Below are 144,179 nucleotides of genomic sequence, written 5' to 3'. Positions count from 1 at the left end.
CTGTAATTAACTGTTGGGGTTGAGACTTGCACAGAAGTCCTCAGAATGAAAAACTTGTCATTTCTTAGCTTTTTGAGTATTTGTTTGCATGAGGGTGTCGTGGTTAGTTGTTCCGCCTTACTCAAAGCAGCTTTGTGGAGTTTTACATGTTTTTGTTGTTTTCCTGGCTTCCTCCCACAGTCCAAAGACATGAAGGTTTGGGTTAGGAGAGTTGTGAATGTGAGAGTGAATGGCTGCTTGTCTTTGTGTGTTGGCACTGTGATTCACCGGCAGCAGGTCCAGGGTCCAGCCGCCTCCGCAGAACCTGAAAGGATGAACGGTACAGATGCAGTAGAGAATTGACATGCATCAATGGTTTCCTGCTGGACTCAAACTACCACATTTATTAATCTATGATACAAAACAACAAAAACCTTTCGGGGGTGATAAGATTTTTCCTTTTCTTTCGATGGGTCACCCTTGAGTGTAACTCTAATTGATTCCTCAGTCAGCAACTCTCCCTCCGTATACCGATGTTTAATATTCTTTAACCTCTGCGTGCCACGCCAACCTTCCTCTCAGCTGCTTCCCCCCCCCCGCTCCTCACTCACCGCCCCTCTTAAGTTTCTTTCAATTGAACCTTCCGGTCTGATAATTAACTTAACAAATTCCCCCCCCCCCCCCCCCCCCCGGTCTCGTTCCCCCGCTCAGCCAGTGCGAGGTATTGAATCAGTGCCAGGTGTTTGTTTTTCCTCTCTAAGTAAACATGGTTTGATGAGTTAAATTAGCTTTGCAGACGCCTCCTCCTTCAGAGAGAGGAGACGTGGCGTGGGAACGACAGTGTAACTCAAGGGCTCTGGTACACATAAATAAGTTAATAAATAAATAAACAGCGACGCACTGCTTGAGCACCACGGCTTCGGATTCGTTCTCGGAGTTCACGGCCAGGCTCTCAGCTTTGATTAGCTTTTTAATGTGGAAGATAACAAAGCCCACTTAGTTTTTTGGAGTCAACATGCTTCAGTGCCCTTTGTGACTTTCCTCATTCTGTGGCCTGTCTGGAGTTGTCTTTTCTTTTTTCTTCCTCAGGTAACGCTTAAATCCCTCAGGGTCTGGATGTAGCCAGTGGTCGGCAGCTAGCTTCCACTGTGACTCATTATCCTGCAGCAGTCCGGGCTCTCGTGTTCGTTGTAATTAATTATAGAATCCCTACATAAATATTGAGCGCGTAAGGAGCTCATACCATTTACTGTGCGCTTCTTATCTTCCGACTTACTGCTTCTTGTTTCTTTGTTTGAGCCTCACTCACGCCCAGAGGGAGTCGTTTCACACATAGCTGTGGCATAATATTAACACGATATTGCACACGAAAGCTTTTATTTCTTACAAACATCTAATACACATATGTAAGACACAAAAGGAAGTTGTGTCAGGAAAATATCAATAAAATATCAAACATCTCTGTCTCCTTCCCGTTCTTTTCAAAAAGATCTAAAAGTCTTTTTCACCTCTTTCCATTGTCTTTGTCTGACAGAAGGTTTCCCTGTTTTTGCCCCACACAGCAGCAGCAGTGATAGCAGGTATTCATCTGTGGTCTTGTAGCTGTCAGAGTGGATGAGGGAGAACATACTTTTGAGGTAGAAAACGTCCAGTTCATATCTGGACTATCGTTTTAATATTCCGAAATGAAATTTTAAAGATAAAAAGATGTTGCCTGACAAGTTGTGTCGAGGGAGTTTGGTAAAAGTTAAATGAAATTAGATCCAGAGAGAGAGAGAGAGAGAGAGAAAGAGAGGGTGCGGCGTGCCGGGCAGCAGTCCAAATTCACTTTATGTGTATTATATTAAAGGTTAAATGAATAAGTTCAACTTTTTGAATGATGAACTTTCTTGTAAAGAGTTAGGGAATGACAAGAGGGTCAATCCTGCTGTCTGTCGGCTAAATATGAAGCTACGAGCAGCCGCTGGGCAACTCCGGCTCCTCTTAAGGCTCCATTTCCCCAGTTGTGAAATCACTGTTCCAACTCTAGTGCATTTATGTGCTTTGGAGTCGGAAAGTGGCAAAAACACTGTAAAATAAAATGAGTTGAGTTTATGTGTTAAGAACATTTAGACAACACCTCGACCCCTTTCCAGTATTTGATTGACAATGCAGAGCAAAGAAAAAGGATCAGGTGCGACAGGCATATAAATCATTTAAAACATATCTACACTTTACTGGCTAAGAAGTCTTGTGTTTGAAGCTTGTCAGAGATGGACATGCAGTTTTCAAATGAAAAAACTAGACAATTTCACATTAAAAGCTACAATTTGAAGCTGATTGAAAAATGATGTTAGTTTGTTTAGAAGTGATGACGCCAGCAACTTGGCGACTCATATCCCAAAATCTTTGCCAACTCTAAGCCGACTTTCGGAGTTGTTGTTTTGACGAGATGGCATGAAGTCTTTTATTAATCTGAATGATGATCAGACTAATGTTGTGGTAGTTTATAGGTAATACTGAACATATCAAGACGACAGGTTAACATGAAGGAGTTTCAGTTCACATCAACCAATCAGGAGGAGAGATCTGCTCTGTGCCACAGAATTTGCTGAGCATTTACACAGTTTAATGGACAGACTTTGGAGTTGAACCCACTTCTCATCTCATTTCTGAGCATGAAAGCAATTACTCCTTCATTGTGTTGCACGGTCCTGTCGTTACAGCACTTCCTTCATTTCCACTCCTGTCTCACACATTATAACACTGTGTCATTGCTCTGTCTCTCCCTCTGTCAAATGTTATGATGTGTTGTGAACACTGATCCAGACACTGGAACTGCTATCAGAGACAAATTATTCACACCCCACGGCTGGAAAATATGCCCCTTTTCTCATAATGCAATGCATTGCTTCTCCAATGGATTATCCAGTGTCTGTTAGCTCCCCCTCCAGTGAAAATCAAGGATATTCCCATCATTTTTTCCACCAACACTGCAGTTAACAAATGCCAGTCTGAAAAAGAAAACGTATTCAGAATGCTAGGGTTTGTGATGTAATAAACTTAAACAAACAATCCTTTCAACTTGTGGGTGTTGCTTAGTGCACTAAGATAGTTGTGAGTGATGGGTGGGGCCATATCAGCATAATCATACATCCCATTCACAAATTAGGAAGGAAGCTGTAAAGTTACATTTAAGCTGTCTAAAGGTCCTGAGGGAAATATTTTTTATGAAAAAACTTTTAAATATGGATTATTAAAGAACAAAGATGAGGTTTAAATGCTGTAATGAGCTACTGGAAATAGAATGTAACCTCCAGCCGCTCTTGGTGACCCAGACCAAACTGTGAGTCGGCACCATCAGAGCAGGGAAAATAACCTCTATAAACAGATTGTGAATATACAGAGTGTACATAGAGAGGGACACGTTTTTATGAGCCAGAAGCCTTCTGGTTTCTGTTTGTAGTTTGGCCAATCATGGTTGAGCACTCTATGGCTGCCTGCAGGTACACGTGGAGTGAAAAAGAGGTGAAACACTGACAGAAATGCATCGGCTCTCTGCGTTTTATTTTATCTGCATTCATTTGCAGATAGCTGTCGATAAAGATTAGCCAAAATGTCTTCTCGTCCTAAAACACCAAAAAAAAGGTACAATTGTTTGTGTATTGTGTGGAGAAACCTTTGATCTAGTTGAACTGTAAGCAGTGAAAGGACAACAGAAGATTGAGTCTTGGTTTGGATATCTGCCATCTACACCAGAAACCCCAAACTATTGGCCCTTCCCTGCGGATGCATATGTTTTGTCAGACGAGAGAAAAATTGTCAGGAGTTATAAAAATGCATCTTGGTCTGTTTACCCAAAAGTTGCATTTTGTGATTATCTCGTGATTTGTAGATATTCCATCCTCATATTAAACTGCAAATTGTCGTAGATATTTTTTGGGGGGGAATTAATTGAACATGTGTGAGGCAGCCATTAAAACCCAATGTGTCCCTGGGCTCGCAGCACTGCGGCTGGGGAAAGGTTGGAGGAATGGAGGGATGAACGGCAGACGTTACTTGAACAGTTGGCTGCACTGACAGGGCAGCATTCATCAGGGCTTGATGGGAGACGGCAGGTTACCACATACGAGCCCCAAGGGGGGGGGGGGGCGGCTAATAGGCTACACTGAAACAAATTCAGATAGTACACCAATATTAACCCATCAGTGAAAAGTAGATTTTTTTCGACCACGGAGATAATTATGGACCATGTCTGCAATTTGCCTCAGTGGCTGTAGTGGGACCCATTACTCGATGTAGGACTCCTCCATCGCACATCATGCCTGTAAACTGTAAATTCCCTCTACAGTGGAAATGCACGAGGGCGGCTGAGAACCTGTGGCTGTGTGTGGTAGCGATGAGATGTGTAATTAGCCAATGCCGCTTGACAAACTGCTGCCGGTGCATGAGACAGGAGGGGTAGAGGGTAGAGAATCAGAGAGGAGAGAGGTTACTGTAGGCTATAAAATCCAAGGTTGATCCAGTTTTTTTATTTTTATGCAATCGTATTTCAGAGTTTTATCTCCATCTCAACACCAGACCCATACCTGAACTCCCCTCGATTTAGACACTTTCCATTCGGGTGTTCCAGAGTGGTTTGAGGACCGTCGCAGGATTCAGGACAAATGGTGAACAGGGAACCAGGCTAGAGTATGAATCAGCTGGTTGGTTTGCACCACCGAGCGTTCAGCTGGAAGAGGTGGAGGTTAACGTCACCGATCAACGTAATTAATTGCTCCAATTTAGTCATTAGGTGTTGAGTTGGAACCGAGAGCGGAGAAGTATTGACCGTGTCCCTTTTTCCAGCAGGAAATAAAACTAACAATGAATCAGATTTAATTACACTCACAAAAATCGGTTACGTTATTGTATAAAAGTCATATTCTTTCTGACTGTGGTATAAAGTGAGAGAGTGTGGGTGTGGATGGGTGGGGGTGTGGGTGGGCGGGCAATCATTGAGGGGATTTCTGAAAGGGCCCCCGGAGCGAGACCTTCACTGGGTCTACTGCTGCCAAGACACTCATCAGTTCTCCCACAGAGAGGGAGGGATGGCAGGGAAATGGATGTAGTGAGAGAAAAACGAAAGGCAGAGCGGTGAGAGAGAGAAATATGGCTGACAGAAATAATCAAGGTAAAAAAGAAAAAACTGTAAAAAATAGAACATCATTCGAACAAGATATAGTAGTAATATAATGTCAAACTTGAGGTTGATGTCACTTTTAATAACCTTGAGATGTCCAGTTTCCAATAAGTGTAATGCCTGCTGAAATATCAGAGGATGTCAAATAAAAATAAAAAATTTTATTCGAATAAGGAAAGCTTGTTCTCTCTCAAAAACATGTACACACATCTACATTTCAAGTGGTCGCTTTTCGTGATGTGATTAATGAGTATCACTGGCTGATATGTCATCGTATTGTTCACATGGATTGTAAGACAGACAATAGGTTTGACTTTCCATCTAATCTATAATCTAATTGACCTTTGATAATGTAGGTTTCCAATGAATGAAGCCTTTGCTTGAAGCTAACATCCACAGGGCCACTGGGTAAAGTGTATCTGTTAACTTCACACGAAAAAATAACTGGCAAATAAAAAGGATCCATTTCCAAATATGTCAAAACTACAATAGCACCCAGTAGAGCCCATAGCACATTGCACACAGTCAAATATCAGTCCCTTAAATGTGCCTGATTTCATCTTGATCGGTTAAATATTTAATGGGAAATTGGTAAAAAATATGCAACTTTCAAAGTTAAGGAAATGTTAAAACATCTGCTTCTGCAACCAAATTGAATTGGTTCTTTCTGGCCTATATCACTGCCTTCAACCAAGTTTTGCGGTAATGGTTCTGGCAGTTTTTGTGTATAACAGACAAACAGTTTATATAATGCTGCTAACTACAAGTTGTTTTACAAGGACCAGACTTATAATCTTCACAGGCAAAGTGTTTCAACCACGTCGGCATTATTTTTATCTTTCACAATGTTGGTGCGGCGTTCATTGCATAGATTGTAGTAAATTAGTGGAGGTATAATAGGGATATGAATGTTTTTGTAAAGGTCACATTTGTTATTATGGGAGATGGTAAAATAGTATGATCCTGCTGACTCCAGATCAGAAAAGTCCCATGTACTTCAATTTAGATGACAATAAAAAATAACCCATTTTGTCATTTAAGTACAAGAACTTGTTGAAAGAGGATGTAGCATTACGGACGAGCAGAGAAAAACTACAATTGGGGGGGAGGGAGTGAAGAGAAAAGCAAAAAAAAATACAGAACATATGAGAACGATGCTTCTGAAGATATTTAGATGAAGGAAAAGCCGGAGGGAGGGGACAAGGCAAGTTTAAACAAGCAATAAGTAGGACGTCATCCAGAGAAATTGTCTGCTCCTGGTTTTTTCGTCTAAAGATTTTGTGTACAACTGGGTCTTCATGTAACGGATGGTCCGAGGAGACTGCCCTGCATCGGGTCGGTGCGATAAAGAGGAGAAGGATGGTGTTGAGGATACCGGGTGCCTCCTCTTCCTAAATCATCCCCAACTTTGCAAATCTTTTTTTCCCTTACCCCTACTATTCTCAACTTAGCCTCGTCTTCCTCTGTGTTCTCCTCTTCTTCCTTCTGTCTTTATTTCACAACTCTTTGTCAAACCTGCCTCGTGCCCTGTGTTTTCCTCCCGTGTTCCAGTGCTGACTAATCACTGCACAGGCTGGAGGGGGTTACTCTGGTACACCAACGCAACTTCTCTCTGATATTCAAATGAGCCTTTGCATCCTTGTTTGTCATCACTTCAATGGCGTATTTGTGTTTGAATGTGTGTGTGTGTGCTCATGTGGCATCGAATCTCTTATTTGGAGTATCACCAGGTAAAGGCATTAACATCGATCGGGTGAGGAATTAGAAGCGGGGCTGATTAATTCCTGGAGAAAGGGGGATTAAAGCACACGTCCCTGCTCTACGCTCTTTGGTGTGGGACCCGAATTCACTTGCACTGTGGTTGAAGGTGGCTCCTCTGTGCTGCGGCTGTCATGAATAATCACCAGCCTTCAGGAAGATTCATGCTGCCGCGAGCCGCTTGGTTCAAAACACTTAGCCATCGCACATGACACTGAGGGCTGGATATATGACGGGCTAATAGCTCCGCACTCCAGCACCAATAATGGGGCAACAACAGAACTATTAAGCTCTTATTAACATGATTAGATCCACCACTTAACATAAATGGCAGCTGTATCACAACGGGTGAGTGTAATCCAAATTAGGATTGTTTTTCATTTGTTGTCGTTCTCTATAAACAGAATCTGAGGGCCCGGAGCTTCTGGTTTCCATTTCTAGTTTGACCAATAAACGTTTGAGAAGGAAAAACAACTCCGAGGCATTCTATTAAAATGCCTTCGTTGTCACGGTGTGGTCATGTGGACCTTAAGAAAAAAAAGCTCCCATGCGTTTCAGCATCTAGTCTACGTCAGTGATTAACATTTTGTGATTAACATTTTGAGCTAAACATCACAATCTGCTGGAGTTTTTAATGTGGCCACACCCAATATCTGAGTAGCAGTTTCCTATTGGCTGTCCTCTCCTTCTCAAACCTTTTCACATTTGAGCAGGCTTTAGCTGCCCACATGGTAAACAGTCCATGTGGGAGTAAAAGAGGCAGTAAGATGCATCGGCTAATTGCTTTTTAATTTCAGAACCAGATGACTATTAATAAAGATTAGCCAGAATGACGTCTTGCATCTGGTGTCCAGCGAATGGAAGATGGAGCCTTGGTCCAAATATATGTTTTCTATAGTGGAAACCCCAAAATATTGAGCGTTGACCTCTGAAGTTAATTAATTCAGGCTCTGAGTGGTGTTGTTTCTAAATGAGGACTTCTCTCAAGGACGTGTGTGTGTGTGTGTGTTTGATCATGTGGGGTGACATGTTATGGGAAAACACACCAACGCTGTTTGAATTATCATTACCATTTAAATAGCATTTCTAAGTGAACTCCTTCAGTGCTGCGGTGCTGAAATGATTCATCAACTCGCAAGTACAAAGTTAAAAGTCCCCCGTCTCTTCATCCTTTCTTTTGAGCAAGTGAAAGTATAATAAATGTGACCAGATTTACAGGCTGCTAACACTGTTCCTCACAGCAGCGCTGGTTAATTTACTTCCAATAAAGCAGCAGTAGAAACTAAATCACTTTATGACTTCATAATCAGGCTGGAGCACCTTCGTTTTTTTCGTGACTTTCCCACTGAAGGTGGATTCAGCGGAGAGGAATTAGCACTTAATGGTTGGCTTTAATTTTCCCCCGTCAAGGGTTCTAATCTGTTTCATTACATTAACTCAGGTGATAAGGCCACTTATCATTTTTTCAAATGCTCCAGTACCAACCCATGTAGCTCTTAACTTAATCTGAATGCTGAAGCTTTGGTAAAGTTTTAATGTTGTTAATCTATTTCTGTTTGTCTGACAATAACTTGGTCAAGTCTCACGTGTAAAAGAGATTTTTAATCTCATTGGAACTCACCTGAATAAGTGTAAACAGGGATATTTAGCAACAAAGACATATTTCTAGCAAGCCGTCTGCTGTGTACATGAAATACAACAGACATTATATATATCATCGAGGATTTTCACGTGTGCGCGTTGTAGGGGAAGCATCCGGGATCCGAGGACTGTCAATTACTGATAGGAACACGATAGAGCTGAGCTGATCAAAGGTTCGCCTCATGTAGTCTGGCCTCTTTGTTCCTGTCTCAAGGGATGGGGGAAGGGGGAAGGGTGGGTGTATTGATGCTCCGCTACATCTGGTTCACACATTGAGGGCTTCTCATCAATTCCTACACACACAAACACACCCATATATATATATATATAAATATACACACACACATTAGTCCACATCAGAAAACAAACACAAATTGAATGCACATGGCTTCACACAAACTTGAACGCACATCCATGAACACGTATGCACCGACTCACCCATCCGAACATGAGGAGGCCCAGTGGTTTGTCACATCACACATATCCGTCACAGCCGTGAGCACAACACGTACTGTAGGTGCACGGCAAGATTCAAACTGTGTCAAAGTGATATCACGCATTTCCCCTGTCGTGGCTCCCAGAGAGACCTGCCAGGTCAGGGAGATGATCACCATGCCTGAGATTGCTGCTGAGTTTTGCCACTAATTATTTCATGCCGCCATTTGAACTGTCTGTTGAAATCCAATTATCAGCCGGTCTGTGTAGCTTACACAAGCGGGGCAGGGACTAAAGGGAGGGGGGGGGGGACTGGGAGGGCTAAGAGGTAGATAACATGTCACAGGAAAACACACCGTCAGGCTGTGAGATATGATGGATTTCATTGAGTGAAAAGCATCGTGCAAAGATGTTTAGACACTATAGCAAAGTGGAATGCATCACGCACACAGGACCACATGGGCGTTACAGCCTTGAGTAGTGAGTCCCTGCTTGAACTCCTGATTGGCTGGACCCTTTGCCGCATATTTTGATTACCTCAGCCAAAGAGGTTATGTTTTCACTTATGTCTGTTTGTTTGTTGGTTGGTTTGCAAGACATTAACATAATATTTTCACCACACTCGGACAAGGGATGCGATTTGGGAAGAACCCATCAAATTCAGATATGGATCTGGATCAGGGGCCGGATACATCTTTTTTCAAAATAAAGATTCATAAAAACACTAGGCAACAGTTTCTGAGGCTTGAGTCTCCAGATAAAGAAAACTGTTAAACGTAGGTCTACAGCCAAGATTCAATTAGCTTAGCCTAGTATAAATAATGGAAAGAGGCGAAAATAGCCACCCTGGCTCAATCCAACACGGCAAGGTTCTATCCAAAAACAGAAGTGTAGAAAGTAAAGTTCCCAACAGTACCCTCCTTTTTTAAAACGCCGTTCTACGGATGAATTGATTTAGATATAATAAGATATTTTTTGATTTGTAAATCTGTTACGTAGATTTTGTCAACTTCAGGACAAGACAGGATAACTGTTGTTTAAAGTCTTTATGCTAAGCTGAAATAACCAAATACTGACTGTAGCTATAGGTTCACCTCACAAATACGAAAATAGATCTTTTCTTCGTATAATTTGCAACTCTCTGCCAAATAGTAAATAAAGATCTTCCCCAAAATGTCAAAGAGGAGCCAACCTAACTTATAATACGATGTCAAAGTGAAAGGACGCCTCTGGACATCTCTGTTGTCGATTAAGAACTGAAAAGATGACAGGATGTAATTTGAAGAGTGTCAACTTTGCAGCGGGGAGTAAAGCATATAGCTTTTTTTAAATTGATCCCTGTGGTAGCAAGCTGCATCATAATGACACTGCAGAAACAGCCTAAAGTCAAGCCTAACAATCAAGTGCACCTCGAATGAAACTGCGCCCCTCTGTGAGATCTCCATTTGTGTTGGCGGCACCTTCTTGATGTATGAGGGCGGCTCTGGCTCCATCTGTCTTAAAATGCAGGTAGCCCCCCTGCATTTTAAGACAGATGGAGCCAGAGCCGCCCTCAGATAAATCAGTAAATAAAACTTGGCCTATGGCAGGTCTCATCAAGTCTGATTCTTCTTAATGACTGTGGCTTACAATCGATCTGCCTAGAGGACCCCAGACTGTCTCCGTCTCAATCCTGGGAATCATGCTGGGACGGAATCCGGAACACCGCTCAGCAGGAAAGTCAGAAACAGCCGGGCAGCGCCATTAAACCCCCCCCCAGACCTGCTCACTCATATATCGTTCTTCCAATCCTCAATCTCTCAATCTTTTTTTAACCGAGGTGTGTTAACTCTCCCTGCAGTCGTTCCTCTCCTCTGCATCTCCAACGCCCCCCACCCCATCATCGTCTCACACCTTCCTCGCCCTTTTTATTTACACCTTAACAGCTCTCTCTCTCTGTTTGGCCATTTTTAACGGTAGAGCGGAAACATCTGCACACTTTCATGAGTCATTAGTCATTCTAGGAGTGATTATTTAATAAGTGGAGAGCCCTCTGATGCCGCCGCCGCCGTCAGCAGCCTTGTTTTATATTCACCCTCCCTTTTCTTTCCCCCCTAGCGTTTCTTTTCTTGGGGCTTTGAGCGTTTGATTTCTTCCTCTCTCATTCCCACACTTCGATTCCATTTCCCGGCACAGTTATCACAGCGCGGCGTCTTTCTCCTTCACACCGTGTCTTTTCTCACACTGTCTCAATCTTTTCCTCCCCTGTCAAAAGGTTTTCTCCGGCCGCTGCAGTTCCAATTCCAATTTCTGCTCAATTTATTCGCTGTACTGTGACGCTCCTCATCTTGTCTCTGTCTCTCATCACTAAAAGAAAAAGGAAAAGTCATTTATTTGGAATATTTCTGTGTCCGTTACTTTCCATGCCATTCACTATCTGGGAGATTTTGTCAGTGCTAAACTTTCGTCAATGTGCACACACTAATGTCGCTGCCAGTTTTCTCTCTTTTCAGTTGTGTGTCACTAAGACCAACTTTCTCTCTCCTCCACTTCAGGCACCACTAAGACATATTACCAACGCTTCACTCATTTTATTCCATGTATAGAAAAATCAAGCCAATATGGAACGTGCAGAAGAGATTATTGTAAAACTGAGGTGGATAATAAAAGTGCACTTTGTCAATATATTCACTTTGGATGATTTCTGTTTAGATATTGTAGTGAAACATCTTTTAATATCTATTTATCTTAAGTTCAATAAGCATCGCATTTCTTATTTACTTCAATCCTTTAGCGTTAAGAGATGTTTCATAAAGTACAAATTAGTTGAATACTCTTGCTATACTGTAATGACTGTTTTCATTCCGCAGTCACAGACACTACTCATTGTTTTTACACAAGTAGGAGTATTCCAACACACACGTTAATATAATTTAAGCCGACTGCAGTTCACCGTCTTCCCTTTACCGTGTTTGTCAAACGGAGAACATAACTGTTTAAACCAGATATGAGTTTTAAAAAATGGCAGCCATGAAATTCAGTGCAGACATTCATGGTCCCCCGATGATGGAGCCTATAGAGGGGTTTTCTTTGCCCACAGCAGAATGATAATAGCTGCACACAGCGCTGTGGTGAAAGGGCAGACTCCAGTCTGTCTGAGTCCTCACTGGGTCAGAGGCTTCCTCTCAGGTGCTCCGAGCTCCGGGCCAGACAGCCCGCCCCCACGAACATGATACACACACACCATCTGTCTGTCTGCACCCTGCTGATTTGGATGTGTGTGTGCACACAAAGTATCATCATTATCATTGTGTGTGCGTGTGTGCGTGTGTGCGTGTGTGTGACTGTGAGATGTAGACTGATTTAACTTTCCATCAAAGCAGCAGATTTCTCTCACCACTGGGCTTTAATGTGTACGTGTGTGTGGACGTCTGCACATTGAAGTCAGTGTGTTTGTTTATTAGATCATTTTAAGAGCATATAAATGGAATAGATGGAATTTTTTAACTTGAAAAGCTTAGATATTGGATTTGACTGTTGTAAGACATAAACACTGGAAAATGCCAATAAATTGGGTTTGGACATTTTCCAGTGTTTGCCTTTCCCAGATGGAGAACGCAGCAGGAGAGTGTCCGGGTCAGACACATTCACAACAATAGGAAAATGATCATTGAGGCGAGCGGTGGTGCCTGAGTAGAGCACACAGCATCAACACTGCCGTCGGCCCCGTCTGTCATGAATCATCCTGCATGTGCACAGGGATAAAACTATAATTGCATTTTGTATTTCTTCATAAAGAACATATCCGCACGATGCAGTGTGACTCCAAGACATAAACCATAGTATTTACTTACCACTCTGCACTCCACCGACGCAACTTCAAGGCTGCAGGTCAAGAGCCAAGCTCCAACTCTCTCATGACACTTCATCTGATAAAAACCTCTCTGTCAATTGACCACCACTGTATTTATTCTGATGGGGGGGATCTGGTGGAGAGTTGATAGTGCGAGTTCACTGACGGACTCCCAGCCCCTTGCCCCGGCATGATTCAGTGTCCCTGCTCCACTGACTTTGATTAACTGAGGAGTCTTTACAGCCTGCAGTCAACGGCAAGGATTTACTGAATCCCAGATGCCCCTGGATCCTGCAGAGATGGAGAAAGAGAGAGAGAGAGAGAGACATTCAGCAATGTGAGCGAAGGAGAGCAGAAATACAGTGCTGAGTGGAGTGACAGAGAAAACAATGTAGAGAAGTGAGGAAACGGGTGAGAGCGGAGTGGAGGAGAAGTACAATCCTGGCTGGCAGCCCAGTGAAATATGTCCAGCTCTCAGACCTGCCTCCATAAACTGATAAGATCCTTTCACCACAAACACATACGGATAAAGACAAATTATATAGTGTGTGTGTGTGTGTGTGTCGAAGGATGTGTGTCATACATCTGACATAATAATGAACCATGACATAAAAATAATACATGGGGATGAGTATATAATAATAGATTTAATTTAATGTCTTCATGCTTTATTGTGTGTTATATGACATATAAGCAGGCTTGACAGAGATGGTAGTGATACATGGGTGAGATAGCTTTGCCAATATTTAGTTCCAGTCTTTTGATCAGAGAACCTAGGAAATCAACTGATGACGAATACAATTTGAGATTTTAACAGAAAAAGGTTCACAAGCATTAACTGGTTTAAAATTTAAAAACCTCGGACTCTGGGAACTTCTAATGAGCATTTATTTTGATTATACAAGTAGGTATCATTGAAAACAGATAATTGTCCTTCATCCACACTCTCACAGTGAGGATGAGGAGACTCACAGTCTTTTGTCTTTCGCGTGACACTGTATTCACCGCTCTGCAGTTTTAAACTCCTGTGTACACGATGTCGGAACATTTTTCTTTCCCTGTGCACTCGTCTCAAGCCGCATTTAAATTCAAGGCGAAGACAAGCAGGCGGCCAAGGAGACCTTGATGTGCCCAGAACAAGTTTAACATTTGCCACCATATAAAGTGGCTTTGCAGCTCGGCAAATGAGAAGCCTCAGACGTTTGAAAATTTCCTGGCCGCCCTTCCTGCACGTAGAGAGCTTTGTGTCACCTCATTTTTCAAGAGAATCTCTCCCTCCGTCCCTCCCTCCTTTCTCTTCGGTACAGTATCTCACCCTTTCACAAGATCTTTTCTCTTCTTTTCTTCTCTATTTCTCACCCTCGCTCTTTTCCAGTTCACATGTACAAGATGACCTTGTCTTTTCCAGCCACAGAGAGCAAGACAAAAAGCATTTAACAAAACAAATGGGTGTTAGTCGATTCCAGCCTTCTCTTGACCGGGCTGCTTGCTGTTGTTGGCTGGTGGTCAGCTGCATTTTATCAATAAGGGAGGTGGTTTTCAGCTGTAAGTAATAGCTTTCTATATAGTTTTGGGCAGCCCTAAAGCTTATTCCTGCTCTGCACCATCACACTGCTCAGCAATGCCCTCTCTGCTTTGTGCGGTAGAGCCTGGTGTTGTGTGGTACTCAGCCTCTCTCCTTTGTCTTTTAAAAAAAATCATGTTTGTTTCCAATTGAAGAATCTTTGCAAAAAAAAAGGCAATAAATGAAAACATTGATTCCACCCCAAGCACTTAGTTAACGCACAGTGAGCGATGTGGGGGTTTATACGTGCACGCTGGGCAGTAAAACACTTAACTTTAATTGACGGCACTTTTCAGCTCCGTGGTGATAACGCCTGAACAAGCACGGCCTCATCCTCATGCTTTTATTCTCTCTCTCACGTCCTTCCTTTCATCCTTCTGTCGGTCTTTGCCCAACTTAACTGATTAACTGCACTCTTCATGTGAGCACGACGAGAGCGTATTAATCATAATCTGCATTTCTATAGCACCTTTCCACATAACAGTAACAGACAATTTGACATAATATTAAAGTACCGAGTTTCACAATTCTCTTTTTCTTTAGTTTTATTGTTAGATTCCATATATATCTTTGATTCTTTTAAGGTACCTTTCATTGTCTCATTTCCTGTTGCATTTTGACCATCACTTCCTGTTTCATTTGACTCTCATTCATTAACCCCTACTCACCATATATGGAATTGTATTTTGAATGTTCAAACTCAGTATTAATACTTTTAGGTAAAAGGCACATTTTAAGACCATGTTTAAATGTAGAAATATTAACAGCAGTTTGTACTGTGATGTGATATTACATATTCTACCATCACAACTCACAGATTTGGGTATTAGGGATGAAGGCTAAAAAATAGTTTTCCAATCAGTCTTTGAAAATGGCAGCAAACATAAACCTGTCTGTTTTATCCTCAACGCAATTCACATATGTTTTTGTCTTATTATTTTCCTTGTGTAAACTTCAGCGTTATCCTGATTTGCAGCTCGACTGTATATTTTGAATTCAAACCAGTCATTACAGTTTAAACACAGACTTTCCCTCCCACGTCCAAATGACTGTTAGATTTTCAAATTATAAGTGGCAGCCTTGCGTCTGCATTTGGGTCCTCATCTGATTCCAGAAGCAACATGAAGGGATGATTCATATCCTGCCTGTGAATATTTAAACCCTGAATCAGGCAAATCGGATTTTTTATCTTGTAATATTTCATTAGGATGTAATTATGGCATATTGACGAGTGGTTAATCTAAATAAGCTGAAGATGGTGTCTCTAATCTTATTGGTTAAGCAAATGTTTGAATATACTATAAGTTATCATCTTCTTACATACTAATATCAATCCCACTTCATCTTTAAATCATGTCTCTTTAGCCATAAGATGCAAAGATGCCTCAAAAAAGGCACAACGAAGAATTTCATTTTCTGATTCCATTGTGACTTACTTCTTCATGACGTCGCTTGTCATATGATATTATATCATCAGGAACAATCATCTTCTGTCTCTTGATTGTCTCTCAAGCTCTATTATTATGTCTTAGAAAATATGTGCTTTTGATGCTGACCTTTGAATTAAAGTAATTCATCTGCACATACCCTCCCAAGTAATACTCCCTCCAACCACCAAGACTGAGTTATTTTTCCCGCGCACAACCCTGCCTCCCCTCACACCAGCATGCAGGGTAATAAAATAGAGCCAAAAGCATCCAAGTGTGTGTTGAGTGAAGACGTATGCACAGATGCATGCACTAATGAGTTTCTATCATGTGCACGCACGCAGATGTGTGTCTGTGTGCGTGTCTCCAGACTCTCTCACGAGCATCTGTCATTCCTCATGTCATTCTCCACTCTACTCACACTCCACAAGTGCAAAGGAACATTTGCATTCCCATAGGTATTTTGTACACTGCACATTCAGTGTTCATAATATCGCAGACTTCATTATAATGCAAAACTCTCAGAAGGTCTCCTCCCTCATAACTGGCATCTTCCTCTGCCTCTCAGGCGGTATAAGGAAAATGTTATTGCCTGAGTGTGCACAGTGCATGTGTGTGCACGTGTGTGTGAATGCACGTGTGTGAGTCCTTGTGATGGAATGAAACTGTCTCTGGCGTGTGCTGTGTCTAAGCCCATATGGTGGGCTCTGAATCAGATGGCAATTCCTTCATTTTTGGGAGCCCAGCCACAGTCTCACACTGGTCTTCCAGCTCTCCTTCTCCTCCAAGCGTATACATACAACGACAGGCCCAGCAAAGCATCAGGGGAAATTTATGGCTGCGTACGATTTTGGTTCCCTTTCAACTCCCCCCTTCTCTCTTTTTTCCTTACTTCCTCTTCCTCTGAGCTACCCACCACCTCTTTCATCCCCTCACAACCTCTGTCTTTGCCATCTCACTCTTCCTCCGTGGTGATTGGGCTTATCAGTGTGTTATCAGTGACTCATCTGGATTGTCTTCCGCACAGTGTCTTCATTTCTGGCCCACAGCTTCTTTCCTTTTTTTTCTTTCCTGGCAGAAACCGAGGACTCCTGCTGTTCCACCTTGTTCAGGTTTTATCAGACGGAGTGTAGCCACCCACTCATACATTGTTTTCATCTAAGTGCTTTTATGCTGCACCTCCCAAGCAACGGCAAGAAACAGAAACCACAGTGAGGATGATGTATTCCATAAGACAGGTGCAAATGCAGAAACGGCCCCATTTGTGCAGAAAATACCGAAGCACTAAAGCCATTTATGTTTGACGCAGTGTGGCAGGTTTCTTACTAAAAACCTTGGTATTATCCTCCTGGTAGGAAAACAGTCTTTTGTCACCTGAAGGGTAGCCTCATTTTTCACTCGAAGGGACTTATCCATAGACCTTGATGGGACTAACTCCCTCTGCAAAACCTGCGCCATTGTGTGTATGCCTAAATGTGTGTGCGTGTGTGTGTGTGCGTGCGCTCATACATGCTGCATGCAGGAACAAGAGCCGTGTGTGGTGATGGAGTGACACACCGGCAGCCTGAGTGATTAATGAGCCCACTTAATAATGCATCCTGGTGAGGGGAAGAGTGACGGAACTATTTGAGAGGAGCAAGGGAAATAAAAGTAAAAGAGAGAAAAAGAACATAGAAATTGTGAGTTGTGGATACAGATGGTGGCAGACGTTGATTGGCAGCTAAATTTGTTCCAAAAAATATAAATGGGCAGAACAAGGTGGAAGGCGAGCGGAGACGACAGATGGGACCAGGCCTGACTTCTCCAAGACAGGCTGCAGGTCGTGCTTCTGAAGGGGTTACTGACAGGGACAGGAAACAAAGTGCAACAGCTTGGCTCTGGATCTTTCTCCGGTGTGTCTGTGTCTTTGTCTGCCTGTCTGTCTGAAAGCACCAAGCTGTCTGTCTCCGGCTCTGTGTGTCATAACTACAGTATAGGTGACAGGCTTGGTAGGGAACAGCTCGTCTGACATTTGGAGATCTGGCTGGATCTCTCCAGCTGGAATGAAACACAGCAGGAGAGCTCACATTTAGATCCCTCAGTTTGAGTTTGGAGAAGTTAGCACTTAAATGTTGAATGACAAATGACAGCCCACTAATCCGGCTCTCTGTAGTCACTGCTGCTACCTCTGTCAGTCTTCCTGTAATCGCCCCCACACGTGCATTTTATTCTGATAACAATGTTAAATGTACCACTTCATTTTTTTAATGGGTCTCAAGTTACTCATGACGGTAATTTAAATCTTCTTATTTCTAGCCAACCATCGTGGATTTTGTCGACTGACAGTACATCTGTCACTAGCCAATCTTATTTACAGCGTAGGATAAAATAACATTATTTTCATTATTTATGCTGCAACCGTGAGCTGTGTTTTAAATGTTTCTTTCTAATTAGACTTAATCCAGAATCCTCTTATATCTTAAATACATGTCTTTAATAAAAAATACTGACGCTACAGCAACAAAGCTCAGTCAAAAAGTCAGTATCTCCTCTCATAAGGAACAGCATGGTTTGAGGAGATTATGTCTTTACTGCTGAACAGATATTGTGGGGAGCCATTTACTATTCAAGCAGATTTGAATAAGGGGCTGATCAAGGAATTAGTTTTCATTTCATTTAACATTGCATTTTTTGAATTTTGGGGGATTTTTCAATTAAAAAAAAAAAAAATCTATAAACAGGTTGCAGATCCCGATAATGATCCAGATGTATCTGGCCTTAATACATCTTTATACCATATGGTGAGATAGTGGCCAATCCGGCTTGGCAGAGGTATTCGCTTTCCCAGGTCCCTTCATGTAAAGTAAAGAATTAGAGTCAAGAAAACATGAAATTAATGTAAGTAACTCCAAAATATGCGATGAAAGGCTCACAGGCTCCATATGGAAAAACTACTTTACTTTAATAATGAAAAGAAAAGAAAAAGCAGCATTAATGATAACCAATACGTTAAGAAAATGCACATAATCTTAAATTAGTTTGGCCGGAATTATGTGTAAAATCCCAATAAACTAAGTGAAGAGCGCAACAAAAGGAAAACATTCAAAGCTTGAGAGTCGTGCCTTGCTAAGTTATGATTGGACAATCACATTTTTCTAGGCGGAGCTCAACGGAAATTGATTTATAATCAACTTAATCAGAACTTTTTAATATAACACTATAATGAAAAATTCCAACCTACATCTTCCATCACCGTCCAAACTGTGGCTATGGCTGTGTGTGGGCGATGGGGTGAGCTGAGTCTACAATACGTGGGAGTATAATGTCAGGTCTGAATCAAGTGAGCAAGTTGCCTGTCCCCTACCTGCACACACACACACACACCTACATTTATGAAACTATGATTCTTCTAATACCAGGAGTCCTACAGTGGAGATACAGAAGATGGATAACGAGGCATCACAAAGGGAAAGAAGGGCACGGATCTGGCCACGCAGAGGTCAGAGCCTCTGCCGTGTGCTCGAGAAGAGGAACAGACAAAAGAGGAAGAAAAGGTTATTCAGATGTTGCACTTTGAAACCATCGTGAATGTATGAGCTTCGGATAGGGCCTCAATGTAACATCAATAGATAGCAGAGTAAGTGCTCTTAGAGGGAGGTGTAGAAATAATAGATAGAGTATATACTGGTATAGTCACAGTAAACATAGCCCTGACCCTGCGAGCACACATGAGGAGCTGCTACTTATGAACTAAAGATTTGAAGAAAAAAAAAAGAGAGGGTATGAAACTGTTGGCTCAGTATTTCATTTAAAGAAGAATCACCTGCGTTTCCATTGTGGTTGGGCTTTAAACTGCATAATGAAAACGCCTAAGCAGCAGCCCAGGTAGACTTAATGTATCCGTGCACAGTTTAATTGCAGATTTATGAAAGCTGCAATACAACAAACACAAACTGTCCTTTAGCTTCATTTTTAATAACCCAGACTTCACTCTCCAGTGTAATGTCAGGTCTGTTGTGTATCTCCCATCTAATTAGAGCTGGCCCTGTGAATGGGATGGTGTGAATCATTAGTCAGAGGTCCAGCTCTGTTGTTAAATATGCGTGTTTATTCCCCTTTGTCACCAACAACAAAGCAGCACATGAAAGAAGCTTCAGGGTTTCAACGAATTCAGTATCACTGTAAAATGAGAAAAATATCCCAAATAAAGACTTTGGATAAAAGTATACAAAACATCTGAAAAACAACACAGAGGAGACGATACCCCAGGCTTCGAGGTTATTGAATGTGTTTTCTTGTTTCCTTTATTTAAGAAAGCCAGACTTTTCTGTAAACTCAAGCATACAGTGAAAATCAACTCATTAAGGTTCTTGGGTCATATCATCATTAATCTCCACAAAAAGCATTCAGCATTTTGGGGGCTAGTTTGACCAAACCCTTGTGAGAAGGCTTTGGCTGTCTTCAGTCTATGTGGAGACCAAATTCATTGTTTATCAGCTTATCTATCTGCATTCATATGGTGATGTTGATATAAATTATAATAATGTTTAAAGTCTCTAGATGTGGAACAAATCTCATACTCCATTCTCACATCTCAACGTGCTGGTCAGACTGCGAACAGCAGATTGAAGCCTCAAGCCCCAAAACATTTGCCTTTACCCCCGGAGATTATTTGTCATCATATAATGACTGATGGGCTCCAAAGTTGTCTTGAATAATGTCAAAGTAACGTTAGAGTTAAATTACATTTAGCTCCTTATAATGCGGCATTCAAATGCTTGTTAAATGGCACAGCATTTATTTTGTAAACTAACCTATACTAGTTTATTTTTCCTACCTTAATAGGACTAAACGATTTGTTTAGTTATATGATTTGTATCTGTCACATATACTGTGAATGCACAACAAACTCCTACACCCACTTTTAAATCAGCTTCAGCTTCAGCTGTGGCTCAGCAGAGCTGTTTGGTACAAGGTCAGTGTTTTTGTCCTTGGCTGCATCCACTGAGATTGACTCAGAGTGACCAGCGCTGCTGTAACTGACACTGGCTATCTGTTTCCAGCATCACCGCTACCAGCCGCCAAATCCGCCTCCTCCTCCTCCTCCTCATCCTCCTCCTCCCCCAAACTGCTCTCCTGTCCTCAGGCCCCGCTCGGCCCGCCGTGTCTCCGGAGATGTCACATTCATTATTTACACTCAGGGTTTCTTGGGCCCCACGGCTCTGGCTGACTTACCTCATTTGGTCTCTATCCCTTGGCTCTTGTGACACACACATATTACAGTAGCAAATAGTCAAATTCACAAACATAAATGCACAGATTTATTTACATGAACATAAACACGCACGCACACAAGTGCAAGGAAATTAATTCAGCCTTGTTCGCCTCTGTTTCCATTTCTTGTTTCCTTTCTCGCTCTAGGCATGTTGTAGCTACACAGATCAAACTGAAAGGTTCTTTTATGACCTATACTGCAGAAAACTGCTGTGTAGGTCATAAATCCCGCCTCTTCCATGTTGGAGGATGGGACACGGACCAAACTAAAAATTGCATTTCATATACATTTTTCTCAAGGTTTCTGTCATTTAAGTAGTTCTTATAACATTAATGTATAATCAAGTTAACATTTTTCCAGTAAGTTTGTTTTTAATTACTTATTTGATGCTACAAAAACAGGGCGAAAAGTTATGATTTAAGGCAGAAACTTACTCACGATTGGTTGATTGCATGATTCTGTGGGACCTGGCTACCTCCCCTGAACACTACTGTGCAGACTCTGGTTCCAAATGTGCAAGATGGCAGCGTTCGTCTATGTGGTATTTTAGCTTTATTTCTGGATTGTATGAGGAAGTGGAGAGAGGTCGTCCATCTTTATGGACAGTCTGGCGGGACAGGCAGGAATCAGGACATTTGGACACCAATGCAAAGTTTTACTATCTATTATTAACTCTGGTCTTGCTTTTAGGCATTGCTGTTTCTTCTTCATGTAGTATTTTTCTGCAACTAAGCACTTGAATGGTCAGTTCATATGTGTTTTAAAGTTTGTTAGTATGAACGGAAAGCAGTTCTGATACAGAGCTAAAATGCTTGTCTGGATGGAGATTTTCTTTTTTTAAAAACACTTTTTTTTAATGAAAACCAGTGTGAGTGAAGCCTCAGTGTTCAGCACAATGGGCTCCATGGTAACATAGATTTCAACCCAGTTTTTCTGGAGCTCTTCAGTATAATGTGAGCATCATGTGTCTCTATAATACACTGGAAATCTACCATTTCAACACAGCCTGTCTTTTTTTCCCTCTGCCTTTTCCTTAGTGTAGGTTTAGCTACCCTGTAAACCTGATTAGTGATACACTTTTGAAGACAATAGTTAAACAAAGCCCTTTAAATTTCATTCTCTCTGAAGTATTGTGAAATGAAAAGAAAACACATTTCTACCTTATACTTACCAAAGAACAAACATGACGGCTCTTGAAAACCCTTAATCACAGTCAGAGCTTCATCGCATCCACATTATGAAACTGTAAAGTGAAGAGTGAACTGACAACCCTGTAACCTGAGGCCCTGTCGAGGGAAAAAGGAGGAAAACAAAATCCCATTAAAAGGAATTCCTATGAGTGACTTATCCAAGACTACAGTGTGCGTTAGAAACCCCTCCCAAAGCGAATGTGTTGATTCCAGTTTCCTTTGTGACTCACACTCTCTCCCTCTCTGTTTGTCTGTGTCCAGGTGCAGCAGGATGCAGGGTGTACTGCCTGGGTGTGGACTGCAGCCCCTGCTGGCCCTCCTTCTGCTTCAGACTGCAGTCTGTGGTGAGTACTCATTAGACCGGAGGCTGTCCCCATCACCTGAGCCTCAGTGTGCTGTACAGAACTTCACATGATTCTACCAAACATTTCCAGCCAGTAACCTCTGGTCTCTCGCGCAAGTGTTCTGCCACACAAATCATCCGCCGCTTTCGGACCTGCACTGAACTCGATTATCTGGAGGGCCTGTATGTGAGAAAGCTGGGATTTTCTCCTGCCAGCCCCCTGGTACAACCTTTGGATAGTGTTTGAATGAGCCCATGAGAACAGAAGGAGATTGTGCGGAGAGTGCACCGCGAGCAAGTGGGAACGTAAATTACATTTCTTAAGAGTACAAATAAGACGATAAAGAGAGCTTTCACAATAAGAGCCGAAACACATGAAACATTCATTCATTACATCTCACACGCATCGGCTGCAAGTTCAGTTCCTACCCAGCTCTTAACAGCATCTTCCCAAAAATGCCCTAAACATCTGAAAATCAACTTGTGAAAATCTGTATTTGAATTCTAAATTGTACTTTTGCAACTTGGGCACCCAGCATCATGCAACTTTAATACGCGAGGCACCTTGGATCAAAATACCATAGATTATGGCCCCTGTTACATAAGACTTACATAGCAACCTTGATGCACACAACGAGACAAATGATGCTTTCACTGCGATTCCTCTGGGATGAATGTCTGCAGCGCAGGGGGAGGACACAGGGACTGGATGAGAGGCAGAGTGATGTGTGAGAAAGGTAATCAAGCATGTCCCTCCAATCAAAGATGAGTAAATCCCACATCAACTCGAGGAAGCCAAACAGCAAGCAATCAGTGTGTTCTGTAGGCTGAGCGCTTCAAGTGAGAAGCATTGAGAAACTTTAACTGCCACATTTGTTCAGATAATTTAATTCACAGGTAGCTGTTTGTATGGTCTGTATCTTAAAGTCAACAAATTGAATATTTTGTTACTTTTTTATACGTGTAGGATGAGGAAAAAAGGAATACATTCTCACATTACAGGACCAGGAGCTGGTGCTTTTGCATAAAAAGGGCTTTTAAATGATTAATAACCCAATACCTGCTGATTAATTGTCTGACGATCAACTTATGGAATCCTTGCAAATCTAGTAACATCAAATATTCATGAATAACAATCAATTTAAAATCTGTCCTGCATGTGTTCAGTTGACACCAATGTGTGGGTGTCGTTGGGTCTTCATCGTTGACTGTGGCTTGGTAACAGTTGATTCAACTGTCTGTTACATTGGAAAATAAACCAGTGAGGAAATCTGAGAAAAGTTCAGTGTTTGTTTTTCTCATCTTGGTTTTTCAAACTGGTTAACAATGAGAAAGACAACTGATTCACACAAACAGAGAATTATCAGTACAGTAGAACAACACTGTTCTAACCTTGGCAGAAAAAATATGTCTTCATGCTGGTGCTTTTCATTCATAGAGAGAAGTGTGTTGGGAAAATGCTCATGAAACTTTTAGACATGTATTTTTTAACTACTTCAACCACCCATCCATCCATAATCTATAGCGTTTATCCTTTGAGGGCTGGAGCCAATCCCAGCCAGCATTGGACAGCTCGCCAGCATATCACAGGTCCAACATACAGACAGTTTAGAGTCTCCAATGAACTTTACTTCATTCTGCATGTCTGTGATCTGTGTGAGGAAGAAAACCCACGTAGACAAAGGGAGGACATGCAAACTCCACAGAGAGATGCTCGGACCATTTTACCACCGTGCTACCTACTAACTAAATCAGTATAACCAAATTATAGAAAACAGATGAGCATGTATCGGACAGCAAAATAATGACTCACCTGATCTCTACGCAGGAATGGTCAGAATTTGTGATTCGTGGCCGTTCTCTGTTGTACCAGTTGCCTCACATGTTAGACCTGGTCACACTGATGTAACAGAGTCAGTACCCCGAACTACTGCACTTGCAGGAATATGGAAGACACAATTTTGAAGCTCACATTCATGCAGTCAGACCTTTTGAAATGGAAGCTCATTAAAATGAGCCTTGATTCGGCTGAAAAGCTGAAGTTTAGGATCTTAATCCTCCTATTATGTGTCATTGAATTGTCCAAACTCCGGAGAGAGACTTGACATTTAGAATCTTTCTATATATCCATTTTACTGACTTCTTTTAAACCCTCTCTTTAACTGAGAAGGTCATTGTGGAAGAAGCACATGACGGGGTATACAGGAGAGAATGTCTCGACTTCTTACAGTTACTCACACAGAGACTTGTGTGCAACTCTCACTATCAGTACTTCTGGTTGCTCCACAGTCTCCTCTGCCAATCCATACCACGGAGCTCTGCAGTGAAGAGAACACAAGGATTCACATCCCCCAGTCCGTCTTTGCCTTCCTTATTCCCTCCTTTGTTCCTCCTTCCTGGGTATCTGCATGTGTTTGTGTGTACGAGTAGGACAAACTGCACGCCTCCTCGTTGCTCCTGTTGGCCTCCCCACGGTCTGCTCCTCTCTGTGCTGTATTGTTTCTGGCTTCTATTGCGGCAAAAGTTTTTCTTTTTTTTGCAATCGACGGACCTGGCACCGGGGTCTCTCTGTGACTCAAGGCCTCACATTCACAGTCAGAGATGATGAAAACACAGCCAACTCCTCTGTCTCTCTCTGCGTGGGTACATGTTTGTGAGGAAACCCTCAGGTTACATCTGCCAGGTAGTTTAGGCAGCCAATTTGCAGAGCAGCAGAAGCGTAACACACACTCACATATACACGCAAACGCACAAACACTCGGCATCTCCTAGGAGCCTGACTTCACACATACATGTGCCTGTCAAGAATGTGTGTGTAATGCAAATACTCCCTGCTCCTCTGCTCCGGTGGAGTTTAGTTAACGTCTCCTGTACTCGCTTTCTTCCTCAACCTTCCTGCACATTGTACTTTCTGTTTCTGGCTGAGCGACCCTGGGAATAGTCAATGGGAGGTAGAGGAGTAGAGGAAGGCTTGGCGCTGAGGCTTACCCCATGACACTTTGCTTGACAGCCCAGAGATTGGAAAGCGGGTGGCCGTGAGGGGGAGCACGACAGATTAGGGGCGAGCCTTTTGCACGGATGCGTTTGGGTTGCCGATCACGTGATACTCCTGCACGTTTGGTAAATGCTCTTCTGTAAGTAGCTATGAATTTAAGATGTTGCATGTTACACAAGATGTTTGTGTCATTATGCTTCAGAAGGTGCAGAATTAGTCACAGCAGCAGCAGGGAGCTCCTGACAGGGCCTGGTTGGGAGTCGGCTCAGACAGGGAGAGAGCTGCAGTGACCAGGAGAAAAGAGGAGGAGGAGGAGAGAGGAGGATGTCCCGATCGGAGACAGGTTTGAGGGATGATTAGAGTTTACAGTAAATGATTGGAGAATTGGGGAAAATGGGAAATGAGAAGATGGGAAACAGAGGAGGAACAAGGAGGGGGTGAAAGAGGCAAAGTCACTTAAGCACCTGAAAAGAAGCACTTAAAAAAGAGGGATCCCAGAGGCTGCAATAATAATCGTCTTCTTCACAGACATTCGTGCTCTGCAGGTAAATTTTCTACTCACCCTTTCTCCTCCTTCAGGCAAATTTCATCCCTCATTTACGTAAAAGTAAAAAAAAAAAAAAAATCAAATCTTTTTGAGTCAATCACCAGTCAATCACATGTCACCTGTAATCACACAATGCCCACCCCCTCATATCCAGCAGAAAATGAACGGGGGCAAACTTTTGTGTTGCCGAGGGCCTCATTCAGCAGGTCCTCACTGTAATTATCAAGCCAACATCAAGCGACTTGTCGAGGCGGTGCGATTGCATCCCGAGTTAATGGAAAGGACATAATTAGATGCAAATTCACCCTGGGCAGCACAAATTGATTTAACTCGTATGCAAAAAAAAAAAGATATGGGAGTTAGAAATGCATCAGAAAATGTGCACATATCCCTGGGCTTCATGAATGGGCTTCATAAACCCACAGAGTGAATGTAGAGAGTTTGAGTCCCTGGTGGGATCTGAGACCAGTCAGAGGCCCCCCAAAAAATTTGAATAAAACCCCACAGGGACACTTACTGTCCAGATGTGGTAAAATTTGTGCAAATGATACGATTGCAACCATTTTACTTTGCTTTCTGTCTGAACACAGTTTCCATATTTGAGTATATATATTATATCCCATGGCTCCAAATGTTATTCTTGTCCAATGCAAGCTTTGTGGAAAACGATTACTGTTAGCATTTGGACAAACAAGGTCCACGTCTGCTTTGTGGTAACAAAAACTAACTGGGATCAACTCTTTCTGATGAATTGTTTTTTCTCGGGTGGTATTTTGCAGAAGGCCTGTTCACTATCTGGGTTGAGAAACAAGCCACTTGGTTTCAGATAACATTGATTCACTTATATTTAGGGACGATTTTTACCAGTAGTCCATGAACATGACAAATAACTTAAAGGGCAATTTGGGGATTTTTGTGTGTAAATTAATAGTATTTACACAATCTTTTGGAATTGGTATAGTTCATCTGCTGCTGAACAATAGCCACAGTCCGGTCTCAAGTTGTTATTCTGAGTCTTTGCTAAGAGTCCAAACAACATTACACATGTCTTGCTCAATGAGAAGTCTTATACCCTCAAATCTCGTCAGACTTTGGTTGTTACAGGAAGGGGAAATGTGAGTGATTATATATAGAACAATATCCAATTAAGAGCGTATATTCACAGCATTGCTTTTTGTCTTCACAGTTTTGTCTTTGCAGTCAAAATGATCTGGGGATGTTTTTTCACTAACTTGCACTGTTAAAGTGAGAATAAGCAGCGGATGTGATAAAGTAGGTGGAGGGGAAGTAACACTGGATTGATGGGGAACATAGAGGGGGAGATGAGTAAGAGAGGAGACAGTGAGTGAGATGAGGGTAAGAAAAGACAGGAGGGTATGGAAAGAAGAAATATAGCACAGAAGAAAACATCAGGTGGCTGAGAGGAGGCAGAGAATAGTAAAGGAAGCAAGGTGAGGGAGTAAGGAGGAGGCGGGTGGGAGTTGGAGGGGATGGTTTTGGGGGGAAGATCGCAAACCAGACAATGTCAGCATGGAAACATCATTTCAATACCCTGCATGATGTTCGTCTGGCAGACCTGCTGTGTTTAGACAGGCAACATGAACACCCACCCACCCACACACACACACACACACAAGCAAACATACACAAACAGTTGCACAAAGTTACACAAACAATGCAGATATACACACTCCTTACTGAAGTTTGCTCTCTCTGTGTGTGTGCGACTGTGTGTGTGTGTGTGTGACTGTGTGTGTGTGTACACTTCCTGTAGGGGAAAGGTTTCTGCACTGCAGTGAAACACAGACCAGTGATCAAACACAGTAGAAAGAAGCAGGACCCCCCCCCCCCAGCCTCATTCAATTTACATTATACACTACGCAGCCTCAGATCTGTTCTTTGAAGAGGCCACCAAAGCATTGTAGTGTGTGTGTGTGTGTGTGTTTGCGTGCGTGTGTGTACTTTTATCTTTCTGAGGACCTATCAGACTATTTCCCCCTCACTTTTTGGCCAATCCTCACTTTCTGACTCCCTCAAAGGGTTGTTTGGTAATGCATTCAGTGAGCGTCCTCACAAATATAGAAGTACAAGTGTGTGTGTGTGTGTGTGTGTGCGTGTGTGTGTGTGTGTGTGTGTGTGTGTGTGTGTGTGTGTGTGTGTGTGTGTGTGTACGCGCATGCTTGCATACAGGCGTATGTTTTTCTGCAATGCTTAAAAGTACTTCCCGTACTCCATCCATGGTGCCTCTGTTGCCATGGTTATCAATTGAGCATCTTTCCGCCTAAACGATAGCGTATCAGTGTTTTAGAGCCACCGCTCTGTTCATGTTATTATCTCCCCGTCCCTTGTTTTCTCTGTGTGTCTCTGCACGTCGAGCAAGGTCTGTTTAAAAGGATGCAATTCCTCACATCCTAAAAAACTAAACAATAAAAACAGTGAACAGTTTTGTCAGACCCTCCACTCGCACAAAAAAACAAACCCACACTTACCGCAGATGCTCCTGAAATGTTTTATTTATATAGAGAGATACAAAATTATTCACCTTCCTCCTACTCGTTCTAAAGTTTTGCTTAATTCTTGTTTGTATGTATTTTTTTTATATACCCTATGTTTTATAGCAATTTAACAGGCGGTTCGTTATATTGATTTGATTTGTAATATTTACTTTTAATGATGAAATGAGATGGACTTACTTAGATAGAGTATCTAATTGTATATTCATGGTTCCTGGAGTTCAGTGGTGGAATCTAACTGAATTTATTTACGTACTGTACTGGAGAATTTCCATTTTATGCTCCTTCCTTCTTCAACCCTAAATATCCACTGCATGAGTCTGTGGGCTGTTTTTACTTGGTACCTTTCAGGCCTAGATTTTACACACAAAATATGATACATTACTATCAAAAAACACTATACAAAATGGTTAAGAAGAAAGAGTGGGGGAAAGAAAAAGGGAGGTGAAGAAGGAATGATGTTCTTGATTGTGTTCGTATTGCGGTGAAAATGCTATTACCGCCCACCCTGTGTCTGTGTGCAGCCCCGTGCCGGCCACATAACGGCTCTCCGACTGTGTTTAATAATTCGAGAGCACCTCTAAGGCGAAGACAGATGGGCAAACCGGGATGATCACGTAGACGCCGCACGGTGACCCAGCAGCAAGAAAATAAGAAAATCCCAGCTCTACCTGAAAGCTGCTGGAAGTTCAGCATCCAGGTGGAGCTGGAGCGACGCGCCTGCCCTTTCTTAACGCTGCACACTGACAGAGACACGACACACAACAAGGGTCAATACAAGAGCCGCCTGTTACCATTAAACAAACTCCTCCACACTGACTCGTCTTTACAATCCCATGTTTTCATGTGGAGGGATTTCAACTTTGCCCATTTTCACCACTTTCCTACATTTTGTTGACATTCAGCTCCAGTATTTTCTTTCCTTTTTATAACCCAACATCCACTTGAGCCTTGTTTGCAAAAGGACAACAAAAAGCAATATGAAACACAAATAGATATCCAAACAAACGGCAGTCTTGTTGGGGTTACGCTTGTGATAACATTCCATCTAAATGCAGATTTGAGGTAGCGATGGAATTGGGGGGGGGCCTCACTAGTTTACATTTATCCCCATGATGGAGGAGAGTAATGTTTGGTTTCTGCTTTTTTTTTGTATTTTAACCTGGTCTCACAAATCTAAATCTTATCTCAAGGAAGAATCCATGTGATTTCAGGAAATTGACTTGTGAAAATGACTGCACCAGCTGGCAAACACAGATAAACATTTGTCCAAATAAAGTGGACTGAAAGAGTGAAAGTGGGGGAGGGTGGGAATGCGATTGTGAAGGTTGGTTGGCTTCAATTGTTGCGCCGTCTTGCTGTTGGGCAACATTAGTAACGAAATGTTACCTTAATGGTGCTCGCCCGGGTGGAACTTGGCCGGAAACTGGCAAGCAGATTAAACATTATTGATGCCTCCAAGCTGAAGAAGACTTTTGCCTGTTTCTGTTCCATGCAAGGTCTCTGCAAGGTGTTGGAGAAATTGCCGTTTCTCTTCTTGGTCTGTGTGGAGAGGGAAGGGCACATGTGTGACGGTGTGGTAAGCAAAGATGAGTGCCACATCCTCCAGGGGGATAAGGCAAAGAGAGTGACAGCAGGGAGAGCTGGGAGTGGAGTCGGATCGCCTCCTTCTAAAAGATGTGTTGAAGTGTGTGTGTGTGTGTGTGAGTGTGAGAGCCTGTATGTGTTGCCACGTCAGTCTTAACACACACCTCCCGAAACACAGCAATGCATCACCACTTTTTCCATCATCTCCTCTTGACTCCTTTTCCACGTCGCATCACTCCAATTCCCCCTGTAACACGTCTCCACCTTTTTCACTTCCATTTGTGTTTTCCCTCGCTGGCCTCCTCCCGCCGCACTCACTCCTGCACTGTGTTCTGCCGGAGTCAATTGTGCCTGTTCATCTTTTCCATTCCCTGTTTGGCCCTCATGTCAGTGTAAGAAAAAAAGTACACTGCTGCTTCTTTCAGGTATTTAATAGTGAATAGGTTTTTATGTACTCCTACTCCCATCACAGAGAATATTGCAACACTGGCCTTGAGCACAAACTGTGTTCAAAGAGACTGTTTGTGTTCAGCAATGTGTTGTAACTCACACAGTGCAATTTTAATCTGCAGTTAGTGTGGGATGTTAAATATTTTTCATTTGAAAAAAAAAAAATCGAGTCTAGAACATTCAAATAAAGAAAATGCTCATCCAACATTATAAATAAGAAGATATTAGTATGATAAAATATGCGTTGGCCTATTTGTTTAAATGTTAAACAACACCACTCTCATGTCTAAGCTAAGCTTAGCATAACGACGGAAAGGAGTACAACAGCTAGTCTCCAACAGCTAACTCTGTTATACATATACTAAATCTGCACTTCTAAAGTCAAAACATATCTTGTTGGTTTATATGTGTCAAATAGTATGAAAATGACAAAAATGTAAAAATGAGGGGCTCAAACATGGACTGTATATAAAGATGGACTAAGTGTCACCACTTCCTCCCAATGTCCAGAATTGAAGCTAGAATCTCGGATACGATTGCTGCAGACTTTCCTATTTGGAGCTTCAGTCAGTGCAGAAGTGAGTAGGAGATGAAGCTGCAGTATCAAGGTCCCAGCGATACATGCGCCCAATCAATCGCGAGTCAGTCTCAGCTGTCAATCGATGACGTTTCACTCTGTTTTTGCAGCATCAAATAACTAAGTGAAAACAATCTGAGTGGAGAAGGAGCACTTGAACATAAGTCAGTGTGATAAAACTGACCTATAATGATAGAGACCTTTAGCTGAGCTCCACTGGATCTACAGAAATGAATTGTCTCACCTAGTTCAGCAAATGTGTATTTCAAAAAGTTTAAAGAAGCTTAACTATGATTTACACATCATACAGTATGTTGGTTAGTAATTGCTTGCAGGTGAACTTTTCCCAGGCCTAATATTTCAAACTAGCTGGTAAATGGGTCATATTTTCTTTATTTATTGAGAAAATAGGTGTAATTCCCCCAATAAAGATTCCTGAATGTATTTTTTTCTTATAGTAATATCATCCTTCAGAAACTGTCTTAATCTTAGCTCTTCGTGACCCAAAGTGCTTTACTTATTTATTCCTCACCTCTCCTTTCTTCTCCTCTTACCCCCCAGCCTTTGAAAGACTGTTGTATTTCACGGGTCATCTCACTCCACAGGCTTAACTCTAAATAAGAGGCCAATTCAAAGCACAGGCCCTGTTTGATACAAGCATGTGGAGCGACACAGATCAGTAGCTCAGAGACATTGTCTAAGACGCTGACAGTGGGAGAAGCAGAGAAGTGGGTATTTATCTGCCTTTATGTGTCCTAGGGGAAGATTTTATGAGAGGGTTGATGCTAAGGTGTCAGGGAGGAGACACTCAACCTTTTAGCTTGAGCATAACGTCTGGAGGAATGAGCCATGACAGGCATTTGCTATTTGTATGTGTTCAAAGGCACATTCACTATCGTGTGTGTGCGTGCGTGCGTGCGTGCGTGCGTGTGTCGAAGGATGTGGGTCGTACATCTGACATAATAATGAACCGTGACATAAAAATAATACATAGGGATGAGTATATAGTAATAGATACAATTTAATGTCTTCATGCTTTATTGTGTGTTATATGACATATAAGCAGGCTTGACAGCGACGGTAGTGATACATGGGAGAGATAGCTTTGCCAATATTTAGTTCCAGTCTTTTGATCAGAGAACCTAGGAAATCAACTGATGACGAATACAATTTTAGATTTTAACGGAAAAAGGTTCACAAGCATTAACTGGTTAAAAATTTAAAAACCTTGGACTCTGGGAACTTCTAATGAGCATTAATTTTGATTATACAAGTAGGTATCATTGAAAACAGATATTTGTCCTTCATCCACACCCTCTCAGTGGGGATGAGTAGACTCACAGTCTTTTGTCTTCGTGGGACACTGTATGTGTGTGTGTGTGTGTGTGTGTGTGTGTGTGTGTGTGTGTGTGTGTGTGTGTGTGTGTGTGTGTGTGTGTGTGTGTGTGTGTGTGTGTGTGTGTGTGTGTGTGTGTGTGTGTGTGTGTGTGTGTGTGTGTGTGTGTGTGTGTGTGTGTGTGTGTGGACAATGTAATTGCAGTCAAAGGCAAGTCATCCAAAGTTGAATCATGAAGCGGCTCAGAGAAAAATCAAATCCTGAAAATAAAACGTCAAACAAACATTCATTGTATCTTTGTACAAAAGCTAAACATGAAACAAAAATTAGACTGTTGTATTTGAGAGGAAAATCTGAGTTGAAATGCTCATTTGAAAGCTGGCAGGCTGTCGTACTGCGGGAGCAGAGGCAGGAAAAGAGAATAGCAGGAGATGGAGGCAGGGATTCCGGAGCAGAGAGGCGGACAAAGAGGTTGAGTGACGCTCGCAGCATTGCGCCTTTGACCGCTGGAAAGACATTGTTCCACCAATCTGCCATTTAATTACAGACAGGAGGAGCCACGGCTGTAGCACGTAGCGCTGTACCAAGCATCCAATCAAACAGGCGTGCAAGCAGGACCACACACACTGTGTGCACTGTACACTGACACTAATGAAAAGAAATCAATTGTCTCATTTTCTCCACCCTACTGTCTGTCCCGCCCACCGAGTTGTTTTTTTCTGATCCTTCATCTTACTCACTTTGTTCTCTTTCATGCTTCGCTTATTTTTACAGCTTAACATTAGGTTACCTATTGTAAAACGTTGGCATGGATAAAAAGAGGCAAGCTGCCTGCGAATGTACTGATGTTGGACTTTGGGGCCGATGAGACTTAGTGTCTTATGTTAGCAGTTTCCTCAGGAACAATTCTGTAAGAAATGAAACAGAGATAATAGATGAGGTGTAACGCTTATGTCTTGTTACCACATGCGAGTGAACCGGAAGTGTATTAATGAGGATGGCAACCTCCATGATCTATGATGTGTTGCGAAACTCCTCCCCTCCATGTACGGTTAAAAAATTAACTTTGGTAGGGGGGGTTATGAGGCGTATGAAATGGAATTGCGGCACGAAACTGTGGAAAAGAGGCGTTAAACCTCACACTCCGTGCACACTGGATAACCATATTCAGATTAAAATGTACTATACAGATGCTAGCAGCACAAAGATGTTGACCTCTATTACGATTGTGATGGAGTGGGATTCACATTCCAATGTAAATGAAGCACCTCTGTCTTTTCAGCCAAGGTGACAGAGGATTACAGGAGGATATTAAGGTATGACTACCGGTGTAAACTGAGTTGGGCAGATAACGAGCTGCTCTGAATGCACCACATCCTCCGATGACTATAACCTTTCCCTGTCAGCAGTTGCATTAATGAAAGGGATTTTTGTATCTCTGTGGTTCTGGTGCAGGTGTTACAAGGCTGCAAGGAGGTGGTTGGTATTGATCCAATAATGTATATCACGGTGATGTATGGTGTCTGAAAAAACTTGCCTGCCTCCCACTTTTTAGGAAGAGAAGTAATGGTCCTCTGGATCGATAAGCAATAATCAGAGAGGCACAATGAGCCTCTGTTCTTTCCCTTGTTCTTCACAATCAGAAAGAGCTGATGGAACAAAAGAACCTGGAAGGAAAGCACATGTTATCTTCTACAAGAAGCAATAACCATCTCTTCACCGTAATGAGAAATAATGTTGTGTAGCTTCATTTACAAGACGGCATTGATTATCTTCTCTCCTCTGCTCTCCTCAGGCGTGACCAGTGCCGATACTCTGGTGAATATGCGCAAAGTGACCCATCAGACCATAAGCGAGGAGCTCTCCAAAACCGTTCTCCTCCCCTGCCTCTTCACCCTCCGCCCCAGCACATCCCATGAACCGCCCAGGATCAAGTGGACCAAGGTCTGGGGCCAAAGGGGCTCTGACGGCCTGCAGAAGGAACAGTCCGTCCTGGTGGCCAAGGACAATGTGGTCAAGGTTCGACTAACGATGAGAGCGAAGTGTCTGGCCTCAGTGGTGATTTAGTTGTTTACCTCATTCGTTCTCATCATTCCTCTTTCCCTTCTTCCCCCGCCTGTCCTCTCTCAGGTGAAGAAGGCCTTCCAAGGTCGTGTAACGTTGCCTGGTTACAACATCAATCGCTACAATGCCAGTCTTGCTCTGACTGGGCTGCGTTCCAGTGACTCTGGGTTGTATCGCTGTGAGGTCGTGGTGGGCATCAATGATGAGCAGGACACAGTTCCCCTGGAGGTCACAGGTGATTAACACACACTCTTTAACCCTAAGACAGCCATTTTGATTTTAACTCACACTTGGGTTGGGAAATTTCATGCTCGAGCATACCTTCACTCAACAGTGTACTGTATTAACAAAGGAAATTTGATGATTATGATAAGGTCCCAGGAGTTGCTGTTTAGTTCAATTAGGCAATTTGATAGCTATTAAATCTAATGTCTCATTAATTGATTGAGATAACACTAGACCAAATAACCCTGTACACAAGTAATTCAAGATTTTATTCAGTATTTAAATTCAGCATCAAATAATTCGGTGCTTTGGCTAAAACTTCACTCAGAGGAAAATGGTGAATTTGCATATAAACCAACAGAACTTTTACTATGTATCAGAAATGTACCATTCAAATTCAAACAAAATTTGTAATGTTGCTAATGTTTTAAAAATAGTTTTAAAATGTCTTTTTGTTAAATGGGCACATTTAAAAACAAGTGTTGACCAAGGTGCTTAATAAAGCAAAGATTAAGATTGTTCCAACCTTTAGTTTGAAGTTAAGCCCTTGCCATAGCTATATTTTCTTTTAATGTGGTTCGATAGATTCCAAATATTAGTACATCCATATTTATTGTTAGCTCCATAGCTTTGAGCACACATCAATTGTATTTTGAAAACTGTTCCTTGTTCAAGCACATTGAATTCCTCGAAAATGCAAGACAATAGAAAAACTGAGATGACAGGGCACTTCACAGGCCCAGTGCCCCCCCGACCCCTAATAGATATAATATAATTTTTAAGTAAAAGTACTAGACAAACAGTGTGATAATGTAGTGTTCAGGGGGCACAGTGCAAAGTATGAATGTTTTTACTGTGCAAAAAATTATAACTTTAATCCAGTTCAGTGATCCTAGGCCTTGCAGAGCTAGATGGATTGACAAGTCAGATGGGAATGACCTCCTGTACTGCTCCACTGTGGTTGAATGCGTTTGTGACTGAAGTTGCTGTCTAGCTTGTCAGATGTTTTGTATTCATTGTTTGAAGTTTTTCCGCCATTGCCACTTCCTCCAAAGTGCTTAATTTTCACCCCACAAGGATCCAGACGTTTTATTCAGTTTGTTTAGTCTGTGTGCGTCCTGAGGTTTGATGCCTGATCCCCAGCACACCACAGCATAGAAGATGGTGCTTGTTTAGGAATGTTGATAGTGGACACTCATACTCATAAAGCATTACTATAATATAGAGAGGGAGGATAAGAGGGCAAGCAGAAAGTACTCTGGTAATCATGATTATAGTCATAGTGATTAACCAGTACTCAACATCATTTATCTCATTATAGACGTTATGCATGTTTTTACCTGAACATGCTTTTGTCTGAGACCATCAACACTCCACTCTACGGTTGTTAAAGCTCCCTCGTTGCTCTCAAGGTCCGCCAGTATGAATAATAATGACCCCGGTTTCCATGTCAGACTTAATACAGCCATTACAGCCAGGGCTGTTGACTCTCCGTGCAGACTGTGTGAAGATGAGGCAACTAGAACACATTACACATCATTGACCCAGTGCCACTCAGGTGCTGTTCATGCACTGGCAGCATAATGAAACCAATAAGCTAGGAACCCAGCAGTTTGTGCTATTGACAAATAGTGTTACTCCGAGAGCTCTGTATTGCTCTCAGTGGCTTAGCTAAATAGACAACCCATTTAGTGAATTATCCGTATCCAGAACACTCGTTTCTCACCACACCACCAGAAGGCACTTCACAGTAGTGTAACAATAATTACTCTGTCAGAGTATTTTAGCTGCAGAGCTTTCATCAGATTCTTTCCAGGTCACTCACTACTTTTAATAATAAGCTATTATCATAATGACCACAGGGAATCAGACAATGCATTAGCCACTGTACATGATGCTGCTGCTCGCCACAAATCCATGCTAATGCGAATAGCAGCTGGACAAGCCCAGTAGCACTAGACACATCACGCTACAATGACTACAGAGTCTGCAATCCAAATAAGCACATCCATTCAACTGCCTGCACACGACTCGTATATAGAAGCATGTGCATGTGTGTATGTGTTGGCATGAGCCTCTATGTCTGTATAGTTTCCATATTTCAGACAGAATGCTTTCTGGTTGTCTCAGGCGGGCGGAGCACTGTAACCCCTCTCCATCAAAACACTTTACATTTAGTACGCAAGACCCCTGTCACCACGCTTGGGAGAACCCGTGTCCTCCCCCTTTTGGCCAATCGATTAACACACTAGGAAAACCACTCCTTCAGAGGGAAACCAATTACAAAGCCGGCGACGGGTAGCCATTTCCAGGGCTTAGTCTTAATTGGCAGTCACGCTACATGGCAGACCGCGGCCGTCTTCACACTAATTCTACTCAGTGCTCAACGTATTAATTAGCAGGTATTGATACTGCTCGGCTATATCAATATCATATTAATCCAAACTGCTCTCCTCATAAACCTACTTGAGTGTCTAAGCCTCGGCAAGATGGCCTCTCCTCTTTTAATTTCTCTGTCTTGCCATCTCTGTGTTTGTCCGTCGTCCTCTTGGCACATATTGACCGGGTAATTGGCTGCATCTCACCAATCACAACACAGTTCCATTGATTGTGTGTGTCAGCCATTGTCTGAGGTGAGGACAATAGATAGTACATCAGTACTGGGCATGGGGAAAAGCTACTGGAATTATTTGTGCAACCTCTGGGATGAAGCAGACTTTTAGCATGGGTCTGTATAGTTTATACACTCTAAGTTGGATCACAGGCCTCCAGATCAGCCTCAGTGTTGCCTGATGTAGGCTTTAAGTTTCTGGGGGGATGGAAATTCAAATACCTGAGCACAGGCGCAAACCAATCAATTCAGGTTAATCCAGACATGAGGCTGAGGCCGCTGGAGAATCGGGTCATGTGTTCCTCTGATGGTGGATTTTATTTCCCATGTACTTCCCTGTAGCATTGAATATGATTGTTGTGTGTCCCAAGCATCAAACTGTAATTGTTGTTGTGAATACGATCGCGCAAGCACCATTGGTTAAGCCCACTATGAAGCGCCAACACGACCCACATGTGTGAGTCTTGTGTATGGAATGTAAGCAGGGCAATAAGTGAGGCTGTGTCTCCATTATTCACCTACCGGCACCTCCAAGACCACAGCTTGATGTGATACACAAAGGAGATATGGTGCTGGTTGGCAGATTTAGAAACTTTGGATAGAGGCTCACAAGCAGTTTCCCTTTTTCAGTATAAGCATCATTTCCAAGAGGCAAGGGACATTGACTGCCACAATGAGGGCATCCCACAGTCACCAGTGGTGCCTTCCTCTCCCTGGAGACTGTGTGAGGAGGCAGAGGGTAAAAATAGTTTCATGAAGAACTGAGTGTAAGACCCACCTGTGGAATGGGACCATACTAAGAGGAAGCCAATTTGTCTCACTGGTGTATGAATTAGCCAGCTTCCTATAGAATCTCTGTTTGAACAAGATCCCAGAGCCACAAAGGAAAAAGGATAGAAACCGAGAAATTAGGTAGGAAGAGAGGGAAGATAGCATTTTCTGCTCCACATGTAGGATAAGACTGAGATGATGGACTGGTTGGATGCACTGCTGTTGGAAACCGCTGTGTGAGTGTGTCACACAAACACACAAGGCCCGCCTTGCTTTTCGTGGCCATAGCCCGAAGAGCCGATGGTCAAATTGCACCACCTCACACGAATCTCTGTCACTCTCAGAGACAGCCGGACAAAGATAAAGGTGTCGTGTATGTAGCCAGACGCCCGCTGGCTTCTATGTCACTGATTGCTGCAGGGCGAGGTGAGGATGGACACTTCTAAAGCGATTCCAATCCCATTTAAGTGGAATATATGCTCCTTTCACAGCTCGGGAATCAGTGTCTCATTCTTTTCCCAGCTTTTTATTCTCAGTTTTTCTGGGCTACCTTTTTTTTCAACCACAATTGTTTGCCTTCCTATCGACTTCTCACCTTCTCTCTCTGTCACTGTGGTTCAGCACATACAATTCTTTGAATGCAGTGCAGCTCTCTCTGTTTGTGTCTGCTTTCATCGTCTTTCCATCACGGAGGCAGGCCGAGTGCAGCAGGATGACACCGTGTGTGTGTGTGTGTGTGTGTACTCTTAAAGCAGTGAAATAAACATCACCACTGTCTGTCACATGCTGTATCCAAGGGTAACATGTCTTTCTTCCGACGATAAGCCGACCAGCTCTCGGATGCAAATGAGATCGGCAGTGCATGGGTTCCTGAGGCTGAATGTTTTTGTCTCCTCTTACACAGATGAAACAATATGATGAGGACGTCTAGAGGGCTTTTGTGTACGTGTCTGGGAGCGTGTACATATTCATGTTATAATGGCTCAAGGTTGCAGTTCATAAATATGTCTGTAACCCAAAGGTCGCAGGTCATAAATTTATGCAAGTGTTTTTTGGAGCCCCCATCCTGTTTGTTATCACGTATTATTATCTGTTTCCTCAAGGTGTGGTGTTTCACTACCGGGCCCCTCACGACCGCTACGCTCTGACCTTCACCGACGCCAAGAGGGTGTGCGTGGAGAACTCGGCGGTCATCGCAACACCAGGCCAGCTGCAGGCTACCTTCGCGGACGGCTACGACAACTGTGATGCTGGCTGGCTGTCAGACCAGACTGTCCGGTGAGGCTCGTACATCTGGGTATACACATGCTGCATGTGGTTAAAAAAGCCAAAGGTTAAAGGGGTTGTTCACTTATTGCTCATTATCTACTCACCACTATGCCGATGGAGGTTGGCTGATAGTGTTTAGAGTCATACTCTAAACACTGTCAGTAATCCTCACAATCATAGTAAAGGCTGATACTTAAAGAATAGTGTGTATGCAGGAGAAAATACAATGATGAAGACTTATAAGCCTCCTGGTCACAGTTGGCATGGAAACAAATAATGCAGATTCTGCTTGAGCACTTCTTTAAATGATAAGAGTACATCCTGTAAAATACACTGTACTAGAGAAAGTCATGCATCATCCAGCATTTTATATATGAAAATACCTTTTTTCACGTTTAAAATGTTCAGACAAGGCTGTATGTTAACTCTGTCTGTTTTGTGTGTGTGTGTGTGTTTGTGTGTGTGTTCTGACTCGTTTGTCTGGGGTTTGAATTAGCACTTAATTTTCCTTTATTAGAGTTTTAACGTCGCTGTCTGATGCGAAGAGAAAACAGGAGACTTGTTCGGTAGCAGTTGTGGGATTTGGTTTTAGATGATTGGACTCTGCTGAGACAAGGACACGGTTTTTACCCGCACAACAGATTACAAATACCATTTAAAATAGCAATGCCTCTTCCATTCATCCCACAAGCAAGCACAAAAAACCTCATATTACAGTCCAGACACACACAGACAAGGGGCCAATACACACAAATACAAATACACACACACTCTTTAAAAAAACTGGCACGGCAGATTTTTTCGAAGCATGATCGACGTATATCGAACTGCACAGTCCAGTGGGAGATGCTTTCTTCTGTCGAACAGGAATCACGAGACAAGAACAATAGTCAAGGAAAGTCATGGCTAGACTATTGTCTGCACAAAAAGCATTCTATTGACGTTCCCCTTACTTGACAACCATTTCTGGTAATTGTCAGTCCTGGAGAGAAACTGTGTGCTCACAGCTCACGTTTGTTTCTGTGTCACATTTTAATCATTTTCAAATTGATCAAAAAGTGTAATAGAAAGTAAATGCTCCCTCCTTCTAAAAAAATGTCTAAAGACCTAACGTATGTGGACCTTTGGCAGCATGAAAGTCAGTTTGATCTTTTGGGAGATTTTAGAAGCAGAGACTGTGCCACATAATTGCTTGTTTGCACAACGGAAACACCGTAAACTACATCTGCCCTCTCTCCGCTGCCTGTGCTTCTGGGTCCACATTTTAATTTCAAATCGCTGTTGCTCCAGAAGCAGACCGACTGCTGTCTTCCCGACGGTGTCTCACAACCTTCTCGAGGGATATAGCTGCCCTCCCTCGTTTTCTTTCTCTCGTTCTGTCTGGCCCTCCTGTTGTTTTCACTCGGGAGGATTTCTAATTGGTCCAGAACCAGGAGGCTCTGAAGGAAAGTGTCCAATTAATACGGAGGGTGACGATACAGACATCAGCCGATGCTCCATCTGAAATAAAGAGGTTGAACCCAGACTGGGGTTCTCTTGCTGCGCTCCGTGGGTTTAAGACTCTGTGCAGGAATGTGTGTCTTCTGCATGTATATTTGACTCTGTGTTGGTGCATTTGTGAGTGTGTGTATGTGTGTGTTTTTTCCAAGCACTCCATAAATCCCTGTATACCCAGCGTAATCTTTTAATCAGCTTCTTTGCCGGTGCCCAGGTGCTGCTGGAATCAATGTTCTAGAGCAATAATTGCACAGTCGGAGCCTGAATATAGTGAAACCGCTGTTTTGTCAGCCCCACGCTGCCAAGCCGCTGACGAAATTCATGATTCTCTCTAAAGCATTACTGTTAGTGCTAGAGCATCTAACATGTTCCAAAATGCTCCTGGAGCAGTAGGGTATTTATTCTGTTGAAACTCATGATGAGGGCAGAATAATTAAAATAAGAAACTGTACTTATTGAAGTGTTGTTGTGACATGTGTACCTGACTGTGGCCTTTGTGTCGTGCTCACGAGGGAGATTTATGTGTTCATTTTATTCTTTCAGGGAAATGTATTTGGATAATCTCTGGGAGGAAGAAAGGCTTAAATTCATAGTATTCAGAGGAGGCGATGATAAAAGTGTAGTTCAGTTTTCATCTTATTCTGTATGCGTGTGAACACAGACTCATCCCCTGGGAGCCAAGTTTGTCTGTGGCTGCCTCTTTCAAGGACAGGCTATATTAATCTCCCTCTCCCTCCTTTTCTCTCTCGCTTTTCTCCGCAGGTATCCCATCCAGTCGCCTCGGCCAGGCTGCTATGGCGACCGCGAGGACTCACCTGGAGTCCGTAACTACGGCAATAGGGCCCCCGATGAGCTGTTTGATGTTTACTGCTTTGCTGAGCAGCTTCAAGGTAGGAGTCAGGAGCCCGAACCAGAAACTTGGGTTTAGTCATAATGCATGGGCACACTAAGCATCCGTGCAGCGCAGGAACGCTGAGACTGGGACTTAATACTGTGTTAGCGCTGAAAAGAAGAGGGCAGAGTGAGAGGAAGGGTCAGGGAGTCAATACTGAGTCCAGCTGACGTGTTGCTTCCTCAAACCTTTCGATTTTCAGTGCTACAGGCAGATGTGGCAAAGACTTAGAGCAGGTGGATACAATGTCTGTATGTGGATGGAACATCTTGAGAGCCGCTCATCTTATTGGCTTGACACATGACTTGTGCAATGTTAAGAGACCAGGGAAGTGCAGTGTGAATTCAGTGTGAATTGGACACGTGGTACATTCAATAATGAGGGTGGGGCCCTGTGCCTTGTTTACAGTCTCGGGACCAAGTTGAACGTGTCTTCTTCTACGTCCTCAGACAAGCTACAGGAACAGATGTTTTCACTTCTCGTTATGAGTAACAAGCACTATCAGATAACCTACAAGTACAGCTCCACTCAAATGCTGGACTCCATAAACACGGGTGTCATGTTAAAGCAAGCGACTAATATGCTTATTAGGACTTTGTTGCCCAAAAACAAACTTACCCAACTTACCCAAAGGGAAAGTGAACCTTTTCCTAGGGAAGCCAAGTGTCCTTGAGTTTTTCTGAGTTTTTCTGAAAGTTGACGCATCTGTGTATTTTCCTATGAACCACAGTGTGTTCACTAGCCACAACAAATGTAGACACAGCAAGACTGTCCTGTGAAGCTTTTGATTTCATATGCTGAAGCAGTGCACATGGGGCTGTATCATCTACCTGACACAAACAGTTTGAGATGCTGTGCCTTTTCTAGCCAAGAATACAAAAGCAAACATGTGAGGAGTGGTTTAAACAGTGTTTTTTTTTAATATTCGGCTCTAATATAAGCTTTAAACCTCAGCAAGTCCTGCTGAATAACTTTCTAGTTACTTCACACACCTTTTTTTCCATTGTAAATGACAAAGCCTGACATATATATTATGACCGTTTACCTGGAACATCTAGCGTCTGCTTTTTAGCAAAATGCAATGTACAGAATGGCCATCAAACATATATTTAAGGCCTTCTTACATGTTCCTCAACTAAACTGAAACTATCAACTAGTCAACTGAAGATGGAGTTTTTCAACCAACTCATGGTATAAGCCTCAATTACCTGACTAACAGCAGCACGGGAAAACTGATAGTAGCAGAAATGAGAAGCCTGCTATATAAAAACACCCCACTGTTTCAATAATAATCTCCCGCCGCTGTCCCTTGACAGACATAGCACCAGTAATTAAGGGGTTAATTGAAAAAGTGCTGCAGTGAACAGCCAATATGAAAACCCACTTCACCAAATCCAAATTACTTTGAACCCTGGTGGAAGACGAGCTTCAAACCTCCTGCTATGTAAGGGAAATTAAAATCACCATGTTATCTATTTTTGCATATCTAGTCTAGTTCACCGTTCAGTTCAAGATGGAGCTGGAACGTATATTTGATTCACTTATTAGTAAATCCGCTGGAAATGAATCGGTATAGCCTTAATATCTTGCAATGTTTGTCATACAAAACCAAAGAAAAACATTTTTCTGACATGATATTTTTTATGAATGGTCATTTGAACACTTTACTGGTTGTAAACATGCCTGTGTTCACCCGTTTATTTAAAGTTCAGTAAGGTGTTAAGCTGGACCCCAAACTGGAGAATCAGTTGTTGTTGCTGTTGTTGTGAACGTGCAACTGTTGTAGATATTGAACGTATAACGTGTCCAAATCGCACAAAATTTCGACACCGCACTTCCTTGGACTCTTAACAATACACCTGCCAAGTGTGAAGCTGATAAGATGAACAGTTCTCAAGTTGTGTGTTCCACCGAGCGGAATTATTAGAAAGATTGATGAGAGTGTGTATGGTAGATGAATCATTAGTTGGACAGTTCAGAGAGGTTCAAGATAAATGTCATCAACAGCTGGCGGTTGGCTTTTGCTACAATGCTGTTGTTATTAGACGTTGATAAAGCAGTCAAATGTAGTCCTCTGTTCATGTGACGCTCTCTTCTCACGCAAACACCACACTCTTGTCATTGTCGTGGTGTGTTTACGACTTCTCTCCAGTACACGTCCCTTGTTTCCCTTCCATAAACCACTCCTCCATCCCAGCATTCACCTGCAGCCTCGTAGTTTAAATCCCCACGGGGAGGAAACGCTCATCATCACAGTGAGTCCCTGCTGTGCTGAGCTCGGCGTTTCTTCGTGGGGGGTGACGAGACCAGAGCCCGGATATCAACACTACACGTATTCTACTTATTATCATGCCCGTGTGAAATTTGTTCCCCTTCTGCATATTCAAAACCCAATCAGAGACGCAGCAGGGTTGGAACAGCTCGATGGGGGGAATTTGTCCAGACCACTTGTTATTAAGTGAAACCACCACAACTGTCATTAAGTGAAACAGTTGTAAAAAAATGTTATAGCTTATTGTAAATTACCACCTCCAGACTTTGTAAACAGTCACCTATATTATCATTGAGTCAAATTAACAAACTGATTGAAACACGCAGGAGATAATCATCTGCAATCAAACAGAATTTACATCTTGAAAGTCTTTCTGCAGCCGTTCCAATCAATATTTCAAGCATCTTCTAGCTATAGACTCACTCTTCACACAATCCCATTCCGCTTCTTTCTCCTTTCATTGTATTCCCGTCTTCACCCCTGACCTTTCACCTCTCCATCTCTGCTCCATAAATCAGTAATAGCTCCTTTTACTCTCGAGCATAAAGCTCCGGGATCCTCACATCAGACTCACTCCTCTGTTCAGCACTCCTCATTCACACTGTCCACTCCGCCAGCTCATATTTATTTCATCACTCACTGAGTCACTAGTGGATCATCTGACCGTATCATTTTATTTGTGCTCTGCAGACACACTCGTCCTCCCGAGCTCCCTCTCTCTATTTTGCATCACCATGTCAGGCACATCACTGCTACCTTTCTTCTTCTGCTTCACTCACTTCTCTGCACTTTCTCCCTGATTGCAACTGCTTTGAACTGAAAGAATTGCCTTCATATAAAGTCTCTACTTTGAATTACTCATGATTTTCATTATTATTTTAGGTAAAAATAAAATGTATTCTGATGCATAGCAAGTCAAACTTTTCTTTCATCCCTCTGCTTCAAGTCTCTTCCTTGTATTGCTTTGACAAATGATGAAGGAGATGGCTGGAACGGTTTAGCATTTAAAGTGAAAGAAAATGTTGTCAGACTCATCTGCGCTCACAATAAAAAAGAAATGTAACCTAAAGTACCGATCTCACTTTGTACAGCACAGAGCACAACAATAGCTAAAGGTGATCTCAGTCTGATAGCTAAAATCTCTCCCGGCAATCAACCCTTAGCTGACCTCCTCCCTCTCTCCCCCTCACTTCTCCCTCTACCTTCTCCTCCCAGGCGAGGTCTTCCACTCCACGGTACCTGAGAGGCTGAGCCTGGCCACGGCCTCCACCCACTGCCACTCCCTGGGGGCCCAGCTGGCCACTGTCGGGCAGCTCTACCTCGCCTGGCAGGCTGGTGTGGACCAGTGTGACCCCGGCTGGCTGGCGGACGGCAGTGTCCGCTACCCCATCAACGTCCCACGGAAGAACTGCGGCGGGGACGAGCCGGGGGTGCGGACCGTCTACAATAACCCAAACCGCACCGGTTTCCCCGAAACCACAGCGCTGTTCGACGCCTACTGCTACCGAGGTGATAAACTTGTGTTTGGTAGTTGCCATTGCAACAGTACGGGCTCAGAGGGGGTCTGGTAACTTGTTTCTATTCCGGGTTTTTAATTAGTAGAAGATGTTTATGTCACACATGAAGTAGTTGAGAAGAGGCTGTGTGACATTTGCATTACACTCTTGTGTATTTGAGGACTTTGGATGTTGTGCGTAGGGAAGAGAGAGAGAAGGAGATGACAGGAAAGAAAGATGATTAGTTAATCTGGGGTTTGAAGTGACAAGTCTGCAGAGGATTTGCTTGAGACATAGCTTGTATCTGACCCTTTAATATTTTATCTTCACACCACAACATATATAACTCTCCATATTTAACCACATTTTTGCATTTATAAAGTATTTTTATTTTTTTCCGGCTTTTTTAATAGTAGCAGATCACATATATTAGAAAATTAAATTTTTCTGATAGATGGGGAAAAAAAGGAAAGCATGACAATTTCATCCCTCACAATGACAGCTTATAACATTTTCATTGAAGCAAGACAATTGCATAACCCAATAATTTTAAGAAAACAAGGACAGCATGAGAGCGGAGCAGCAGTGTAGCTGTCAAAACAAAGTGCTGATAGATGACACTCATCGCCAATTTACATTATTATCTAAAATAAATGATGATGATGGTTCAAAGTAGATACAATTTTGTAACATGTTTTATTCAGTATGAGAAATTTGGTCTGTGTAAAGATTGTCAATGCAATCTGCTAATATGACATGAACAACATAAATCCATTTAGTGAAAGAATCAGAGCCACATGTGATAAAACTGTCAATTCAAAAACTGTGGAGCAGCTCTGATATTAATGTTCTGTTGGATGGCAATAACAAGCTGTACTGTCATATGAGCAGAGAAAAAGAGCGAGGTCAAGTGCTACATTTTGCAGCAGCACATAAAGCAGAGCAAGTGACAAACGGCACAAACGTTGGTTTTAGTGAAATGTTGCTCTTGTGTGTTGCAGCACGTCAGCCTGCAGGGATCCAGACTGCAGAGGTTCAGGCTTTGCACCAGACCGTCAACGAGGCTGCACAGGCCACCTCCTCAGTCAATGAAGCCCAGCACACTTCCCCTTTCCCCAAGACTTCCACCTGGACCGGCCTGGTCAACCTGGACAAAGCGGGAGTGGGCTCTATCGCCGGGATCGACAACTCCTCTGAGATCTCTGAGGAGCATGTCGTCATCCACTTGAGGCCTGAGGTGGAATGGAAAGACAGACAGGATGTTACAGGAAGCAGCCAGGAGAATGATCCTCAGATTAGCACAAACACCTTGGGCCTTTCTGACCTTGAGAGCACAGAGAGTCATGGAGTCTCTGCCCACGAAGAAGAAGACGGCGGCTTTTTGGGATCTGACAACCCAAGATTATCCTCCACAGCCTCTTCAACTCCACAGTCTCAAACCACTAACAGTGTGCTGGCCAAGTTTGTGAACACTCTTATGAGACCCTTAAGGCACTGGGCTGGACGTGGGGAGGGTGAGAAGATGGAGAAGGGACTTTCAGTGCCTGAGGAAAACGTAGGAGAGAACCAGACGCAGGGTGAAGCATCCAGCCGAAACCTCAGTGTGCCCAACGCCGTCAGAAACAAGGGCAAGGTGGACAACGCCATCACAGAGCAGAGAGGCAGGTTCTTTCCCTTCAGGGCTCCTGTCAGTCGACAGTCGAGTACAGCAGAAGGTCTGTCAGAGCAGGAGAGAGAGGTGATGCCATTGTTTCGATTAGTGCCTGCAGTCAAAAAGGCAGGGCATACCCAGACCAGCACCCAGGCAGGAGAACGAGCTTCCAGCACGTCTGCAGATGCCCCCCTGTCCACTGCTCATGGTAAGAGCCCAACACAAAGAAAATGCAAAACAAAGAAAAAGAAACTAGGCTGAATTGAAACGGTTTTATTCCAAATTGAGTCGTGGTGCATTAAAATGTTGTTGGTAAATGTAGGATCTTCTTATGTTGTGCTTTTTAAAAGGTCTCTGCCTCTCCATTCCTCTGTCTCTTGGTTTCCTCGGAGTAAACTATAATATATTCCTCCACAGGGAAATTTGAAGTATCTCTGTAAATAAAATTAAACAGTAATTGCAAACTAAAAAAAGGGCATAGCACGTACAGTAGTGCACAATGCAGTAGCGGAGGTTTGATTTGAATAAGTTTTAATTTTATTAAGGTTAGCTCACATACAGTATGTGTTAAGAGAAAAGAAAACCTGCATCACACAGGTTATTTTTAGGTGTCAATGATGTGCTGGGTTTAGCTGTTGAGTAATGAATAAATTAAACTGATGAGAAAAACAATGCAACTCCACCAGATATAGAAGGCGGTTAAAAAACCTACTTGAGTGAAAATCAAGGTTTTAGTCTTGTTAACGTGTCCTTTTGCGTTTTATATGACACATATCATATCATAAATGAACTAAGCTGAAACACCATGGCGGAGTACTTCCAGCCTGGAGCTGCAGTGTTTTAATGACGAACTCGAAAAACCAATTCAGACAGGCAGTACATTTCCCTTTAATATAAAGAACCAACTCGTGAGGGGGCACTTTCTGTATTATTTCGCTAGTGCATTTCTCTAATGCACCTTGTTTCGTAATAGCATTACGTGGATTATCAGTTGTAGCCATATGCTGTATATAAATATGGACGAAGTATCCAGGATACGAACGCTGCCATCTTGCTCATTTGGAGCCAGAGCCTGCTTATTAGCAATTAGGGGATAAAGCCGTGCTAGTGAGGTACCGCTGATTCATTCAGGCGGCCAATCAGTCTCAGCTGTCAATCATGATTTATCACCCTAATATCACATAATATCACCTATTGCAACGAGTAACTAATTAAAACGAAAATTGCTAGAAATAATCTTTGAGAAAAAAATATTTGATACGTAAGAGTTCAGTTTGTACCATGTCCCTTCTGCTGAAGACGGAGGCAGGGCTTCTGACTTTTACTACGTGTACGTGCACATTGCATGTGTATGTGTTGAAGAGCCTTTACACCCTGTCAGACGGGTAACCTCTAGCAAAAACAGAAGAGGGGGATTCGTGCCGTGTACCGCCAGCAAGGTTAGAAAAGGTTAGCTCATGTCTTATTGAAAACACCCTGGCTCCATAACCCAAAATCACTTCCTCTAGTTCATTAGTTCAGGGATAAAGATGGAGTAAAGATTAAAGGAACGACTCGTCGCTGAAGGATCCTGGACCAATAACCACTGGAGCAAGATCCATTTATAACACGTTACAGCTCAGGAAGGAAATACACGGACAGAAACCAAAAAGAATGTCTATCACGCCCTTGGGTGGAAAAGGCAGTTTTCTTTTAATAGCCACCACAAATAACACATCCTTGGCATCAGAGAAAATGGGAGGATACAAAGTAAGACTAACGCTCTCCCACAGACAGCCAGAAGAATTCAATAAAGGTGTTCAGCTTTTTTCACCTATAGCAATTGCAGGCTGTATTTATATAAATACTCACTGCTGTTGTACCTGAAATCCAATGTCTGCCCCTCAGGTATTAATGAAAATCCAAGCTTTACTCAGTATGTATTATTCACAACCGTATCCAATTAACGTGGAGGTTGGGTTGCTCTGCCATTCCCCCTCGCCTCCATCTTTGTCTATGCCAATTACGGCCTGGCTCTCTGAAGGTAGGCGGTAATGATCACTACAGCGAGGATGAGCGGCACAAGAGGGGGATGAGTCGCATGAGGAAGAGGGAAGAAAGGGGGAGATGGCGAAAGGTGCAGAGGAGGAGATGATGCTGTATTTAATGTTGCCTCGGTGGAAAGCTGCCCAACTGATTTTTCTCTTCTTAAACCAGCATCATTGAGGTGAATTAACTGTTATACACATTTCATTGTAAATGATAACTTTAATGCTCAACTCTCAGTAAATTATTGGGCCTAGTTGCCTCCTTGACTGGATTTTAAATATTAATATCAAACTATTAAAAAAATGGAAAACAGTCTCTGAACTAAGTTTAGTTTTTGGCGAAGTGGGTAAAAGTAATTGTCTTGCGCACTCCACTCTTTTTTCTTTGTATTATTATTATTATTATTATTATTTTTTTTTATATTTTCTCTCTGAAAGCAGGGAAGCTAAACCTCTCCCATGTGCCTGCTGTCATAAGCACCCAAAATGACAAGCACTGAACCGGTAAAGACATTGATTTATAGATTTTATTTTAATGGTCCACTGGCTTCCCCCCCAGCCCACCCATAAGGCGACCCCCTCTCAGTGCGCTCTGGATGGCCAGTCCGGCTATGATTCAAAACAATCACTCAAAATCAGCAGGGGGAGGAGGCAGAACAGACAACATTAATTTCTTCACCAACTTTGATAGTAACCAAGAAGGTGCTGGATCCAGACTGTAAATAAAGATGGATGACATGTCTCCTCGTCCTCCTACTATCCAGACATGAAGACAAAACATCTTACATCAACAAATGCTGCCATCTTGCATATTCTGAGTCACAGTCTGCACAGTAGCAATCAGGATTGAGGTATTGAGGTTCCACTGATACGTGACCAATTGCAAGTCAGTCTTAGCTGTCAATCAAGACGTTTCATTAACAGACATCAGTGTGATAAGAACTGAACTACTGAAAATGACAGAAACCATCATTTATCAACCATCATCGGGTTTGTCCATGTTATGTTTACTAACATGGAGATGGCAGGGTTTATGAACTATGGTGGTGAAGACCCGTTGGCTTCTCTTTGAGGGAGCTGGCGTGTCGTCCATTTTTATAAACAGCCAATCCCTCTTCAGGATCTGCTTAATATTAATCCCTGAATATAACATAGTCATGGCAATGGGGACACACCCCCTTATTAGGAGAGAATTTACTATATTTATTTTATATGGCAAATTGCGACTTTAAATGAGTATAACAATAACAAACTATCCAAAAAAAATCGAATCAACTTGAGACTGTGTGTGTGTGTGTGTGCTGACTCTAGATGCTCCTGACATGATTCACGTGGCCATGCAATAACGTCTGCTCAGTAGTTTTTTTTTTATTGGATGCCAAATCTACAGATGGGCAGAGGTGGCATTGTCTCTCTCACTCTTTCTGTCTCTCTCGTTGTCGGCCTCTGCTCCCGCAATCTAATAAAATGACTGTGTGACTGGAGGGATTCTCTGGGCTCGTTTACTCCAGTAAAGTGGAGTCAACACAGCAGAACCACTCACAGCGGAGGCACAAAATGACTCTCTGAATGGGCTTTATTATGAGTTTGTTTGTGTTGGTCTGCGGTTCTTCCACCAAGCCTTCACCCAAACAGATTTACAGCAGTGGAGATGAACTTTCACCGCACTCTGAGCAGCACCATGAAATCAGCCAAGCCGATGCCTAATTGTCTCATTTTATTTATTACATGGGTCATTACATAGAGGATCAAACCAGAATAATGTGTTTAATTACTCTCACTTTCATCCGCATGTGTGTGGTAAAAGTATGTAATTAGCTATTTGGATTATTAATAGCACAATTACACTGGGCTACATGGCTCTTATGGAAATGAACCTCAGGCTCACAAACCTCACTTAGGCATGAGGCAACAGAATAACTAATGAATAATTTACATTGATTTTAATATTTGATGCATGGACATATTTGTATATGTTCTGCCTCTCGGGGTAATTTGTTGTGCTGCGTTGTGATGCTGTGCTTTTAAGACATGTTAACTGAACTGAGGAAAGCCAAACCATGCTGAGCGATGACGGGGGTTGCGATGCTAGCCGGCCTCTCAGTAACGCCGCTGTTCTGAAGAAAAAAAAACACAACAGCCCTGAGTCACACATGCAGACGCGATGAATTATTGATGGTGTGGACAGAGTCTGGTTTAGCGTAAGCTGATAACCACTTCATCTAAATAAACATGTCTAGCTGGAACCCGCTGCGGTGCGAGTCATTCGCTGATCACGTTGAAAGTCTTCCCGTGTTTTTCCACGTGGCTTCTCCCACCACAGGCAGGCGCATCCAGCCGGCTATTTTGGGTAAAAGAATCCACACGGAAAGAATGAGAAAACAGGGACAGAGAAGTGTGAAATTACTTTGAATGCATCTCTCCATCCGTTTGGTGTGTTTGTTCATCGGCCCCTCTCTATTTGTCTACAAACTCCAGCAACCTCAGTCAGCACACTGAGCTGAGCCACTGGTGAGGAACGAAGCTCACTCTATCCAACTTACTGTAAATAAGAGTTCACAGCTACTTTCAGTTCTCTACAAACAAACAAGCAAGAAAGTTATGCTGAACTCCCAGTTACAGTCTTTAAACTACATTTTGACATATTTCGAAAATCTCCCCATACATTCAACATCATACAGTACAGGCTGATGAGAAATTGTTTGTTTGAATACATAAAAACGTGTGGGAAATTACAACCCTTTATTAATTGAACTGTACATTCCCTGTAACTCAGTTTCCCATATATTTTAGTGAGCGAATGCAAGAATGAGTAAAAAATTGCATGACCACTGCTAGAAATATTAAATTTAAGAGCTGCCTTGGAAAACCAAAGACTGACAAAGTTATATTGTTGAGGTCAAGAACTGTTTTTGTTTGATCTGGGCTCATCAACGTGAAACAGATCTCTCTATATGTGAAAAGATAAGTGGTTGTGGTGTTTCATGTATTCCTACATTTTTTAAGAAATCTTGGATGGATCAGATTTTGGCCTCGTCAATGTTAGACGATTCAGTGTTAAGACCCACAGCAGCAACTGAAAACTTTGTTTTACAGAAGCATGGCAGTTATTACAATTTTGGTCATTTAACATGAATTCTTTCTATATTTGTGTTTTAATTACTGGTTTGAAATGAACAGACCGCAATCTTAAGCCAGTTTTGGGGTTAATTGTTTTGTGTCGGCAGGCAACTGGCAGCCAAATCTAAACAGTTCTCACCCACACAGTGCTGATGGAACAGATTAACTGAGTTTGAGTGTTATTTCTTTACTAGAAAAATACCTAAAGGTGTTTTTTACCAACTCTGATTGTTGCCGATTTAAACATGAAGTTGCAGAGAAGAAAAACATATTTGTCATTAAGTGATCTGGGTCTTTAAACCCTGTTGTGTTTTCGTTTGTTTGACTTTTGTATTGTTACTAATGAATGAATAGTTATGGTTGTATTTATATATGTCTATGTATGAAAACTAATGAATGGGTGTGTACAATCATGTATATGATATATATATCTGTTTGTTTCGATGTAAATGCTGCTCATAGTCAGAAGTTAACTGTGAGTATGAATGTTAATAACTCAAACTCACATTCTTTACAAGTGGGGACACAGTCCCAAAGGATGTGGACTAAATTTCTACACACTGTCTGCTCTCGGTTGATTAATTTCATTATACTAAACAGAAACTGGTTTGCTGTGTGCACAGAAAAAAAGAGAAACCAAAACATATTACAGACATAGCCCACACGTGACTAAAACCCATATCAGTGAATAAACACCACACCTTGCTCATCCTGGTAAATGCAGCCGACTCTAGTCCAGGATGAAGATACCGTTTCATGTTCCCATAATACCTCTGAAACTCTACTCCCTATGTGTGTGCCATTTGGCTCATGTAAACCAGGCTCAATTTTTTAATTGCTTTTTCCAAATCCATAAAATTAAATCCTCCTTCTCCCCCGATAATCGAATCCTATCTTCTGTCTCTTTGTTCCCTGTAGGATCCACTGCATCAAGACCCAATGAGGGATCACCTCCCAGTGGACATGTCAACATATCCGTCCCTCAGGGACCCCGAGGAGCTCCAGCTTTTGCACCAGACCCCAGCAGGCACTTTCAGTGGGTCATTGAGTCCATGCGTGTCTCTAAAGCAGGACCCCGTGGAAATGTGGCCTACGCGGGTAAACCACTAACCTGGGGGCCCATGGAAGCCAAAGCAGGGCCCCTTGAGGTTATGACCCTTCCCACGTCCTTTCGACAAGACAACCAAGAAAATTATTCAGGAGAGGGAAGGGATAAGGACGTAGAGGAAGCCACACCCCCATCAGCTGGTCAAACAGTGTCAGAGGAGGAGAGGGAGATGGAGGGGAGCGGAGAAGGAAGCAGGTTTCCTGGTGGGTTTGGAGTGAAAGTCAACAATATGAGCAGCGGTGGTGGCAGACCGAGCCTTGAAACAGAGTCCTCGCTCAGCCAGAGTGAGCTTGTGACTGTGTCTGAGCTCACCACCTTGTCCCAGTGGCAGCCAGTGGATCAGCCCACTACCTCCCCTCATTCTCAGAAGGCAAACACAGCAGAGGAGGCCATAGGGGGGGTGTTCTACGTCCGCCGGCCCACTAAAAACCTCTCCTCAGCCTCCTCACACAGAGGGAAAGATACGTCAAACTCAGGATTTGCTCCTGTTTTTAGGATGAATAGCAAAGACACTAACAGAGAGGAGGAGACTTACACAGCCGAGGCCTTGATGGAGGTGCTGACGACCTCTGCAGTGACCATACCGGAGCTTCTGATGACCATACGCACTCAAAGGACAGATGCTACAACAACAGACAATCCCTCTCACAGCTCCCCAACAGATGAGCCATCTATTTCCATTTCATGGGTTCTGGAGGACAAAACAAGTACACCCAACATTCAGGATGATCGAGCCACTCCAGCCCCTAGTATGGGATCTCAAACGACTACAGGAGTCCTTCAGTTGGCTACTCTTGCGGCCGACTCCAAAGCTGGCGCCACAGAAATGGAGTCCAGGTCTGCAGTGTCTGATTCTTTCATCGTGGGCAGTCGGTGGACACCTTTCAAAGGAGTGGGCCAAAAATCCGAGGAACACAAGGCCAAGGAGACGACAGACAAGAAAGACAGAAGCAACCCCTTCGGCATCCTCATACCCAACTGGGCCTTTGGTCTCATCCCTTCAGGTACGTGAGCTCCCCGGTGTGCCAGATGAATGAACCTCACTGTCATCATTATCGGCATGATTATGAGCAATTATCTAATCAGCAGCGATTTATTGAATTATGTATGCAGTTCAGTGACATACCCTCCACCTGAGTTCACAGCCTGTGTTCAGTTATACTTTAAATCCACCTCTATACTTACTCGCCCTGTCTCCTGTTGTTCCGTTCTACATCTCCCCTCTCGCTCTGCCTCTCTGACAGACGTCATGCATTCTTAATCCAGGCCTGTTCCTTCTTTGCTGCACTCGCATCCCCTCTCTCTCTCTCCATCCCTTCCTCCCATGATGGTGTGGAAGCAGCTCCACGCAGTGAGCCAGAGCACTGAGGTGAGACCAACTAGGTCTCAGTGAAGTAATTAGTGGGTCACAGCGAGTGCAATTAGGTGAACCGGGGAAGAGCCAGAGATCCTGGTCCGCAACAAATCAATGTAGGCACAAACTACGAGATTGGAGCTCGTAATTGACTGCGGCCTCTTCTCTGCTCTCATTTTCTACTTTGGCCATGTTCAGCTCAACTCTCATTTCTCTCTCACTCTATCCCTGAACTTGTTGTATGTAATAAATATCAGTGTCTGTGCCGTTTGTCCTAGATTGCTTGCATTGATTTTCTTTTGATAGTTAATTTACTTTCTACCGTGGGAGAACTTCACAAAGTGAAATAACATAACAAAAGCTGTAAACCCAGGGCCACATGTCACTTACTCATCTAAATTTGTGATCTTAACAACCAAAATATGTTTGCTTCCTGTTAAATTTGCCTCTCTTTGGAGACAGCAATGTTTATTATTTTATGTTTTTTCTACACTAACACTCATCCTCAGCCCAGCGTTTCTGCTATTTCCTTGGGTTTTGAAAATACATATTTAAAAGGTATGACTCAGATCGTAAGTCATCCTGCTCAGTTAAGTGGATTTCCAAAACTTTTCTTCATATGGAGAAAGTAGGAACTCAGTAGTTGCATTTATGTAAAGCCTTTCATGCGACAAGTAATCGTGATAGCAACCTGTTTTAAGAACCTCCGTTTGTCTGCATGTGAATCACATATCTCCAGATCCACTCATCTTGTCTGCTTCACACTTGGAATATGTATCGTTAAGGTTCCACGGAAGTGTAGTTTTGAATATGGTGCAATTTGGACACGTGATAAACTTTGTATAAACAGCATGAGCAGCGGGGTTCTGTGTACTGAGTCGAGCTTCACCAAACAGGAGAACAGCTCTTTGTGCAGTAGACGTGGTGTCGATGCCAATTCAGGGTCGTGTGGACTGAGCCCTGCAGCTGGTGTGGACTTGCTGCAGCAAGTTTCAGAGAGCTGCAACCAGCATCACCACAGGCCAAATAAACATCCCAGACATATTTAGAACACGCACTGCATTAGTCTGTCTATACAGTTAAAGAAAACATTAATACAGTAACTTGATTCATGTGAAAAGAAATAGAAAAAAACTTTTTATTATAGTGTACAGATTGATATTTTTCATAAACTGTTAAGGTCCTTCCAGTTGAATAGTCTTACTATGCATTTACCTGCTTGCTCACTGAGCGTGCATCAGAGACCTTCTCCTGGGAACATTCACCACTGGACTACATTCTTTGTTTTGTCAATCAGAAGCACTCTCCACCAGCAGTGACCATTTTCCATGTAGTGCATCGTTCTCTGAGGTACCTTCTGCAGGACATTGAGGTTTTAATTGAAAACACAGCAGCAAACCAATAACAGTGCAAAGCCTCCATACAAGTCCATTGTGTTTGCTTGAGATGGTTCGGGATGTTTTACATTTTCTAAATGCCTTCTTCAAACCCTCAGCCAGACATTTCAGTCAGTGAACATGTAAGACCGTGAGATTGATATCTATAAAAAAGGAACATTTTGTAATTACAGCTCAAGCACACACGTTTTCATCATATAAGAACACTCAAAGAAAACAGGACAAGAGCACTCTTTTTCATCAGTATTTCTGATCCGCTGACATTTGAATGGAGTGAGTGGGCCGTGCTCTGGTTGAGTCATTAGAGGGATAAGACCCCTCCCTATGTGTGACCTTTTGTAGTTGTCAGTTATAGTACAGGGAAAATTACAGCAATGGGTTGTCTGCCCGTTACAGCCGAGAGATAGAGACAGAGAGGAGGGAAAGGGCAGGAGGATGGACAGGAGAGGAAGAACAGGGGGAGGGGGCTAGAGGAAGAGAGGTGAGAGTGTCCTCCAAAAAGTGTGGGTAGGAGTACATAAACCTCTTTAATCGATGATCAGAGACTTCACTAACACAGTCCTATGGGCCTCCAGAGAGCACATCGTCCCTCCTCGTCTTTTTTTTCTTCTTCCTCCTTTCCTTCCCCTTTCTTGCCTTTCATTTTATGTCTTGTCCTCTCCTCTCCTCCTTTCCTTACGTTCCTTTAATCTGGACCGTCTCAGCGTCCCTGCGTATTATTTGCCCATATATCAGAGTGATTAGACACTGTTTTTTGCCTCATCCAGATTTTCAAATTCATCAGTCACTCTGGCCTCCAGCTAAAAACCCACACAGATGGGTGGACGTTCGCACACACACATCAAAAGTGAATACATGCAAAGAAACATCAGCACAGAAATCTCAGTCAGAAGTAAACCTTGATAATCCATCCCACATGTTGAATCACATACTCACACAGAATATGTCTTAATCCTCCAGCTATGAATATTGAGAGAAAGTAAACACATTTCATTCTATTTCTTTATTTTTTTTACCCATATCGGCATTTGCACATTGAATAATCCTAGCGACATTATTTTTTAAAGTTTGAGACGGCTTTTTTTGGAGCACTGGCAGGCAAACCGATTAAGATTAAGATACATTTATTTGTCCCAAACACATGCACAGACATGCACAAGCACACTCATGCAAGGAGGGAAATTTAACCTCTGCTTTTAACCCATCTGGTGCAGGACACACAGAGCAGTGGGCAGCCATGTACGGCGCCCGGGGAGCAGATGTAAGGGGAGTAAGGTGCCTTGCTCAGGGGCACTAGACAGGGTAGGGAGAATCCTCTTGGATTTTTGGACACATCAATCCAGGTTCGTCTTTTTGTTGTTTCTCTGTGGAGTCGAACCAGAGACGAACCAGAGACCTTTTCTGCCCATAGTCCAAGTTTCTGCCACTAGTCCACCGCCTCTCCTTTTTTTTTTTTTTTAAACCGAGTCGGGGGGGATACAGCTATGCCTGCTGTCTGTCCCACCTCTAAATGACCAGTGTCCGTCTGATACTCTGGCAAACAGGCTGCGGGATAACTCTGAGTTATAACCACCTCGGCTCAAGCCTCATCTGTGACTCAAGATGGATCAGACCTCTGGCGACATCAATAACACTGCAACCAGCCCTCAACCAAATGAGACTGTTAGATTTGGAGGGGAAGAGACAGTAGGTGGAAGTGTGTGTGTGTGTGTGTGTGTGCGTGTGTGTGTGTGTGTGTGCAGGGTGGCGGGTGAGGAGATAAATGGACCCAGGCCTACACTGGGGTGGCGTATCATCAGTGTGGGTCTGTGGCTAGATTCAGTTTGTCTGCCGGCTGTCAGAGTCCTTGGACGGGTTGTCTGGAGCAGTGAGGGGGCACATCCTCAACGCTGCATATAGAAGACCATTGATTTTCCTGCCTCTCCCTCCGTGTGTCTACCGTCATTTCTTCCCTCCTCTATCCCTCTTTCTCTCTCGTCTACTTGCTTTTTTCCCCCCATCTCCCTCACTCCCTCGCCATCTCCCCAACTTTATGTCTTTTATTACTCCTCTGGTCACTGTTATGAGACTCCGTGGGACAATGTTTTCATAGCCTCTTGAACTCCAATGTGGAACAACACAAGGCAGTCAATTGCCGTCTTAGCGCATCCGTCCCCTGTAGGGTCCTCAGCCTCAGCAGGATCCTTGTCCCCTCCCTTTAATTCCTAATCTGTCCCCCTCCTATCTGCTTCTCATCTCCAACTTTCCATTCTTTCTTTCTTTTTATGGTGTAATTCGACCATTTTTCCATATCAAACCCTGCTGCTGAATCTAATCCTGTGCTATTGGCTGCTGCTTATTAAATGAATGGGATTTGTTAGAGAAAAGCCTTGAGGGACGCTGGGCTCCATCGCTGTGTGGGTTGAAGCTGTGTTACACATCTCTCTGTGCTGACTGAGCAGAGGCTCCTTGTATCCTATTAACCAGGGAAATAACGAAGCAGCCGGTGTGGTGAAAATTAGCCGAAGTAGAAGGTGGTGAGAAATCCAGTCCCTCCAGGATGTTGAGCTCGAAACAGTTAATGAAAACTCAACCGATCCTCCTGACCTTCGGTGTGATCTTGCAACTTTGCCCAATTACCACAACTTTTCTTCACACATCTGACCAATCCCTGCAGTTCCTCACATGTGTCACTGATCATAGCAACAGCCAATTCAAAACCTTGAGCCGTACATCACGAAAACCACTGTCCTTTGTCTGGTTGTTAACATGCAGACGAGTGTGTGTAACACAAACTCATAGAGATCAGATTACTCCTAAAGACACAACACACACATCCCCTTTTGTCCCGTTGAAAGTAGGTGTTAATTTTTTTATACTGCGTACAATGCTGTCGTGCAACTAAACAAAAGTGGTTGACAAACTATACTGCAAAACACATCGCACTGACAATATACTGACTTCATTATATAACAAATCAGGATGATACAATATGATTAATCCGGAATTATAGCGAGTGCTGACAAAAGACCTTCTGAGTTAAATATGTATGGTCAGTGGAAACATTACTAAGTTACAAGTGATGGAGGCAGGCTTGTTTGTGTATATGTGTGTGTGTGTGTGTGTGTGTGAGTGTGTGTGTGTGTGTGCATGCGTGTGCGTGTGTGCGTGTGCTTGTGTGTACGTGCTTGTGTTTCTTCAGGATGTCTGAAGCCCTGAACCGTTACAGCTAAATAACTTTCCACAAGGATTGGTTTATAGTAACTCAAGGTCCCTGCAGCTTTTAAGGAATTATACAAAAACCGAAAAACACAACATTCACAATTATCACTTGCTCCGAGGATTTCATTGCATTCCCTAATAACATCCTAACTTGCATCGTAATTCCTTTTAAAAGGTTGCTGTGAGATCACACACACACAGTGACACTTCATAAACACTAAGATTCGTAATAAGCATTAGTTTCAAAGGTAGCAAACAGAAACTAATATATAACTAAAACAAAGCATTATAAAAACAGTAGAAAATAATAATGATGAAGAGACTAAGATACAACACTAAGGAGAGCACAGAAAGTCAAAATAAAATTGTGTATTGTGAATTTCATCTCACAGCATTTTTCGGGCATCAGGAGATTTTCTTACATATGATTGTGAGCTCAGCAGCTCATGATACATGTCGGTCGATAGAAAAAAGTTGAGAACTGACATTGGAAAGGTCATTGAACATTAGCGCGAGGGCTGATATGAAAGGTAAATACTTGGTACTTAGCTCTAATAAAATATCTGTTCAGTGGCATTTTGGGGATGGAAAAGTATCGATTTACGCTCGTAAAAGTCATTGAAACAAACAGCAACGTTTGTAAAGTTAATGCGGCATCGAAATGTGAGTTTAGTGTTGTGCAGTGAGCCTGAACCAACATGTGAAAAGCTGTCTTAAACAGGTATTTTTTATGGCATCATAAAAATGCTTTATGATCTTTGCTGTCACAACAAAACCTGGTGATTATTCAGCCTCAGGAGCCCATCACAGGCAGCTGTATTTTATTTTCCAGATCCTATGACCCATAGCTCCCATTATGGCAGATGAATGACTGAGTCTCCTGACTGTTTCTGGCAGCAGATCTGCAGCAGGATAAAAAAAAAAAAAGTTTTGTTTTTGTGTTCATAAATATTTTCTCTTCTTACTCTCGTCCTCATAAAGATCAGTGGATGTTCTGTTAATTTTAGTAGCCCAGTGGACACTTTGCTGTGGTTTTCAGTTTCCCTGGGCACAACATATGCTTTTTAATTATCCCTTTGTTTTATCACTTCACTGCCTTAAGCTCACATATATCCATAAAGCATTGATGTGAGAGATCATTTTATTTCTTATATTTAACTTTAATAAAACTACTTTTGATTTGAACGATAATCAGTGCCATTCCCTTGTCCACTAAATGTATTGAGCATTTATTCCTCGGGGCTTTTGGACACGACACAGTCAAACAGACACACTTGACGAGGAATAGAAGTTGTAAAAGTGAAACATTTAGCCACATGGTAGATGGATACATCAACTGCTTGTTGGAGCATTCAGCCGCCCTCATCTCCTCTCATTTTATTGTAGTCGTTTTCATTTAGCTGCCTCTGAAAAGTAGATAAGAGGAGACCTCTGTTGAGCCATATGTCACCCCATTAAAAACACAGTCAGTGATTCCCACAGCGTTCTTGTTTTTTTGTTTTTTCTATTTCTTCCCAGATGCATCCCTATCTGTGACTTTTTATTGTCAAGTACAGCCTTAGGGCCCCCGGGGCTGCATAAAGTTTCATAGAGCAGCGAACAGCATCACCTCTGTGTGCCACCGGTGGGGAGATGACGGGAGGGATGGAACCAGCGTGGCAGGGAGCTGTCACAGGGAATATAATCCTCTGTGTGGAGTCTTTGTGCGGCGGTTTCAGAGCGGAAGAGACCAACCAGGATGGGTTGTTTGTGTAACTGTTCCAGCATTCAGCATTCCTGCTTTATCAGAATAAACGCCAGGGAACCCAATTCCTTTTGCTGAAAGAACATTTAACTTTTCTATCTGTGTGACCTATTGGAGGACGAAGATGTAAGAGGAACTCAGTAAACAGCCGTGCTGCCTTTCAGATCCGTTAACTTTTATCACCCCTTAAATAAGATTAATCGGGATGTAGATTTATTGGGATGTGAAACTGCTCAGCAGACAGTAAAAAGAGGGGCTCTATTATGCCTGTAGCACATCCAACAGAGAAAAGATGTTACTCTTGCATTTTCATTCTCCATTTGCAGTCAGTCAGACACTCATACATCTGTCAGCGACTCCGCCAGGCACACATGCGGCCACGCGCTGATGAAAATGGAGCCGCCTGCCATCAAGGTTAACAGCGAAATGCACGATTTCAAATTGAGGTACTTTCAAGCTACACAGGAGTGGCAGCCGAGAGGATGAGTGCGCCCAGCTGTTTTTTGTTTTTTTCCTCCGAGCAGCCAGATTGCCTGTCTGGCTCTCACCGGCAGATCGGAGCGACGGCAGCGGCGTTTGGCTCCCGGCGTCAGTTGCAAAGCGTCACGCAGCAGCCAGCCCACAGCGGGTGGAAGGGGTTGAGGAGGTCTCTTCATGTAGGTCATGTCAGACACACCCATCTGTCCCAGCAGGGGGGGGAGGTATTCATAGTCGGGGAGAAGTCTCAAGAGGAGGAGGGTTTATAAATGGGTACAGGTGGTGATTATGTAGGTGTAAATTACAGAGTCTGATGAGATTTTTCAAAGAGAAAGGGTTTCTTTGCACATTGTGATGATTGCATGAAGGTATGTTGGGCAACTGGCCTCTTCACAGACGGCCTCCTGGCAGGGGCAGTGTTCGGTCTGTGATGGTTTTCTGTGAGCGGGTGACGGAGAACCCAGCAGCAGCTTATATCTCACGCTGAAGGGTTTATTGCAAGCTTGATGTACGTCAGAGACCCGGGATGAAACAATATCAACGTTAAGAGTGAAACATGAGCAACTGTCACCCCTGAAGTCTCCTTTCCTGCCCACCTTGCATCCCCCATTCCAGCGACACGTCCAGGAAAGGATTGAGTTACTGTCACTTTCTATAGCTGCTGAAAACAGCTATAGAAAGAGACTGAGAGCCTCTGGATTATCTGCAGACTTTTTCCTCCTGGGCCCCTAGTATAAAATCCACAGAAATCCGTGACAACATAAAAGACTTAGATGAAAATGTCCAGAGAGTTTGTGGTGATAAGAGCCGACGACGGGGGTCTGTGTGTTGTCAAGAAAATTATGTGATCGCAGCAATCGAGTTAATACGTCACTTCCTGCCTCACCTGAATAATAAGAAACCTCCGGCTGTTTTGTGCATGTGTGAAAAGCAAACTGCAGGTAAAGTCTGGACCCAATTCTCTGGAGTTTATCTGCACGTCATGTCTGAAAACGGCTTAAGTAAATGTAAGTGTTTGCCCCCACATACCTACATCATGTTGTGTCCCTATGTCTTGCTTCTGCTCTAATTTAAAGAAGAGCCTCTCTCTCTCTGGGATATTGGAACTAAATTCCCTGAGCCTGGACCTTACAGTTTTACAGCTAGGGTTCCCTTTATCAATAACCTGGCCTTGGGTATTGCTAGGAGAGAGGAGTATGTGTAGATTGAGACGGACACTGTGCTCTCAATAGTTAACAAATAGCTGATGTGCACACACGGTCGGGCAAAGGAATGTGTGTGTCTGTGTGTGTGTGTGTGTATGTGTGTGTGTGTGTCCCTCTATTTCTTTCTGATTTGGAGCATATTTATATTGTGATAATTTAGCAACTCCCCGCACAACACGTTAGAAGGCATGAGCAGGGTCGGTGAAGGCTTATCCAAGCACACTTGTTGTTTTTCTGAATATTGGCTCAGAGGTTGGAGATTGATCACCATGGTCTCGGCCGCATTATTGCCCTCATCCCTTTTAAGCAGCTGTGCCAATCACAGTGGGACATGATGCAAACCGCTGAATGGAGACAAGAGCAAAGCAGCTTCTCCGAGCAGGGAAATAGTGTCTGTGAGCTGCAGCATGGAACAACAACAAACATCCAGCACTGCAAAATGATCTGCCTCTGTTAGCTGGATTTATATTAGTGTAGATAAAAGTCTGGTTAGCTTGTTTTCCATATTGATGAATGGTATTATGGTGAAACACAGGGATCCAACATTAGCTATTCTGTAAAGTTTGTCAAGTCATCATCAGATTTGATCCAAAACTATGATCCACTGTCGTAATGACAGTGTATTATACTGAAGAATTGCATTTAAATTGCTTTTCTCCTTGTGTGCTTTTCTCTTTGTAATTTATTCAACTTTTGAATCATTTTAATATTAATATAATTATTTTCTTGTTACCCACAGAAACTTTATGAACAAAAAAACAATTATGAAGAAGTTTTGCAACAGAGTCTAGAGTTAAAACGCGAATAATCAAGGTTTCCACAGGGTCTTAAAAAGTATTACAGTCTTAAATTCTTAAAGATGTACAAATATTACGTTGTAGGTCTTGAAAATGTTTAGATACATCTTAACTATTCTAACGATAATTTAACGCTACTTCAGTCACGCTTCTAAATGAGGTTTGCTGTGGTTTGATTTTGGAGGCATGGATAGTTTGTCATGTCTCTGTGGGTTTTACATCTTTGTCAAGAACACAGATATTAGCAGGCTGTAATGAAACTACAAACAAGACCAACGTGCAGCTGATAACTGAGTCTACAAACATCCCTGTCAGAATTTATCTCAGTACATTCTGCCTGGTTGCTGGTAAGAATATAAACCTACTGTCTGTGCCTGTAGTTTGTGAGATAACATGACATTTCAAAGGTTACCCTCTGCTCTACTTCAATTTACCTTCAATTATAGGAAAGTGTTAGTAATTCTAGGACTCTGATATTCCTTCATATCTGTTGTACTTAATATCTTTCATTGCATTCCTAATGGTCTAAGAAAAAAAAAAGTCTCCCATTTCTTTTTTTGACACCCTGATAAACTCCATTGGTTCATTAAGCAATTTGACATTTTCAAGCAGAAACTGTAGAGGCCTCTCCTTTTGCCTTCTGGTGGATTTATTGTATCAAAGTATTCAATTATAAGTAGACTGTGATATGAAGTCAGGATCATTCAGGCTGGCTCGAGGCTTTACTTTAAAAACTGAGTAAACCAAAGACTCAATTGTAGCTTGACTGCCAACACCCCCGCTTCCGCAACTCAATTTGCATTGAGCTCCTTTATGTTGCAACTAACATCCTGCAGTCCCTGCATACTTGCTGCACAGAACACAAACAGACCATAATTGTTCATCTGTGCTATTTGTAAATCATTTTGTGAAATGTATAAGTCCAAATAGTCAAACAATAGTTTAAACCATTTGTTCAACATCTGTCATTTAATTAGATGGCAGTATAACAATACATGCATGATTGCGCTTGATGTGTAACACCGCATGTTCTTTGCAGTAATCATGAAAGTTACAGTATGAATAATTCATAACCCATCACTGACACTGGCGGTTACACGCTTCTCTTTTTCCTCCTCTCGGATGACTGTGTCTAAAATATTGTTTGGGTAATTATCAAAAAAAAAGTAAAATGCGGTTGATGCAATATTCTCATTTCACAAAGCACTGAAAACTGGTGCAAAGACACACTGAAGAGAAGAGAGGAAAAACACTCACAGTGGATAGAATGTGTTTGTGATGATAAGCCAGGATGGATTATTTTCCTGCTTCTCTGACAGCTCAGATAATGAAATTTATTTAGGACGAATGGAGACGCCACAAGTGCCGCTCTTGTAACAATAGACGCTCGATTTCTTCGTCAGTCTCGCCATGCTGGCCCACTGAATTGGGTTGTGTTGAATTGCTGGCGTGTTGCTCCTCCCTGGTCCTCGCCAGGCTGATTCAGTGTGACGCCGGGTCCACGAGGTGCTCACTAAGAGCACATCAGCTGCTTTCTGCTGTCTCAGGCCTATGGCTCTGTGGCTAATTGCAAGTGTCATGCTTTTTCCAAGTTTGTGTAAGTTTGTGGGTGTGCGCGCACGTGCATGTCTGTTTGTATTTGCTTGTGCCGAGAGGAGGAACACACTTTACGCAGTTGAAAAGAGGTGAAGTTGAAAATTGGAAGTTTCAATTTACAATGGCGGGGACTATGCATGGAAATAGAATCCGAGACGCTGTGCTAAAATTGTCTACGTGAATGTTTTACAATTGTATTTTCGTACGTTGTTATTGCAAAAGTCTATTCTAATTTAGTCAGGCTTCTTTTTTTTCCTGCATATCCTCCATCTCTTACTTACACCAGATTAACACCAGGGGTGGAGTCATTAAAATGTTTAGAACAGAATTAAAGGCCAATGCTTATGTACTCAACACAATTATCACACTGACCTCTTCAATGCAATGACTGCTTCACTTTGTTGAGGCGTCTGATGTCAGATGGTAGTGATGATGCAGCTGGTTCGTCAGGTTTGTGTCGGACAGTTTCCAGGGTCTTAGCCAGACTATTAAAAAGAACAAGGCAGATGTCATTACAGGCTCTTTGTTTATGCTGGAACGTGCAAAGTGGGACCTTGTTACAGTTGCGCTTGCCGGAGCTTTAATTACACTTCAAATGGTTCACGTCAGCTGTAAGAATTAATTGGTACCATGGAGGCTAAATCACACAGCCACATATGACCGTATTATCACTGACTTCTACGAGAGGTTTTTTTTCCTCATCTCCATGAGTGGTTTTTCCTTTGTTTGTAAAACTGTGTGAAAATATTTCTCAGACGAGACACCTCTCAATCACACCCTCTGCGTTTGCTGAATTTCACGGTGCAATCAACAGTTGCCATTACATTGTTGAGCATTCTGGATTGTGCATGTGGCTTCTCATGATGTGTGACACGGTGACATACAGCTAAACCAACTTGGATCAAGATTACAACAAAGTAATCTCTTATCAGGACCGTGTTAAACTCAGTTGGGAGATTTGTTAATTTAGTAGTTCGCCTTCAAACTGTCAAAGAGCTGTAACCTAACTCATCTCTTACCTCATTACGTTTCGCGTTGTAATGAAGCTCTAGAGTGTTTGTTTTTCATCACTGCCTCTCCACAAACTAGGAATACCACTCACACCAAGGACCAACCTAATGGGCTTGTTAGTCATTATTTTATATTATATTTCTTTTATCACAGGAGAAGTTATTGCTGTTATGAGATACTTATTTTGTATTTGTGAGTTGCTTTTTTCATGTCTGTGTTTGAATGATCTTGTGCGCTGATTAAAACTGCTTTATAGGCCGTATATGGCCCATGATTTACAACATAAAGATTGGACTGGGAATAGATAATATTCCTATTTAAATAAATAAATACTTGGAACGGTTTTGTGTTCTGGCAAGGTCGTCGTTGGCATTTGAGAAATCCAGTGTTAATTGCAACTTAAACCGTCTATAAAATGTTTTATGCTTTTATCGGATTACATGTGAAACTGTAAGACATTACAGAATACAGTCTACATCCATCAAGTCTTGTTTTCACCCTTGGACACACACACACACACAGTTGCGTATATACTGCCAGATTGAGCAGACAGACAAAAATAGCTGCCCCCTCCCCTGCAGTGTTCATCAATCCTAGTTTTTCCGAGGTTGCTCTCCTCAAACTCACTCCAGTAATCACATCTCTCCACCTGCTTCATCTACAACCTTCCCTCCAAGACATGAGCACAGTCCCTAAGGGATGCAGGGAGGTGTCTGCAGCCTCTCCACTGGGCAAACTGTGCCCTCGGCTGGTAGAGCTGCCGCCCCAACCAAGCAAGGCCTCAACCCACAGTGGCCTGGGTTCGATTCCGACCCGCTACCATTTATGCATGTCTTCCCCCACTCTCTCTCCTTCCCTCCTTTCACAAGCTTACTACTGTTCTATCCATTAAAGGTGATTAAAAGCCCCAAAAATGTATTAAAAAGCTTGAGCACTGACTTTCTGCCACTTAGGGAAGAGCCAGTGGCTGAACATTTGCTCTGATCCCCCTTTTCTGAAGAGTTCAATTAAAATGTTATTTATTATTCTGTACAACAACTGACTTTATACTGTATGTGACTCCGTTGATTAATAGTGTTGTGGTTGTCTGGCCTTTTTACAACCACATGTCCAGATTCATTTGATCACTTATTGTTTTGCATCACAATTTTCACAGTGTTGTATCAGCTTCATTTTCCTCCATCAGCAGGTAAATTAAACCTCTGTCCGTCTACATTCCTCCTCTTTTCTTCCTCCACCTTCTTGGCCTCCTTATCCGCCCTCATGTAGCTCACCTCTGTAAATCGATCACTGTGAAGTAATCTGAGACTATATTAGGGTCTGCAGCTCTGCTGTGCTAGAGAAGAATATTAGAGCAGAAATGGGTTTTTCTATTTCCCCTTGGTCTGTAATCATTGCACACACACACACACACGCACACACACACACACACACACACACACACACACACACACACACACACACACACAAACACACACACACACACAAGCACACTCACATGCACAGACGTTGTGCCGCTATCCTTTCTAAGACTTTGCATCAAATTCAATTCCTTCTGGACAGCCTAACCACAACAAGTCACATTTTTCCCGAACTTTAACCAGGGCCTCAGAAATAACATTTGGCCTCATTAGGACCTCATTATATAGTTATGTGTGTATGTATGATTGTATATTAGCTATCTAATGAGAGCAAACATTCCAAAACATAATCCTTAAAAGACAGATCTGCTACTTTACACAAAGAAAAAACACAGAGAACTAGTAAAATATTTATTTGTGCGCTCTACTGATTGACATTCTATTTTGGGCATTTATTTCTCTCCTTTGTTGGATTTGGCTGCAGCAAGGCTTTCAGATTTCAGTGCAAATGTATCAGAGAGTGGCCAAACATCTCATGTACTTTGTTCTATTTAATAGCGACTTTGAGTTTTATGCAAAAAAAGTCTTCATTTGCTTTTGCTCCCGATGCAGGCGCTGTGTCGTTGAACCTGATTTAGGTGACACTGTCAGGGCCACTTTCACTGATCCATAATGTATGTTTTCTCTTGCTCCACATCAACACTGAATGCATCAAACATGCGTTCACTGCAGCCATCGTGCCAGTGACAATATGAATATTTCACCTTATACAGACTCCTACAGGCATTAGAGAGATGACGATGACTGTATTTCAGCCGTTTAGGGAACCCATCCAGATGGCTCTTACTGTTCCGTGTGCCTCGGTACCTTTCAGGGATGTACTGTAGCATTAAATTTTAACGGGACAGCTCTTGCCGGGCCCAGGTGATGGCTTATCACGCCCAGAGAGAAGGAACACTTGAACAGGCTGAGGCATGATCTGTCTCAGCAAAGCTATTACAAGGTTCAGTGAGTCTAAGCACAGCCACACAGCGGGTGATAAGCAGGTGTATCTACAGTCAATGCATGTGCGTGCGTGTGCAGCCCTCCTGAATGTGGGTGTGTGTCGCACGTGTGTTTGTGCAGTTTCTCTCAGCACAATTTTTTCTGCAGGCTCGCACTCGGATGAATTTGCGAACCACTCAGCTACAGACTTCAAAACATTTCCCACTATCGCAATCCTCTTTCATGGTCCTTTCTAAATCCAGGCTGTATGCGGGCGTTGACATTGGGGAGTAGATTTCCCAAATATGCCACAACGCCATCATAATCTCTCTCCTCACAGGCGTAGAAAAAAATGTAAGATGACCTCACAGAGCAAGGAAATGTCACACACAAGAACATATTTCAAGATATTCTGCCCCGGCGCTGAGAAGAAGTCGCAGCATCTGTTACGAAGACTTAAACTTATCTACTTTCCGAGTGTGAATTACTGTCACAACACAAACCTCAGCCCTGCGATCTGAGCCCGTGCAAGCTTTAAATTTATTTCTGCCTCTCTCCGTGTTGTGTTTATGTTTCTACACAGATTGTTTCCCTCCTCTCTTTTCAGAGTCGCGCTTCCTCTTCTTCCCTCTATCTTCCAAACAGAAAAAGGAAGACACACAGTTGAGATGGAAGAGGCAACCTATTTTAGGACCGGCGTGTAATTAATCATAAGCTAGCAGCGAGCATTAGGAGAGGAGGAAATGTATGATAGCTCCCTGTGTGACTTTCTGTCCCAACCTTCCTGACATTTCCTCTCCCGTTCTCAGTGCATCTCCTGCTCTTGTACTTGTGCTTCTAAATTTTAATTTGTATCCTGTCCTTTCTTCTTCCCCAAGGACCAAGGGTTTTTCCTCCATTAGTCAGTTTTTTTATTCTGTTCTCATGTACACAAACTGATACGCACAAATGAGCTGCTTTCACACATACACTGAACTCCGGATATTGTCCTGAAATTATCTGAAGGAAGTGAACGTAAGAATACAAATATCAGAGTGATTTACAGGAGGAAACTCTGGATGATGTCTGAAGGAACCCATGTCCCCAGGGATTGGTCACTTTGATGATGTTTCCAACAAGCAACAGACACAACTGCTTGAAAACAAAAAGACTACAAACATCTCAGAAGTGAAAAATCGCTATTCTAGTCTCTAGTCTCAAAACGCTTTACAGTACAGGTTATTGCCATTCACCCATTCACACTCGCATTCATTATATGGGCAGAACTTTTCTATGAGGGGCAATTCAGAGATCAGTATCTTGCCCAAGGACACTTTGGCATGCAGATGGGGAAGAGTGGGATCGAACCGCCCCAAGAAGATGTCAGCTCAGAAAGAAAATGAGATTCGAGAGCTCTTGGTGATAAGGACTGACGGCGTTGTTGATGTGCTGTAAACAGATATATGTGACTTCCGCAGGGGAAGTTAAAATGTACACCCTGCCCTCTGAATGCTGCACTCTCCCTCGATTGAGCACTTTGGAGATTTTGCTGTTGTTGTGAAAAACATCCATAGATAATATATCCTTGCACATCTCATTTTCAGTTATCTGTGAAAGGCTGATTGATGCAGAACATTTTCCTGTACTGAGATGTTGCTGTGGTCACAGAATCTATAACCGCTTAGTCTCCCCTGTTGTACATATGATGTTTCTGCTAAGTGTGCAGGATGCAGACAGATGGTGAAGAGCACAGTCTCATTTGGGTGTAATAAGTCGTTTCTAATTGTCTGCAGATTGGATCAATCGATGTCCTATTCTGCTGCAGCTCAGTGCTTTGTCTGTATTACTGCAGACAGTGCAGCCAACATTCATCAGTGCTGGTGGATGGTATCTGAGGAAAAGTCCTCTTTATCTCATTATAAGGGCAATTTTGCCAGAAATGGTTGATTATGTCAGAATAACTGGACCGATAGGAATTCACTTTTCCGGTCTTCAAGGCATTTAACACATGCCTGCCCACACACACAAATAAACACAGATGTCACTCGCTGGCTTTTTCTCCAGTTATCCAATCAATTGGTAATAACATCTAAAACCTGCGGATGTTATTGTTTACTTTTTAAGCTGTCACTTTTCATGATGACAAAGAAATGTTGAAATGCTCAGCGGTATTGCTGACATTAACAGAAGCTGAGCTGCAGTTTTGCTGTCAGTGCCGTGATTGACTCTGACAGTCATCATCACGTCACCTTTTGGCTCTGGAAGTGCTCTTCACTGAGGCTACTTAATGACCCAGTCCTCAGCTGTCAGTTACACTGTGTGCATCGCTGCCTTTTCCACTGCAGCAGATACATGTCCACCTGAGACCCAGTGTGAGACGTTTGTGTGGCTCTGATATAAAACCATGAGCACATGCAGAGATACTCAGACGTCAGACAGGCAGTTTCATACTCTGGTCAGATGACGTAAAATGGTCGAAAATGTCCATTTGGAGAAAGGGATTGTTGTTCTGTTGTTGTATTTTTATACACATCGACTTCCCCTGGATTTCTACGGACATTATACGAGGAATGTATGTTTCTATGAAGAGCGTCTCACTCAGATATTAGAGTTCACTCCTCTGGAGAATATTCGGAAGGACTGCAGAGTTTAGTGCATATCTGAGAGCAGCTTGAGACATTTTGGCTCCATATTCTGGATGGTGGGAGGAAGTTGATAACCGTTGAATCTTGATTTACAGTCTATGGTCATGACAGAGAGCCAGCATGGACAATGCTAACCCCATGGAGGTAGCTCCCTTAAATGGATAAGTCATAATGTCACAACACCTGGCATCTACCTCTTTGACCTGCCAAAATGTCTGATGCAAAAAAGGTGCATTGGATGGTCATTATTATTAGAATCATGTTTTCTTTCCCTGTTATTTTCCTTAAGAGTCTTTTTCTGTGTTGTTTTGCTTAATCATGCGTCTAAAACAGGACAGCTCTGCTTTGGGTATTTGGTTTAATTTCTGCCTCGGGTTACTGTGTACACCAATTCTTTTTCCTTCAAATCTTCATGCGATTTCCAAGCTGCTTTGCATGCAGCATTTTTGAAAACCTTTTATGGGGATAATACAAATCCCCTGTGTGTTTTGCCTTAGGTTTTTTAAAACAACCAGTTTCAAGGGCAAACACCCTTGCCATTGAAACTGCCATAAAGTATCAATGCTACTAAACCAGGACACACATTACTGTGCATTAACTAGTTTCCAAGCACTATTCTCTTATATTCATAATTTTCAGCTTTTCAAACAGTTGCTGGGTTCCCTTCACCTCAAACGAGATGTGGAGCTGTAATAACACAGTCTTTATTTTATACCTTTCTGGCAAAACTATTTTACCCAATAAAATTAGTACAATAGAACTGAAAGACCTACCTTTTAGTTAAACTTGTTCAGCCGTATTTTTACACATATCTTCAGTATATCAGATCAAAAACTGTGATACTGTCTCAAACTCAATACTATTTCATAAAACATGACCTTGATCTTTTAACAAAGACACTGTATTTGAGAAAATGACCATTGGAATTGAAGGTACTTTGAGCATTTGTATACAAAAGTGATACACAAGCCACTTTGAAAAGGTTATTCTACAAAAAATGTGACACTTAGATTTGTTACTCTAAGTAAGTGTAGTCCAAGTTTTCTGATAATCTCTCTCGCCACCTATATTCCCTCAGGAAAACACACTGTTGATGACGTGTTTTTATCCACCCACACTCAATGTGACAAGTACAACACATATCCAATGTTTTGACAATGTGGCAACAGCAAAACCATTGTTTGTATGCGCTAACATTTTGCAGCCAGTAATTATGATAAACATGGCAGTCAAATCACGTTGGATATGTTTTATAGTGTTGGAAACAGATTCAAATCATGATCATAATTTAAAACACTCAGGATTCTTTGAACTGAAGCTTCACTACAAGCTACTCAGAAAACAAAGCTCAACACAACATGGCTACCTGTGGACTGAGGTCAACACAGTGGAGCACAAAATGTAAGTCTGTTCTCTTCCCTCAAATAGAGGGAGTCTATACTTTCCTCCCATGGCTGGGGTTAAGACTTGGGTTAAGTTATAGTTGTAGTGATGCTCTGATACCTGGCAGGGGTCAGTGTGAGGTTCACATCACAGAAAATAGCCGGTTGAGGTTAGTGATTTATTTTTACTTAGTTTTAAGTGAGAGGGAACACAAATTGATGTGCTTGTGGATATTTGGTTTCATTAAAAAAAAAAAGCCTGCTTCTAGAAAGATGTACATTTTTTACTACCTGAATGCAACAGACAAACATATTTAATCAAACAGCTTATTCTGGACCTTCTGACTTGACCAGAAGAGGTGGTCTCGTTCCAGTTGTTTTCAGCCTGAAAAACACTTTGGAACTTTCATTCTGACTTTCAGACCATTCACAGGAAGTTGAGACAGCATTTAACATTACAAGGGGAAAAAGAAGCAGAAGCCTAACTGGCCAATAGGAAAATAACTGCTCAGTTTCACAGGATTGTTAGAAGTCTTCACATGAGACGATACGATGTTTGAATGACATTCTCCGTCAAACAGAATGAGTACTACTTGCCTAACTGTCAACAGCGGCCCACACAGGTGATGACAACAAGTATGTGTGTATATTCTTTAGTGCACTCCTAGTTTTACAATATGACACTAAAACTGACCAGAACAAATCTTCACAGTGTAACAAAGACACAAACCTTTGTTTGGACCATGGTGTAGACCTGCAGGTGTGAAAACGCCCTTACTTATCAGCTGACATTCACCTCTGATGGATGGATGGATCCTTTGCTTCCCCCCTTACTTTCCTCCATTTGTTCTCCTCCATTACCTGACATTAGCAAACCCAACCAGGCGCTCAGTTTGACCATATTCAGTGTGCAGTTTTTATTTTACATGTCATGCGCTGCTCAGCACTCTCGGATTTTATCTCCATCAGTATATCATTAACCTTTAAGCAATATATGTTTTCATATCACGTACAGTATTTTCTCCCCCTCTCCGCTGTTGAGTCAAGGAATGAGCTTGTCTCTAATGGTTTTTCTCATTCAACAAATCCCTCTTACGTATTTTCCAAGGCAGCCCTTCCATCATCTCCCCTGCCCAGTGTATCAACAGCAGCGACGGGAGTCTATCACCCTGCTTCTCAGGAAATTGAACACACGCTCACATTATATCTCACCAGCATGCAATGATTCAGACCAGCATCCAGAAATACAAACACACACACACACACACAGGCTTGCACACGAACATAAACCCTCACACACACATAAAATGACAGTATTCCCAGACTTTCAGAGGAGCTGCACTCTGTGTTCTGCACAGCATCTCTGCACTCATACATGATTAAGTGAGTCTGGTTGTTATTATGGGGACGATGCAGAGTATAAGATGGCCTGACAGATTCTGTCAGGGCCTGCAATCCCATCAGTAGTTGATAATCAAAAGACACTTAATCTCGCCAGTCCTTCATGGCACAGAAAAAAAGGGAATCCTGATGCCCGCCTTGCGCTCTTACCATCCTTGTCATGTTCTCCTCCCACTGCTCCATCTAAAAATATAAGAGCAATAATTACGACTTAATCTTCTTAATATCCACAATTCATCCGCCAAAACATATCCCAGGGACAGGCGTGGAGATATAGCACAGCAACGGAAAATCTGTTTATCTGCGACGCACTTATGTACCATCAAATTACCAGTATGACTGGGTGATGATGATAAGGAAATGTATAGGGACCTTGTGCTCATGTGTGGGACCTGGGATGAGAGGCAGGAGAACAGCAGGAGGGGGTCGACTCTGCACGTTGTCCTTTTCCAGGCGAGCAGCAGACATGATAAACAGTGGCAACAACAGCCAATATGTCACCTTGCAGAAAGTCATAGAGGCAGGGACGAGTCTGCCCACTTTTTTCCTTCTCTCATCTCTGTCAGATGGCAGCAAGAGGGTGGGCTGGGTAAGGATAACGACACGGTTATAATGCCGACTCATGGCCTTATAACTTTCGTAATGCTCCTTCTGTGTAGTAAATAACTCACAATCCCTCTCTCTATTTTTCAGAGGAGAATAACCCGTGCCAGACCAACCCCTGTCTCCACGGAGGGAGCTGCCTGCAGGAAGGCGACGGCTATAGCTGCTACTGCCCTCAGGGCTTCTCTGGGGAGAGCTGCGAGATCGGTGAGTCACTGCCAGGTCAGGTCTGAGCCAGGGAAGCTGCCGAGGTCAGCGGCTGCACATGCAGGCTGTGTCACTGTGTCATAAGGGAAAGAGAGTGCCTATGCTAAATTACATTTAGCTTTTGTACACTTCTGTGCAGTGGATTCAGGAGGAGAACACCAGTGAGTTTTTTTAGTTGGAGTCTGGATCCAATCACAGAAGTCAAGAGCAGCTTCCCTGTCAGATCCAGTTGTGTTTGGATCCAGCTGCCTGACTGAAAGTGATCTGGAAATATCCATATGCTGCAAGTCACTCAGTTTTGACAGAGGCTGTTCAATATAAGCTGTATGCTCAACTGTGTGTGTGTATATGTGTGTTTTTTCACCTTCTGCCCCAAGAGTAGTTGGCATCTCTTCCTTCCGTGTGATGGGAGAATGTGGCTGTCAGAAAATGGTACTGTCCCAGGTGTGTGTGTGCGTGCGTGCGTGTTTATGTATGTGTGTGTGTGTGTGTGAGAGAGAGTGCAAGAGACACAGACAGACACTTAAGGACACATGGGCCCCAGCGGAGCGGGGGGCTCAGTCAGGGGTGGAGCAGCTGATTAAAGTGCAGGAGCAGTGGCTCATGCTGCTGTGGATGAGGGAGGACAGAAAAATAAATTAAAGAGAAGGTAGACGTGGTACATGGCGAAAAGTCTCAAAGTAATTTTCTTACTCTGAAGGAGCATGTGGTTACGACATGTACTCCACAGGATTCGAATGAGTTTGAAAACATCACAGTTGGTGCAAAAGTTGTTGTTGACAGCGTTCAGCCTGGCACATGGATTCTGGGCTCTGGCCAAAGCACCGGGGTTGAATGATATTGTAAATATTAAAGAACATACAGGAGCCACACTCGTGGGCGTTTAAAACTCCTGGCCGACATTTATGGCTGCCAAGGCTTCTGGGTTCTTTTGGCAGCTATCTTCTAGTAACACATCTTATTTTCAATGTTTAGCTCCAGTTTCAGTAAGGTCATCCAGTTATTCCTATTAAATATGTGGTGTTGCTTGAATGAAACCTCTTTGAGGTGTAGACACTGACAACAAGATGCCACATAAACAATCACAGAGCTCATTGACTCATGACCTAGTCCTATTTTATAAGCTCTTTGTGTTCCCTGTTCATGCGTACAAAGACCAGATGTGGTTTAATGGGTCATTACTTATGGAAAAGGTTCATAGATCAGGGGTCAGGGGTCAAAAGAGGCATATTGTCCTGGGTCTGTTTATCTGATAGGTATATGTGTGCATTAACATCATTGGAGAGCAATCAATGTTGTAGCTTTGGATCAATAAGTTGTGACAAATGTCTCTTAACTGCATGAATTACACACGTAGTTTGTAATGATCTGTTGCGAATGCAATCACTTTGTTTGGTATTTTTTATTGACATAGAAAAAACGTATTGGTTTTGAGAGGCTGTTGGAATAAACTTCGACATTTTAACCGACAGTTTAAGAGAAAAATATATTTCTTTTGCTAATTAGTTTAGCAAGTTCCTTCAGCCTTCTTCTCTTAGGAGTGTTTAATTGCTTTTTCCGGTGCTACTTCAGTGTTGTGGTGTTGATTATGTCACTGAACAGCTGCAAATCTGATATTTTTTTATATTAATCATAGCTAAAGGCAAAAAGGTTAGTTGCCTGAGACAGCATATATATACAATCACAATTTAACCAACACAACACAGACAAATTAAGCTGTAGGAAATATACAGTGTGCCATAATCTCTGTGTTGCATGTCACACCCACAGCTGAGCTTATTCTAGGCCTCTTGTTGCTAGAGCCAGAGAAGCATATTCACCAGAATCCTCTGCTCTGCTGCTGCTCTCCATGTGAAATCATTATTTAGTCAAAATGAGGCAGCGGCTCCACAGCTGCAGAGATCCTGTCTCCAGGACCTGGCTCATAGCTGCAATTATTTGGGAAGATGCATTTTGGGGCGCTGCATTATTAATGGCTTGTGTTTCTACTGTGAGTCAGTGGTTAATATTTATGAGAGAGAGAGAGAGGGAAAAGATAGTGTAGACATCTCAGCATTAGCACTTCAGCCCCACTAGATCCTTATCTATGTAAAGTTCTTACTTAGTAGTAGTACTCATTCTAACGCATTCAATGGTGTTAGTACCAGTGTACCTCCGTCAAGGTTTATGCCTTATCTTGCCATGTTGAATAAAGTTTTTAAAAAGTTTCGAGTTCCACCTGTTAATCTAAATCCACTCAGACATATGGCCCATTGGGTCATGCACCAACCCTCCACAAAGTTTCATGGAAATCCATTCAGTAGTTTTTTCGGGATCAGAATCGACAAACAAATGCAAGAAATACGAACTTCCTTTGCGAAAGTAATAATGTGAAAACACGCACATCAGAAATGTAAACTTAACTGATGCCCAGTCGCTTCCCTTGTAGAGTTAAGTACGTCCTACATGTTAAGGCTGAATCCCATGAAACCCAGCAGGCTGCCTCGAGAACCTACTACAGAAGGCGGTGGTTGGCAAAGTAACATTCATATCTCCACAATAAATATGTAACTGACTTTGATTATCATTAGCAATGCTAGGCTAACCTAAACATACCTAAGCTAGTTCATAAATATATGTGAAAACATGGCTCCTGACTGCATGATGTCTCACTGAAAACGAATGATGCCACTGTTGTGTCATTGTGACAATAATGGAGTACAGATAATGATGGTGAGTTCTGTCTTCAATGGCTTGTTGTTAGAGTAGCTGTATCTTGGTTGCTGGTTTAATGCAGAGAAGATTTTTCTTTGAAGGATCTCCATGATAGTAGCAGGGCTGCATGCAAGAAAAAACAGTAAAATATGTAATAGACAAGTTAACACTCAGAAATGTGGGTAAATTTCGTAAAAATATTTTCCTGGCAGGCATTTTAGTAACATATTTTTGTGTTTTAAATACCATGCCATCTGATAAGATCACAAGGAACATGGTTTGAATATATGCTTTAATCTGACTAATATAAGTATTGGGCAACCAGTCATCCAAGGTATTACAATATACCATACCTGCCACTTCTCTAATGACGACATTTATATGTAAGACAATATAGTGATGAAGTCAAACTTGTTAAGTTTATTAGTTTAATATATCAGAGTGTGGATACCTGAACCAAGCCCCCCAGGACAAAAAATGCAGCTCAAGTCATCATGTGACCAGTTATACAAGAGCTTTTACTGTGAAATAGCCAAGTTTATATGTTGTTTTTTGAGCAAGCTGTATGTATACTTGCCCATTGCAATGGTAAGCCTAGCGTTGCTTGTGAGCAAAAAATTCATATATATCTATCAACTAGGTCCAAACCCCAGAATTAGGAGCTTCACTCAGAAGCAGGTTGGCTCGCCTCGGAGAGAGTTGACCCGGCTCCTCATTTACCACTGCTGAGAAGGATATAAACTGTAGCCTCCACCCACTTCTCTTAATTTAGTCTCGTACCCAGCTGCATGTCACCCTCTCTCCTGCTTTTCCTGTCTCTCTACACGTCTATAGAAAAATTATAATAAAGGCAGGAATGCCAAAAAAGAAGAAGAAGAAATCTAAGCTCGAGGTTGTTCTTTCCTTTTGATCATTAGACCCAGTTGGTGAAGCCTGAATCCTGCAGCAGAATAAAGTGATTAATGAGACACCACACAGCCTGTCAGTTTGATGGCTATGTGGTGAGATAAAGTATGAGTTATATTTTCCAGCACCACAGCTGGAATGAACATTTGTTCACAGATATGAGAGAATAAAATATAGCCCAAAATAAACAACACCCTCGGGGATTATACGCAGCTGATGATGTTCAGATAAAAAAGTCAAATATCTCTGTCTTAGTGTCTCTAATCCTTCCTGTGGTGTACACAAAATTCTAGATAAGCAGTGACGTACAAGAAAGTAAAAAAGAGGCTCACCGTCCTGTACAGCCATCACATAACCATGGTACAGAGGTGTTGTACTGACTTTGATTGATTAGACCTCAATCAGTTTTGGTGAACTCATTAGGATGACATTAGGTCTGTGAAGATTCTCAGTCATCCAGGTCATGGTATATCCAAGTGCTAAATGACAGGTCAACAGGACTTGGTTGAAGACGTTTCACCTCTAATCCAAGAGGCTTCTTCAGTTCTATCCGACTGCTGGGAGTCCCAGGTATTTAACTTGTAGGGTGGGTAGGAGTCGTTGAGGTTACCTGAGAGGCTGGACCCACCCTGCTGTTGGTTTCACTGGGAGTCGTTTTTCAAGGGTCATTGAGTAAACTCAATCGCATTGTCCGAAATATCCTTCACAGGTTAAATATGTTTTTTAAAATAAATATAAACATGCAGCTAAAACAAGCCATTCATACAGTCCCCTGAGAGCTCAATGCACTGCAGCTTAAGAAAACACATATAAACAACTAAAAATAGAGAAAACACCTGAATCTATTTGACAATACATGTGGGGCAAATAGAAAAGGGCTGCAAGTACTCATAACACAACCAAATAGTACAAAACAAATTACTCATAACACGACCAAATACTCACACCACAGCCACACGCAACGCAACCAAATACCTGCAATAAAAACAAATACTCGTAACACGACCAAATACAACACAACCAAATATTCACAACATAAGTAAATATTCACAACACAACCAAATATTTGTAACACAACCAAATACTCACAATGCGACCAATGCTTGCACAACCAGATACAATCAAATAACCACAACTAAATATAATACATACAAATACATACAAAACAAAGAAATGCTTGTATTGCATTTTGTATTGCTGTGAAGTGTTGCTGAATTGAGGACAATTTAAATTTACATGGTTTTTATCTATTTGTTCATGTTTTCTGAAACTGTCGTGCATTTAATTCTTGAATCCAAGACAACCACACTGTGAAGTTTTGACCAGTTTAAGCTTCAATGAAAGTCCACAAATACGTAAACACAAGTTTTCTCCAAGTGAACCTTTTGTTATTCATTAATAAAAGTATAACTAATTAAATCAATGACTTCAGTGGACCAGTATCGGTATCACAGCCCGTTCTGCATGTCTGACTAACTGCCACACCGCCAACAAAATTACCCATTAAAAACTCATTTTCCTGCTATGACAAGTCATATCTCATTATTCACAGATTTATCTCAAGCACTGCAAACGTACACCGTTAATCTACACTACACAGCTCTGCAGGTGACAGTTCATTCATTGCTTTATTGAAACATTAGAGGATTAAAAATATCTTAGCTCAAGGTCAATTTACTAGCTTGTTTTGAAACTTACAACCACATGGTCCTCCTCAGCTCATTGTTCAGCTGCCAACATCAACACAGACAACTTTACTCTCAAGATGTTAGACTCATAGACAGACAACTAGAGTGTGTGTTACAGTCAAAGCACCGACACAGGCTGAGAAGCATACATACATATGCATGATCCTCGTAGCACCACTTTTCACTTTTTCTCTCTATTCGTATCTGCTCTCCACATGTGGAAAATCAGGTCAACACAGCACGTTATTGGCATGTCAGTTAAATTAATGAAGGGACAAAAACTCCCACACGTTTTCTTTTCTCAAAGCCTGTGCCTGCAGTAAACATTTTTATATTACAGCATTAAAAGGGCTTTAAGTCCCGTAGTTATATTTAGATTCAAGAACCTACTTATAAAGACACAAAGTATTGAGTGATTGTTTTAATAGTAAAGATACAGCTTTCTGTTTATATTGTCTCCTTTTTTTCCTTTGTCATCTCTGAAACTGAAATCATATTCTTTTTGACAACTGCTGCTATTTCTGTTAAGTTCACTTGCGTTTGTTGTACAGGAAACACATTTCAAACAAAGAATGTGTTCTGGGATCAAGATGGAAAATATCCCTGTAACAAGGAGGGAATTACTCTGATCACACTATTCTCTTCTCAAGTTAATCAACACTGTTCTCCCTCCTCTACTCCATCTTACCCACCAACCAGTGTGACCCCCCCCCCCCCTCTTTATTTTCTCTGTAGCTTAGAGGAGATAACAGAACCTGAACTGCTTCACAGAGCCTCGACAGTTTTGACAAAAGTGACACGCTTCATGGGCTGTGTGGATTGTCTTTGTCGTCCTTATCAACATTCCTCCTTTATTGCTCCTCTGCTCTTCAACAACTCCTCGAGCAGATCAATCAAAAACAAGGAGCAGAGTACAGGAGGGCATACGTACTAGAGTTTGGATATCTATATATATATATTTCCGGCAAAAATATTGGTGTTTATTTTTGACATAAATTGAAGATTACAAAATGTAGACCAAACATTTTGAGAACAATTTAATCACAATTTTGAGATAAAGATATGTCAAAAATTTGGGACCAAAAACATTTTTCATTATTCACAGATTTATGTCAATCACTGCAAACGTACACGTAAAAAAATTACAATGCTACCCATGCTGGTCGAGCTGTCTGATTGATTTTTTATCCTGCACATGCCCATTATCAGGAAAAGCCTGACCCAGATTTGGGCTTGATCAGTTTTCTCTCGGGCTCGGTTGAGTTTTATAACTGTAACACGCACCTATACACTCTTATCACCATCTGAAAACCTACAGTTAAGTTTGAAGTTCCAAGTCAACCTCCACCAAGAAGATTGAACAGCAGCATCTTCCACAGCACCTGGCCACAGGGTTGGTTTCCTGCTCAACAGACAGCACACCTGATTTTTTTTATTTCATTTTTCACCTCCACATACACTCTGGCCTCTTTTTCCAATCATGGTGATTAGATCTGAGTCTCCTCTGCCGCTTCCTTCCTCTCCTTCCCTCTCCATCCCTCCCCTGTACTTTGAATCCAAGGTGATTTTTCTTTTCCTTACATTAATTTCTCTGACCAAATCTTCATATTTTTACTCCTGTTACCGCCTCACCCACCCTCTTCTTGTCATTTTTTACCACTCTCCATTTTTTTATTAATCCTCCATACCTCTCTATTTTTCTTTGTCCTCCTTTTATCACCCTTTTCTCATTTTTCTCTCCCGTCTACAGCCCACTCCATCTCCCTTCCCTCCCCTCTTCCTCCCCTCACCCCTCCACCACCACGCTGCTCCTTGGCGAGACCAACAGTGTAGCGCCGTATTGGAAATTGCTCGGCAGAGCAGAGATTGGGGAGAGAACGTAGAAGCCTGTAGAAGCCCCCCTCCCCAACAGCATCTCTCCCAAATAACACATTTCATTTCCTGCCACTGCACTTCCTCACACCCCCAACACCTCTAACCTCTCTCTGGCTCCCAGCTCTTGGCTCTACCCCTTCTCCTGCTCGTTATTTTCCTATCAAAGACCAATACAATTATTTATACAAAAATGCCTCTGTACTGATGCATAAGATGAAACTTATTCAAGTTCACACGCTAGCTCAGATCCAGACTCAGATCCCCAAATATGCTCACAAGGTTGTGCACAAAATGTACTCTCCTTTTCTCCTTTTCGCACAGAAATGGACTCTGACACACACACACACACACCCACACCTGTTTGGCCTGTCCTATATAAAACCAATATGTGCTCAAGACTATGTGAAGAGCTAATGCATAGCTCATGTTTAAAGAGGCCACGAGAAACGCTCCCGCCGGGTTTCTATATTAGCTAATTCCTCCTTTGGGACCCACTCCACTCACATCAGCTCGTATGATTGAGTCTGAAAGATTCATGAGGCCGAGGCTAATAATATAACCGGCCCCTAACGCACCTTAGCAGTGTGTCCACAGATCTGAGCGATGAGGTCAAAGATGACAAGGGAGAAATGGGGAGGGACAGGCTGTATAACTGAGGATTATAAATGTTTTATTGTAGGTACACAAAGGCTGTTGAGGTATTTGTCGGCAGATCCCTAAGAATCTGGGGGATTTTGGGGCGAACTGAGGCAGAGAGGGAAATTGGCAATATTTTTGACCTAGAGCTGCTGTATAAGATATAGCGAAGAGTTATAACCCAAAGCACAGAACCACAAAAGAAAGAAAGCAACAGACAGATTGATTCTCATTGAGGTGCAAGGCTTCGTAAAAGAAGACTGATAGAAAGGGCTGCTGCTGCCACGCTGCTCCCCGCAGGACATCCCATTCATTACTTCATTAAGGAGGGAATAGATTTATGTGTTTGGCTCCAAATTCTCCAAGTTCTCGCCGTTAGGTCAATATCTTGTCGAGTTTTACTGCTATTTCTTGTCTTCTGCTTCTACTGCAATGTTGCTTTCATTGCCGACCACAGGGGTGAAAGAAAACACCATTATAAACCAATGGTTCATATAATGATGAACAATTTCATGGCTCACACACAACAACAACACCTAATAGATATAATAGATTCCAAAGCTGGAAAGTCAGATTTTTATTGGAAATCTGTTTCCTTTTCCTGGCAAAAATACTGTTACTCTATAGGAACTTGATCTGTATTTATTATCTGTGTTTGTGTCCTGATGAGTGAAAAAAAGGTTCTGTTCAGCATTAGCACGGGTCTGGGGTGAAATAAATTTTCTGTGGGAAGCTATAACATTTTACACAAAAACTGTACCAATAGAAAATCAATATGTGCTGGGAAATGTTGATATTGTGGCGGTAGCCACAAATAAATCAACGCCCCCAAAGACTGACACATAGAAAAAGGACACATTTGTTTTCACACTGCTGATAGAATGTGGCAGAATGCGTCCCAGACCCTGATCAGACCTGGTATCAACATTTGTCAAGAGTGATATGATCTTAAGTGGAGAGTTGTGAGTATGTCAGTTCACTCAAGGCATTAGAATGCATCTCCACATACAACTCTTATTACCACTTGTGCTCAGACTTCACTTTCCCGCCCTATAGCCGTATGTCGTTTCTGTTCCCAAAGATCAAATTATGTTGCATTTACCCAGTCTGACTTTGAAGAGAGAAAGTGGGGCCAGGAGTGGCCGAGCAAATCAATGCACAGGGTGCAGCTTGGCTCTTGAATGATTCATTATTTCAGCCGTTTGAAATAGTAAAAAAGAAAAAAATAAGAAAATCAATATGTGGAGGTTAATGTTAATTGTACCAGCATTCACAAATAAATCGGTACATAGGAAACACTGAGAAGTAGTAAAATGTTTGCAGTTCATTATCAAACAGTAATGGGTCAGGGGACGTCACTGTGGCCCAGGACAAATTTGTATTCATAAGGCTCAAAGAATGTGGCCACTTTCAAGTAGCCTAAAGTAACTCAGCATACAGATGAAAGTGGAAACAATCTCATCTCAATTCTTTGTTTTAAACCCAGAATTCAAACTGTTCCTTTAGTCTATGTTTCAGGCCTCAATCTCCAAAAACAGAGAACAGACTATAGATTTCAATAGATGGAGCATTAGGTGCAAGACAAACACCACAGTGGATACATGTGACAGTTTCCCGTCCCCTGCACATAATAATCTCCTCAGCTGAGCATGAAGATGGTTATATGATCACATGAGCATTGAAAAGTTAAGATCATACTGGAAAAAGAGAGGTTACATGATTCGGTATGGTAGCATGCATTTTTGACATAACAAAGATGAAGCTCTGGTAATTGTTTTGCTTAAAAACATGATGGCACAATGAAACAGTCAGAGAATGTGAATATGCAACATTTTATGAGGAATTAAAATTTCTGGTTTACCTAAGCAACTGCTGCAGTCTGACGGTAACACAACAAATGACTCGGCACAGATGAGCCATGCATGGGGCCGGGTGGGACAGTGACTGTGCAAATGGCGGAGTGTGTTTGATTGATGACCGGCGGTTTGTCACAGTTTGTCGGCGGCACAGGAGCTCTTAACAGGCTATGATGGGCTGGATCAGCCTGCACTCACATGCCTCATTAATTCATCTACACTGCTGGATTCCTCAGTCAGCATTATGGCTGGCAGCACCCCCCACCACCACCACCACCACCACGCTTTTACCTCCGAACCCTCCAACAACACCAGGGAGACCTGATTTGAGCTGCTCGGAATGCAGCTGATTCAGGCAGTGATACATGAATACGCAAAATCTGTCTGACACTCTCACACACACACATGCAGTCTAAAAAAATGCAGAATTTCCCCTGTTATAAAAAAACATCATGCCTCAAACATGCAAATCGAGACAAGTTCAGACACCTGTGTGTGTACCGTCATGGAGTTAAACTTTGTCCACACTAGATTAGAGTTGGGTGAATGGTTTAATTTGCTAGTTTTCAATCAGTGTGGACACTCTCTCCTCTCCAGACTCCTCAGGACAATGAGAGACAAAGGACACACAGGCTGCAGAGATGAATGAGAATGAGTTGCAGGGCTGTGTGTGTGTGTGTGTGTGTGTGTGTGTGTGTGTGTGTGTGTGTGTGTGTGTGTGTGTGTGTGTGTGTGTGTGTGTGTGTGTGTGTGTGTGTGTGTGTGTGTGTGTGTGTGTGTGTGTGTGTGTGTGTGTGTGTGTGTGTGTGTGTGTGTGTGTGTGTGTGTGTGTGTGTGTGTGTGTGTGTGTGTGTGTGTGCGTTTGCGTGTGCGTGTTAGAGAGAGAGGGAGTTCTGCATGCAGTATCTCTTCGGTATAAACACAGTGCAGATTAATGAGCTGCTGGCAAAGTTGCAAGTACACTCGCCCCTCTTCCTTTATCTCTTTTTCACTCTCTCTGTCCAACACACACACACTCTCCCTTATACACACAGATTCACACACTTGCCACTTCATTTTGACCGCTCCTTGTTAAATTTACTTATCAGCTAAGGTTTAGAATATGCATGCATGTGTCTGATGATAAGCTCTGTCAGTGTGTATGTGTGTGCGTTGCTCTGCATGAATGGAGGCAGTGACTACATACACTGGATGATGGCTTTAGGAGGAAGTGAAGCATATAAGGGCCGGTCACGTAGAAAGCGGGAAAGCAAATTGATTTCCCTTGAAGACCAGGAACAGGGTTTTAATAAGCGTTCCAGAAACAACGGCACAACAAACACTCGCCCACTGGGACACAAACTTATGTCATCAAGTATAAAGATGAGCAGATCCCATATGCTGCATTCACATGAGAGGCCACACAAACAAAAAAAAACATACATACACACTGTGGGGACCCAGTAATACAAAGAGGTTGTTTTTTTTCTTATCTTCATGTTAGCAGACCAGCGATGTAGAAAAAAATAGCTGAAGTCAAGAACGAGAGAGAGACCAAGGAGCCGTGAAGAAGAAGGAGACACAGCCAAGATGATTGAGTAGATAAAGTCCTTGACCAGGCCTCTGTACGACTGACTGTTAAATACAAATTACCTTCAAAACAATGAATTCCTCCTTATAGTTTACCAGGTACCAGTGATTAATTGATTCTGACACCACTAAGGAAAAAACAGATAATTTAACTCTAGGATTTGCTCTTTAAGTATGTCAGAAATAGTGACAGGAGGCAGAGAATAGCCTGCCATTCATCCCTCTGGGGACTTGCTCTACTTTAAGAGCACAAGTATTGCATTTCTTAGGCGTGTAGGAGTAAGGACATAGAGAGGAGGAAGTGAGTAAGGAAGGAGAGACGGTAAGAGCAAAGGGAGGATGGCAGGGTAATGAGGTGGAAAGAAGGAAAAGTAAGTCTTCCAGGGGAGTGAGGAGAGATTTCAAAATTTTTGACTAAAGCCTTGTCTACACTACTGTGAAAATAACAACACCCCAGAAAATACAAGAAACACTCAATCAACCATGTAGGGCCAGTTGGTGGCGATAAAGTATCCGTCGGATACTCAAGAAGAAAATGTTTGTCCCTGTAATAAATGGGCAACAACTACAACGTCGCTGATGTGGTGCAGTGATGCTAACTTTAGGTGGAAATGTGTAATGACACACAGCAGTGCTAACCAAACAAAGAGAAACCCAAATGTTGCACCATTATTGTTTCTGAGACGTTTGTAAAAATCAGTTTTCGTGAATTAAAGGGCTTTTTGCATGTAGACGAGAAGCTCAAATGTAGAATGGTGTGGAGAGAGCACAAGTACGGAAGGAAAGAAAGATAAGGAGAGACAGGAATAGAAGAAGAGAAAAGAAGGAGTCAGCAGGCGAGATTTGACAGTATGAGCAATCCATTGGAAGAGTTGGGTGAGTATCTCCTCTAAGGTGAGTTGAGGGATGTTAATGATCACCCTTGGGTGTCCCAGGTAGATGAAGATGTCAAAGAACAGGCCAGACCCTGCACAGCCCAGAGGGGCTTGTAACACCACACGCCCAGAAGGGACACCTGTAAACCCACAGACTCAAAGGAAATTAGCCCGGTAAGACTCACAGGGCGAAGGAGGATAAACTTGCCATTTAGAAATGTCCAGAGGGAAGGAGAGAAAATAGAAGGTGATGAGACTCAGAAGTGACTAATGAACAAAAAGCATGGAGGGAAATGGAGGAGGAAGAGAGATGGAGGTGGAAATAGGAAGGAAATGAGGAAGAGAGAGGGAGTGAAAGTAAATATGATCTGATGATTGTCTGGATGTATTCTGCCTTTCCTGTCATTTTGAACCCTCCCTCTCTCTGTGAGGAGATAGAAATAGAGTGTGGCTTTATGATACTGGTGACAATGTCGCCCATTGCACAACATTTCCTGTCCCTGGCTCTTTTTATTCCACTGGCCCCCTCCCACACAAAATATTAACTGAAGACGGAGCCATTGGACACACACACACACACACACACACACACACACACACACACACACACACACACACACACACACACACACACACACACACACACACACACACACACACACACACACACATATTTAACATCAGTGAGCAGAGTCTGGCTGTCAGGACTGAAGGCTAGCAGAGCGATGTGAGATGTTGTGACACTTTACCTCATTACATTTTCCCTGTGCTGTTATGAATGTTGCAGCAGTGCTGTCAACCAAAGAGAAGACCTGTCTGAAACATACTGTGGGCATACGCATCCGCCCACACACACACACACATGTCACTGACACATTCACAAACCCACAGTGCAACACAATCTTTTCCTGTTTTTATATTTCATGTCCCAGTGTGAATTTTTTGTGAAATGTCTACAAGGCAGGTTTTAGGCTCACTTTGCTCGATTCCCCCTCGACGCTCAAGGGAAATCTTGTAAACCCTGACGATTTGGATCGGTGCCTGCGTGCGGCTCTCACTACATCGTCTGGGCTGCTAGCTGTAATTGCGTCTGGGGCTAGCGGTGAGGGAACATATCCCTGTTCATCCTAATGTCTTAGCCAAGTATGAGGGAAGGAGAAGAAAAAAAGGAGTGTCTGTTGTCACTAGAAACCCCAGGATGAAGGAGTGTGGATCCTCAGGTTGGTTGATCTGCATTGCTGTGTGTCTCTGGGGAGCAGGACCAAGCCTTGGGCTGTACCAGAGCTGCAGTGTAGTCTGTCTGTTTCCTCTTCTCCCTGCTGATCCTGATCCCTTTGTAATCCACCCGCACCCAAACACAGCTGAAGGCACAGGACTCCACACTATACTGCTTACAAACACACACACACACACACACACACACACACACACACACACACACACACACACACACACACAGCTCAACACAGAGTGCTCGCAGACATACACGTACAATATCTATACTGTATGATCACAGCAGGTATCTCACATATCTCTTTCTTTACAATACAAATCGATGAACTATTCTTGAAAACACTGAAAAAGTGCATTCTTTAGTCTTGAACAGAACAGATGACTGAACATCCATTCATTTAGCACATGTAGTGTCCATTTCAATCATATTACATGATTTTAACAGCTGACGTTCTGGAGTTATAAAAATTCAGATTTCTCATTCATGCGGCTTAAAGGTTGGGAGTGATTTTATTCTACTGCTTGGAAACAGGAGTAGACAAAATAGTCTAGACCCTGAGATAAGATGGTTTTGTCAGATTTTCTCTGCATGATCCATTGTGTTAGTAAAACTTGTTTACTTCACTTTCAACAGACTTAATTGATTTTTGTTTTACCAATGAAAGTGATTTTCTTTAAAGTTGGTAAACAATGGAAAACAATGACTTGCACACATAACTCTAACCGTTTTTCTTATCCCTTTATCTTTTACCTGTTTAACAGAAATATTAAATGTTCCTGATAAAGGACTGGTGTTGTTCACAGTGAAAATCCTGCAGAGAGGAATATTATCACTTTATAGGATTTATTTTCTTTTTGCAGACAAGACTGAATTGAGCTCACATTCCTTATTCGTTAAGTGTGTATATTTCACATGTTTATATACATGTGTATTTCATGTAAGTATTTCAAATTACACACATTTTCCTGTTAGTTCAACAAGCTTAAACTGGATAATAACCCTGAGACTGCAGACCCTGCTGGGCTCATTCAAGCCAGCAGTGTGAGAACATTTTAATAAAATAAAATAAACAAAGACAAAACATTCTAAGCCACACTGTAATACAATTCTTAAGTCAAGTTGCCAAAAGAAAACCGAAACGCTTCCGAAGGCACTAAAATGTTTTACAGAGGAAAACTACTGGATTATATGATAATGATTAGAAAACCTCTTCAAATTGCATGTTGTCATTCGATCCAGTATTTAATAAATATTAGTGTTGTTGCCAATGTGACAAAAATGTGTGCGGACAGAAAGATGCACAATGTATGAGGTTAGAGAATCACATGGTGACATCACATATTTACTGACTACTTGGCACACACACACATACACACACACACACACTCACTTATTCTAAGTTTATGCTTGCAGCTGTGAATATCCCGTCTGTAAACACACACACAAACACACGCAAATACTAAATACACAATCTTTACACAAACAGATAGGGTCAGGGTGAGGGTCAATTAATTTGACGCTCATGCTCATTAATGCCGCTGCACACACACAAACACACACCAACTTTATAGTTATCGACACAACACAACATGGTCCATTGAGTGGGCAGGCTGTTGTGACGAGCGCTGGTTCAATAGGAAGGTATCCATCTTTGCAGAAGGGCACGGAAATGTCAATGCCCCTCAGCCAGCCAAAGAAAGTCAATCATCCAGGGTCCCGCACAATGAAGGATGACAAACACAAAGCCATTTAGTGAAAAACCTTTGTCTCGCAAACATTTCCATTTCAAAGCCTCCATTTTACAGGATGTCATGTCAATTTATTTTTACATAATGTCGGCTGTGGTTTGGAGGCAATTAGGAGAAGTTAAAAAGGGCGGACTCGATCTGTCACTGCTGTTGGTTGATAGCCGGGCGGACTGACACCCGCGCTGTTTGTTCGAGTGTGTTTCTGCATTGCAGTGCGTCACAGAAAGACTGATTGGGACAGTGTTCGAATGAATGTGTCACTGACAAAAAAATATATAATCCTCAAGGGGCGCATTAATATTGTCCCTTCATGCCCTCCATACAGCCCATGTCAGATGTGAAGACTGCGGGTGGCATTTACTGTTTCAAAGGTTCTCTGTGTAATGATCATACTGCTGTTTGGTCTGTATGGCTGGCATTTGTGCTTTTCTGTCTCAGTCAGGAAAAAACCCAAGACGCTATTGCTGCTTTTCAAATGTTCATTCCTTCCATAATCGAAGGTTTGGAGGGACTGGATGAAATTCAACATCCAATGAGAGTGTCTGTGCTCACCTACTTTACTCTGCTTGTGTGCGTCTGTTAATGTCAACACAATTCCGAAGCATGTATCCCGTAGACTGTATATATAGATGGACAATATGACACCCAAATGTGAAGTCCAGTCCCCCCGGTCCCCCCTGGTGGTTGGTCACATTATATGTCATAAATCCAGCCTGCTTCATGTAAGTGGACAAACTAAAAAGTGCACGTCAAATAGATTTTCTTAAAGATTTCTTTTATGATTTTAGCTTTTTTGAAGGGCTCATATTTCTTATCACTTACCGTCTCTCTTTTAACTTCGCCGAGAACTATATGTTTCGTTGTTTGTTTGTAATCTTGCTTACAAACAAACAAATGGACACATTTTGGGGGAGTATGATAGTATGACAGAAATACACAAATACACGTAAATATGTTAATATTAGTGTCTTGTCTCACTTGTGCTTTATTGACTTGTTCCATCATTCTTTGTATGATGTGCAGATATTCCTCATTGATGCTTTTTTATAATATTTGTCCTAATCTTTTTTCTCGTTGCTCTCCTCTTTAATTAAGTAAGCAAGTTTTTGAATTCACAATTGACCAAAGTAATTGTGCCTGGGACATTTTACATTTCACAGCAGCCTCACTCAAATATTAACTTAAATTGAGAAGAAGTGAGACACAGCACTGAATTCCACTGCTCTGCTCTTTCACACAGTCATGAGGGTTAATAAGCAAATGGTTGTAATGGTAACCCTCTCAATAGACATTTGTCGTAATTTTAGCATTCAGAATGGGCAGCCGTCTTCTTTACTTCCCCTTAACTGCACTCAGCTACACAGCAGCACAGGAGCAGCAATCACTTAAAATCACAGTCAGAATGAGCCTCTTAAGACGACGACCACAGAGAACATTTTTGCTATTTTTGTGTCAAAGCAAGATGTGGAGTTAAAAAATATCTTTGATGCTTCTCGCTTTGACGTTTCCTTTTATTTGATGTTTGGGTGAATATTTATGAGTGCTTTGAAATAGAGAATAGGGTATTTGCAAAACAGCTCACGGCTGCACAATCAAAAAGATGATCAGATGAAGTCAGATGGCAAAATCATTTCATCTTAAAAAGAAGAACCTTATTGATCCAGTATCTTACTATTTAAAATGTTTACAATGCCGTTTCCTTAACATTACATTTTACAGTTAATACAAAAAATGTATGTAAGATTGCGCAGCCTGTCATATTTGAAGTGTCTTAAAGTACCTTATTAAACTCATGTGTTACTACAAACAATGTCACCAGGGCAATTGTAAGGCCCAACAAAATCATACATCTTATTTGAATAACACTGAGATAAGATCAAATCAACTTTGTTGATCCCATGCAGAGTAAATGGAAGTGTTATGACAGCAGATAGTCAGAATGACGCAGACCAGAGAAGATGCAAAATAATAAACATGCACAGTAACCAAAGACAGACCAAGGAAATACATACAAATTATTAAACAATTTCAGCAGTAATCACCCACAGCAGTGATGTTCTAGTGTACTGACACACCTTAGCGCTCCTCAACATCACTTCAGTCAGAGGATAAAGCACCAGAGGGGTGGGCAGGTGTGGCTCAGAAGAAACAGTGGGTCGTCCACTAACCAGAAGGCTCTTCCATTCCATTCCCGACTGGGTTTTCGGGTACGAGTCTTTGGAACTTTTTCACGTGACCTGCATTGTTTTAGTAGAGGAAACAGTTACCGCATACCCTTTCGCATGACCGCTGTTTTAGAAAGACGTGAATGATATTCGTTCACAAGTCATACTGACTGGTTTTGTTATTTTAACTTTACATTTACACTTACAGTTTAGTGCAGTGTAATTGTTTGCCGTGATAATTAATGCCAGTGTGATAATAAATGACAATTTAAAACCATACAAACTGTCATGTTGTACTGTATTTAATAGAGATTTTCTTTAAAAAATATGATCTGCCACACAAAAGCTGTCAGTCCCCCCCCCCCCCGGTGAAAAGAACGAATGACTTGAAAAAAGATTTGTTCATTTTACTGAACGAGATTCAAAGAACCGAGTCGGTTCCGAACTTCCCATCACTAGTGTCTGCCCCCGACTTGGTAGCGCTGTGTCTGTAGCCAGGGGGAATTTGTTCACTAAAAAAAAAGTTGTTGCAATGAAAATAATGCTTTTCATTTTTTGTCAATGTCTTCATAGACCTCTTACTGTGTAAGCAGTGAAACCAAAGCACTAAAAAACAAAAACACTGTTTGACTAAGCATTTGTTTATATATCGCACGTCATGTTGTTATCACAATATTCAACAAGGTTATCGCATATCACATGTTTCCTAATATCGTGCAGCTCTATCACAGATACAGACCATTTACTGCAGTCTTTCACTAAAGTATTAAATATTCACAATTAAATAAGAAAATGATGTTGAGAATCTCTGAATAAAAGGGCTGGTGTCATTTGATTAGATTTGATTGACAGTGTCCAGACTACGTTTTAACCAGCAGCATCAAATCCATTTAAAGAAGCCTTTATATTGTAATTTGTGTCCAACGTGGCCTTATAATTAATGTATAGAGCTCCCAGGATTCTTTAATACTCACTTAGACTCTTCACATTTGATTTAAAAAGAATATCTCTTTTCAGGAGTTGAAGAGACCTCCACAAAATTGGCCACTATTAGTCGGGATTCTGCCTCATTATTTGAGCAGAGGATGTTCTTCACTTCCCAATTATTAAAAGTAGAATAGACTGTTTCTAAAGTGGACTCTGTAATGTTAGAGTCCTGCAGAGTTGAGTTTGACCTTTACAAAAAATCACTTCCTTTTCCACAATAGCTGCTGGTTGGCAGCAGAAAGTTACAGAGCTGTATATTCCCTCTCTTGAAAGCATTTCATACTTTTTATGGCACAGTTACTAGACCACTAAAATAATATATCGTGTTTAAATGCATTGCCAAGCCCAGCAATCCGTCTCTCTGAGCCTTTACTACCCTCTGAGTGGACTCTCTCTGCTTGACTCCCTGGCAAAATCTACAAGGATTCATAGCCATGAAATTTCTGGTTGCAATTGAGGTGTTGTTTATAAAATGGAGAAAAGAGCTGTTTACTTTTTATTTGGCCCCCAGCATTTACAAACTCTGCAGCTTTGTTGAGAATGGAAAGTATAACTCTCAGAGTTGCAGGGTAGAGAAAGAAGCTGTAGAGTTGGCAGAGCCGGAAAACAGAGGGACGGACGAGTGGGTCCTGGTTGATCCTGGGCTGGACACAGGTTCGGTGGCGCACACAGGTTTTAAGAATTGAATCTGATCTATTGGACACGACCAATAAAGCCCAGAGGGAAACAGGGGCTGGCCCAGGGCCTTCTCCCAGCTGTTTTCTGTTTGCTCTCTGTCTCTGCCCCTTCTTTCTGTCTCCCTTTTCAATTATTCACATCCTGGTTTTGGACACATGCCTGCAGTAAGTCTGCAGATATCCTGTCAACTGACACCACCCCCGCTTTGTCTGGCCGCGTTCTCGCCATCCTCCCCCATCTTCCTCTCCCTGTCTCCGTTTCCCCATCCTCAAACTCGACAGAGACAGGAATAAACAACCAGAGCAGGTTACATTTTCACATCTGTGATCAAGCAATCCTATTCAAACTATGTATTTTCCAATCAGCGGTGAACCACATTTAAACCTCTATTTCATATTTGAAACTCCTCTGCCATTTTATTAGCCTAATCAACTTTCTCTCAGTCATTCACTGCCACTCCTGATAGATCCAAATGACTGAAGGAAGCATAGTAGCATCACTAGCGTGTTAGCTGCACCCAGCAATTACCACGGCGACTGGCACCTGCTTATCCCCCCCATCCGTTTCTCCGCCAGCAGATAAGTGGAGCACTGCTCTCCTCCACCCCCCTGGAGACTCCGCTAGTGCCCAGGCCTGATTTTGTTGTACCGCGGAGCGAGCCAGAGAGTGATTGACACACATACGAATATACAAATACAGACACACACATGCACACACACGCTGCCACCTGCTTAAGTTGGATGGTTGTCTCATTAAGCCAGTTGGGCAGAGTGGAGACTGAGTGGACTTTGAGTGGATGTGGACCTGCTGTGATTTGGCCCTGGTCGCTCTGTTTGAGGAGAGCAAAGGGAGGTAGACGCAGAGACACTGTTGGCACAGACATACGGAGCATAGCGATAGGAGTAATGATATCTTTATGAAATCAGTTATACAGATTAAGCATGACAATGAAAGGTCCCTCCTCTACTCAAAACATGTTTGTTTTGAGTAGATGGATATCGAGTTAACATTACCATTAATTTATAAATTAATAATATAAAAGTGATGTATTCAAAACTAAGCAACAATGTTTTTATTGTTACCAGATCAATATCAATACATTTTTGATATCAACATAACATTACTATTCATTTATACATTAATAATAAAAAAGTGATGTATTCAAAATCAAGCAACAATAACAAAATGACCATGTTGTGTGTAAAACTTTACCTCTGAGTAAATATCAGACAAAGGCTGATGATGATTATCCTGTAGAGTTTTTTTACACAAAAGCAACACAAAATATTGTATTTTAAAATCTGTATAGATTTGTTTATGTATATTAATACACAACAGAAACACATGTTATGATGATACACTTAGATGTGGTCAGGGTTTCCCATGAAATATCCAGACTCTGGCAACCTGCCACATTCTAATTTGTCACTCGACATAATGAACCAACATTTTTTTTACAATTCTCATAATAACGTTAAAGATCTGTGTGCAGCGCTATTGACTGTGTTGTTCTGGTTGGCGCTGTGGTCCCGTCACTCTGAATCTGTGGCTCTCGAGAGTGACCTTTGCTACTACCATGGATTGAATTGATTCTGTGAAATGCTGATGGTGAAAAAACGCTGTTCTGCAGATGACATTTTAATATCGGAAGAACACATGTTTCCCTGTATATGCAGTATATCTGTACGCTCTCTGGTGGACAAACTATGGACACCTGATCAAGTGATGCATCAGCATGGACACTTATTGACGCAGCTCTGTTTTCTATCGGTGTTCTTGTTGACAGCAAACATGAGTGTTACCTTCAGCACACTCAAACCCAGAGCTACTGTTTCTTTTAGCTGCTAATCAACATCTCCATCTCATCAAGCTCTTAGAGGTTTGCAGAAAATCTCATTAAAAACTGTGAGTTTTTGCCCCAAGGCTTCGAAACTGGTCCTGAGAAACTAAGAATGCTTATCTTTAGAAGTTAAACGTCTCTCTGATTTCTAAGGCACAACACATTGAAGATTGGTTTGGTCTATATTTATATATATTCATTTATGCCATTTGTGTTTGAATTTCTTCAGATATCTGTGAACTTGAATTACCCACAGTGCCACCATGTTGGTTCTCATCACAGATAATACCACTTTATATACCTGCCTATTGTGGCCACTGTATAGCGGATGGATAGAGCTTTACTCTTCTGAACCCAGTGCTCCTGAAATGCGAGGGGTGGTCCGACTCTTTACCCCTGTGCTGCAGGACTTAATGCGCCAGATGCTCGCTCATATTAGTCCCAGTAGCTTTATCTTTTTTTCAAACAGCTGTACTGACAACCTGCTTGTCTGTTGGTTCACAGCGAGTGCAAGGGGAGGGATATTTTCACTGTCTATGGTTCATCATGCCGAATATTTCAATTACACCACAGAGGCTCATTCGGGGATCTGTTCTCATGTTGTCACATTTAATATCAGACCATCGTGCCACATCATTCGCTCCAGTCTCTAGCTGCACCTGTGATCTGCACCAGAAATAATAGGGTTTTGAATATCTGGGGAAATCATGTGTTTTGTGTGCCTGATTTAAAATGTATCAATAGCAATAATAACAAACTGAATTTTATAGAGACACAGAAGGAAATATTTACGCACACATACAATCACACCTTTTAACTTCCTCAGACTATTTTGACTGATTTGGTTGGACTAAAATACAGCGACACGGTAACGCTCTGGTACCCTTTTCCACCAAAAGCAGTTCCAGGACTTACACAAAATAAATGTTTATTGATTTTTACATGGACGTCCCTCACCTCTACTCCTGCCCCCTGTGTGATGAAGGCTGAACCAGTGGAAACAGTGTAGCAAATGTATTCGGTCCTGGATTAGAAGCCTTATTTTGATGCAGATAATAGAGGCTCCTGCAGTGATTTAGTTTTGCACTTGAGGGCATTACCATTGTAGGAATAATACAGTAAAGATGTACCGTTCTGTCTCCTATTGCTTTTTTTTCAGACCAACCGGTCCACTTTTTAATGCACACAACATTTCCTTCTAAGGCCAAAGCTGATTTGACCCTGATGACATCACTATGACATCATCAGGGTTTTTTTATGAGCAAGCTCCTTTCAAACAACTGAAGAACTTACGTTTGTTCCTCTTGAACTAAACTTCATTTGTAAAATAAGTGGACATTTAAAGCTTAATAGAGATCAAGTGTTTGATTATCCTGTCGCGTATAATTCTGACTTTTATTTTAACCAAACTAGTTTCTTGTTGGCGTGTTCCTTGTTGTTTTCTCTCTGGCCCTGCCTGCTTTCTTACTTCTCTTTTTTGTATTCTTCTTATTCCCCCCCATCATGAGTCAGACAGTTATACATGGATATATGATATACGACACACTAAACCAACGCACCATCTCATTCCACCTCCTCCAGAGCCTTTAATATCAGTCAGCAGAGCCGCAGCAATGAAGCTGCCACACTTTTTTATCCAAACAGACCTGAAATTACGTCTTCCTGCAAAGCTCCTGTAATCCAACCCTGAAACCTGCCAGCTCCTCAGATTCATAGCATCATACTACCTCTCCTCTCTCCTTTTCTTCCTCCAACCTTGTTTTCATCACCTCTCCTCCTTATCTCCTCACATCTTCCCTCACTCTTTTGCTTTCAGACTTTCCCCTGACTGCCTCTCCTCCACCCGCCCTCTCCCTCTCCCTCTCATACCGTGACCTCTTGCCTAAGCTCCAGGGATTCGCTCAGTTTTTGTGGTGCTGGAGGATTGTGGGATACCAGCTGCAGTTTTAATGATTTTGCCTCCAGGCTCAGATCAGCCAGAGAAACACAGTGACCAATTTCTGACCAAATGCGTAATCTCCCCGCTGCAACGCCTCTGCAAAATGCATTTGTGGATTAGCATTTTTAGACTTAATTTTGACACTGCATTGAATGGGATGTGGGATATCCACAATCACACACTGGAACTTGTTTTTGTGGCTCCTAGCAAAGAGTGTTGATTTTTAAAGATGGAAGCTCAGCCTCCATCTCATCTCTAAGCCTCATCGCCTACTCTCCCTCGCTCTCATGTCCCGGGTCTGATGGCGGGGAGAGCTGCAGCACGTCCCTGTAAACATCCCGCAATTAGCATCATGTGCTTCAGTGCGTCCCAAACCGATCACTGATGAAGCCCAATCAATTCACTTTAATTATAACTCTCTCAAAAACACTTATAATCTCTGCAAAAGTTGTATCTCTCCTGGGTTTGTTCAGTTACGAGCTGTAGCAGATATTTTAAATAGTGGTCCTTTGGAAAGTGCTTTTGGTGCATGTGTGCGTGTGTGTGTGTGTGTGTTTGTATCTAACCCCAGCCGCACCCTCTCTTTTTCTCTTTCTCTCTCCAGACATTGACGACTGCCAGTCTAATCCATGCCAGAATGGAGGAACCTGCATCGATGAGATCAACTCCTTTGTGTGTCTTTGTCTGCCCAGCTACGGAGGAGCTACTTGCGAGAAAGGTAACCATGTGGATAAATAAACACTCCTTTGCTGTTTCACTCATCGATTCACTTCCTGAAGGAGTGTGTGCTGAGCGGAGGCAGAGTGGAAGAAGAGGAAGAACTAGCACAAGAAGTATATTGACGGAGGAAGAGAAAAAACGATAAGACGGGGAAAAAATAGATAAAGATTTAAGACAAAGAGGGTGGAGAAGCAAGGTGAGGAAAGCAGTTGGAGGGAGTAGGCTGAATATGAGGAGGGGGGGAAAGGGAGGGATAGAGATATGGATGCAGTCCAGGACAGTGGGACGATGCTAAGAGTTCAGAAGTGCAGCGAAAACAAGGCGGCTGAGAAAGGCAGAGTTATTGAGGATGTTTAAACAGACGGTAGAGAATGAGGATGTGAATGTAGACAAAGAGGTGAAGGAGGAGACGGTGGAGACGTGGGGGGCTCTGTGGAATAATGTATCAGCCTCATACAGAACACCTGCGTCCAGCTGGTTCTGTCTCTCATTATGGGAATTCCCCTGTGAGAAGAGCCATGTGAAGGCGGCTGTTTCACATGCTGCACGTTCCATGAAAACATGGCTGACGATTCAGAGCAGAACAACACTGAAGCTGTTGTGGACATTAGGTTTGGTTGTTTCTTCACCCTGATCGTCTGTAAGAACTTGATCAGTTTAATCAGATTCTCGCCTGGAGTTTGTTTCCCCATGCAGCCAAGATTTGTATACTTCCTGATGATCATTGCAGGTTAAAGTAAACAAGGTCCTGTAATAGAGAAAAAGGAAAGAAATAAGGAATGAAAATAGATAAAAATATGTCAGCCTCCCTCAAATTAAATCTTAAGATTGATTAATTATGCCCTTGGATCCAGAAGTGAAACTCCAGTGAGCAGACGATTTCCTTGCTGCTTAATTGCACAAAAACAAAAATGTTTCTTTAATCTTGTAATATTTTTTTTTTCTAATTAAATGTATCCTAATAAATTTATGAATTTTTCTCATTAAATTATTTAAATATGATTTATTTTTCATAAAATTACTAGTTCTTTGTCTTAATATTCTAACTTTTTTCCCTCATTAAATTACAACTTTATTCTTACAATACTCAGAAATTAATCACTGTGATTTTCTTTATAAAGTCAAAACAGTGACTTTATAGTGTAAAATAAAACAAAAGCTTTCAAACTCTGTGGATTTTAATGGAGGCATAGAAAGAGAAAAATTGAGGTGTAAGCCACAATTTGCTAAATTAAAACATTTATAACTTGTCACATCTGAGCAAAACGACGTCGAACACAGATATTTTTAGATTCAACGTGGCCTACACTTTCTAAGTATATCATTATCTCCCTTATGTCCTTCACGAATAAACATCCATGAATCCACTCAGACTTTTTAGGTTTGCTTTAGCATTAAAGATTCCCGGAGCTAGTTTCTCTAACAGGAACGGCTCAATGGGTGATCCAGCATTATTTGAATTGGACGTATGTGAGGGGGCACAGTTGTCACAAACCTTTCGGGGGGGTTGTATGTAGTGTCAAGGTCTCCCTGCAGTAAACAGACAGGAAATAATGGGAATCAAGTGGTGAGTTTGGATCACCAGCATGTCATGTCTGAATAATGCAAACTGTAAATCTCTTAAAACACATTTGAATAGCCCAATTAAATTTGAATGAAAGAAACAAAAAACAGTGACTAGAGAGATGGAGAGTTTCAGATTTTAGGGAAGGAGAAGGTGAGTGATGGAACAAAGGAGAGGTGGATTAACTCTCAACTGAGCAACATAAACCTGTAAAGTTCCTCTGGTCCAGTTCAACCTTTGACCTCAACTGTCAGAAGCGTTGTCTCTCCTGCATGTGCCCGGTTTGCAGTGTCTCGATGTGGGACTGTGAAGGCAGAGCAGTCGATACAGAGACGCAGGAGAAAAGAGAACGATGTCAGAGAACAGCAGATTAATAACATTGTAGAAGCTGCCGTCGCTTTGACAAGATCTCCCAGAGAAGGTGACAAAAAACAGTGAAGATAAAGTGTCTCGATCGCCCCCTGGTGGCTGGCAGCAGTATAGTATCATAATCCCCGCCTCCTCAATCATAATAGATTGGTCATGGTAAAGGGGTTAACTCGAACCCGAACTAATATGTCGCAATACATTTTAAATTTTAAAAGAAATTGGAGTAGTTCTTATCACGTTAAGAAGTTTGTTTCCCCATTCTTATCACTTTAAGAACTACCTATTACTACTTACTTATTTCTGTGTGTTCATTTTGTGGATATGTTTCTTTTTATTTGATGCCTTGAAAACAGAGTGAAACTTCACGCATATTCAAATTCAAAATAAGGATTTTTTTAGTTCTGATCTATTTTTTAAATAAACGGTCTCTTGCACATCCCAGCACTTCATGGAGGCACAACACGAAGTTGCCGGAGTGTCCCTTTTATCTTACAGCGTTCAAGATTAACTCTTTGATGCCCTTTTTGATTTTTCACCACAGCAAACGTCACTTTGGTTTTTACTTTGGTGATTTCCCTGTGGTGGCTTCTTTAATATTCATGCCCCTCCTGTGGTACAGTTCATGAATAAATAAAGAATTTGTAGAGATGTTTAAATGTGCTTCACTTTAAAGTACTTTCAACTTAAATGTACAGCATCTATAAATCAGGGATGGTCATTGTGAAATGTGGTTTTTCTCTCTTATTTCCTCTGCCCCAAACACACTCAATCATGCAATGCATACCATAGCCCCTTACTCTAACCTGAGCCATCCAAACTAAATGCCTAACCCTAACCTAACTCCAAAACCATGTCTTTATACTGAAACAGCCGGTTAAAAGTGGGTCAGAAAGTGAGGATCGCCTCACTCTGTAGGTTGTGATCAAAACGGTCCTCACAAAGATAGCTCTGCAAGTACACACACACATACACCACTACAGCATGCCTGACATGCACTGGAGCCTCCGCATGTCTCCTCCCCTGCTGCGCTGCCGCCTTCATGGCTGATTGAGAGCAGCAGGTCTGATTGTGTAGATCTAAAGTGTCTGTTTCCCTGTCGCTTTTATCTCTCACTGCTGCGCGCTTGCAGAAATACAGGATTCGGAAGTGAAAAGTACAATTCGCAACAGGCGTCGCTTTCCCGTTTCACCGTGATCTCAGTTTGAGATCCAGAGGGAGGTCGGAGCTGTGACATGAGTGCTGGAAATGAACTCATTCTCTCCACCGAAGCTTTCATCCATTTAAATGTCATCCAATTGGTCTCTGTCTCGCTAAAGTGGTCCGGTTCTCTCTGTCTCATTTGCTGTGGGTACTCAAGCTCTGTGTGTGTGTTTGTTTGTGCATGTTCAGGTGTATTTGTTGTGAGGTAACAGCCTCGGATGCTGGGTAGATATGGTCTGCTGCTGGTTCTCTCTGTTACCATGGTGATCCCATCTGAGAGTCAATAATATTAAGTTGACAAGTGCTGGATGTAGTGAGAGAGAAGGAAATGGTTGGTTACTCTGCACTTATTGTTTTCACTGTTGTTAATGAGGTTAGATCTCTGTCTGCACAGCTTTATTTAACCAGTGCCGTGCCTGTTCTTTACATTTCAGACAGACAGATATTTCTGACTGACAGATGAAACACTCTTAATGATCTGTATTATCTCTCAATTCCATATTGTGAATAATTTGTGTGTTGTATAATTTTGAGAATCCTTGCTTCTTTGATACACTCCACAGCTCTTTCAGAATTTCTCCTTGTCATTAGTGAGTCCTCAAACAGTTCTGCAGAATACTGTCACTTGTCATTGTTTGTGTGCTGGATGTTGTGTGCAGAGCTTTCTATGACGCAGGGTTAAGTAAGAACACTCTGTGTTCATCCTACCTGGTTTATCTTAAGTGAAGATTTTACAGGCAAATTTTTTCATAAAATTTAACAGAATTAGCTTTTATTAAAGGGTCTGGTTTATGAATATGTTTGAATAATTTACTTAACTGCTGTTATTTCTTTACATTGCATGTTGACTGTTTCAGAAGTCAATCGACACAATCTTCAGACCCAAGTGCACAACTTTTCTAGTTAAAAGCTCTGTAATTCAGCGCAATACAAAACATTGCTTCAACGAAACAAGTCTTGTTTCAGCTTTGAAGACAAATTGCTTAAGAAGAAGTGATTCTATGAATGTTGATATCATGGTGGAAATCAGCAACCCCAACCTGCACTTCCCAGCTAGTTACAATAAACATGCCAAGTCTGAAGCCACATGAGGTGCATTCCATAAACACACAGACACACATTAGTGGAAGGAGTTGGTGGATTCAGCCCTCATGCAAAACAGCTCAATCTGTGCTTTGCAGTTTTTTTCTGAAAAAAATGTCTGTTTTATTAATGAATGGATGAATTTGTTTAAAAGAAAAGGCACTAGCAGAGGCATCACTCACTTGTTTCACTCTCATCTCGTCCCAGCTCTGAAACCCACTCTTGAGTCCTTCCTGCTGTTTTATTTTTTTGGTTGGCTGCCTAATCAGCGGAGGCAGAAGCCAACTTTTACTCAGCCTAACTGACAAGAAAAAAATTGTGAAAAAGAGAGAAACTGTATTTTCCCCCATCGTTCATCGCGCCGCAATGTTTTTTTCTCTTCGGTCTTTCTAGGAAGAAAAGCCACATAACATCCACGAGTGTGTGTGGAATTGTTACTTTGCTATTCCACTGTTTCATGCTTCCTCTTTTTTTCTTTTCTCTCCCCACCTTTCTGCTGTCACTCGCTGCATCTTTTTGTGCCTCTCATCTCTGCTGCACAGCAGGAGGCTTCGTCACACTCTGTGACTGTGTTCCTGTGTCGCTGTGTGAGTGCGTCTGCTGTTTGTGTGCATGTTTGTGTGTGCGTGTGTGTGCGTGTGTGTGAGTGTGTATGTGTATGTGTGATACCTCTGCAAAGTTAAAGATCTTTTAGTCACAGACGTTCACACGCAGATGCATATGTTGTAACTTGAAAAAGACCCGTGTTGCATCTGACATGTCTTACCCGCCTAACCTCAACCAAATCTCAACCGTACTCTGATCTCAGAACCAAACTTTAGCCGTCAAACGTCCCTTTGAAGAAAATGAGGACCAGAAAAAAATCACTTCAAGGCCCCAAAACTCTTTTGTGTCTGTTTCTCTTTTTCATGCCACACAAACAAACAAAACTCCCTCTACCTACCCATGTCCCCTTCCCAGATATCAAAAGATTCCTTTCCTGTCTGTTTATTCAGCAGCATCTTGGATGGCAGTCTCACACTACGACTCCGAGCAGACAAATTAAAGTGCTGTGCAACATCTCTGAGTTACAAAACAACCAACCGAGAATAATCGTATCCACAGGAAATGTGTTTTCTCTCTCACTTCCTGTGTTTCCTAGCAGAACAAATATACAAATTGGAAACCAAAAGCCTGTGTTAAAGGAGTATGTAACTTATTAATGCACCGGTGTTTGGCTGCTGCCCGGTTTTCTTTGAGAAATGTGTTTGCTGCTGCTCTAAACTCACAGAGAAGGACAGCACGTAGTGACTCACTCTTCATCTATCTTCTCACACCCGTCTTCTGTTCCCCGCACTGGTTCCATATGTCAAATCATTTATTAGTTTAAGACGTGCAAAGTCCCCCAGTAGAGCCAGACAGCTGCTAGGCCTGCTGGACAAACACACAGGTGAGCGTGTCCATCAGGAGGAACTTCAGTGACAGCTGAACACATTTCATTGTCATGAATGACAAAAGAACATGATGTGATATAATTAAACAATTATATTAGCATATAGACACATTTATGACATCAGACAGATAATAAAAAGGTGTGGAAGCCACTTCGTATAATAATAATAATAATAATAATGATAATAATAGGCCTAACTTTAAAAATCCAGCCGGGTTTACAAAGTGCATTGATAAAGCAGAGACTTAGGGCCAATCGCAAAAATGCACTCGATCTGAATAACTATTAATTATTACTAATAATGAATAAAAGCAATAAGGAGACGGCATTGTGTCAAAATAGTTAATACAAATAAAAAGAATAGGAACAATAAATAGAAGATGATAGCATAACAAAGAAGCAAAAAAAACAATAAAGGCAATAAAACATAAAAAGATTAACATCAGAATTCCCCCATGCAGGGTCTGAACACTGGTGGTGGTTGATGGTGGGAGCGATGCACTGGAGAAGATTGGAGTGGAGGCGGGTCACAGTGGATCAATGAAATGACAGCTGACCATGAGAAAGACCCTGTTAAGACCTGGTTGTAACAATCAATCAACGATCAATGTTCATTGCGTCCTAAGATCTGATCACTCAAATCCCATCGGGAGTCTGTCTGGGTCGCATGTGGTCTCATTCTTTTCACTGTGTGAACAGTAATGCATCCTGGGCCACATATGAAGGACCACCTACTAAGTGCTGATGTCTCTGACCAGCCACAATATCAACACTGATCAGAGACTTTTCCCCAATAGGTAATCTTTCTTTAGAGCCGAGCTGCATGAGATTCATTCGTCTGTCTACCTTTCTCTTGTTCACTCTTGCCAATTCACCAACACACACACACACACACACACACACATACAAACAGACAACAGATACATCTGTGAACTCAGACTGGATAAAAAAAATGTTGCAAATGATGCACATGATTATTTTCGTATAGAGCAGGTGGTCACAGGGGAAACATATTTTGATACCAGATATGAACAGATCATTTCAGATGAACATCAGGTCTGAACAGGGCCAGAGAGAAGAAATCATTTGGCAGCAACAGCATGATTGGCTGAATGAGGTTCTGGCGGAACCTGATTGGACCATTAAGAAGAACCACAGACAGCGGACTAAAAAGCAGGAACTAGGGGAGAAGGAGACGTAGCGGGGGATAGAGAGATGGAGAGAATGGAGGTGAAATACAGCAAGAACCTTGAATAATTGTCTCAGAGAAAGTCCTCCTGATTTATTATTCATGACGATGACGAGACAATGAGTTCAACCCAAAAGTGTGTTTGTGAACACAGCGTCTAAACCCAGTTCAAGTTCAATCGTTCTAGGCTGGAAGCGCTCCGTTTTCAAATACACTCAACACACACACACACACACACACACACACACACACACACACACACACACACACACACACACACACACACACACACACACACACAGAGACACACACGTGTACAGACAGGAAAAACAAATACAAGACAGCATCACATAGAACAAAGTAGAGCAGAACTTTTCCCCCTGAAAGAGGACGACGGGTGAATCTGGGGCAGACGGATGCGGAGGCTTTCCAGCACACGGATGTAAACAGCAACAGCAGTGTTGCAGATAGGAGGCAGACGATGAAGTGAGGCCTACACACTGAGACTAATGACGAGGAGAGCAGACCGAGACGACTAACAGTGGTGGGAAGTGTAACAGAAAGTACCAGATGCACTTCTCCTCCTGTCACGTCTGTGATCGCACTCGTTCTATCACACATCGACTTTCACAGTCGGCTCAGGTGATGTCACTGGTGTCAGAAGTGGCTGGAACTAAAAACTTGCAGTTTAAAAAATGACTAAAAAGTCTGAGGGAAGAAGAAACTATCTCTGTAGCCCACTGCATATCTGAGCCTGAAGCCTGCAGCTTGAGGCAGTGGCTGCTTCTACACATCTGAACATACATCCTGCAGCAATGCCCTTTAAAATAAAGATGAATTAACCTTATGGTTAAGGTTTGGTGAGGTAAAGGCATGAGAACAACTTCGGAAAAGATCTAAGATTCAATGAAATTTACTGTTTTGATAAAACCTCTCTACATACATCCGATCATTAGAGTCATTAGACCTGGCCAGATTAACATAGGTTGAAAGTGTACAGCTGAAACTCACATATATTTCTGTGAGTTGAGTTAAAAAGTATTATTTTGTTAAAGTTCGAGGACCTTCCTCATTTATGTTTACAATATCAAGCATGTGGTGAGAGTCTGGGAACAATTGAGTTCATGCTGGAAATAAAAAACGTGCGTCTTGTCGTTGGAAATTGGAAACAAACTGAAACATCATCCAGCCTGAGCCCATCATAATAACAGGGCACTGTCGCATGAATGTAAACTTGCTGAAATCCCTGGTTCTGACCGTTCTTCTAGGGAGGGCAGGTTGGACTGGAACAATGGTAGTTAAGTTGGATTGTGAATAATGTCGGCACCAGGATTTCACAAAGATAAAGAAAACGTAGATCACAGATGATATCTCTAGTTTTGCTGCTCAGAAAAGGGACTACAAGATAAAAATAGAATGAAACAAAATACAGTTATGATACCATTTTGGGTTAAGATTTTTATTATATCTTGATCAATGTGAATGTAGGTATACTATAGTTTAAATGATTTGACCAAAGGTATGCATATGTCCTTATTTTGACCTCTTACCTGAAAGACAGTTGCAGATCTCTACTGATCTGGTCCCAACCATCGCAGGTCATCCCTTCACTCATGTCATTGACTCTGCGTCTAACGTTTCTTGAGGTTTTATCGGCCAATTAGATCCGTCTCTCTAAGCTATTTACTCTGTACTCTCTTTTTAATCGACCGAGCACTCTGGCTGAACTTTGCCGTCTGATGGTACTTCCTAGTTCTTTATTTATTTGTTAGTTTTTCCATCTTCATCTTTATTGTTCTTGGAGTGATTGCGTGACTCAGCATCTGCCTCTCTCGGAGTCCACAGAAAGTCTCAGGAGGAAGCCATCAGGCGTTCGCCAACTTTGCTTAATTTCTTATGCTTTGTCCCAGACTGCACCGCTGCCGTCCAAACCAGTGACTCAGCAGAAAGCTCGGCTCAAAATTAATTTCTCTGCGTCCTCCGGGTATTTAGAAGCCATTAATGTTAATGAAGATTCATGCATCCTAATAACATGTCGGGGTGGACACGAGACTGAGAAGCGAGGGAGATGGATTCTTCTGGTGTTACCTCGCCCACAGCGGTTTCCTGAAGTTTCATGGGAGTACCTTGAACGCCGAAAAACAGGCAGGTACACGTGGTATATATCCCTGAAGTTTTCCCTAAGTCTGGCAGAGGCTGCAGTAAACCATCACTTTCTCTCCGAACTGATGAGCTGGGAGAGATGAGGGGGGGGTAATTCATTCTCATTCAAGGTGCTTAATTAGACAATGTTCCTGAAAATGCCGTCATTTTATCCTCCTGATTGGAAGGAAGTTCAGTCGGCAGAGAAAGACGCAGTGAAGAAAAAGAAGAGGAAGCATCAGAGCAGGTGTTATTATAAATGAAACGAAAGTGAGAAAGAGATGGAGGGAGAGAGAGAGAGAGAGAGAGAGAGAGAGAGAGAGGAGGGTGTGTGTTCCTCTGCTGTGCAATAATGAACATTTCTGATGGAGAGGTGTAAAGGAGCACTTTGAGCTCCGCTGGAGTTTTAGTGGCTTTTGTTCTTCAACCTGCTCATATTTCCAGGAATGACTGTGTAAGTCCTCAAACAGCAGAAGCCTGGCTCTTACTGTTGCACTCCTTTTTGTCTTTCATTGGCTGGCATCCCGCGGCTCATTTCTTCCACAGGAACTTTTCCATCGAACTTTCTTGGAGCTCATCGTGCACCTTGTTCCAGTTAAGTTTCCTGCTCGCTCATGTGGCATTACTCTCTATTGTCTCTGTATCTCTGCATTTGTTCAAGTTTGCAAAAAGACAATAGCTGCTTGTATCAATATGATGTATGAAAGTGCGTCTGACTTCCTAACTAGTCTCAAAAAGAGCACTGAGAAAGAGCACAACATAAAAATGCACTTTACTTAAGTTTTAATGAGATTATGTCTCAAAAAAAAGGAAGCAGAAAACTCCCAGTGGAGTTTTTCGTACAATGGTGGATCTATAATTAAAGGAAAAACAAACATAAGGTTTCCTTGTAAGGTGTTGGGCCATCAGCAGCTGCCAGAAAAGCTTCAATGCACTTTGACATATAAGTCTCTGAACTCTACTGCAGAGGTAAACACCATTCTTCCTCAAGACGTGGCCTCATTCGGTATTTGAACTGGTGCAGTGCCTGTTCTTAAGAGCGGCTGCTGGACTCAGGCCACAGAACTGTGAAGCTGTGTCACCCCTGCTGCACAAAGAGCTGCTCATCTGTTTATTCAAAGTTCAGCGAAGCTTGACTCATGGACTGAATCAGTTGTCGTTGCTGTTGTCACGAATGCACCTGCCAACCGCAGTATGTGAAATCTTCAAACACACCTTTTAACAAGGTCACTGACACGTCGCCGAATCTGACTAGATTTCTAACGGGCTAAATATCTAGACAAACTAGGAGACAACAACCATAGCCAATCAGTGCGCAGGATGGTGTGTTGGCTCCTAACTTTTGCTAAAAACTATAATACTATTGTTTTTATGCAGAGCACGAGCAGAGAAAGTCAGCAGAAGCTCCAGTGGCTCTCACTCTGGCCTTTGTGTTAACATACACCTCCTCTGGAGAAACAGTGAGTTCAGTTCATGTCTGAAAGCAGCTCTTGAAAGTTGTGTAGTCTGTACTTGGCATTAGGGGCCTTGCAAATTTGTCAAGAATTATTCATGTGAGCGTATTTCATTTTTTCCATAAACTTTTTCTTTGAAGACCAATGTCCGTGATTTCTGCACCAGTAACCCTCCTATATGTGCCTGTAGAATGCTTGTTCTTGCCGACAAAGTCTGATCCCATTGACATTCTCAAACATCTGAGAGAGAGTTGCTTTTCTGCTTTTCCTTTAATATCACACTTATGCTCATCAAATGTGAGCGGTTGACCACATTTTCTGGCTCGATTAACTCATGTCTTTCCCACAGATCTAAATGCCGATTTCACTTTGCTCTCTGTTAATGACACACGCTGCTCAGTGGATCTCTTGTGAGTGAACCCTCTCTGCCCTACTTGCCCCAACAATGAACCCACTTTCAAAGTCACTTAGATCTTTTCTGTCTGCAGTCTTGCTACAAACTCAGAATGCACTGTGGCTGCTCTGAACATGCCACAGCGCACGACTGGAAGCATCTGCATTCGTTATGTTTCTCCGCTCATTTATTCATTTTAACATGAATTTATCAGCCGTCTCTAGCTGACGAGTGTTTTCCCTTTTTCTGGCCACCTCTGCTTGTCACAAACTTTGGACAGTGTTAAAGCAGTAATTTACAAAAGATTAAACATTTTTTGGTCTGAATTGCCCTTTTTTTATTAATTTTTCTGGTGGAAAAACAAATGTGCCAAAAGAAAGATGACGTCCTCAGGCTCCTGACTTCCTGGTAATCTCCCTGAACAGATTTCTTTGGCCACTTGAGGATGGTTAGCAAACAGACGTCCTTTTACACATCCAGCAGACACGGAGCAGCATTAGCATTCATTTGAAGTTGTGTTACTTGCCACTAGATTAACATATGTAAAATATTCAGTCTACATTTAGCTTTAAAGAGCGAGTTTGACTCCTGAGGCTAACGTTCACCTCTGCTCACCAGCTACTTGTGCAGATGGGAATGAGCAAATAGATTAGATTGAGTTTATTAGTTGTTTTTTACTGTAAACACGTCCTTGCTTTTGTTGAAAACAAATCTGATGAGTGTCCAGAAGGAAACGATAAAGACGGGGACCGTAAAACCAAAGCAATGAGCAGAAAGCTGCTGTGAAGCAGTAAAACTTGAGAGTGGGGGGATAATTTACTGAGGATCTGTTCATGATGATGAAGATGAGGATGGCACATCTGCAATAAAGTGTGGATACCCAATCTGAGCCTCACCGGGACCAGTTGGTACCTGAAATGTTAGAGTCAGGTATCCTGGGTCAAGTTCAAATAAAACATTTTTAAATTAAATTCAGGTTTAGGCTGATTTTTTAATTTTTTCTACACTACACATGTCTGTAATCAAGGAAAACAGTCAGGGAGAGGGTAATGCAAACTCAGTGCAGCATTGTGCTCGGGTCGGGTTCGGACAGTAAAAACTGAATCTTTGTCTGGCTCATTTAGTTATCTCCTGGGCTTGCGTTATGTTCACATAACCTGTAACTTTAATGTACAGTTACCTGCATTCCCAGTCAGTTTAGAAGAATACCAAAGTGGATAAAGACAATGGACATACAGTAAGTGAACGTCCTTGACTGATATAGAATTTATAGAAAGACATCCAGTGGATCAGCTCTGAACATGCTGTACGAGTTTCTGCCTGTTTGCTGTGAAAGCCTGTGCTGCCCTCCCTTCTACCTCAGTGTCCTCCATCAGCATCAATCTGCAGAGACACGTCTGAGGTCTAATTCTGCAGAGCGAGTCTTCACACTGGCATCGGTCATCAATGTGCAGCTCTGCAGCTGTGGTGCTGTAACATCCATTACTCCTAATTGAGAGAAACGCACAATTAGGATGTTCCATTAATCAACACTGCCCTTGTAATAACCATTAATAATTCCACAGCCGTTTGAACATTCTCCTCACATCCTCACCTTTTGGCATCGTCCTCATCTCCCTCTCTCTCTATGTCTCTCCCTCTTTCTCACACTTATTTCCCCGTCTCTCTCTGGACCGCTGTCATCTGCCCGGTTGCAAATGGGACACTGAGCTGCCAGCATTCAAAGAGTCACACATGGAGGAGGCAAAATGGCAGCGCTGGCACACACACGCACACACACACACACACACACACACACACAGACACACAAATGCAAACACATGCAGTTTCATCATTCGGGGGATCTAAAAAAGCCAAGCTGCAGAAATATCACTCTGTGACGTGGATAAACGACCCAATCAGTCAGCTGGAAGTGCATGGCCTTTTATTTCCTAACCGTCGTGCTCTAAAGTCTGTGGGAATATTAATCGCTGAAACATACCCCCTACCTCTCGCTCTGCTTGACAGAGGGAGCACGGGAAAGAGAAGAGAACGACTTGAATGATGTCTAAATATTTGAAGAGGTTGATGTGATGTCGGGCTTTGAGCCTCACTGTCAGCGAGCGGGAGGAGAAATCAGCAGAGACTAGGTTGAAGATCTGAGGGGGAGAAAACATGCCTGTTTATTTTTGATCACTCCCTCTTCTTTCTTTCTCTCTATCTCTCTGTCTCTCCATTTCTCCGACTCTTTCATTTTCTTATTCTCGCCCGCTCATTTCTTTCCTCCTTCCATGTGTGTGAAGCCTGTCCACATTAATGCAGATATTTCACGAAATAAATGTTTCCCCCTGCGTTTCAGCCTCTCGTCCACATGCAAACAGTCTTTTAAGTCACTAAAAAGTGGGATTTTTACAAACGCTTTCCAAAGTGATGATTTTCAATAACTCGGGTGTATCTGCTTGCACCAGACACAACAACAACAACACTGGCAGCTACATACAGTTTCATCTACGTTTAGGTAGCACTACTCTGTCATATTACAAGTTTAAAGTTAAATCTGTCATCACTGCACCACATAACCAACATTCACAGGCATCTGCCTCGTCCCATCCTTGGATCCATAGACTGTATAAATAAAATAAATACATTTTATTTGTAAGGCACTCTTCATCCGAAAATCTCAGAGTGCCACAAGTACATAGTTAAAATCAAAGTCCTAAAACTCAACTCAAAGTAAAAACACCTTCTTGAATAAAAAGATTTTTAGGCCAGTCTTAAAAGAGTCCAGGGTCTGTGTTGCCCTCAGGTGGTCATGGAGACCTTTCCATAGGCGAGGCGCTGCTGAGCAAAAGGTCCGGTCGCCCATGGTGCGGAGCTTGGTGTTGGGAACCCGAAGGAGCGAGCTTCTTGTAGATCTGAGGGTGCGGGTGGAGGTTTGGGGAGTGATGAGTTCTTGTAGGTAGGGAGGTGCATGTCCATTTATGCATTTATGGGTGAGGAGTAGGACTTTGTAGTCAATCCGGGTTGAGACAGGGAGCCAGTGGAGTGAGTTGAGAATTGGTGTTATGTGCTCATATTTACGGACTCTCATCAGGATTCTGGCAGCGCTGTTTTGAATGAATTGCAGTTTTTGGATGTTCTTGCCAGTGATCCCAGTGAAAAGTGAATTGCAGTAGTCCAGTCTAGAGGAGATGAATGCGTGGACGAGCTTCTCTGCATCTGACAGGGTTAAAGTGGGGCGGAGTTTGGAGATGTTTTTGAGATGGTAAAAGGAGGTTTTGCACAGGTGTTTTATATGGTCATTAAAGGTCAGGTGAGGATCAAACCTAACTCCCAGATTAGTGACTGTGGAGGAGAGGGGTATGACCTGACCGTCGAAGGTGAGCTGAGTTAGGGAGGATGAGCTGAGTTATGGAGGATGACTGAACCTGTATATCTTGGTTCCCCACATTCTTCTCTGGTATTTCCTGGACCGTTGATGTAGACATTATCGACATTTGCCACATTCTGGCCCGGCATGCTTTTCTGAGCTTTTGAAGTTGTTTTCATGTTCTTGTCTGGACGGAGATATTCTGTAAAAACAAGTTCAATGGAGCTTTTTCTTTAACAAACAGGTAAAAATATCTGTTGTCAGACTTTGTAGCGTCGGCAAAGTCTGTCTTGAGGTTTTGTCTTCCTTGGATACAATGGTTTCCTTAGCAGAAATTGACCAGCACTAGCCTACACACACACTCTTGACTGATGGGCCAGAAGACACAGCAACAGAGGTTGTGCGATTTTGTAAAGGTGTGTATGTTTAATTTGTGTGTGTGTGTGTGTGTGTGTGTGTGTGTGTGTGTGTGTGTGTGTGTGTGTGTGTGTGTGTGTGTGTGTGTGTGTGTGTGTGTGTGTGAGTGTTAGTGTGTGTTTTGATCTCTCTCCCTGTGACTCCCACCCTGACTCTCCTGTCCCTGTGCCTGTAGATAACAACCCATTCTCCACCTGCATGAGCCAAAGTGGACCCACTCCTGATGTTAATACAATGAACCAGCTGTAATGCAAACACTGAGCAGGTGGCTTCCAGTCCGGATGATGGAGTGAGAGAGTAGAGTCAGCAGAGGGAATGACAGCACCAGGGAGGGATTTTGGCCCCGTACGGCCACAGATAACAGCAGCAACATTGGTCTAGCTCAGGGGTGTCCAAACTACGGCCTGCGGGCCAACTGCCATCCATAGCGCTCAAATGGCACTTACTTAAAGAATTTGTTTTGCTTTATGGGGCCAGGCTTCGTCGACAGGAGAGAGGCCGGTGCATGCTTCTGCGTTTTCAGAGACACGCAAGAAGGGGCACGCAAGAGCCCCTTGCGTGCTCCTTCTTTGGTGCTTGCGTGCGTTCACCAATTTTTGTAACTATACGACAAAGCTACGCAAGCCTCAAGCAGCCGCAAGGCTGTGATTGGTCCGCTAACTACATCCTTTCCAGAGTCATATTTCCGGTTTCATGCCCCATAATACTGGCAGAAACCAAGGAAGATTTAGAAGAACGGATATGGACCAAATAGAAGAGCACTTGGCAGAAGAGATCTGAAAGTATGACCACTTGTATAACCCGTCACTGACTAAATACAAGGACACGCAGACCTGCAATTCCTCGAAGGAGATTACATGTCATTTTTTATCTCGGCTGACGTCGGTTTGCAGGTCGACGAGTGTACGAAGCTGTGTAGAAAGATCAGGGACAAATTTGTCCTCCAGAAAAAGTAATAAACAGTCGACACGGAACGTGTCTCTAAGGTTGTCTTCCACAAAAAACGTTACTCCACCTAGTGGTCTGGCGGTGAATTGCTTTGCTGACTTGCTAGCTGTCCCTCAGAACGCCACCACGCCACGCCGCCACGCGCCCCCGCCCTGAGCGACGCGACTGTCAACAGTCCATTCCAGGGCAGGGGGGCGTGGCGGCGTGAGTGGCCCAGTCCTTGGTATTTTTTTCTGTATGTGGCCCTCGGGTCAAAAAGTTTGGACACCCCTGGTCTAGCTAATGTTAATCTGTAACTCGGTTCAGAAATATGCTCTTATAGCACATAGGAGATGTAAGGCTGTGAAATGCTGATTCAGATGCAGCTGGTCTCTCTTTGAAACTGACAGAATTTTCTAATGTATTATAGATCACACTGCAACAAAGGTCCGTTGCTGGATGACGATGTTCTGCAGCAAGAGTTGAGCCTGGTTCAAACGTTTCACAGACAAAGCTGCACTTTCACGATTTGTCCTCGTTCAAATTAATAAAGCGATTTTTTTACGCAGTCAGTCTGAAGGCAGATAAGCCTTTCCATAAATACCCAGTCCGTCGTCTTTCTTTTTAAGCTTATTTCAGTTTGTATTAATCCACAAACAGAGAACCAATCTGCAAAAATCCGTAATGGTTACCACTTTATAAGTGTCCTAGCACTAACACACATAAGGTTTGGATTGAGTGAAAGGTTATAATTAATATTTGCTAGTGATTTTTTTTCCATCTTGTAATGATATGTTTCCGTACTGTGTGGTCTCATTGAAGCTTTTACCTTCATAATCTACATGAAACTTACCCCAATCTCTGGGCTGGACTGTGGGAAGAAGCCGGAGAAAACCACGCAGACACAGGGAAAACATGGAAACTCCACACAGAGAAAGACCCCCGTCTGAACCTGGGATTCAGAACATGAACCTTTTTACTGTGATGCACAGGGGCTGGTCCAGGTGGCGCTGGCCCTAGCTGAAATCGGATAGGCCCCTTAAGTGGCCTTGCCCTGTCTTTAAAAAAGTAGTCACTTATTAACAATACCAACAAAAAATATGAAGATTTAAATGTTCTAACCACAAGGAACAATCTTCAAAATATATTCAATGACGTGACTTTGCTCAAAGCTTTAGAGATAAGAGATTAAACAAGAAATGTACGTGAGTGTGTGTCTTATAATTGGCCCCTAATTGTGGCCCTTTTTTAGCCCCTGACTCATAAAAATCCTAGATCCGCCACTGGTGAGGCGACAGTTCCAAACTGAGCATATATCTGTGGAAATTCTCAGTCATCCAGGTCATGGGAGTCACCGCTCATCTGATTTAGTTAGAAGTGAAGCAGCCTCTCGGATGAGAGGGAAAACTTAAAGACACAGCTGCGTGTGTGCACCTGAACAACTCCTAAAGATAAATTGGCCTTGGGTGTGAATGTGAGATAGAATGGTTGTTTGACTCTATATGTTGGCTCTATGATACACCAGTCACCTGTGCAGGGTGCAACCCGCCTCTCACCCAATGTCCGCTGGGATTAGCTCCAACTGACAGTGTTAACTATAATAATGTGCTAAATGGTTCTTACTCATATCCAGGCAAAGCAAAAGAGTTTGGACGAAACCTTTGTTACTAGAGTTTGAATCCAGTTCTGTCCATCCTCACTGTCCAGTGAATGAATCAGCCCACAGAAATTATACTCAAGCCCACATTTAAAAGTAGACTGGTGCTCCCACTTGGCATTGTAAAAGGAAATCTATTCTGAAATGAGGAGGACATGCACACTATGGTCCAAATGGGAAGTTTAGCCCAGACCCATTTCTGCTGTTAGGGCAACAGGGTTAACCAAAGAGCCAGTGAGCCGCCCACAGGAAGCTGAGGATGTTAAAGTGGCTAATTGGGTTTCATGTCATTAGTGCGTTTCGAGGTCATCAGAATAAATCCCCAGACCAGCAGGAGAAATTTGAGTCGGCAAAGTAATGAAGCAAGTCTCCTCTTCTGCATTTACATTTACGGTAATTGTCAGAACAACTTACATAATTTCTCAGAAGACATCATTAGACAAAGTAAGGTCAGGAGTAAGATCCAATCATTTTTAGCCGAACATCTGACCTGAAGTTCGGGCGCCGCAGTGTTTGTGTTGGTCGATCAAACTCTCTCTGTTGTACAGATAACAATGCTCATATTATTACTGCTGTTTGCTGCTAAAAACTGTGAACAAACCATGTGCATGTTAGTACATTGTATGTTAAGGACCCAACATGCGTCTGCTGATAGTAATGCTTGCATGTTCCTTCTCCTTTAGTTTGTCACTGTGTCAGATCTGGTTCCAAAAGTGTCAAATATTGTTTAAATCTGGTTTAGCCAGATGAGGGACAGGGATGTATCTTTAATGTAAGTTTGTCAGTTTTATTTTTATGTGGCTGACGTGGATTTATGTTCTCGGAATGTCCGTGGAGTGATAAACCTCATTTAGTATTCAAAGCAATGCTAAGAACTGTTTGTACCATGAGCCATGTCATGCATGAATACCTCTCTCCTCACTCCTCTTTTAATCCACTGATCTGAGTTAGCTGTTAGTCATCCTGCCAAGGTAATACGAGATAAACCCTGCCTGCTTAGCTATGACTAACACTGGATATCATTTGAAAGTAGCATTTAAGAGTTTTGGTACATTTTTACTCTCTTGGAGAAATGTTAACATGTTTTATGATTCAAATTTCGTAGTAAAATGTAAAAGGTCTAAGTCACTGTGAACTTATAAAACATGTGTGTTCTTCCACAATCTCCTCAAATAACACGCAAAACATCTTGGTATTATTTTATCATTGCCTGTGACATATTCAGGTACAGCAGAGACATTTGAAAAAACCCTGAGTGAATAGTTTTTGCTCCACGCCAAAGCTCTTTATGAAGCTCACTCCTGCAGCTGCACTGGACTCGCATCTCAGACGTGTGCCTCGTGCTGTGCGGCTGCTCTGACCTGTTAATATGAACGTGACCGTCACACACAACCAGTGTGAACCAGTGTATTGCATTTTGTGAAATGATGTCACTGCCCTGAACAACACTGAAAAGAGGAGAGCATCACAGTGTGAAAAAACTTGTTTTTCTCTCAATGCAGGATGGAGGTGTCTGGGCCTTTATTACATATTGCAGTGTAAAAGGCCTTCCTTAATGAACTCCTCGCCTCTTCCTTCCACAGCCAAAATACATCTCTCTGCATACTAAGCAGGGCCCCATACTGCCCAATTTACGCTTCAGATTTGTTGGAAGAAAAGCTTAGACCTTCCCTCCGATCTGTGCACTGTAGGGAGGGAGAGGGGCACATGAGGGGGTGAGGATGAGGGGAAGCTGAAGGTGGCTGACACATCGAGCCAGAGCCACGTCAACTGTGCATACACACATTCAAATACACACATATTTGCACACCAATCCAGCATGGAACCGAAAGCCACACACACACATCACATTTGAAATGTACAGCTCAGAGTCCCACTGCAACCCCCCAGAGAAGCGAGGGAGGGTTGATGAGACAGAGATGAAGGGAGAGAAGGACGAAGCGATGGAGGGATGGGTGGAGGGAGAGTCGCTGCAGCTACAGGACTGTGACAGGGCTTAATTACCAAGTGAACGCAGCGCACTGGAAGCAGTTTCTTAGTAGTGTTGTCATTTGAATAGATCAAAACGCCCTTTCACTGTACTAAGCTGTGTCACCACAGACTTGCCTCTGCTGTGGATTTAAAGTCCAAGTCAAATCAAAGAGAAGGAGATAAAGAAGAGAGGTAGAGATGGAGGGATGGCGACAGAGAGGAGCGTCACAGAGGGAACGCAAAGTAAAACCGTACTTAAGAAAGAAAAAGAAGACGCAGAGCCGCAGAGGGGGAATGTGTTATATTGATTTGTGGGCTGTAAGACACATGAAGGAATTTTCTTTGTGGATCCAAAAATAAATAATCCAAATGTATGTTGGTTTTCCTTTTCTTATTACAAAATCCTCTTTGTCCTTTCCTGCAAAACACCATAACTCATTTGCAGCTGCCAGCTATCGACGTGTCACGATTACAAAAGCCACATTTCTCTTCTGACATGGATTTCCCATTGACTAATCACTAGGTTTTTTAAACAATCATTCTCTTTTCCACCCCCACTTCCCTGTACTCCTGCAGACACAGAGGGCTGCGAGCACACGTGGAGGAAGTTCCACGGCCACTGCTACAGGTACTTCAGCCGCAGACACACCTGGGAGGATGCCGAGAAGGACTGCAGGGAGCACAGCGGCCACCTGGCCAGCATCCACAGCCTGGCCGAGCAGAACTTCATCAGAGGTAAGTGGAGGTTGAGGAGAATGAGAGGACGAGGACGGACTTGGCACAGATAGCAGACAGACCCTACCTAATCTGATCTGATTACACAGCAGGAAATCTTAATTTACGCAGATAAGTGAGGGCATGCAGGCTTCCTTTGGTAAAAGTCCTTTTCATTTTCTGCAGTGTTAGTTAGATTCTTCAGACATGACCTTCGGGTAAAGTCCGGGGAATTGGGTCCGGACTTTACCTGTGGTTTGCTTTACACACATGCACAACACAGCGGGAGGATCTTTGCACAAATGCAACAAATCCTCGAGCGGTTGCAAGAAGTAATATATTAATTCTGCGTCTGTCGGATGTTAGAAGACTTTCTGCTGAACTGAGACAGGGGGCCAAATGGAGAAAGTCTGCAGATAATCCGGAGGCTCCCACTCCGACATTTGCAATCACACATGCAACCTCCTCCAGAAAGTACAGAGAGTTCAGGAGTTCAGTGCATGTCTGAGAGCAGCTTTAGTGAGGAGCATTTCTCAGGTTTGATGGGGATAAAATGGCTCTGGTTAAATCATGAGCTCGTCTCAGCTATGCTTGTGGCTGTGTGGAGCTCGCATATACAGTACCTTGAGCTAAATGCTAATGCAAAGTACAGCTGGGGTGAATGTCATCAGATCGGTTTTTAAGTATTTAAACCAAAACACTGGAGATGTATTTCAATAAAAACAAATTTATGAATGATTAGTAAAGTTATTAGCATTTTTGCCCGAGGGGGACGTGGGTGTCAGCATCAGATTTCTTGGCAGGTCATCCAGGGCCACTGTTAGCCATTCGCTCAAAGAATGGGTTTGTGTTCATATTTAGTTTTTTAAATATTTGTATTTGTAAGAACAACAGAACTGTTCAAAAAGTCACAGACACACATAACTGAAGAAATGTCACAAAACTTTACAAGGCTATATATTGCACTGTAGCACCTACAAAACAGAAACACACACATACGTAAGCATTTGAAAGTGCATTCTTATTCAATAAAAGAAACCAAGCAAATATATATGTTAATTATCAATGTTGCTACGGTTGTTAAAGAATAAATAGTCCTACAAATAAGAAAAAATTAACTTTTCAATTTGTCACACACATGACTGAAGAAATGACTCAAAATTTTACAAGTTGTACTAGGTCAGTACATATTACACCATAGAAGAGGCAAAACAACACACACATACCCACACACACAGTCCCAGGGAGCCATGCACAGCTCCACTGTCAGAGTGGGCACAGCCCGGCCACAGCACCACCAAGCCCTGGGAAAAGCTCCCAGCCGCCTGTGCAGCTCTACAGGGGGCGGTGTCAGTTCCTGAGCAACATCCAAGCAACATTCTCTGACGCTCAGGCCCCACCGGCTGCATGTGGCAGTTCCAGGGAGCATGTCTGCGGCTCTGTAGCGCAGCTGCTTCTTGAGGTTCTTGAGGTGATTTTCTTGAATCTAAGTCGGGATATGTACTCATCTAAAGGCCAGGACTCTATGTGAGGAAGCCGCGCATTTTCTAGTCTTGCGATAGTAGTGTCTCTGGCTTCTAAATCACTCGCCAATTTATAATTATTACTAATTATTACCATTATGATCATAATTGTGCTGCCCCCTCCTCCACTTGACGCCCTACGCACAAAGTGTGATGCGCGTGATGGAAGCGGCGGCCATGAGTTTATTTGTTAAGATGTTTCAGTCTGGGTTTGTGTGTCAGACTATCGACCGACAGAAGATGTCAATCACGGAGCCATGTCACTCGAAAAAGTGTCGCCTGCACTATATAAGCAACTTAGTTAGAATATGAGAAAAATGCCATTGTAACATGCAGCACATTTAAATGTAAATAGAGAAGCTGTCAATAGAATACAAGCACAATCTTGAATTTCTTCCAGGGTAAGTGCATTGCTAATGCAAGAGGAGCTGAAGCTTGTTCTTTGAAACCTGGTGAAACTCTTTGCAGTTCCCTCTCACATTCTGGGTCACTGGGAGGTGAACTCAGCAGCTATGATGCTGCTTTCTGTCCCTGTTGAAATAATAAGAGGTTTTGAATTTGCTGCAGCTCTGATTCACTTCTCTAATTAGATTTCTCTCCATAGCAACAGCAGCTGAGCCGCAGCTTGGGTTTAGATGTGGTTTTCTTTCTCATGTTAATATATGATGTTTCCAAAACTGTTGTTAGATTACACAGAGGACTTCCATGTTTTTATATGTTAAAGAGAGCTAGGAATAAAACTTTGGAAAAAAATCGTAAAAGAAAATGTAATGCGATGACAATAGTTTTAAAACTAGCTGCCACTTGTACTTTACAGCTTTACAGGAGTCAGGCAGATTGGACTTACACATTCCACACATGAATTTTAACCATGTCTGTAGGCAGGAGCATTACTGTAAAAATCAGGTTAAAAATACACAACTAGATTTAAATATGTGTGTGTCTATTGGACCTACATTGTTTGAAAATGATCAGGTAATGTGTGTTTGTTAAATACCACAGGCACATCATAATAAACCTACCTGCTGAGCACAGTGAGCAGTACCTGCTCTTCCTCTCTCATCTCCATCACCTGCTTTCTCTCCTTTTCTCTCAGTCGCATCTCTTCACTTCTCAAACCTGAGCCTTGATTGAGCCAGTCTTTTCATTTTTGTCTTCAGTGACGAAAGTAAACAGATGGGTCAGATGATATTTATATGTTAATGCTGCCAGCCTCCGCAAGGATAGCCTTGTAATGAAAATACAAATGTATCGGTGTAAGTTATTATAACGTCCAATTTCAAATCTTGACACAAAATGGATTGAAAGAAAAGTATTTCAACTTTCATTCAAAGTTTCAGACATTGGCTGAAAGGAAAATAGCATAGGCTAACAAGCTAAGAAAATTATCCAAATGAAACTAGCTATCCTGCGTCTTGTTGTATAACCACTGTTTATTATAGTGCAATCTGAGCAGATGATATCTGGGGTCGAACAGCTTTGAACTACGACTTACCTCCATCATGTGCCGGCCGATTTAGCTGCATTCAGGTTTGTCGACATAATCAACAAACCCTGTGATGAGTCTAGATTTAATATCAACAACAAATAGCAGATGGAGAGAAATACAAATAAAAGAAAACAAAGGTTAACAAGATGGTGAAGCTGTCCACGGTCAAAACAGCAAGACGGCTGAAAAGAGGCAAACAGGTCCGACAATCGGAGACAAAAATCTAAATCCATGAAGAGATTCTAGTCTGGCCTTTCTTTCTAGAGAGCTAATGAGAGCATTTATCAACTGTGGTGGAACAATTTAGAGATAATTGATGGGAAATACTGTGGAGGTCTGGAGCTGGTGTCTGTCAGGCCACAGACTGGAGGAGATATGCTGGTGTTTGCCGGGCTACCGACTGGGCACCAGGAACAGATATCAGTCAGACCGCTGACTTAGAACAAGGAGCAGCTGTCCGTCAGACTGACGACTGGAGATGAGCTGGTGTTTGGATGGGAGACTCAGGGACCAGCTGGGGGCCCGGCTGGACATTGATCACGGTGATCTGCAACAGATTTAGCGATGCTGGGAAAAGCAGAGTCGGGTTCAATAGACAGCTGTGTGTCTGTGGTGCTGGACAGCTTTGGGCGTTGATGCCACCATGACCCACGCTTCTCTCTAGGAAGAGGCAGGAAGCTGGAATAAAGTCTGAGGACTATCAGGGGGAAGTAGCACCTCCTGGTACCCCCCTGCTAAAGTATGTTTTCCACTCAACATCTATTCACCTGATGGTGTAACATCAATCCTGAAACTGAGACTAAAACTGTGATACAAACATACACAGTCTCGTATGGTATCAGAGGATGATGGAGATATATTAACACTACTTCATTATTAACACTATTACACCTGCAAACAAGCTTCATTACACCTGTTTCTTCCATCTGCATGTGTCACATGACTGTATTGGTCCAACTAAAAGTTGGTCAAGATGGATAATGACTCTGAGACTGCAGAAACCCAGAGAACTCGTTCAAGTGGCTGCCATTGAAAATAAAAATAAAAAAACCCAATTCAGAAGAAATACTGAGGTGGGGACATGAAGAGGGGACAAGTGAACAAAAGGAAATCCATTTTGGATCATTCTGTTGTCAAGGTGTGGATGGAACCACCCTCCCCCCTTTGAGATTGCCTAACTCAGAAATAATCTATAGACTCTCACAGTCACCAATCACATCTAACAAAACACCAATCACTTTTAATAGTGGCCATTATTTATCTCTCAGCTCTCACTGTACTGTCTGCCCACAACCTGCTGATTTACTTCATATCTGCTCCTCTGCTTTATTACGGTCACACTCTGCGATGGCACCTCTTGTCTTACGTGTATTCCATAACTCGGTGATAAATGTCTGTCTGCTTCGGCTTTGAACCCTTGAAGGGGTTTATTACTTTTCCCCACTAAAAAAACGCCCTCAAGAGCCGAGCCTGTGCAGCCAAGTAAATGTGTGTCGCCGTTATTTTGGCAATGAAAAGCTGCTACAGGCTCTGATGTAAGTGTTTGTGACACAGCACTTAATAGACTATCACGTTGTTTCTTCCATTGTGATTTGTTGTGAAACAGGTAAGAAACGAGGGGGAGGTGTCGGCATTTGCTTCCAATCACCAGTGGCTTTAATTGATACTTGTTGTTTTTATTGTCTAAAAAAGATGTTAAACTGCCTTTTTATTTATTTATGTTTACCTTAGTCTATTTATATGTATGTTAATTTGTTTCAATTGGATGACTGTATTTATGATTTTCCAGACATTCATATTTGCAGCCTGTTCAGTGGATGAGATTTTCTTCTTCCAATATTATCCCCTGTACCCTCGGACAGATGCCAAGACAGTGCCGTCCATCTCGCACCCGTCTTTCTTCTGCACACGCACGGTTACCAAAAAGTGTGTTTAATCGCCTCGAAAATGGGCGTCTCCACCCCTGCAATAAGAGGATCAAAGCCATTAAGAAGATTAATGGGCCTGGTAACAGTGTTAATCAGATACACCATGATTGGAATTCCATTACATATACGCATGCACATACACGCGCCTGTGCCACCAACGCATACAGACTCAAAGGCCATCGTTGAGTTTTCCCTTCAGACATTAACAAAAATCTCATCATCAGGGAATCACAGGCAGAAAAGGTCTTAATTAATGCGAAGGACAGAACATGTCAGAACAGAAATCCTTCAAGTGAACATTTGGAATATAAAAGTATATGGAATTTAGTATAGCCACAGGTGGGCTAATTGAAACATTCTATTGTTCGACACTGGGAAGTTTATTTTCATCCATCTAAGCAACTAAAGATCAGGAAATTCCCCCTCTGGTTTTCACTCTGATTTGATCCTTGATTACATCTTCTTCTTTGTGAGTGTGAATATTATTAGGATATGTATCAGCACCTTTAACCCCTGCTTACCAGTCATACTTGCCTTTGTGCTGTATTCATAGAAACTCTGTTGCCCTGTAATGAGAACAGATCCACTGAATTAATCATGACATTATGTCTCTCAAGCTTCTGTCTCCACTGAGGTGTCACATCATTACATCTCTGTGGAGTGAGAGAGGGACTGGAACCTTCCATGAGACGACATATTGCATGTCCCACAGGATTTTTAAATATTGTTGGAATTTTGTCTGCTATTGTTTTGATAATACATTTTTAATACCCAATTTATTACACCTTCTTCCTTTGCACTAGTTTAACTGCAGCTAAATTGAAAATTAGCATCAACTGTTGATTTCAATTGGATCAACTGCCTACAGACACCTGATTGTCGAATCCCTGTCTGAGAGCTGTTCATTGAAAGTCAATTTAGACTTTTCCTATCTTTTTCATACTTGTGATATTTTGACTAATCATTGACCTACTTTATGCCTTTTAATGTCTGGGCACGTGTGAAGTTAATATGTACTTTTTCCTTCTCTGTAAGTGTGTATTTATGTCTCTCTGCATTACCTCTCCCGCAGGTCTGAGCCACGACAATACCTGGATCGGTTTAAATGATCGAACAGTGGAGGACGACTTTCAGTGGACCGACAAGATGGACCTGGTGAGGAAGCAGCTGTGACTGTTTTTTTTTCTGTTAATCCCAGTGGAAGTAAATACAATATTTTCTAAGAGTAACACAAAACCAGAGACGCCTATTATGGCAGCTTGAAACATCCCTAACAGCAGTTTGTTGAAAAAATAAATTCATTAGAAGAAAGCGGCTGCATTTACCTCTGCACAGAGTTGTATTCTCATTTTTTATGTTTACGTGCAACCCAAAAAGATCACAACGTTAAAAGAGAGAAAACAAAAGAGGAAATTGGGGAATGAAAATAAAAACAGAATTATTAGTATTTCTGTACAGGACATTAAAAAATGTAGACTTGCAGAAAATATGATGTGTGTGTGTGGAATGTGTAATTATAATTACAGTTCAAGATAGAGAGTAATACTGGCTTCTCAACTTTATTTCTCTAACCTTGTGTGCTTGTCTGTGTGTGTGTGTGTGTCTGTGTGTGTGTCTGTGTGTGCAGCAATATGAGAACTGGCGTGAAAACCAGCCAGACAACTTCTTCGCTGGAGGAGAGGACTGCGTGGTGATGATATCTCATGAGAATGGCAAATGGAACGACGTGCCCTGCAACTACAACCTGCCCTACGTCTGCAAGAAGGGAACAGGTGAGATGGAGCCGATGGAGGAGGAGAGAGTGACACTGTGGTACGCTGCTACTGCTGCAGGTGGTTAACATGACTCACAGAGAGGGAGAGGGAGTCGAAGGATGTAGGAAGAGGGACACTGGAAAAGAGATGGACAGACGAAGGCAGAGGGAGCATGAAGAAAAGGGAATGTGAGATGAAAGTGAAGATGAATCAGAATCCTGTAAAGAATCATGTGACAGAAAGGGGATCACACGCTCGTGAGACTTAGCAGCTGACGAGTGTTGCAGCCTCGTTTACGACGCAGCACAGAGACTGACAGCACCTTCAGGTAGTTCTGAACATAATGGGCGGTGTCATGTTTAACATTACACAGGTCTCTGCGCACTGAAAGAGACGAGGAGAGCCTCTTCCATCAGTGCAGGTACTTCAGATTCACTCTCATTATCGCTCAGCAGCTCTGCTCCTTCCATCTGTCATCATCCTCCAGCTCAACGTCTCTACACACTCCTCACATGAGGCTGCATATCGTCCTCCAAATGTTGAGGTTGAAGCGAGTCATGTGAGGCAGAAAGCGAGACACACTTTCTTTAGCGGAACAGCTTTGTTTTCATTTGGGCGACAACGTAAACGTCTAAGAGCAGTTAAACTACCTGCATGTTCACGCCTCGTTACTGTGGCAAATCATAGAGAGCTCCAGTCCCTTTTGTGACACAGAGTTATCAGTGAGAGTCATATTCAGGAGACTTGCAACTTTTTGGAGAAAGCAAGCTACTTCCTGGGGCCCGGCCCTCAAGAATGGTTGAACACGTCAGTGCATATGCAATGACAATTTTGTGGAGATAATAACAGTATTGGTGAGAAACCCCCCTGATGAGGCCCCATGCCACTAACTCTCTGCTAAAAGTTGTGTCATGTTAGAGGTTAGGTTGAAGTCGAGGATGTCCAAATGTGTGTGATGTGTCTGGGATGGTGTTGGAGGTTTGCACTTTTATGCATACCTGTGCAAAAAGGCATTTAGTTTCTAATATTGGTATTAAAACAATAGTTTGAAGTTTGTAAAAATGTGGTTTTGTATCATGTATGTGTGGGGAGGGGACTCTTTTGGCTTGGGGCCCCCAGACTTCCTTGAAACATTGCTGGTCATTATGTTTAGATTGGTCACAACTGAACCTTTCACTGTGGTTTCAGTGTCTCGGATGAAGACCAGTACTTTTCTGGCTCAATGATCATTTTCATTGATGGACATCATCCAGGTGTTGACAGAGCTGGCACACAGTTGGATGTGTAGAGGTGAATGAGAGCTGCAGCAGTTCAGTAACTATCTCCGCCTCATGTCCTCTTTTGCAGCTGCTCGCTCTCAGTGCAGGAGCGATGCCGCTTCCTGCTCCACTGAGAGCTTATTACAGCTTATTTTTGCCACACATTTGCATACAGGTCAGAGTTATGACCAATGGCACGAATACAGACGTATTTATAGCCAAGTGTAGCTGAAGCTGAAATACTGGGACACAAGAAGCCACTAGTTGCTGAATCCCCCCCAATTGTTCTGCAGCTTGTAATAGAAGCAGCTCTTGGTTTTAGGTGTAGATCAAAGCCTGTATTCACACTCCTGAAGTTTTGACTTGATAAAAGTAAAGTGTATTGTAGTGGAAGCTTCATATCACACAGCAAATTTACAGGTCAGCATTTATTTTACAATCATTGTACAAAATATCATTGATCATGATGAATAATGTATTCGATTAAACAATATAGGTTTAATTTACAATAATTTAGTTTTAGCCTCATGTTTAAATTAGATTTGAATACACTGCACCTCACCTGACAACAACCATTATGTTACCGTGACTTAAAGCCTAGAGCAAAGGAACGTGATGGTTTTCACAAATCTGTGTTTGAGTTTGACAGAAGTGACACAAATCCTATCCAAGGACCCTTCCCCCTTTCCATTGACTCACAAACCTGAGGTCACAGTTGGAAGGTTCCCACGAAGTAAAGTTACTTGGCAATTGTGTTCTTAATTAATTGAATTCCGTAATTTACGGAAATAACTTTAGTGCAGTGAATATGGGACAATTCCAAAACTTCCATCTTCATCTAGATGTTGTCGGTAGACGAGGATATTATTGTACTTGAAAACAGCTAAATTATCTCTTTCATGGGCATTTGAGCCTTTATTACGAACAGCCCAAAAATGGAAACTAGAATGACCCTCCACCAAGGCCCAACAGTTGCCTAGATTTATTCAGGGCTGCACCACATTGCACACACTCATAAATATCAGTTCTCCAAGTATGGCTGATGTTTTTTCATTTAGATCCATGAATTATTCCCTAGGAAATCAGTGTCGACTTCCCCGATCTGGATCCGCCCCAAATGCCGGTGTAAGTGGGTTGAACCTTAATTCTATAAACCGAACTAGAATATCTTCCATTATCATCCCTGAATTTTTAAAAAGCCTGAATGTTAAAGCCTCGGACTCCTGACTGATGTCATTATGTTAATTGAAAGAAATCCCTTGTGCAGAGAAGTTACTTGTGAAGCCTCAGGAGATCCTGTTCTCTTCTTACATGAAAGCAAAGGTATTTCCCTCAGATGCTCAGCGTTGCACCACCTGTGATGCAACACTGTCACGAGTCCCCAGCATCCTGCCCACCTCTAACCTTAATCAGTCACTTACAATTACCAGCATCTTTTCATCGCTCCGCCGCCCCGGCTCCCCATCAGCCTCTTTTCCAGTCACCCAATGTAATGTCCCGTCTTATCAGTGGAGTATTCTCCGACTGATTTCTATTGCTCGCGGCTCATCTGATCTGTTTGTCTGCTCATCGCTGGCCCCTGGGACTGATGGCGGGCGCTTTAATCAGTCAACCTGGGGCCAGTCTGGGCGATGTGTCACGCAGATGGTGATGATATATATATATATTATTTTCATATCACTGAAAAGAGGTGAGAATGTCATCTGATGAGACGATAGCGGGAAAGACTCATCATGCAGATTATTTGTGCAGACAAATTGCCCAGGCCCCAGAATCATCAATCACACACATATTAAACCGGCTGATTTGGCCTCAACCTTGATTATCTGGAAGGAAAAAGCTGAAATTGAAAGAAATTGCCCAAAAATCTTTTGATTGAGCGATCCTCCCAGTTAAATACCAAGTGGCAGAAGTTTCACTTTCTGTTGTACACATTTTTTCCCATCAATGAAACGGCTCTACAGACCAATCAAAGTGCAGGATTCACCCAACTTTGTAACATTTTAACTCTGAACATTTTCTAACTAAGTAAAGATGTTTCAACATTAAGACGCAGTTTTCGTTTTTGATTCAACATTGAGTAAGAAAGGAACAAAATTCTTTATAAGAAATAAGCACAGGCTGTTCACATGCAGATGATAGCGAAAAGGGAATCACACTTTTCTGCCTTTGAGCTTTTCTCGGATGTGAGGGCACTAAGCAGCGATGGAAATTGCGGGAAAAAAATTGTGAAATGATTCCACGGTTTTGATGGTTTATTATGTACAGAGAGAGGAAATCAAATTTTTGCATGACATTCTCAGCTTCCTCTCAGAGTGCTTTTGGAATTGACACGCACAAACGTGTCTATGTGTGTGTAATGTGATCACCGTGGGATACACACATATAACCCTGGCTTTTCTGAAGTGCTTTTTGACATAAAGGGGAACAGCTATTTTCATTCGGTACAAGTTACCTAACCAGCTGGAGAGCATGCTTGCAGTGTGTGTGTGTCTGTGTGTGTGTGTGTGCATAAAAATGATCCTGATTTGTTTATTAGTGCTGATGATGAGTTGAGGCTCTTTTAATGCAGCTGTGCTTGGGAGTGTGAAGAGGGGTGCTGCTCAGTAGAGATCAGGATCAATGGTAGATCATTGACCAGCGGGTCGGTAGTTTGATGCCAGGGGGTCATAGTCTGCGATCTTCTCTTTACTTTGGTTTCAACCTTTTGAAAGACTTTTGTTTTTACATAATATTTGATGTGGAGATACTTTCACATGATCCCTCATGTATGTTGTCATAGTTCCTGTTTTATTTTATCATGCACTTCACGTGCTGTTCCGCCTGTGTCTAGTTGTTGTGGTCACTTTAATTCCAACTGTCTCCACCTGTTCTAATGTGCTCCACCCTTAATCCCTGCCTCCCTTGTGTGTGTGTGTGTGCCTCTGTGCTTCATTTGTCTTTATCAGTTTGTCTGTTCACATCTCTGGATTTCTTTGTGCTTCAGTTGAAACTGGAGTTTTTTCAGTTGTTATTTCACTCTCCTGCAAGTCTAGAAACGTGCTGCATAAATTGTTCATTCTACCTGTCGAACCATGGTCTACAACAACAAGCTGTTATTGTAGACATTGATCATCAATGTTCCAGCTGAAGCCTTGTTTCATTTTAACTTTACTACCGAACCCTAAATTGCCTCTGACAATGTAGGAAAGGTGTGTGATAGTGAAAGCGCTGGGTATTGAAGTTCAGTATGAATGTGTACGTGTGAATGGGTGAGTTCAACTTGTACAATAAGGGCCGGTCACACATACATGGATGTAGCAGTGGTGAACCTTCGCCTAAAGTTCACTTCCAATCTGTGTAAGCGAGGGGGAAAATAAATATTGGCCTCTTGTGGCAAAGCAGATCCACAGTGTGGCTTCGCGTGGAGTTCATCTCTGGTGAACTTTGATCCACGATATTATCTTCACATTTGCCCTTAAGCACCTCAGTGGTCAACACGTCTGGAAGGGAGACGTATTTATCTTCTCTCATATCAAACTGCAGCTGCTTCAGCAATCAAAAACTGTTTAGCTTCCGGGTGGAACACCTCACTGGATAAAGTTTGGCTCCTATTTATAGAACTGAGCTCTGATTGGCTCCTACAATATTGTTATGTATAATAATAATAATATATAATTAAGTACTTCTCATTGTTTACTGATTTTTGGTTGATAGACCGTTCAATATACAGCAGAAGCTGTGGACACTGGAGATTATAGCTGTGGTTTATGAGACATGTTGGATTTATTTTGCTCACAATAATCTAAAGCTCCACCGTTGTCTGCCTTCCTATCCCTCGCTGTCAGCTGGTCTGAGCTGCTGTCACCGGCACCTCAGAGAACAAACCTACACAAACAACAGTGGTGGTTTGCTTTTTGGATTTTTTGTTTTTTTTAATAAACAAGACAGCGTTTGTCCTCCTCCACTGTTTCCATGAGAGAGCGACTCCCAGTAGTGGGAGACTGCACACACACGTTCATGTGCCTGATTCGCTCTAACGTGATGCCGGTAGGTGAGCAGATGCTTTGAGGCCGAGGAGAAGCGCCGAGAGGAACCAGCATCTCAGTGCCGGCAGCTGTCCCAGTGTCTCTACCTCACAGTGACTTCCTCCTGCAGACACAGGCCTTCAATGACAGCCAGCTCCTCTCCCAGTGGGTTGTTCTCAAGTGTACAGCTGCTTTATTGTATGTGACCTGCATGGAGGAGTGACTTCAAACTTTAGATAAACCTGAAGTCACTGCTGGAATTTATAGCACTTATGATATTACTCAAAGTTACATGAAGTGTTCTCATGATGATTTCGATCTGTTTTTTTACTTTTGCGCAAGAAACTCATCTTTTTCACCCTCGGCCCTTCTTTAGAATCTCTGACTCTTGTCTCCAGCTCACCCAGACGTTTGTATTTCTCCATTTCTTTTTTTAAATTGAACTTATTTCTTGTCTTGTTCTTCAAAAGCTTGGCTCCAGAAACTTTTGATGAGTGTCCTTAGGGTCGCAAATATAATATTTAAGGCCTCTCCAGCAGCTTATTACAGCGCCTAAAACTATTCTTTATTCCCAAAAATTACATATTGAAACGGTCTGTCATGAAAAATTCCCCTCATTGCCTTAAAATGTTACTCTTAGCTTCCTTCCACATTTCATGACTGAGATCTGTGAATATATTAATATGCCCCCCCACACACACACACACACACACAATATGACAGGGTAAGTTTCTTAGGTTTGTGACATCACAAACTCTGGCTGTCTGAATCCAGTTTTTAATGACTGGCATTTGTTTAATGTTGTGTTAAGGTGGAAATATTTATGGTGCTGACTGGTTATTTATCTCAAAATATGTTGTTTGATCATAAAAGGCATCAGGGGGCATGTTACAAAATTTTATTTTCATCAGAGAGGGATTTTAAATCTGATTCTGTGTGGCTGTTCGACACACTTTACACTTTAAGTCAAAGCTTAAAAGAAGGAAAAGTGGCTCTGGAGAATTTTTGCAGAGTACATTATTATGGGCTTTCTCTAGGTCCTCTCTCACAGCCGTCTACATCCTTCAGGCTTTAATCCTCCAAAGACCTTTCCTGAATTTAAGAGTCATAAAATCATGGCTCCATTTGCCTTTGCTTGAGTTTAGTGACATTTTCTTTAATCCCTTCTTCGATAGATTCCGACTTCCCTCGCTCCCGCGATGGGAAATCGTTCAACAGTGTTCACAGGTGAAGGCTAATGGAAAACTACCTCTTTAGCCTTCCATTTGCTTTGAGTCAGACGTGGTCTCAAGTGAGGGGGGAAGTGCTTATTGCCCCTCCCTTCCACAACACATTAAACTGTAAATGTGGCACTAAACCTCTCATCAGCATTAATGACACTGCTTTCCCTTATTAAGAATTTAGGAGGTATTAGGACAAGGACAAGGGAATTAAGAGGGACTGTAAACGTTCTCTGATCAGCTGGTTTCATTTTGAGGATTATTGAGTCAGGATGGTGCACTGGTCCAAATTGGCATTACTTGGGTGTAGTAGAGGCAATGTTGTTTGATTGTCATAGGCCACATTTACTCTAGGTTCCACCAAAATTAAGGCAAAGTTTCAAGAGAAACCTGAATTTTTTTAAGATTTCCTTTCCTTAAATGAAACAGGTTTAGTGGACATTTGTTGGTATTAGTCAATACAGTTGGATTTTAAAAGTGTAAATATTGGTGTTTTAATGACAGCATGATAAAATAATATTGTCGCCTTATGTAGAGACTAGTTAAACCTGAAGTTAAACCAAATCACCTTGATCTCCCCCTGGTGGCTGGTTGCAGTATAGCCATAAACTCGATCTCTTCCATGTTAACAGATAGGACATGAGCCAAATAAATTTTCATGTTGTTCTCATCACAAAAATGTTTGTTCAGTTGTGGATTTTTTAAATTTATGTAAGTTTTGTTTTAATTAGTTATTTGATGCTATAAAAATAGGGCGAAATGTCATAATTGACAGCTGAAGCTGACTCGACATTGGTCTAGCATTTGTAAAGGTGGGACCTTGATACCACGGCTTCTCACTTCTATTGCGTAGACTCCAAAATACATTAAAAGTACAAGATGGTAACGTTAGTATCTGGGATGTGTAAGCTCATAACTTACTTATAGAGAAGCTGCTAAATGCCTGACCACGGCAATCAATTAAAATATTTCTTCCCTTCCTACTTTTGCTGCTCTAACCAGTTAAACTGTCTGCTGTTAGATTACAGATCTGTGATTTTAAAACCTTTTTTTCAAGGCTTGATGTTTGCAAGGCTGTAAAGGTTCAGGTTAGCATCATTTATTCAGAAACCAGAACAACATGTAAAGTGGAAGATGGACCGACCTTCGACAGGGAGATAAGAAAACTGTGAATATTGCTCAAACAAATACAGAATAAATAAATAAAAAGAAACATATAGTTAATCTTCTTCCCGACGTTATTTCAATTGGATATATGTATATAGCCTTTTTGATTCTGGTCTCCAAAAAGATGGTGTAAAAATGATAAAACACATTCAATGTTACAACGCGACCTGCTGCTCAGTTGAGAATATCCTCAGCACTGCATTGAAAGTGGAGCTTCTTCCTCTTCCACTTATTGTTAACAGTGAGGTCAGCTGCTTCAGTGACTCATAAAAGCTCTTTGGTCCATGTCACAAATTTTCAAAAGCAGGGAAATGGACATTTATGAAGGAGTCTTAAAACTCAAAGCATTTCATAATGGTGGCCTTTAGCTGTATGATTACTATCATACTATATACTCCCATCTACTATACAATCTCCTGCTGCCTCCACTGAGGAGAGACTGGCCCCCACTGACATGAGAGTTTATATATCTGTGGGGTTCTGACTAGTCTTTGTCCAGAGTGTCAGTCCTCTCTCCATCTCCTCTCGTTTAGAGATTTCTCGGTTTCTGCTTCTTTCTGTGTCCAAAATGCTTTTTCTTTGACAGGCGCGCACTCACACTTAGACAGACACGTTGAACTGCCGATATTTAATCCACATTCTGATGTTTGTGCTGTGACTGGTTTTCTAAGGGAAGTTTCATGTGTCCTTAAAGTGTCGATACACTGAAATATTTTTAATTATGAAAAGTAATTCGAAGAATCCAGGTAAAAGTCATCGTCATGTGGGCTTTGAATCCGCCTCCTTCATTAAATGTATCCTAATCACGCTGGAGGACATGGACAGAAGTGGACAACCTGAATAATGTTCTCCATTTCTCTGCCCCTACAGTGCTTTGTGGAGCCCCTCCCCCTGTGGATAACGCCTTCCTGATTGGTCGGAAGCGTTCCCACTACGACATCCACTCCGTTGTGCGCTACCAGTGCGCCGACGGCTTCCTGCAGCGCCACGTGCCCACTGCTAAGTGCCGTGCCAATGGCAAATGGGACCGACCCAAAATCATCTGCATAAAATGTGAGTTTTACACAACGTGGGTTTTTTTGAGAAAGCAAGAGGCAGCGCAACAAGACTTGAAGCAGTATTTCCATTTGTTAGGTCATTTTCACATTTACACTTTCTTCTTATTTTTAGCGTATGCACCACCTCAGGTCCGGGAGGCCAACCTCTTACAATAACTGCCCTCGGGAGCTGCTGTCACCGGTGCATTCAGGCTTCCCATCCGTGCTCTCATTATTAATAATTGTAAGCAAAAAGATAACTGTGCTTGCAGACTAAATTAAATCCCCTGGGCTCACTTAGAAGTGGTAGAGTCTTCTTTGAAGTGATTCGTGCTTGAGGTGGAATCCTTTTTTCTGCAACGGCTTGACCGTCTGTGGAATACAAAAGCTGTGACTTAAAAACTAAAAATGTTCAACAACAGTGAAATATATATTTTTATACTCCATGTCAGTTAAGAGCTTTTGGGGCAGATGGAGTAAAATCCTGCAGAAAATATTCCCATATCCGCTCAGAGTTTTTTAAATGGAGCAAAATGATGACATTACTATGTCACTACATAAGCAACCACTTATTTTAGTGCAGTGAAGAACCTAAAATCAGCAATAACACAACTTTATTATGCAGCTGTTTTGCACGTTATCTCCTTTGAGCCTTGAACTAAACTTAAAATAAATGTTGTTTTTTTTCCAGAATGTTTTTAAACCACTCACTCTGACTATAACAGAATAGAGGTCATAACTTTTCAGCATAATTTCTTTCCTCCTCAGATATATGAGGGGTTGATGTATATAAATATTCAACAAACCGGGCCGTGTATTTCATTTCACTCCGCTCACAATGTGACAGTAATGATGAAATACTGGAATAATGTAGCCTCTGTTCAAAGTGATAAAGATTCCTTTGCTTATGACTCTTTATCTTTGGAGTTGTTTTATGGCCTGGAGTTATAGCATCATTATCATTCAACGCAGATGACGTTTCTTTGTTGGCGAAATCCGGAATGGGACAGAGCAACCTAATTTGGCAGCACACCCCAGGAACAGGCTTACGCTGCGGCTGTGAGTGGGTGGCTGGAGCTCAGTGTGCTCTTGCCAAAGGCGCCCAGTCGACTGAACGCGAGATAAAACGGATTCTTTCAGTGCGGTGGAAACAGTTAAACCATCTACAGACAACATGTGGTTTCGACCTTCTCGGCTTTTAGATCCCTCTCGTCTGTACCTAGTTTCACCTCTGTCTGACTGTCTGTCCGACTGTCTGTCTGAATGCCTCTCAGGCTTGTCAATGATTCATCTCGCTCTTGCATCAGTTTTCCACTTTCATCTCGTTCCAGCTCCGACATGTTTCTTCAGATAGATAAATAAATAAATTGTCCCTGTCTTCTTATATTATTTCACTGTCTTTTTCTTCCTCCGCTTGCTCCACCAGCCCGGCGAGCCCACCGCTACCGGCGCCACCACCACAAGGGCAGGAGGGAGCGCAGGAAGCACAAGAGGCACGGCCACAGAGAGGGGGGCCACCACGGAGGGGAGGCGGGCCAGGGCCACACCCACGTCCACTTCTGAACCAAATCATCCCCTTTTTCTCCAGTGCTGCCGACTTCAGTTTGCCTGACTCCCTCTTGTCCACATTTCACAACCTTTCAGCCCAAAACTCTCTACCCGAGCCCCACCCCAACCCCCCCAAACCCACCCCTCCTCCCTGCACCACCCTGCCCTTAGCTCCGAGTCAGCCTGTGTCATTGTCGAGTCTGAGGCCTGACAGAGCGCTGCCAGGTTTCACCAGGACTGAAAAACAACTCCCTTTATACTCTTTTTACTTTCTTTTCCCTCTTTTACTTTCCTGTCTTAACCTGTCTGTCTCTTGACCCAGTTTCTCTCCCTTTCAAGCTCAACAATGACCTGAAACATGGGGCTACGCTGACCTGTTTTTTGAAAAAAAAAAGAAAAAAAGAAATACCTTTGAGATCCACAGCGAACAATCTTCAGAGAGAAGTGGTTTAGTACAACCTGTAAATAGGGACATCGCTGAAAATGCCACATCAAAATCAGATGAGTCAAGGAAGTTTGAGCCTCATGTTGGTGACTTGAGCATTTTGTCTGTTGAACACGTTTTCTTTTTTACTGACTCTGTTTCATTTCTTGACTCTGCTGCTTTTGGTTTGCTCTTTGTAAGACGTTGTATTTGACTTTAAATGACACAGAGTTCTACTGCAACATATTTAATTGATTTTCCTCGAATAGGAGGAGCAGCTGTAATTGTTTAATTTGATTGTTAGCGTTGTATCTTATTGTCGGTGTGAGACAGTTACTTTAGATCAGATGCTAAACCCCCAGAGGAGAATGCAAAATGCATCACATCTCAATTCAGTTTCGCACATTACACATCAGTCACTGTTCAGATGTGTCGAACACTCTCAAACGTCTCTTGTTGTGTCAGACGTCCTCAGCTGTTGTCGTCGAGGGTTAATCTGAGCGATTGATGTCAGTTTGTCTGAGCTTAGCTCAGTTTTCCCATATTTACTTTGTCTTTCCTCATCGTTTGTGCTGCTGCAGGAACATGTGCTGTGAATTAATCAAGCTGATGCAGCAGGATCAAGTTCATCTCATTCATCTCATTCATCTCTCTTTCTTTTACCTTGTTTAGTCTAATGAGAAGAATTTATGCCTTCAGCTGTGTGTAGTACAGAGAAAACCTCATCATATGTCACGGGCGGCACAAGATATGACAAGTCCGATAAGAGTTGTTTTAGGCTGCGACCTAATTCAGGGACACTTCAGGGCCATGACGGCCATCATTCTATCAGTCAGGTTGAGAAATGTCTTGCATTTTTTAACATTTAAACTGTCATAAATTGTTTTATTCACATACATTCACATATTTACATATAGCGTTCAAACTTAAAATCCGTTTGCTGCAGCTACAAATAACATTACTGAGAGCAGTGAGAGAGAATCAAAATGGGTGATAAGAAAAACAATTTATTGAAGCAGCGTTAAATATTAGATTAAACTAACTTAGATAACAGTTTAACAATGTCTTTGTATGCACCTACGCTCAGTGTCCTCACTAAGATAGAAGTACAAGAATGTATGTGTGTGACTGTGTGTGATTGTGTGTGTGTGTGTGTGTGTTTATGATTGAAGATGTTGACAGTGGCTCTTCAGTGGATGATGATAGAGAGCCGCAGCGGAGATTAAGACTTCCCTATTCCTGGGGCAGAGGGAGTCTCGCCGCTCTCACACCTGTGCTTGCTCCTGCTGCGTCTCCTGCTTTAAAAAGGAGGTGGAGACGACTGCTACAGGCGCTCTGCTCTCTTTTCCCCTCCACTTTACAGCCGGGTGAAATTGCTGTTTTCTTAAACCCAGCACTTAAGGTGGGAGCTCCTGGGATTATATCCCAAACACAGACTCCGACACTTTTTATCCTCTATTATTCTCCAGCTTGTTCTGCTTTGTCCTCCTTCCACTCCTCTTTTTATTTATCGCCCTCACTAAATTTTCTTTTTACTGTCACTGTCTTTTTACAACTGAAAAATAGTGGAAGATATGCACAGTTAAATTAAATTTAACCTGCTCTTTTATTACGAAGAGAATACATGCAGTGTTTTCAGCAGTCTGTCAAACAAACTATAAAAATAACACTAAAGCAGAATTGAGTATTATAAAGCCACATGAGGTAAAAGAAGAAAAAAATCAATCCTGTGCACATTAATTCTTCTCCTTTGTTTGTCTCCTCTCACCTTGACAATGACACCAGTCTTCTGCATGGAGAGGGACAGTGATCATTTCACCTCCCTATCAGTTTAATTAATCTACCACATCACTAATTAACAAGCTGCATTATCTGCAGAACCACAGAGCAGCGATGACGGGGGGAAGGGTTAGGGTGACGGACAGGAGGTCCAGAGAACTGTCGCAGCCGTCAAACCACCGTCGTCTCACAGATGTCAGACCGCCGGGGGCCGCTTCTTTTTGGGGAAGATGGATTGACCACGCGGGAATGATGGAAAGGGGCAGACAGGAGGAATAGAAATCTGAGCCGATGCCCCGAGACTGTCAGTGTAATTAGAGAGTCATTAAAGCTCAGCACAAACTTTCTGAAAAGATGATGTGATGAAGTGATAGGGAAGTAAAATCAGGCTGGAAAACAGTAGCAGAGACAAATTGGGACAAAATGAAATGGAAGAATAGAAGACGACCTATTGAACTGTTGATGAATCTAATTTCATGTATTTGTCTTGGCTCTACAGATATTATTAGGTCTTCAACAAAAATACCACACATTTATGTAAATCCTCAACTCTCACTCAAATTGATTAAACTGATTATTGTGGTGGTTTTTGTAAAGTTTGAACTGACATCTTCCACCAAACCGTCAAAATAAAACTGTTTGCTGTGGTGACGCTGCCTTCGGGCTGTGTGGTATTTTCTGTCAGTTAGAGCTTTTCGGCTTTGTGAAGGCGTGAGGCTTTCTCACAATAAGACTTTAAGTATCGAATGCACAAAAACAAATGTTTTCATCTTCAGATTTCGAAATGTCTGTCCCTCTTTCCTTTGAACTCCTCCTTTTCTCATCTCCTCTGATCCCGCATCGCTCGCTTCCCCTCATCTCAAGTTGAAGCCCAGAAAAAGCAAACGGGCAGCAACGAAAGCATTTTGATTGTGAGTCTTAATTTCTCTCATTTAATCTCACACTGTGTCTCGGCCCAGCAGCGAGTCTCACACCTGAGGCAAGAGCTGCGGGCAGAGCACCGTGCAGCAGGTGTCTCCTCAGGCCGAGCAACAGATCCTAATTGTGACCCCGTCGTTCCCTCACAGCTGAGGACGTCTGAGTTCAGCCAGGATGAGATTGAAAAGGTAGTGGGTTCGCTCGTCTAAACAGCTGAGGCAGGAAAACAGTATTGCTATTTTTGTGGAAGAATGTGTGTTTAGTTGAATCAGTGTGACAGAAGTGTGTGAACAAGTCAGAGGATATTGACTGTGTGTGTGTGTGTGTGTGTGTGTTTGTGTGTGTGTGTGTGTGTGTGTGTGTGTGTGTGTGTTTGTGTCACAGCAGGTGGGAGCAGCAGCATTGTTTGTTTTCTTCCACAAATAAAAAGCACAACACAACCAGACACAATATACAAAAAAAAGTTGATATATGGGAGAGAAACACACTAATGGGAATATGGAGCACTCAAATTTCTTCAAGCATTTCATTGAATATAGTAAAACATAAGAAGCCAATCCGACATCCTTAAAGCATTTACCTGCATGATATACAAATTAAATATTTTTATGATACCTAAAAGCCAGATTTTCCTACAAGAAGGAGAGAGGGGAGGGGTATTTTGTTGGCTGCAATATGCAACTTCACCTCTAGAGGCCACTAAATCTAACATAGTGAGCCTTTAAATGTGCACACGATGATTACAGTCATAACATCATGCTAAAAGTCAGCTGTGTTTTCACCAGTTGATGGTCTATGGACAATATCGAAAACATGGAAACGAATAAGCCGCATTGTTCTTGTTCCTCTGTAGAGTGAGGTCACTTTGCCCTATAGAATAATTAAAGCTACTTAACATTTTGAAGGTTATGTTTGAGCAGATAAATCCATCCAGTACACTTTTCATCATGAGTATCACTCTCATTCGAGCCCATTGTTATGTGGAGAAATCCAAAGCTTGACAGACCTACTGTGCTAAGTTAACGGTTGTTAAGATCTGATTGGAGGGAGTTAGATTCTGACCCTGTATTTAAGTCCATTCACAAACTGAGTGTGACAGAAACCTAAGAATCTCTGGTTTCCTACATGAACTGTAACGACTTTCCTTTCCCTAAACCTCAGGCACTTGAACGCAGCACTCGTCGGGCAAAGACAACCTCATGGAAGTGGTAGAGGCTGTTGTCCTCAGCCGCACACAGACAGACTATTGATTTCCTGATTAGCCCGTCTGTCTTTGATTCCTATTTAGTCTGTCGATGGCATCGACGTCACAATTTCGTTGATTGACCGCTGGATATTTTCTAAACGACAGGAAAACAGACAGTCATTGTTTACTCCGCTCCTCAGTGTCATTTGACAGGTTTTACTCAACTATTGTTTATCATCATCATCTCATATTCTTGTCCTTGTCTTCAGCTCATCAGACCTTTCAAATCTCTCTCTTCTTCCTTTCATCTTGTGCTTTGCTGCATCGCCCCTTAACTTCTTATGTACAGTTGCACCCCTGCTGGTATTTGTGTGACACTGCGTCTCTGTCTGATGCCAGAGTCGAGGCGATTCATCCTTCTCAAGAGAAAGGCTGTGTTCTGGTGGGATGGATGGATGGATGAATGGACACGTATTACATTGAGCGACTGAGTCATGAAAGAGACAAACAGCAGAAATCAATAACAAACACTCCGTCTCTCCTCTGTGATGTAAATACTCTGAAGCTTCTTCTTTCGATTTGTTTTAAATCCATTTAAACTCTGAGGTGTGTTTGTTGCTTAGCCTCCCTGGACCACGTTCATACAGCCAGTTAAGATCCCAAACCTGTCATCTCCCTCTTTTTGTTCCTCCCTCACACACACACTAACACACACACACACACACACACACACACACTGCTGTTTTAAACTGCTGCATCAGAGAAACAGACGCGCTGGACTACACACGTTGCAGGAGAGCTAGAAGCAAGGTCACAGTTCACCGCACAGACCAACATTTCTCCTTTGGCTCTGGTCCCTGCACAACACTTCAGAATGTGGCTCCTGTAGCTGTGTGTTATAACTGTGAGCACAGACACACTATATCTGCAACTGAGCCCGTCTGCTGCCGTGTGAATGTGGTCCACAAGTACTTTTCCATATTTATTGATGTATGTTCTTATGAATTCCAGTCCTGTCATTGTATTATATTCTTTACAAGACAAGCGATCATTAAAGGAACATCTTGTTTGGATCTGTTATCCGGCTCAATTGTGTTTACTTTGTATGGTTTATTTAAAGCCACAGTACATGTATGTGTGTTTAAAGCAGCTGTAATGTCTCTAAAGAGGATCTAATATAATCAAAAAAAGACAACAAGAGCATAACATTTGTTATTAGTGTTTTTCTTAAAGGGGAATTGCAGTAATTTTTAACCTTAATCCCAATCTGAATAAATCTGGTTGTTTAAATGAATAGTATTCACATAATAATTTGGACTCAGCCCAGTAGATATCTTATGGAGCAACAGCGGTGGTCCACAAAATGTTTACTCAAAGTTTTTCTTTCCTACGAATGTTGGTCTTTGCCGAGAGTTTGGCAACATTACATGTCTCACTCAACGAGAGGTGTCACTCTCTTAGTCTCCTGAACTCCTCAGCTTGTTGTCTCTCTCTCTCTCTCTTGTTGTCCAGGATAATTAAGTCATAATTCAGTTTAAGACCAGTTTTGCTTAAGCATGAATACTGGAAACTCAGAAGCAGCTAGCCTAGGTCAAACCAGTTTAATCTGTCCAAAAGCGTGAAAACAAGAAAAAGGTTCAATTTGGAACCAGTTGCCAGGCAACCAGCATAGACTCGATGAAGTTTCCATTTTGTACAATATTGTTCAAGGCTACAGATCTCGTGTCTGAAACTGAGTCTCTGTGAGTGTACAACATATGTTGATTCAAAACTTGAAAGAAGAAAAACAGACCATGAACGTTTCTAAACCCATTAAATAAAAGTTTTAAACTCAATGCAGCAGCAAGGCCAAACATTTGAAATGATCAAACGTTCATTCAGCTCCACACAGACATTTGTGTAGAATGATTATATCAACCACTTTGAATTTGTTATTCCTTCCTTCCTTTACTGCATGTGAAATACATTTGTGTTCTCCACCATTCAGACCTGTTCTCTCTTTGCTGTCCTCCTGGTTCTCTGTGCACAAAATCTTCGATAACTCACTAAGCTGCTGATGTTTTGATTTTTTACCGGAGAACAATCTGCGCCTCTCTGACCTTCATGTGTTGAACAGATGCATCTGTAAATCTCTTTGGATTCAGCTGAAATATTTTTCCTCTACTGCCAAGATATCAATAACACAGATACAATTTTGCTCCCAGGTTTTTTTTTTATTTTTATGAATATATTCCAACTCTCTGGCTGCATTCAACAGAGGAGGTCGCCAAGGGCAAGTCCCCCTGCAGCATGAGCGATGGAGTAGGAGGAATAGAGGAGACGGACAAGTGAGGGGGGATCAGAGGTAACGGAAAGAAGGGAGGAGAGTGAAAGTGGAAGGAGAGAGAGACTGACAGAGGCCAGTTCTGAATACACCCACTGTTATACAGTGTAACCTGAGAGACCTTCAATTCACCTCAACTTCCTCTGATGAGATGAATGTGAGAGTCTCTCCTCTTATCACTGAAAGGTTTCATTTCCTCACAGCTCCTGTAAAAACACAACCACCTCTGTCTCTCTGTCATTCTCTCTGCCTCTCCTTTCTGATATGTGACTCGCTCGCTTCATTATTATTCAGAAACACCAGAAGAAGCCACAGTGCCGGGTTTCTGCTTTTCTTTCGACAATCAATCAGACTGAATATAGAATCTCCTTTACATCCTCTGCCGCTGTTCTGGCTGCCTCACTGATGTTTTATTTTGTGCCCCGCTCAGTCAATTCCAGGAGCAGGGCTCATTAACGCTGCTCACCGTGGAGTTTCTCTTATTCACAGCTCAAAGTGACCTTCAGCTCTCCTCTGTTGCAGAGCAGTAGAAAGAGATTTGCTACAGCCACTTAAAGAGGCTCCCCCAAACGATAAATAGCATGAGCCCTGAGATAGTTGCTCCCGAGGTCTTTGTGAAGCTTAAAGAAACATACCCCAGCATCCTAGAACTTCCTCATCATAACCAATGAAAAGATTTAAAAACATGCTATTGATAGTCCAGATTTGTCCTGGTTCTTGTTGTACAACTTGGCTCTGAGCTGAGCAGATAACTTACAGGCGTGGAAGACTGCTCATCATAACCTTGTTCCTGGGTCGATATCAGCCTCATCTGGCAGGCATGGCGAATCTCCAGTATTATCTCCTAATGACGCTGCCAAAGTTCAAGAAGATTAAAAAAAAAGCAACCGGGGATTTGCATCATCTTAGAGGCCGTGATGTCTCCGACTCAACCCCGACGCCGCTCTGCCTCCTCCTTCCACAAAACACGTCTTTATCTCTGACATAAACATAAGAGGCTGGAGGCACAAGGGCACTTTTATAAACTTTTTTTTATTCTTTTCTCCTCCTCCGCGCAAGCAAACACCAAGCTGCTTATCCGAATCAAAAAAGGATTAATATGCATCGTAACACTGTTTATCTCCATCATCTTTATTGCAGCCAGGTTGTTGAATAGCTTCACCCATGAATCTGCATCCACACACCTGCCCTAATTATGGCTGCAGATGGCGGCGCGTCAGCTCACTAACAGCTCCTTTTACAGTGAGTGTGTGTGTGTGTGTGTGTGTGCTCGTTTGTGGGTTTGTTTGTGTGTGTGTGTGTAGGCGTGTGAGTGTGTGTAAGAGGAGCAAAGCCAGCAAAAACATCAGTGTGAGCCAGGTCTTTCATACACTTTGCCTTCACACTCTGCTCTGCCAGCTGTGTAAACAGAGAGCAGTGTTTTGTTGGATGACCCTGACTGACAATATTGGAAATTCTGCTTTATCAAGCAGATCTAAGCACATCTATCCACACAGTACATTTACTGTGTGGATAGATGTGCACTTCACTTCAGTATTCCAATGTCGTGCTTCTCACTCCAACTTTGCCACATTCAAGTCAGACATTTTATATTTCTGGGGAATATTTAAAAGATGTTTAAATTGCAGTTAAGAACAGATCTTGGGTAACTCTACATTCCACTGTTTGCATGTATTACACACATTAAAGCGTCCAGCACACAAGGACTCATAAGTCACAGGAAATACAGTTGCAGTGGTGAAACATTTGTCCCCACATATATTTCTAGATGCAAACAAAAAGCCTTCCCATCCATGAACATCACTCAAGTTGAACCAGGAGAAATGATCAGAGAATGAAAACATTTGCCAAAAAACTGCATAATGATATGTGTAAATGTTTTTTTGTCCTCTGTCTCACTTAAATCATACTGCAAAAAGAGCATTCTTTATTTATTGCTTTGTAGCTAATGTAACAAACACACTAAAAATACAAGCACTTTGAACTTGTTAGATGTTTTACCTTTTATATTAAAAGTACATTTTGCTGATACAATTGAAGTTCTTTAATTAACACCTGCAAAAAACAAGTTGAGAAGACTAAATAAGAAGATAATGTTGACGCTGTGAACTTGTTAGCACTCATTAGGAAAAAAAAATTGCTTTTCTGCACAAACGATGAATGTCTATCCATTATGTAATGACTCTACCCCTGTTTATGATTTTTAAAGGGACTGTTTTTAGAACATTTAAACGACTTTTGATTTGTCTTCAGAATCTTTTTGTTAAGTTTAAAAACTCTGTGGCCTTTTTTTATATTTGGTTGTTTGGACTTTGGACTGCTTTTGGTTCCTGTAATTGGATTTATATCTCCGTTGTTTGTACTTTAAGTTTATCATTTAATTGTTCCTGTTTCACTTTGGAGTTTCCT

The 144,179-nt window shown here is 42.2% G+C and overlaps 1 protein-coding gene across 1 annotated transcript; it reads left to right on the top strand.

Annotated features, from left to right (window-relative positions):
- Window positions 1-33,586: 33,586 nt before the first annotated feature.
- Window positions 33,587-135,155, top strand: ncanb (neurocan b). Its single transcript, XM_061078901.1, has 15 exons — window positions 33,587-33,635; window positions 34,385-34,608; window positions 34,720-34,888; window positions 39,364-39,538; window positions 41,789-41,916; window positions 45,406-45,699; window positions 46,688-47,545; window positions 53,403-54,596; window positions 74,820-74,936; window positions 98,231-98,344; window positions 118,071-118,229; window positions 124,221-124,303; window positions 124,776-124,920; window positions 133,426-133,608; window positions 135,019-135,155. The coding sequence occupies exons 1-15, from the start codon at window positions 33,587-33,589 to the stop codon at window positions 135,153-135,155; spliced, it is 4,029 nt and encodes a 1,342-aa protein (XP_060934884.1).
- Window positions 135,156-144,179: the final 9,024 nt, after the last annotated feature.

Source organism: Limanda limanda, chromosome 9 (genome assembly GCF_963576545.1).
Source record: "Limanda limanda chromosome 9, fLimLim1.1, whole genome shotgun sequence".
In the NCBI taxonomy this organism is placed as follows: domain Eukaryota; kingdom Metazoa; phylum Chordata; class Actinopteri; order Pleuronectiformes; family Pleuronectidae; genus Limanda; species Limanda limanda.
The sequence above is the reverse complement of the archived record's forward strand: the minus strand, read 5'-3'. Positions and strand labels throughout refer to the sequence as shown.

Excerpts from the sequence above, each read along its gene's own strand:
- ncanb (XM_061078901.1), top strand. The coding sequence starts at position 33,587 with ATGGCAACCTCCATGATCTATGATGTGTTGCGAAACTCCTCCCCTCCA. Across the intron at positions 45,700-46,687 it reads CGACGCCTACTGCTACCGAG|CACGTCAGCCTGCAGGGATC; the intron begins GTGATAAACTTG and ends TGTGTGTTGCAG. Across the intron at positions 98,345-118,070 it reads AGGAGCTACTTGCGAGAAAG|ACACAGAGGGCTGCGAGCAC; the intron begins GTAACCATGTGG and ends GTACTCCTGCAG.